We start from the raw sequence: 144,179 nt of genomic DNA, 5'->3' as shown, positions 1-144,179 counted from the left end.
TTTGCACCCACCCACCCACACACACACACAATGTATATAGTACTGTTTCAGAACAAGTTTTACAGTTAATTCTCATAGTACAACTCATTAAGGACAGAGGTCCTACAATGGGAGTAAGTGCAGTGACTTCTGTTGTTAATTTAACAATCAACCCTCTTATTTATGATGTTAGTGATCACCTGAGGGGCTTATTTATTTATTTATTTATTTTTTGACAGGCAGAGTGGACAGTGAGAGAGAGAGACAGAGAGAAAGGTCTTCCTTTGCCGTTGGTTCACCCTCCAATGGCCGCCGCGGCCAGCGTGCTGCAGCCGGCGCACCACGTTGATCCGATGGCAGGAGCCAGGTGCTTCTCCTAGTCTCCCATGGGGTGCAGGGCCCAAGTACTCGGGCCATCCTCCACTGCACTCCCTGGCCACAGCAGAGAGCTGGCCTGGAAGAGGGGCAACTGGGACAGAATCTGGCGCCCCAACCGGGACTAGAACCCGGTGTGCCAGCGCCGCAAGCCTAGTGAGCCAAAGCGCCGGCCCACCTGAGGCTTTTGTGATGAGCTACAAAGGCTATGGAAGGCTTTTGTGACCACAAACTCCGTCAGTATTTAGACAAGGCCATGAGCAAGGTGGAGTTCTCTCCTCCCTTCAGAGAAAAGTATATCCTTTGTTGGTGGTCCTTTCTTTCCAATGGGATCTAACTCACAGAAATCCTTCATGTAGGATATTTTTTTGCCACAGTATCTTGGCTTTCCATGCCTGAAATACTCTCATAGGCTTTTCAGCCACACTGGAATGCCTTAAGGGCTAATTCTGAGGTAAGAGTGTTACTTAAAGTGATTGTCATTCTATGAGTCTGCTGTGTGGACTGCTTCCCATATTGGATATTCCCTTCTTTTTGATTCTGTCTATTATTATTACCAGACACTTGATGTTATTTTTATAATCTCTTTAACACTTAATACTATTTATATGTTCACTTTAACACTTAATATGATCACTTTAACAAGATGGCATTTTTACCACCGATTTTAATGGGATTTGGAGTCCCAAGGCAAGTTTTCAAACTGTACCTTTAGCAGTAAGTCCATAGGAATATATGCAGAATTATACAGTTTTACAGTTTCAGATCTCCTCCCCTCTCTCTTATTCCCCCTCTTATTTTTTACTGAAATCTATTTTCAACTGACTTTATATACATATGATTAACTTGATGTTAAGTAAAGAGTTCAACATATAGTATGAAGAAGAGAGAAAAAAATAAAAAAAATAAAAACAACAAAAAAACTGTTCCTCAACAGTGAAGATGAGAGCTGTTCAAGTCATTGCTTCTCAAAGGGTCAATTTCACTGCTATGGCTTTCATTTCAGGTGTGCTGTTAGCTTTCACAGATCAGGGAGAACATATAGTATTTGTCCCTTTGGGACTGGCTTATTTCACTACGTATGAAATTTTCCAGAATGATCCATTTTGTTTCAAATGACTGGATTTCATTTTTTTTACTGCCATGTAGTATTCTGTAGTGTACATATCCCATAATTTCTTTATCTAGTTCTGAAGTTCTCTTAAAGTGAACCTGCTTGAGTGACTGTGAGCCTCATGTCTCTAGATGCTCATATCTCTCTCATGATTTGAGAAAATTTCCACCAGTATTTCTTTAAATAAACATTCTACCCCTTTCTCTCACTATACTCCTAAGAATTCCACTATGTGCTGTTTTTTGGTGATGATAATGTTCTATATATCCTGTAAACTTTTTTCTCTGGATAATTTCAAAAAACCTGTATTTAAGATTTTTCTGCTTGATTAAATGTTCTGTTGAAGCTCTGTATTGTACTCCCATTTCATTGGTTTCATTCTTCAGCTCCAATATCTTGATTATTTCCATTATTTTGTTTAACTTCTAGTTGTGTTCATGGGCTGTTTTCCATATTTCATTGAATTGTGAATTGTGTATCTATGTTTTTTTGGTTTTTTTTTTTTTGGTTTTTTTTTTTTTACAGGCAGAGTGGACAGTGAGAGAGAGAGAGACAGAGAGAAAGGTCTTCCTTTTGCCATTGGTTCACCCTCCAATGGCTGCAATGGCCGGCGCGCTACGGCTGGTGCACCGCGCTGATCCGATGGCAGGAGCCAGGTACTTATCCTAGTCTCCCATGGGGTGCAGGGCTCAAGTACTTGGGCCATCCTCCACTGCACTCCTGGGCCACAGCAGAGAGCTGGCCTGGAAGAGGGGCAACTGGGACAGAATCCGGCGCCCTGACCAGGACTAGAACCCAGTGTGCCGGTGCCGCAAGGCAGAGGATTAGCCTAGTGAGCTGCGGCGCCAGCCTCTATGTTCTCTTATAGGTCACTGAACTTCCTTAAAACAATTACATTTAATTATTTTCAGGTAGTTGGTGTACCTTATTTATTCGGTTTGCTTGGAATATTATTGTGTTTGTTGTTGTTGTATTTTTTGGCTTTTCTTATTATTATGGTCTCACACTTGCATATAGCACTTGAAGAAGCAGTCATATCATCCAGTCTTTATTGAGTCTTTTGGGGAGAGAACTACCTTCACCATTCAATGTGGTTATAGATTTTAAATCTCTGCTCCTTTTGTTCCATCCTGTACAGGGGAATTCTTAACATTATATGCCTTCCCTTGATTCTTAAAGGCCAGACTGAGTGAAATGAGTCTCCATTTGTTTTTCTTAGGACAGGGACCTGAAGTCATCCATGGCTGAGCCAACTGACTACAGGTGCTCACAAGCCACTTCAAAATGCTTGCAGACACTGTTTAAAGGGGACATATAGAGAGTAGAGGGGGGAGAGGGGAATAGTTCAGACATGCAGGACGTTGTCAGTGTGGACCATTTGTGGTAGCCCTGATGGCATCCAAGAGTTGGTTAACAGGACACAAAACCTTTCTTGATTTTTCAAGCATTAATAGTTATTTGTCTTTCTTTGTGACACTATCACTTTCCCTTGTAGAATGAATCATCTTGGAAAAGGGATAGCACAGATAGAGTGATACTGTCCTTACAATCTTTTATACATCTATTCTGATATTTTGCTGCAGTGTTGGGCTGGGACTTCTCTGCTGGATACCAGTACTTCCAGAAAGGTACAACTACCTGTAGGTAGTGGTCAAAATTAGTACACTTTGGAGAAATGGTGGTAAAAATCACTTATTCAGTCAGCTTGTTAATGTCATTCCTCTTGATTTGTTTTTCCTATATATTCCCAAATTAAATAACATGTCCAATCCATAGTTATTTGAACTGAGAAGATTTTTGTGAACAGAATAAATTCTGCTCAGACTAGAAATGACATCCCCTTCAGGAAGCTTGCCTTAACTTACTCTAGATTTGCCAGACCACACATAGAGTTTTTTTTATTAAAAGAAAGAATTAAAAACTTGTGATAAACTTTATGATACTAAGTTGAGATTTTATAATAATTCTTAAAACAATTGCATATTTTTACAGAATTTCTTCATATAAAATCTAAAATTTCACAAAACTAAATTTCTATAACACTAATTTAACTTCACTAAATTTTACAATTTTTTTGCCTATAGAATAACAGAGGTATGAAAGAAAACCTGGAAAGTTTAAATGTCAAAGATATTACTAAGGCAACAGAAAAGGATAAAAGTGAAAACAAATAATAAGACATGTATACAATTCTTTAACATTATTGTTGGAAACCACATGGCATACTCCAAGGATAAAGCTTTTTGAGTTTATATATTGAGGTACACAATTTTATTCCAAAGAAATTTCTATTTTCTTAGGTTAAAGTATATGCTTTTTGGTGGTTATATTAGTTCTTTATGGATTGGTAGCATGACTGCTTATGCAATGTCTGATCATTTATCATGCTTTCAGATTAATGTGAAGAGTTTGGGAGCAACAGACTTAGAGTTATTGACTAGAAAGCAGTGGAAAGGAGCAGAGAAAGCTCATGGAGGGTTAGAAATTTTTGTAGAGAATGTAGGTGTCTTTGTGAAACACACTGACTTCTATGGAGATCATTAAGTGCTGAGATTCACAAGTACCATAACCAATAAGATCTTTTTATACAGTACATCTGGCTTGCATTTGAAAAACACAATGGCAAAATATATATTAAGAGTATAAAACAGAGGGTCTACGCGACAGTGCTCCAAGGGGAGTGCATGCCACACAGACAACAGCGGGGAGACTTGGGACGCTCAGGGCTCCGAGTCCACACATCGGCGCTGGAAGGGGAGGTGAGCTCAATAACCCGAGACATTGGTGGGGAAACGGGGGTCAGAATCTAGAGGGGGGCCAGAAAGTGCAGCAAACTCACTACCGGAAAAAAGGAAAAAAAAAAAGCTTCGGGGTTTCTCTTCCCCCTAACCTTGCAAAGGTTACAAGGCTGCTTGAAGAATCCCCAAGAGACAAAGAGCAAGCCTCCTCTTTGGATTTACATATCAATGGGGGAGAGTTAAGGAACTGAGTCACTACAATTCAGTAGCCTAGGCAACCCAGTGGGAGTCCAGAGGAGCCAATGACTGGAAGCTAAATACCATCAATGCTGCACAGCCCTGCCCTGCGGTGTTACTTACCCCCTGAATAAATAAAATAAATAAATAAATAAAAAGAAAGAGATTTACCACGCATAACCTGAGGGTGTCACCTTTGCACACCCTTAACCAGGAAGAACCAGGCAGAGCTCTCAGGCCGCACCCATCTCAAGCCTCCAAGGCTCCTCCAACAGCAGGCAGTCCACTTAACACGGACACAGTATAAAAAAAAAAAAAAAAGCACAGTGACGCAAGAAGAATTAACTATGCCGAGTAACAAACACAGAAATAGAGGGAGCAAGATCAACGATGACACTATGATGCCTCCAAATAAGCAAAACACCCCAAGCCAAGAGTATGAAGATGATGAGATAGAAGAAATGCAAGATACGGATTTCAAAAAATTTATGATAAGAACATTTAGAAGTTTTCAAAAGCAAATCCTTGAACTACAGAAATCCTTAATGGACAAGATTGAAAATCTCTCTCGTGAAAATGAAATTTTAAGGAAGAGTCAAAATGAAACTCAGAAACTAGTAGAACAGGAAAGTGTAATAGTCAAGAGAAATCAAAATGAAATGAAGAGCTCAATAGATCAAATGACAAACACATTAGAAAGCCTTAAAAACAGAATGGGTGAAGCAGAAGAGAGAATATCGGACTTAGAAGATAGAGCACAGGAAAACATACAGTCAAACCAAAGAAAAGAAGAGGAAATTAGAAACCTAAAAAATATTGTTGGGAATCTACAGGATACTATTAAAAAAACCAACATTCGAGTTCTAGGAGTTCCTGAAGGCATGGAGAGAGAGAAAGGATTGGAAGGCCTTTTTAGTGAGATACTAGCAGAGAACTTTCCAGGTTTGGAGAAGGACAGAGATATCCTAGTACAGGAAGCTCATAGAACCCCCAATAAACATGACCAAAAGAGATCCTCACCACGACACATGGTAATTAAACTTACCACAGTGAAACATAAAGAAAAGATCCTAAAATGTGCAAGAGAGAAACGTCAGATTACTCTCAGAGGATCTCCAATCAGACTCACAGCTGACTTCTCATCAGAAACCCTACAAGCCAGGAGGGAATGGTGAGACATAGCACAGGTGCTAAGAGAGAAAAATTGCCAGCCCAGAATATTATATCCTGCCAAGCTCTCATTTGTGAATGAAGGTGAAATAAAGACCTTTCATAGCAAACAGAAATTGAAGGACTTTGTGGCCACTCGTCCGGCCCTGCAAAAGATACTTAAAGATGTGCTACACTCAGAAACACAGAAACACGGCCATCAATATGAAAGAAGGGAAAGGAAGAACACCTACCAGTAAAAGAGCATGGGAAGCTCAAAGCATATACTAGAAAATATTTCCGGGAAAATGGCAGGGCAAAGTCACTACGTATCAATTGTCACATTGAACATTAATGGTCTGAATTCTTCAGTTAAAAGACACCGTTTGGCTGACTGGCTCACAGAACACAACCCAACTATTTGTTGCCTACAAGAAACACATCTCTCTAACAAAGAGGCATGCAGACTGAAAGTGAAAGGTTGGAAAAAGATATTCCATGCCAACAGAAACCAAAAAAAAGCAGGTGTAGCCATATTAATATCAGACAAAATAAACTTTAATACAAAAACTGTTAAGAGAGACAAAGAGGGACACTATATAATGATTAAGGGTTCAATTCAACAGGAAGATGTAACTATTATAAATGTATATGCACCTAATTACAGGGCACCGGTCTATTTAAAAGATATGTTAAGGGACTTAAAGGGAGATTTAGATTCCAATACAATAGTACTGGGGGACTTCAATACTCCACTCTCAGAAAGAGACAGATCATCCGGACAGAAGATCAACAAGGAAACAGCAGATTTAATTGACACTATTGCCCAAATGGATCTAACAGATATCTACAGAACTTTCAACCCTACATCTACAGACTTCACATTCTTCTCAGCAGCGCATGGAACCTTCTCTAGGATTGATCACATACTAGGCCATAAAGCAAGTCTCAGCAAATTTAAAAGAATTAGAATCATACCATGCAGCTTCTCAGACCACAGCGGGATGAAGCTGGAAATTAGCAACTCAGGAAACCCCAGAAAGTATGCAAACACATGGAGACTGAACAACATGCTCCTGAATGAACACTGGGTCATTCAAGAAATCAAAAGAGAAATCAAAAACTTTCTGGAAGTAAATGAAGACAACAACACAACATATCAAAACTTATGGGATACAGCAAAAGCAGTATTGAGAGGCAAATTTATAGCAATAGGTGCCTATATCAAGAAATTGGAAAGGTACCAAATAAATGAGCTTTCAGCGCACCTCAAGGACCTAGAAAAACTGCAGCAAACCAAACCCAAATCTAGTAGGAGAAGAGAAATAATTAAAACCAGAGAAGAAATTAACAGGATTGAATCCAAAAAAACATTACAAAAAATCAACCAAGCGAGAAGCTGGTTTTTTGAAAAAATAAACAAAATTGACACCCCATTGGCCCAACTAACTAAAAAAAGAAGAGAAAAGACCCAAATCAATAAAATCAGAGATGAAAAAGGAAACGTAACAACAGACACCACAGAAATAAAAAGAATCATCAGAAATTACTACAAGGACCTGTATGCCAGCAAACAGGAAAACCTATCAGAAATGGATAGATTCCTGGACACATGCAACCTACCTAAATTGAACCAGGAAGACATCGAAAACCTAAATAGACCCATAACTGAAACAGAAATTGAAACAGTAATAAAGGCCCTCCCAACAAAGAAAAGCCCAGGACCAGATGGATTCACTGCTGAATTCTACCAGACATTTAAAGAAGAACTAATCCCATTTCTTCTCAAACTATTCAGAACAATCGAAGAAGAGGGAATCCTCCCAAATTCTTTCTATGAAGCCAGCATCACCTTAATCCCTAAGCCAGAGAAAGATGCAGCACTGAAAGAAAATTACAGACCAATATCCCTGATGAACATAGATGCAAAAATCCTCAATAAAATTCTGGCCAATAGAATACAACAACACATCAGGAAAATCATCCACCCAGACCAAGTGGGATTCATCCCTGGTATGCAGGGATGGTTCAACATTCACAAATCAATCAATGTGATTCACCACATTAACAGACTGCAGAAGAAAAACCATATAGTTATCTCAATTGATGCAGAGAAAGCATTTGATAAAATTCAACACCCTTTCATGATGAAAACTCTAAGCAAATTGGGTATAGAAGGAACATTCCTCAATATAATCAAAGCAATTTATAAAAAACCCACAGCCAGCATCCTATTGAATGGGGAGAAGTTGGAATCATTTCCACTGAAATCTGGCACCAGGCAGGGATGCCCACTCTCACCACTGCTATTTAACATAGTTCTGGAAGTTTTAGCCAGAGCCATCAGACAAGAAAAAGAAATCAAAGGAATACAAATCAAGAAGGAAGAAGTCAAACTATCCCTCTTTGCAGACGATATGATTCTGTACTTAGAGGATCCAAAGAACTCTACTAAGAGACTATTGGAACTCATAGAGGAGTTTGGCAAAGTGGCAGGATATAAAATCAATGCACAAAAATCAACAGCCTTTGTATACACAAGCAATGCCATGACTGAGAAAGAACTGCTAAGATCAATCCCATTCACAATAGCTACAAAAACAATCAAATACCTTGGAATAAACTTAACCAAGGACGTTCAAGATCTCTACGATGAAAATTACAAAACCTTAAAGAAAGAAATAGAAGAGGATACCAAAAAATGGAAAAATCTTCCATGCTCATGGATTGGAAGAATCAACATCATCAAAATGTCCATTATCCCAAAAGCAATTTATAGATTCAATGCAATCCCAATCAAGATACCAAAGACATTCTTCGCAGATCTAGAAAAAATGATGCTGAAATTCATATGGAGCCACAAGAGACCTCGAATAGCTAAAGCAATCTTGTACAACAAAAACAAAGCCGGAGGCATCACAATACCAGACTTCAGGACATACTACAGGGCAGTTGTAATCAAAACAGCATGGTACTGGTACAGAAACAGATGGATAGACCAATGGAACAGAATTGAAACACCAGAAATCAATCCAAACATCTACAGCCAACTTATATTTGATCAAGGATCTAAAACTAATTCCTGGAGCAAGGACAGTCTATTCAATAAATGGTGCTGGGAAAATTGGATTTCCACGTGCAGAAGCATGAAGCAAGACCCCTACCTTACACCTTACACAAAAATCCACTCAACGTGGATTAAAGACCTAAATCTACGTCCTGACACCATTAAGTTATTAGAGAACATTGGAGAAACCCTTCAAGATATTGGCACAGGCAAAGAATTTCTGGAAAAGACCCGGGAGGCACAGACAGTCAAAGCCAAAATCAACTATTGGGATTGCATCAAATTGAGAAGTTTCTGTACTGCAAAAGAAACAGTCAGGAGAGTGAAGAGACAACCAACAGAATGGGAAAAAATATTTGCAAACTATGCAACAGATAAAGGGTTAATAACCAGAATCTACAAAGAGATCAAGAAACTCCACAAAAACAAAACCAACAACCCACTTAAGAGATGGGCCAAGAACTTCAATAGACATTTTTCAAAAGAGGAAATCCAAATGGCCAACAGGCACATGAAAAAATGTTCAAGGTCACTAGCAATCAGGGAAATGCAAATCAAAAGCACAATGAGGTTTCACCTCACCCCGGTTAGAATGGCTCACATTCAGAAATCTACCAACAACAGATGCTGGCGAGGATGTGGGGAAAAAGGGACACTAACCCACTGTTGGTGGGAATGCAAACTGGTCAAGCCACTATGGAAATCAGTCTGGAGATTCCTCAGAAACCTGAATATAACCCTACCGTTCGACCCAGCCATCCCACTCCTTGGAATTTACCCAAAGGAGTTTAAATTGATAAAGAAAAAAGCGGTCTGCACCCTAATGTTTATTGCAGCACAATTCACAATAGCCAAGACCTGGAACCAACCTAAATGCCCATCAATGGTAGACTGGATAAAGAAATTATGGGATATGTATTCTTTAGAATACTATACCGCAGTAAGAAACAACGAAATCCAGTCATTTGCAACAAAATGGAGGAATCTGGAACACATCATGCTGAGTGAAGTAAGCCAGTCCCAAAGGGACAAATACCATATGTTCTCCCTGATCGGTGACAACTGACTGAACACCAAAAAGGAAACCTCCTGAAGTGAAATGGACACTATGGGAAATGGTGACTTGATCAGCATAGCCCTGACTGCTAATGGACAACTTAATATATTATCCCTCATAGTATTTTTTTTTGTCTGTTCTACTTAATATGACTGGTTTAATTCTGTAATTATCACACAGTTATTCTTAAGTGTTGAAAATTAACTGAAATGTGATCCCTGTTAAACATAAAAGTGGGAATAAGAGAGGGAAGAGATGTATAATTTGGGGCATGCTCGGGCTGACTTGCCCCAATTGGTAGAGTTGGAAACATACCAGGGGATTCCAATTCAATCCCATCAAGGTGGCATGTGCCAATGCCATCTCACTATTCCAAGTGATCAATTTCAGTTCACAATTGATCATAATGAAAGGACTAAGAGTCAAAGGGAGCACATAAACAAGTCTAGTATCTGCTAACACTAACCGATAGAATAAATAAAGGGGAGAGTGATCCAACATGGGAAGTGAGATACTCAGCAGACTCATAGAATGGCGGATGTCCTAAATAGCACTCTGGCCTCAGAATCAGTCCTAAAGGCACTCGGATCTGGCTGAAAAGCCCATGAGAGTATTTCAGGCATGGAAAGCCAAGGCACTCTGGCAAAAAGATCTCTGTGAGTGAGATCCCAGTGGAAAGAACAGGTCTTCAAAGAGGGAGGTGCCTTTCTCTGAAGGGAGGAGAGAACCTCCACTTTGACTATGACCTTGTCTAAACAAGATAAGAGTCGGAGAACTCAGAGGGCTTCCATAGCCTTGGAAACTCATGACTGGTGCATAGGGAGATTATTGATGCCATAAACAGGAGTGTCAGTTTGTAAAGTCAACAACAGGAGTCACTGTGCACTTACTCCTCATGTAGGATCTCTGTCCTTAGTGTGCTGTGCACTGGGGCTTAATGCTATAACGAGTACTCAAACAGTTTATTTCACTTTGTGTTTCTATGGGGGTGCAAACGATTGAAATCTTTACTTAATGTACACTAAACTGATCTTCTGTAAAAAAAAAAAAAAAAAAAAAAGAAATTATCAATTCCCAACTTCACTCTCACTGGGATTAAACATGACAATAAGTCTGATCTGATTTCATCATGATTTAAAAAAAAATCATCTATTATTTTTCACTTTATGTTTCTGTGTGGGAACAAACTGTTGAAATCCTTACTTAAGGTATACTAAGCTGATCTTCTGTATATTAAGATAATCGAAAATGAATCTTGATGTGAATGGAAGGGGAGAGGGAGTGGGAAAGGGGAGGGTTGTGGGTGGGAGGGACGGTATGGGGGGGAAAGCCATTGTAACCCATGAGTCGTACTTTGGAAATTTATATTCATTAAATAAAAGATAAAAAAAAAAAAAAAAAAAAAAAAAACAAAAAACAAAACAAAACAAAAAAAAGAGTATAAAACAAGTAAAATATTGTCATACGAGGTGATTTTTCATAGCAGATTAGACTTTCATGATATCTTTGTTCAGCCTGAATAAATTCTTCTACCACTTTTTGTATCGTAGTTCCACTGAAAATGCATTATCTTAATTTTTGTTTCCTTGAAAAATTCTTCATTTTGCCTTATATTAAAAAGGTATTTTTGCCACTGCTGAATTATATATGGCCAGTTTTTTTTTTCCCCTTTCTACTATTTGAAGTGTATTTTTGTTTTCTGTCTTTGATTGCTTTGGATTAGAAGTTAACTGTCATTTCTGTTGTTGCCATCATGTGCATAGTATATTTTTATTGCTCTAACATTAGGCTTTTATATTTGATTTTTGACATGTTGTCTAAGATGTGCCCAGGTATGATTTTATTTCTAACCTTTTTAATCTTAGTTGTAGTTCATGACATTTTTGATCTGCAGTTTAGTTTTTTTAAAATTTTGTATAATTCTCAACCATTTCCAAATATTTCATTTGTTTCATTATCATTCTCCTCTTCAGGTACTACAGCTACATGTATGCCTATGCCATTAGATATTGTCTTCTTGTTAGATGTGGTGGAGTTTTTTTTTCCTACTTGTTATCACTTTCTTTTTCGATTTGCACAACTTTTGTTGAAATGACCTCAAATTCATTGACTCTTTCTTATAAAATTTCCAGTTTTCTCTGAAGCCTACTCAGTGAATATTTCCTTGTTTCAAATTTTTCATTTCTAACATTTCTGCTTAATTTGGACCTTGGTGTTTCTGTTTTCCAACTTGTGAAATGAGGTTGAACTGGATTATTGCTTTTTTTTTTTTTTTTTTTTAATTTTTGACAGGCAGAGTGGACAGTGAGAGAGAGAGACAGAGAGAGAAAGGTCTTCCTTTGCCGTTGGTTCACCCTCCAATGGCCGCCGCTGCAGCCGGCGCACCGCGCTGATCCGATGGCAGGAGCCAGGATCCAGGTGCTTTTCCTGGTCTCCCATGGGGTGCAGGGCCCAAGCACCTGGGCCATCCTCCACTGCAATCCCTGGCCATAGCAGAGAGCTGGCCTGGAAGAGGGGCAACCGGGACAGAATCCGGCGCCCTGACCGGGACTAGAACCCGGTGTGCCGGCGCCGCAAGGTGGAGGATTAGCCTATTGAGCCACGGCGCCGGCTTAGGATTATTGCTTTTTAACTTTCACAACTTTAAGCATAATATCATTTAAACTCAACTTTTATTATAGGCATTTTGTGTGGGAGCACATTGGAAACAGTTTAGCTGACTAGTTTCATTTTTGAAAGGATGCATGTAGTTTTCCTGGCTGTGACTCAAAGGTTGGATAAATAAAGAGAGCTTCTCTCAGTAATTTGTCAAAAGGGAGAGGCTCAGAATTTAAACCATTTGCCTTTACATTTTATAAATGCAAATTGCAGGTAGAATTAGATAAGGAAAGGAGAAAGTGAAGAAAAATTTAACGCATAGTATCAGGCTGGTGAGCTTTCTTGTGGATATTCTGTGAAATGGATAATTATACCATAGACTTAGTTTTTAAATAGAAATCTGTCTGAATTCCAATACCTAAAAAAAGAAAACCATGCGAATTTTCAGACATTTAGTTGTTTAATGTACAGTGCATCAGCAAAGACATAACAGCTGAATGAATTATGTATTCTAAACCCAGTAAAAATTATGGAAAGAATCTGAATGGCCAAATTTTTTTTTGCTTTTATCTACTCCTTGGCTGAATTAAATGATAAACTCTGTCAAATATCCTCAATGGCTAGATAATTTCTCTGATAAGCAAACTCTAAGATAGACCCCAATGAGACCTTCCTCCTGATAGTCCCACCCTTGTATAGTCTACTACTTTGGAATATGGGCTAACTTCATAATGTACTTCTAAGAATGAGAATACATGAGATGTTATTTCTGTCTTTAGGTTATGAAAGTATTTTGGGTTTCTCTTGAATGTTCCTTCTTGCTCTCTCTTGGCTTGAAAGAAGCTAATCACCATGTACCGAGAAGCCCTGTATGAAGGCTCATGTGAGTGAACTCAGAGAACAATCATCAAGGGCTTCCTATAGCTGAATGAGTGAACTCGTAAATGGATCTTCTGTAGCTCACACAAGTGAGTTTAAAAGCAGATCTCCTAGTTGAGCCTTGAAATAACTGTAACCTCAGTTAACACCTTGACTACAACCTCTGTGTAAAACTTTTATACAGGGGCATTAAGCTACTCTCAAAATCCTGACCTCTAGAAAGCATGATAATAAAAGCTTGTTGTTTCTGGTGCTTAATTTTAGATTAAGTTATTGTATAGCAATAGATAATTTATTAGTTTTTAATAATATTGATTCTCTGTCTTGCATTTATGTAGTTTACATACTCTTGACATCAGGTAATTTGTACAGTGACTTTATATTACTGTCACATTTATTGTAAAAGAACTTAGGTTTGAAGTCTTGTTTAAGATTTCAAAGCTAGAATAAATTGAAGATACAAATTTATACCTTTGACTTTGAAAATAATGCTCTTTTAACTATGGCCCTGTTTCCTTTCTTTCTTCACTAAATTCTGGCAAAAAATAACAGTAATGAGATTACTTATTTTTGCTGAAAATATTAAGGTACTGAGATTTTTCTGTCCTTAGTATTTCATGGTTCTTATAAGATCAGAAACAAAAAATAGGTTCTGAGTAAACAGGTTATTGCCATATATGATAGTGAAATCTCTAAATAGTCAAGCCCTTTGTTTTATTAAATAAGCTCTTTACTCTCCATTTTAAGAAATTGTGTGGCTCCATTTTAAGGGACTTCAGTTTGCTTTATCAGTAATAAAATAGCCATCTGCAGGAAGGTGATATTTTGGGCTGTCTTTTTGGGTTCCCTTGGCCACTGACATTCGTTTTAATGCCTCCAGTGCTTTTCATCTCCTCATTCTAATTGCTATACTTTTGGATGCTGGCCCTGATTGGGACAGGCAGTTGATATGGCCTGTACTGGGTGAGTGACACTGCCTTTATAAATACCTGTTCTCTTAAGCCCACACCATGTCACAGGCTGTCAAAGCTTGTCTACAGCCAGGGTCTTTTCATAATCATAATTAAAGCATGATGCTCACTAGTCAATTTTAAGTTCATAAATTAGCCTTTATGAAAAAAAGATACTCTTGGGATTCTATATGTAAGAGTTGAGTTCTGTTTTCTTCTCTTTTTGAATGGAATTGGTATTTGAATTCATGGTGTCTAGATAAGTTAGTATTTGAATTCATCATTTTTGAGTAACTGTAAACCCTGATAGAATTCCAAATATTCTGCTATGCCCTCAATGAAGATTTTGGAAGGATGGATGGCTGGCTGTTTGATAGGACTTATGTGCCTTGTAAGGGAATTTTACTGCATGTGGGGGATGAGCAGGAATCAGGTATGGCAGATAAATTTGTGAAGAATTCTGAAATAATTCTCAGGATGTTTCATAACTATAGGGTTCCAGTAAGTCAGTAGTGAAAAGGAAAGGCCTGCCGGCGCCGCAGCTCACTAGGCTAATCCTCCGCCTAGCGGCGCCGGCACACCGGGTTCTAGTCCCGGTCGGGGCGCCGGATTCTGTCCCGGTTGCCCCTCTTCCAGGCCAGCCCTCTGCTGTGGCCCGGGAGTGCAGTGGAGGATGGCCCAGGTGCTTGGGCCCTGCACCCCATGGGAGACCAGGAAAAGCACCTGGATCCTGGCTCCTGCCATCGGATCAGCGCGGTGCGCCGGCCGCGGCGCGCCGACCGCGGCGGCCATTGGAGGGTGAACCAACGGCAAAGGAAGACCTTTCTCTCTGTCTCTCTCTCTCACTGTCCACTCTGCCTGTCAAAAAATAAAAAAAAAAAAAAAAAGAAAAGGAAAGGCCTATTTTAATGTGAACTAATCATACACAAGTTAAATTGATTGCGAGGTGGTTTAATTTTTTTTCTTTATTTTTTATTTTTTTTTATTTTTTTTGACAGGCAGAGTGGACAGTGAGAGAGAGAGACAGAGAGAAAGGTCTTCCTTTGCCGTTGGTTCACCCTCCAATGGCCCCCGCGGCCGGCGCGCTGCGGCCGGCGCACCGCGCTGATCCGGTGGCAGGAGCCAGGAGCCAGGTGCTTTTCCTGGTCTCCCAGAGAGCAGGGCCCAAGCACCTGGGCCATCCTCCACTGCACTCCCGGGCCACAGCAGAGGGCTGGCCTGGAAGAGGGGCAACCGGGACAGAATCCGGCGCCCCGACCGGGACTAGAACCCGGTGTGCCGGCGCCGCTAGGCGGAGGATTAGCCTAGTGAGCCGCGGCGCCGGCCACGAGGTGGTTTAATTTTAATGATCTCTAGTTAAAGAGAAACTTCTAGAAAATTCTGGGGTTGCATTTTAGTTTTCCTCTGCCCTGTTATTTCTTCTATGCATTTCTCCTTAATGGCTTTAATTATATTTAGTATCAATTTTCTTCTTGGAAACATTGACACTCTCATTGCTCTATGCTTGTGAGACTCAAAAGGGTTATGTATGTAATATACGCATGACAGAACAAAGAAAGGGCTCAATAGGTAAAATTTATTATTGATTGCTTTCTGAGAATACCAATTCTTATCTTACAATCTCAATTCCAGCTGTGGGTCTTGGCTTCAAAGAGTGGTCTTCAAAAATTTCATGGAACATGTGTACTATAAACACTTGGGCTTCAGTCATGAGAGGGAGCATAGGAAACACCGAGCATTCCTGTTGCTGGAAACTAAGATTTTTCTCTGTTGCAGAGCTTTTATTCCTAAAAGTGGGATTGTACCATGCAAACCAAGATGGTTGTCACTACACATAGTGGTCCTCTTAGTGCCAGAGAATACTCCAGAGATGAGGCGAGCTGTGTGTCATTAACGCTCAACACTCATAGCACTTGGGGGATAAATCAGTGGCCTGGTAAAGGGGTTCTCTCGGGTGCCCCTAACACATAAGTTCTTAATTCAATATGATAGAGACATCAACTGGGCAAAGAGGCTGCCAAAAGCTTTATTACAGAAGTATAAACACTTAAAATTAATGAATGAATTTTGAGGAAGCAGACCCTTTAAGGTAAGAGACTATTAATTGATTTAGACAGATTTCAGACTTGAAGCATCCACCAATTAACAATTTTGTTATGGAATGTATTATGTCACAGAGAATCATTTTCCTTGAACAGAGTCAAGGTGCTGTGGTGTGAAATGTCCATAATTGCACCAACTATGTCCTTTCTGCCTTTTCTTTTAGCAACTTACCCACTCATTCCTTGAGGTATTTCATAAAATTTTGAGAAAGATGATGACTGGGAACTGGAAGATGAAATCAGGAATAGTAACTCTGTGGCAAATAATATATTTATTTATTTGAAAGGCAGGAGAGAGGAGAGAGAGAGAGAGAGAAGGGGAGAGGGAGGGAGAGAGGGAGGAAGAAAGAGAGAGACAGAGACTGACTCCATTTCAAATGCCCACAATAGCTAGGCTGGGACAGTTTGAAGTCAGAAGCTGGGAACAAAATTCAGGTCCCCCGTGAGGGTGGCATCTCAACCCCTTGAGGTATCACCTGCTGCTTTCTAGGGTGTGCAGTAGCAGAAAGAGGAAATCAAGGATGGAGTAGGTCCTGAACCTAGGCACTCCCATGTGGGCTGTGGGCATTGTAAGTGCCATGTTAACCACTGCACCAAATGTCTGCCCCCCAATTTTCATGTAAATAAAAACACTAGCTGTTTTCTTTGATAAGAGTTGCTAGCACTCCTGATTATGCTTTTCATTTGATGTTGTATTTACAAAATAATCTTGCTGATCAGAGATAATCTGTTGTAGGACTAGATGCAGTAAACATTAAACAACATTCATTATCATCATAGTGAAATTGCACTTATTAGGGAGTTTGAACTCTAAAACACTATATATTGAAAAGATGTAGGTAATGACTTCTAATTGTTTCATATTAGAATATACTAAGTTTCATGAATCACAGCCCAAAAGGTATTAGTATCAGCCTCAATAATGAAGTAATTTTTTTCTTTAAAATTTCAAGGCAAATTATATTTGATTGAAAATTATTCTCTAGGCTCCTATTACTGTAGTTACTGTGCTAGACAGTAAAAGACTTAAATTACAGTTTGAAGTATGAGTGGGGAAAACAGCAGGGAAGGAGTCCTTCCAATTTCCCTATATTATGAGGAATTTTCAAAAACTTCATGAAAGATATGTATTATGAAAAAAACTACCTAGATTTTTAAAAGACACCAAACATAAGCTTATATTTTAATTTCATTTTTTCCATGAACTTCCTGAAGCTCGCTCATATACATGTGTCCATAGAACCACTGTCGGTGCAGAATTTCAGAGTAAGCTCTGACACATGTCTCCTGTTGTTCCCAGTTCATTCTTGGGGGCCCTTTGCACTTTCTGCCATCAGTTTCCAGAGGGTGTACATCGGAGGGTCTGTAATTTCCCTCACATGAGCTCTGATCTTTTTTTGAGAGAACTCTCTCTTCACGTGTATTGAGAAGGCAAAATGTGATTTCAGTGTCACTTTGCTGACCCATTCAGGAATTGTTTTCTAGTCCTGTTCTCATCTGAAACAGTAGAAGTGGATAGAAGATGTTAGAAAGCAGGGGTTTCCCAAATGTGCCCTGTAGGTGATCCACCCCTAAGGTTATATAGTTCAAAATCTTTGTGGAATAATTTTGGATCCTCAAAGACATTACAATGTGAAGAGACATGTTAAATCCCTTTTCTACCCAGATGTCATCCTAACACACATAACGACCGAGTTCTTTTTACCTTGAAGCTCTAACTCGCCCTTGATGGGACACATGTATTCCTTAGAAAAAACGTTGTCAGAAATGCTGAGTAGGAGTAAGGGTATTTGTAAAAAGGACAAGTAAGAGTACCCTTTTTATATCCTGTGCTTTTCTCACATCACTCATTGATCCTGTCTGATCCCCATTTCCTCTTGCCTTCATAACATTTCCATCCTTTTGGATACAGAAAATGTGGGAAAAACTGTGGCTTTTTAAGAAATGTATTGTAGTACTGTTCTGAGATACAAGTAAGAGGACATCTATTTCCCCTGTATCTGAGACTGTTCATGTATATCTTCCTTTGCTTTTCATAGGTCAAAAAATTTCTGTATCAACAGGGTGGATGAAAAGAAAAAAAATCATATTTACCAATTTTCTTTGCTATAAGTACCTAAACATTTAAACAATATATGTATATTTAAATGCTATCAGAGATGTAGTAATATATTTAGACATTCAAACATCAAAATCTATAAAATGTAGGCTATGATGGAGAAATACCCAAAACATTCAATAAAGCTCTTCAACCTGAATATAAGGTTGCCATGACAACAAAACTCTAAAATCCCTCTTCTTCATACAAAGTTGCTGAAAAATGCCCATGGTGGAAGCAGCATGGAGTACTCAAATTTATAACTAGTCAATGGAGGTACAAAGACTATCCAAAACATTTGATAAAGCTTCAGGGTGAATATTTTAATATCCTCCTTTAAAAATAATAATAACAAAAATATGCAAGCCATTTCCACACTCCTTGATATTTTTCTTTCATCTGAACCATTTTGAAGATTTCATGCTATTTTAAAAATGATTTTCCATGAATGAAAACAGTGTCAATTGCAATGGCCTAATGAGGAATACTAACAACCTTGATCTTAAAATACATTTGTATAACACTAAGTGCAATGTGGAAAGGATTTTTTGCCCAAATAAAAGCAGCAATTGGCAGATTGATGCTGACTCAGCACTGCCGGGTGTGACTTATAATCCCTCTACATTCCTGGGGAAAACTTGAAATATGCAAAGACACACTCTGCCAGAGAAAACAGAAGTAAGACACTTGGTTATTATCAGCCTTTAAGGAGTTCCTGCTATGGACAATATATGCATGGCCATGCGTGTGTATGTGTGTCTTCAACTCATGCACATATCTACATGGGTCTGTGTACAGATTATTTATGTGTATGCGTATGCTTGTGAGTGCTTTCTGTTATACAGGCCTACACAAAGGAATGATTTCACACAGGGGTGGTGGATTTATTGGTACTTAAAATTTCCTATCAATGATATGTGCTGTGAACAAATTAGGATAATATACTTGCCAAAACCTAATTATCTATTCTTCTTATTTTCTTCATTGATATATAAAGGTTAAATTTAGAAAGGAAAATTTCATTTCAGTGTTCTTACTAGGAAAACTAAGAGTCAAGTAAATTGTGTCTAAATGGTCTGAATAACACACATCAAAAAAGAATGTGTCAAATCTTGGATATCATCCTGAATTTTCTGGAGGTAATTTATGACTCGGTAGTGTGAGCAGGTGTTTTTATGGTTAACACAGAGTGCTGTTGGATTCATTTTGTGCGTCCATTAGTTTTTTTGCTTACTTTTGCTTTCCTGAGCTCAAGCTTATTTTGCAGTGAGTAGTTCATCAAATTGAGGGAAATGATGCTTCCTTTCAGCTTGTTCTTATTTGAAGAGGGTAGCCATGCTACAATGTCTTTTTGTGATCAGGACCAAATTACATGCATGTAACAACAAGCAAGGATACTTTTCTCCAAATAGATTGATCTGTAAAAAAGGTCAGGCAGAATTTTCTAAAAACATGTATAAAAACTCTGTAACAGTCTTTGAGCAATGTGCTTTCTGGGCAAATGACTATTACCCTTTTTTAAAAAAATTATTTACTTATTTATTATATGAAAGGCAGAGTACAGAGAGAGGCAGAGGCAGAAAAAGAGAGAGAGAAAGAGAGAGAGAGAGAGAGAGAGAGAGAGAGAGAGAGAGAGAGAAAGTCTTCCATCCACTGGTTCACTCCCCAAATGGCAGCAATGGCCAGAGCTGAATTAATCTCAAGCTAGGAGCTAGGAGCTTCTTCCGGGTCTCCCACGTGGGTGCAGGGGCCCAAGGACTTGGGCAATCTTCCACTGTTTTCCCAGGGGCATTAGCAGAGAGCTGGATCAGAAGTGGAGCAGCTGGGATTCGAACTGGTGCCCATATGGGATGCTGCACTGCAGGCAGCGGCCTTACCCACTATGCCACAGTGCTGGCCCGACTATTTTCATCACCATCACCTGAGAATTTGTTGGAAATGTAAATTCTCAGGTTCTACACAGGACCTGCTGCGCTAGAAACACTGGAGATGGAGCTCAAACTGATGTTTCAGTAATTCTTACTAATTATTTTGACATGCACTACAGGATTATGTTGGTATTGATGTGACAATGAAGAGTAGGAATGAGTAGGAGGAAGGGTGGTTGGAAAAGAAGGATCTACACTTAGAAATTTAGAATTGGAAGGGACTGTGGGATCTCCTGATGGTATCACTTCACTGCATACATGGGCTCCAGACAGGTTAAGTGGTTTGCTGAAGATTAGAAGCACTAAAAACAGAAAAAAAATTTTCTAGGTTGAATAGAAGATGAATATCAAATGAGGAATATAGAAAGAATTCTGCATATTTGTGGTATAAAACATGTCTTCTTTGGCATGCACTTTGTTCACGTATAGTGTGTTTGGCTTTTGTTGAACACTCTGTTGATCATTGAGATTTTACTCCAAAGAAGTTATTTTGTAAATGGATCTATGAGTGGTTTCTTTCCTATTTTGAAAGAACTCAAGGGCAATTACTGTTAAAAAAAAAGTGTGTCTTAGTTTCCAGACTACAAAGGCTAGTACGTTACCTTTTACAGAGCACAAAAATCATGTAAGAATGACCTACAATAAAACAGTAGACAAATAGCATCAGGCCTTTTGAAATATAACTTCTGTAGCAGTGATTCTCAAAATTAAGGGCACAGTATTATCGCATAAGAAGTTTAAAAATTTCTGATATTCAGGCTTGGTCAAGTAAACTGGTTATCTAGTAGTTGAACCCACAAATCAGTGTTCTAAAAACCTCCCCATTGGATGAAAGGTGCAGCCACATTGGAAAGCTAAAGCTTACCACCCACATCATAGCATTTGGATTTGCAGCATTAATTTCATGTGGAGCTTTTTGGAAATGCAGAATCTCAGGTCCTGCTCCAGACTAGTAAATCAGATTCTGCACTTTAACAAGATTCCAAGTTGGGATTACAAGTTAGGGTACACATTAAACTTTGAGAAGTACCAGCTTCCTTTTGTAAAACTTAAAAGCAAGGAACTCTTTGCTGATACAGATAATTTTGGGAAGTATTAAAATGAAGGTAGAAAATCAAAATTAACCAGAATCTTCATTGTTAAATTTTACATATCTATATAAATATACTATTTATGTTACATATGTACTTTGTGTTTTATTCAGATCATACGCACTTTCATGTCTTACCTTCCCTGTTGCATCACTCAACATTATGTTTAGATGGTTTTTTTTATGATTGAGGAACTACTAGTAAAAAGATATATAGTGTTATTATTCATATGCAATGAAAATAAATTATTTTAATTATTAATTAATTAATCATTTTAATTATTTATTTGAAATTGCCAATATTAAACAATAATTAAGACCTTACTTTTGTTTGTTTCTGGTGGGACTAGTATAACCTCTTGCTTAAGTAGACCAAAGATAAACAAGAAAAGTCTTTTAGGATGAACCAAGACAAAATAACATCAATCTACAAATAACAAACATGGATAAATAATTTCTGTTTGTTATGCCTTGCTATTTCATGGCATTTTAATGTTGCCAAAAATTCTTAGAAAAAAATTTACACATTCACTTGAAAAATAACTCATACTTTTTTAAAAAAATAAATATTTTTATTTGTATGCATCTCATAACTACAGCATTAGGAACATAGTAGTTCTTCCCACCATACCTGCCCCCCAACTCCTTCCCTTTCCCTTCCACCTGCCTCTCTTCTTCAGTTGGAGAAAAAAAGAAATAATAAAAAAAGAATGAAATACAAAAACTGAGAGAACTGTTCCTCAACAATGACTCATACTTTCATGGGAAGAGGGTGAAGGGGGTTAATATTGAGGAGTTGTATTAAAAAGAGCATTTTATAAAAAAAATCAAGCTATTTGTTTTTATGAGCTATTGAATTTTATGGGCTCATAATATGCATCTAAGGAATTATGAAATGAAAGAAAAATTGTTTGAGTAACACATTAAACTGTATCTCATTGCTTCATTGTGTTGAGTTGAATGCAGTCTCTTGGGCAATATATATTGTCAGTGCTGGTCAATAGAAAAGGAGACAGAGAGTCATAGGATTTGGATATTTGTAAAGACAATTAAATATTGGTTAGATAAGGATGGTCCAGGTTTGTTGCCTTTTGCTATGGAAAAGTTGTAATAATTTTCATTCCTCAAAATGTCCACATTTGGAGATATATTGTTCTACACCCATAACAAAAATACCACTCTGTCATTACAGAGGAGGAAATTCTGAAGTTATTGACTGTTATATTGCATGCACCCACAGCAATAGCAAACAGACTTTTTACTCCATTGCCTTCTGGATCAAATCTAACGTGTCTTTAGCATGATATAGTTTCCTGCAAGGGGCCTGCTTACCTCCTCAGCTCCTTAGTATATCTTTTTCCCTCCCCTCCCCTCCCTTCTCTTTTCTCCCCCTCTCCTCCCCTCCCCTCCCCTCCCCTCTCTTTCCTCCTCTCCCCTCCCCTCTCTTTTCTCCCCTCTCCTTCCCTTCCCTCCCTTCCCCTCCTCTCCCCTCCTCTCCCCTTCCTTCCCTTCCCCTTCCCTTCCCTACTTTATCTCTCTCTCCCTCCCCCACTCCTGCTCTCTCTTTTCCTTCTCTCTCTTGTATTTCTCTTTTACTTGTGTCTACTTCTTGACCTTACCCACTATTAGTCCTATTTTGTGTCATATGTCCCCACATAAAAACAGAAGTCAGTGTTAGTATAGTTTTCTCAATATTTCAGCCATTCTCTTTTTTAGCTACATGGGAAGGTTGTACCTACAACCCTTCCAGGTGATGCTGGTTCAAGGAGTAGCAAGGGTGTACATGGCTGTGTTTCCTTTGGATCCAAGTTCCAAGAGTTCAAGATAATTCTATTTTGTAAGTCATATTTTGTACGCTAATATTTTCTGTAGGTTGGACTAATTACATATTTTCTTTTTTCGTTACTTTGAGTTATTTTTTCAAATCTTAATGTCACTTTATATCGGTGTAAAGGTGAAGCATAAATAGATATACAAAGTCAAGCATGGTGCTGAGCACTGAAGATCCAAGATCAACCAGACAAGGATCATGCCCATAGAAACCAGGTGGCCAGGTGAGTCATATCAGTAACTAACAGTTTCCCCATTCTGCTAAGTGCTAGTAGACCTTTGCGTCTCACATTTCTCTAGTTTTTCATAAAAATGGAATTTCCCTAAACAGGTGCTACCCTCTGTTCCCCTTTACCAACTTGCCTTGGAAATACAGAATAACTTACATGATGGGCATATCTGTTTAAAACATGGTCATGTCAAGAAGTAGAGGAAACCAGCACTGCTGTGTCTGAATGGATGAGCTTCTTTAATTTCAGGATTCAGTCATAGGAAATCTATTAGGCACTTTTGTTAAGCTACATTCTCCAACTTGACTTTTATCAATAATAAAAGCATAACTATTTGGGCCTCCTAGTTGTCATTCCTTAGTTTTACTTCTCGTTTCTGAACAAATGTGCAGTAAGGAAGTAATCTGAGTAAGGAAGAGGGTGCCATGTGTTGGAGGTTTCTTGGTGACCACAGCATTTGGTGCACTGACTAGAACAATGGACGCTCAAAACAAAAGACTTGAAATTAGGGAGCAAAGTGTACTTCGGAATGGCTTCTTGAAGAGGTAGGCCATTGTGACCTTGGCAGTTTGCAGAAGCTTTTATTAGGTCAACGTAGTTTTATAGTTGTGCCATTTGCTTTTAACTGCTATGGCTTAAGCACGAAGTTTTAAGCCAGTTACGTGGTTGTCTGACCTTGATGACTGACTTTAAGTAACAGGCTATTATAAAAGTACTTAACTGTGGCCAACGTCTGCAGGAGGCCCACATGAGTGCTATATGAATAGCCTGGGCCGCATGCAAGCAGAAAGACCATGGCTGGGGGATGATGGGCCACAGAGCCCTTAGTGGATAGGCATAGTACAGGCAGGGACTCCATTTCTAAGCAGGCACACAAGCAAAGAAATGGGCCATGGGGCTTCAGTAAGAGAGGGTCTCAGAGTAGAGCTACAGCTAAGGCTGTGGCAAAAAATGTTATTTTAGGAAAAGAGGACCTGCAAGCCTGTTAGCTATGGGTGGGCTGAACAATACTTGCTGTTTTGAAATTGTAAGGCATCCAACTGGCTTCTGTAGAGACCTGAGTACTAAGAAGTTTCAAGATTTTGGTTGTTAGTACAAGTGTGACCCTGATCCCCTTTTTTATTCATGGACAACGAGAAAAATGGAAGGACTATGCTGCTATGTAGGTGTCTTTCGTATCTCAAGAGGTGCTTCCCGTGTGTAGCCTCAGGTTGGATCTGGAATTGGTTAACTTCTCAGAACACAGGAATCTTGCTCAGGAGGCCCATTTTTGAGGCCAAGAAAACCACAATGGAAACAAGCACTGAAAATGCTTGCTCATGTGGGTTTCCAGTACTATGTCACTAGAAAGAACCCACATTCTATTTAGAATAATGGAGGATTGGGGCTGGCACTGTGGTGCAGTGGGTTGATGCCCTGGCCTGAAGCGCCGGCATCCCATATGGGCGCCAGTTCTAGTCTCTGCTGCTCCACTTCCGATCCAGCTCTCTGCTATGGCCTGGGAAAGCAGTAGAAGATGGCCCAAGGTCTCCCTGCACACGTGTGGGAGACCTGGAAGAAGCTTCTGGGCCCTGGCTTCGGATCGGTGCAGTTCTGGCCATTGCAGCCAATTGGGGAGTGAACCAATGGATGGAAGACATCTCTCTCTCTCTCTCTCTCTGCCTCTCCTCTCTGTGTAACTCTGACTCTCAAGTACAAAATAAATAAATCTTTAAAAAAGAGAAAAGAATAATAGAGGATTAAAAGTATGAAGTTTTAATAAATTCCATGGGCTGCATAAACAGCTACGACCTGGTGAGTAAGGCTGGTACCATTGTAGATTTCTAAATTATGTAAAATTGAGCCTCCCTCATAGAAGTGAAGGGGTACAGAGAGTGACTCCTTTCCCCAGTGTTATAAATGGGAGTATGCCAAATTCAGTCTGTCAGGGAGCAATTTCTGGAGTTAAGTTCATTGGCTAAGGACTGAAAAATTGGCATTGATTGACTGACAGCCAGGTGAAGCTGGGATTTTTCTTCATGTGTCTTCTTTCCTTCTGATATAATTTAATTTTCTCTGTTGTCTTTGGTAATAGCAGTGAATTTTTGAGACAAACTTCTGAGATTGTTTTGAGGAATGGGGGTAACTGTGATTTCTTAATGCAGCAGGTTTAGATACAGTGCTACAATAAATTTTGCATTCTCTTAAACTTTTAGAAGAGATTCTAGGCCAGCGCCGTGGCTCAATAGGCTAATCCTCCACCTGCGGCACTGGCACACCGGGTTCTAGTCCCAGTCAGGGCACCGGAGTCTGTCCCGGTTGCCCCTCTTCCAGGCCAGCTCTCTGCTGTGGCCCGGGAGTGCAGTGGAGGATGGCCCAAGTGCTTGGGCCCTGCACCCCATGGGAGACCAGGAGAAGCACCTGGCTCCTGCCATCGGATCAGCGCGGTGTGCCGGCCGCAGCGCGCCGGCCATGGCGGCCATTGGAGGGTGAACCAATGGCAAAAGGAAGACCTTTCTCTCTGTCTCTCTCTCTCACTGTCCACTCTGCCTGTCAAAAAAAAAAAAAAAAAAAGAGAGAGAGAGAGAGAGTCTGAGAATTACTTCAATATCTCTAGAAACCCATAGCCATTTCTATGTTTCTATGAGGTACAGTCCAAACTAAAGCAGCTGTAAGAATCTCTCTCAATCCAGACATGGTTCAGGTGTGCAGAATAAGAGATTGGAACATGCCATTTGAAGATGCTAATTTAACTCAGAAAGTTTGTATCTTAAACTTAAACTCACAATAGCAAGATAATTTAATTTAGGATTTTAATTTCCTTGGACTTCAGCATCTTTAGAATTTAACTTGGGGCAAGGCTTACTTTTTGTAATTTTGATTTCTCCCTGGGAGACTGACAGTGGAGTGGGGTTTTAAATCAAATGTGAGAATCTATAAGTTTGCATCTTGCTATGTGCATTTTGTACTAATATTGTCAAATTGCTGATTTTCTGATATAAATGGAAATAATAGCTGGACAAAATTAGATATGGATAATCCAATATGTACTAAATTTTCAATGATATATAGAATAGAGTTTTGGAATTAATTTAATTAAAAATACAATACAGAGCCGGAACTGAAAAAAATCTGAGCTGTTCACTAGAGAGTGTTGGAGAATACCCCAAAAGTGTTGGGGCTAGTGCTGGGAGAACAGCTTCAGCAAGATGATAGAAGCATGATCACCTCTGCTTTGGAAATAAACATACCCTTGGTTTTCTAAAGGCTTAGCAGTTCCATCCATATACGATCAGGGGACAGAAATAAAGAGTTTTTAGAGCAAAACATTTCCTATTTATCTGGTTCCATGTGAAGCAATTTTATTTGTAAACATTTCTATGTATTTTTTTTCACTTTTATTTGAAAGGCAAGGGAGGAGAGGGAGGGAGGGAGAGGAAGAAGGGAAAGGGAGAGAGAAAGAGAAAGAAAAAGAGAGAAAGAGGAGGGAGAGAGAGAGATCTTCAATATACTGGTTCACTCTCCAAATGCCTATAACTCTCCAAATGCCGGCCAAACTGAAGCCAGAAGCCTGGAATTCAATCTGGGCCCCCCAGGGGGCAGCTGGGGAGCTAAGTGCTTGAGCCACCACTTGCTGCCTCCCAGGATGTGCCTTAGGAAGAAGCTGGAATCAGAAGTAGAGGCTGGGTGTGAACCCAGGCTCTCTATATAGATCTGACATAACATCTTACCTGCTGAGCCAAATTCCTGTCCCTTTTTGAAGCCCTCTTTGGCCTCGAGGTGCACTTTACACCTGTCTTTCTACCTGAGGAGGTTCTCTTCCTTGTTTGGATAGTCAATTTGGAAGGAAGCTCTGAACATGTTCGATTGGGTTCAGCTCTTCTTTCTCCTGAGAATAAGCTGTCCACCGACAGGCTTGCCTCTCTTCCTGTAGTAGCTTTCCAGGGGCAGGGTTTGACTTACTGTTGTGTTCAGAATCCTTTCTGGGAACAGGGATGTTATTTATTAGAATACCCTTGGTTATTTGTAGAGCAGGTGGTGCTATTATAGATCTGTTTATAAGATGAATTATCAGATTATATTCTTTTTATGTAAATAGATTCTCAATTGTAGTTGTTAGTTAAGACTTTCCAGTGGATTTATTTTGTTTGGAATTACTAAAAGGTACTATAACTCAGTGGCTACAAATGCATCTCAGTCTTGAGGGCTGTTTGCTAATTTGGAAGCCTGGCCTGCTCTTCCTGCATTCAAAGCAATTGAACAAACTGAGGAGCCATCCACATTGCCATTATATAAACAGTATAATAAAAAAAAGTGCTGTGAGTTTATTTTAAAATAGAGTCTATGGCTACAGTCGGGGGTTGCTCACCAAGGATTTTAACACAGCTGAAAATCTTTTCTCTAGAGAGACTGTTTTGTATTTCCCTTGAAGATTCCATATCAGCTCCTTTGAGTTTCTGAATATTTGTAAGCATTCTATTTCTACTTCATTTTTATCTTGTCTTCAGTTACCAGATGTCATTACTGTTTAACTTGTCTGTTAACATTGTGCCCTTCTGATTTGCTTAATATTTTTTCTCTGTTTCTTTGTATATGAAAAATATGCACTTCTAGAGCATCTTGGAATTGTTGGGAGGGACTGAGATTGGAACTGAATACCTGGGTCTATTTTGTTTGGCTGAGTAGTGCTATAGGGAATCAAAGTACTCACTCAGATTTGCATTTGTAATAGTTAAGAGTGGCAACATTATGGTAAATATTAAGCTCATTGTTTCTGTCTTTACATTCCAATCAGAAGTATGTCCGTTCTCAAAAGCCAAAAGCTGAGCCAGATACTTCTAGCTCCTTTCCAAATAGGAAATTATTCCTTGTTGTCTTACAAGAAGTGTAATCAGGGAATTACCTCCACTACTTTTGACAGTTACAGTGAGGGTTAAAGCTACAAACAAGAAAGTTCTAAAACTCAACTTGTGTTTAAGAAACCGCATATTTTAGCTGTTTCCTTTAAAAAAAATCTTCCCAAATGATTTTATCTGGGCTAGGCTTTGCAGCATTAGGTTTAGAGTAGGTATCTTTTTATTCATTTCTTTTCTTTTGTTCTGACCAGGAGGGAATGGGCCCTTGAAAGGTTTAGAGAGGGAATTTACCATTTTCCCCGCAAGTTTACTGTAGTGCTGCAGCTAAGCCTTAGGTAGGTGCGCTGCAGCAGAATGGAAGTTTGCCACGATTCCAACAGAGGGCGGTGTGTATTCGCCAAACAGTAAGGACTCTCACCAAGTCCCAGGGTTTGAAAACTGTCCTCTAAAGAGTAGAAAGGACACTAGGAAACAATTTCATTCTTTCAGTTCTGATTTCTGTAGCTTTGGCTACGGATGTCATGTTTTTTGATGAAGTTATTAAAAAAAAAATCTTTCCCCCAAGTGTACGTTACCCTGAAGGAAGAGATACGGAAAATAAAGGAAAAAAATGCATACTGACCACGGTATTATAAGATTTTGTCCAGTGCTACATGAACTACACCTTATCTTTTTTGTCTTTGGGATAAGGCAAGACCCTATGATTACACAGGTTGTATCAATAAAGGGACACATTTTTGTATACTTACTTAAAATGTTTTTAAACACTAAAAATATATATATTTGATTACAGAGAGAGAGAAATAAAGAGAGACAGACCTCTCATCTTCTGGTTCATGCTCCAAATGCCTCTAAGCTGATCTGAGATCAGGAGCCTGGAATTCAATACGGGTCACCAATGTAGCTGATAGGGACCCAAGTACTTGAGCCATCACCTGCTGCCTCCCTGGGTGTGTATTATCAGGAAGCTGGAACAGGGAGTGGAGAGGCAGGCCTTGAACCTAGGCATTCTGAAATTGGATGTAGGTGTCCGAAGTGGTATCTTACTGGCTAGGCCACATGCTCACCCCCTTTTTTTGTTTGTTTATTGTGTGTGTGTGTGTGTCTATGTGTATGTTTTGAGTGCTTCTGGTTCTGACACAAAAGCAGCATGGGTGTGGTTTGTAAATCATGATATAAAATGTGATACACTTTAAATATTCGTGACTTCAAAGTTGCTCAATTTACTCACCTAAGATGGGTCCTAAGACTACATTTTTGGCCAGGAAACCTTCTAAAATTATATTGGTTGATGTAAGGAAACCAATATTTATTGAATGCTTATTTTGTGTCTCGAATTAAAACGATATAATTTGTTCCATTTCGTAGCATCTTTAAGAGGTGGGAATTATGCATATTGTTTTATCAAGGAAGAAATAGAATAAGAGAAATCAAGTATCCTCCTGAATCACCAAGCTAGAAATAGCAGAGCTAAGAATTGAACCCAAGTCTTTCTAATACTAAAGATGGTATTCATTCTGAAATGCTCAGGTTCTCACAACTTTACTGACCCTCTGCTAAGAGATCTGCCCCTGAAATTCTTGAATATTCAAGCCATTGTTGCAAAAGTAGAAAACAGAGACAGCCTACTGAACATAAAAACATGTATATGTAGGGTGTTCAGTAATTTTCTTCTTGTCTAATATAATATTTTTCTTTAAGAAATGCACTTTTTGTAAATTCTATTCTGTGTCTAGATGAAAAGGCCAGGTGAGAAAATAAAACAAAAATAAAAATGATTATGACATGAAGAAACTGAGGTTCTGTAAATGGAAGTACAGGTCCTCTTTAATACTGGTCCCCTGTTCAGCTGGTTGAGTGGACAGATTTATAATTTGAACCCATGTATAGCTGGATTGAATTTAAAAGACTTTTTAAATTCATTTTAAATTACTCTATGGGGAGAGTTTGTCTGAACTTCTAAAGGAATAGTATCCCGATCACCTGGCAGAAGTTACCAAGCACAGAGGAGGCCAGCAGGTGTAATCACGGAACGCTCTTGAGAAGCAAAGCTGGTGAGTGAAGCACAGATTAGGGGGCTCAAGCTTCAGAAAGAACTCAGTGGGGTCTCCCTCGGACATCCTCATCCCATACCAGACCACCAGAGAGAGTGGGTGCTGATTGAATTAGCCTCTCCATTATCTTAATTTCTTTTCCCAACCATGGTAGCCTGCGTTTTAAAGAGAATTCTTATTATCACAGAGAGCCTCTTGTCTTTTTCTTTCCATTTTTCCCCCATAATGAGTAAACACAGAGGTCTAGGCAGTCAGAAGTGGAAGCCAAACACAAGTGTTTTCAGAAAGATCTCTGAAATAAACACTGAAGTGCTGTATTTCATAACCCTACACAAAACTGACAGTAGCCAGCTGTTGTCTGAACTAAACAGTATCCTAAAGAGCCAAGAGCCATGAGGCAAAAAGGGAGAAAGTGAAAATAACTCCTCTCCTACTGAACCATAGATGACAGATCAGCCAGAAAAGGACCCTGGAGGAAGCAGAAGTCAACGAGGCAAAAGTCCTTGCAAATGACCCCTTCCTGCTCCCCTTACTGCTCCAGAAATTGTCCACTCAAATGGCTTTTTATTGGTACAACATCTAAATGCATGCTGTTCCACTACAATTCAGTGTATTTGCTCTGAATTTTGAAATATTCATTTTTGTAAGATGAAGTTTCTGAGATTTGGGGCCTTTTCTTAGAACTTTTATCCTTCTCTGTTTTCTGTCTACTCCTCTTGCTCCCTTAAAATATGGAAAGTAAGAAAAACCAGTCTTTTGTTTTCACTTTCATTTACTCTATTGTCAGAAAGAATTTTCTCAAGCACTTTAAGATTTTCTAACCTAACTCTTTTCAGAACTAGAAATGTACTATTGTCTAAAATATGTCTTGGTTGGTAGGTGAGGAAACTGAATAAGAATTTAATTTGTCATAAAGTTCATTTCAAGGTTGTTCAATCTTACTTGTAGTAAGAGTAGAGAGATATGTTGTAGGCAAACAACATAAGGCTTACTCTGAAGGAAATATATGTAAGGGTGTATCTGTAGACTAATGGAGAGGAGAAGTTTTAAACTGTCATGTGTAATAAAGTAAGATCCATTGAATTATCCCTGTGAAGAGGATATATGGGATTATCAGGCCTTGCAATGTGCAGAAGAGGGAATATGTCTTCAATGAACAGGTCTACAGCATGATAAAGACTGGGGCTTAGTGAAAAGTATGACTCTTAAGCTATAATTCTGGCTAAAGAATTATCCTTGTTACCTGATATTGCCCCTTTATGTTTGTACCTGTTTTCTGTTCTCTTCCAGTCACGCTATGATGTCTTTAAATCTTCAAACAAGTTCACTGAATGCAGTGCCGTGTAGTAGTAGTAGTGCTTTGATGGATGAAGAGGAGGGGAATAACCAAGTTTTACTACCAATGGATCCAAAAGGGAAAACAGGCACAGGATCAGGAATAATGGGAAAGCACCAAGAAATCAGTAAGTCCAACAATTTAGAAAGCAGATGAGAAGCAAGGAAGTTACCAGTCCCTCCTTACAGCCCCACCTGCACCAGCCAAATCCCTCCCCCTGCCAACACACACACACACACACACACACACACAATTTTCTGTGAAGGAGAAAACTTGCAGCTTTTGCAAAACCTCAGATCACAATTGGTGCCAGCCAAAAATAATCAACATGGCTTCTGGCTATATCTCTGCAATGACCTTTAGCTAATTATAATGTTATTAAAACAAACTTCAAGTTGCTGACACTCCTATTCCATCATGTACCTGACAGCATGAGCCTGCTGAGACTTCCCAAAAAAAGGGCAAGGAAACTGGAGGTGCTCAAACAAACTGCACCAGGCACGATCCCCCATGCGTCCAGATCATATAAAGAGATGTGCAGCTGGCGCTTGAGCATGCCCACGTTCCCTCTTGAGTGTGTGCTTCCATTTTGCATCAAAGAAATCTTGTTTCTCTGCTGACCTTTACCTATGTCTCATTCTTGAATTCTTTTTTTCATACTGGACACAAGAATTTGGACCCCGTTACAACACAATGAGCTCCAATCTCATCACAAATCCATAGATTTCTCCAAGAGAGTGGGGACCTTACACTGAAGAGGGAGGCAATTTAATTTATTTAGTTACTAAGGATAAAAAAGACATCTTAGGGATGTGGATATCTAATTATATTTGTTAGTCCTTTACTGTTCAATTTAATCAGAATTTGTATAATGATTTCTTTTTACCACAATATGGAGTTGTTTCTAAGTTCTGAGTTTTTATGAAGGTTAATCGAAATAAAGTTGGGTATTAAACTTAAGGTGAGGGGCCGGCACTTTGGTGTACAAAGTTAAGCATCTGCCTACGGTGCTTGCATCTCATATAGGCATGGGTTCGAGTCCCAGCTGCTCCACTTCCAATCCGGCTTGCTGCTTTGGCCTGGGAAAGCAGCTGAAGATGGCCCAAGTCTTTGGGCCCCTGCACCTCCATGGGATACCTGGAAGAAGCTCCTGGCTCCTGGCTTCAGATTTGTACAGCTCTGGCCATTGTGGCTAGTTGGGGAGTGAACCAGTGGATGGAAAACCTCTCTCTTTCTCTCTCTCTCTCTGCCTCTCCTTCTCTCTCTGTGTAAATCTTTCAAATAAATAAATAAATAAGTAAATAAATCTTTAACAAAAATAAACTATAGGTGATTTTTTCAGTTTGACTGTCATTCAATAATCAGACTGATATGTTAGTCTTCATTTTGAGGTTTTACTCAGAAGTATTGAAATTTTGGTCAGGAATCTATGTTTAGATTTATTTTTACATGCTTTCTTATTAAAAATATAAATTAGCAATAGTCACATAGTGATGGTTTCTCAAATTCCATCCTTTCCCTCTCACCCATTTATTTTCTAGGATGTGCATTATTCTCATAATATCAAGTATACCAAGTCATTTACTGTTATTGTGAAAAACGATACTAAGAAGAGCTTACCAATTCTCAATATCAGTTAGTGTGAAAACACAAATGATACAAACATAGAAAAGATAAAGTGTTTTGTGTGTTCCCCAGGTGGTGCTGCTATGGTGCGCCACAGAATTTTTTTATATAAAAACAATTTTGATGTGCTAATTATCCCATTTAGTTTATTTCATAGGTGCGAAGTCTTTCCTCACCTCTAAAAAACTACTTTTCCTTTTGCCGTTATGACCACAGAATCAGTCACAGACCAGTCCTGCGATTTTTCCCTTCTGAGCATGGAGAACAAACTAGCAAAGGAGGTTGTTTTGATTTCCGAATAGTTGTTAGATTTGTTTGTTTTGCTTGAAAGTTTTGTATTAGAATTGTTTCACTTTCATTTGTTTTGGTCTTTAGAGATTTCTTTTGTGAGTTAGAATCTACTGGATGTTGCCTTTTAGCCATTTGTCTGACTCTGATTTTTCTGATTCCAATTTTGCTTTGTGTTGGCAGAGCTATCAGACAGTGGATCCTGCTTTCTCTACTTTGTATAGCTATCTGGGTGTCCTATTTCTGGCATGTCCACTTGAACAGCTTTAATATTTTCTTCCATGTGTTCTTTTTTGGGCAAACACTCCAGGGTGAAGATGCCTGTTTAGTTAACAGAGATCTGTCTCTTTGTTTTCTGCCCACTGGCATTCCTTGCTGGTCCATCACTCATCTCATCAGCTATGGAAAGCCCTGCCTATCTGGCACTCAGCTGGGTAGATACTGGGCAATTCTGACTCCTGCACCTGCCACTGCTCTCTTGTCCAAAACAGGGAGGTTGCCTGTGCATTTCTGGCAATGGTCTCTCATCTTACTGTGGCCAGAGTTATCTACTGTGGAAGAGTCAAGACTGGCTCCTAATTCTTTCTTTGCAATGTTCTTGTGGTTCAAGCACAGAGGTAGTCATTCTTTGGAATAACTCACTAGCATGAGTGGATATATATCTGGTTGGGTAGTACTAGGATTACCTATTGCAAGTAGAGATAATTTAAACCTGTTCAAAGATGAAACTTTTTAACTCTGCACACTCTTTGCAGGGACAGTTTGACCAATAGGTAGAGTAATTTGAGGCTATCCTTAGCTTTCATACATTTTTAATTAGGGCAAACATTTGTTGGGGACTACTCTAATCGTCTTGCTCCATGAGAATGTATATGATTTGAATTGTGGATTCCTATTTTAAAAAACAGTCCAGTCTTTCTTTTTTTTTTTTTTAAATTTTTTTTTATTTTATTTTATTTTTTTTTAATTTTTTTTTTAATTTATTTAATGAGCATAAATTTCCAAAGTACAGCTTATGGACCACAATAGCCTCCCCCCCCCCCCCGTGTCTTCCCTCCCATCCACAATGCTCCCCTCTCCCACTCCCTCTTCCCTTCCCTTTCACATCACAATTAATTTTCAATTATCTTTATATACAGAAGATCAATTTAGCGTATGTTAAGTAAAGATTACCACATTTTGCTCCCACACAGAAACATAAAGTGTAAAATACTATTTGAGTACTAGTTATAGCATTAATTAAACACCTAAGAGTAATTGTGTATTAATTACATAGCTCAAACAATAGTTTTAAGTAGAATATAAAATGCATCTTTTGCATTGTTGTGGCTTCCCCCCGACCTCCCTCCCTCCCATGGCCCTCCCCTCACCCACTTCCTCTCCCCTCTCCCCCCTTCATCACGTTTCATTTTCGGTTACCTTCATATACCGAAGATCAATTTAGTCTATACTAAGCAGGGATTTCAACAGGTTGCACTCACACAACCGAACCAGGTATAGGGTATTGTTCGACTAGTAGTGTTGTTTTTGAGTTTCATAGATAAACATATTAAGGACAGAGATCCTGCGAGGGGAGCATGAACCCAGTGACTCCGTTGTTGATTTAACAATTGGCACTCTTATTTATGACGCCAGCAATCACCCGAGACTCTTGCTATGAGCTGTCTAGGCTATGGAGGCCCCTTGAGTTCACCAACTCTGTATTAAAAACAGTCCAGTCTTTCTTAAATGAAATCATGAAGACTTCTGAAAAAACACATTGTCTAGTTCTACTGGAGGCTAGCAGGGCAGACCATGATTCTATCCTTGTTTAACCGAGACAAATGCTATCCAATTCAAAGTACATATTTGAACTCTGGAAGTAGGAGCTGGGTAAGTTCTTTTTGTTGGATTGTGGGTATATGAGAATTAAAATTCACTGATTAGATTTGAAGTTCATGGGGTTATATCTTACCCTTCTCCTTTCCTTCGAGTCCCAAGACTTCTTTAAAACTCAACTACATCATTCGATAAATTTGAGCATAGAGGAGGCACACAGAATCAGGAATAATCCTCCCACAAGATGGTATTTTCAGTTACGAAGAGAATCTCATCTTCACAATTAAAAGTATATCTTTTTCAGTAAAAATATTCTAAAAAGAGTTGACTCAGGTAGATTATCATCCAAAGTACTACACTTACAGTAAAACAAGTCCTGAAACACTTGGATAATATAAAGGTTGGTGGTAGACTTATAAAATAGCAGCATTCAAAATTACCTTAAAAATAAAATTCATCTGAAAACTGGCATATTCACATCAAGTAGCATTTCTAGTCCATTCTTCAACAACTATGTTTTTAAGACTGTTACTCCCTCTGCCTGGAATTTTATCCCTCACTAACTCCATTACTATGGCTGTCTCTATCAAGCTATCTTAAATGTCATTTTGAAGGTTGATCCAACAAATCTTATTCATTTTAGTACCCCTGTGGCATAACATGGAACTTAGCACATAGGTCAACACTAAAAAATACTGAATAAATGAATCTTATAAGCCACAAGTCAGGTGACTAATGTCAGTATATTTTAAAAGATTTGTGCTGTGCTTCCTAGAGCCTCAACCTGTAAGAATCCTGCACTTGCTTTGTAGTTAGGCTGATCCCATTTTCCAGTTTGCCCAGGCTTTCCCCACTTCTCCTGACATTTTGGATTTTTTATATCACATTTTATACTGTGTTAAAAAAACATTGTATAATCAAAAAATCACTAAATATATAAAGAACCAGAAAAATATGACCCAAATTAGAAAGATCTATTATAAAATTAGCAGCATGGTTCTCGAAAGAAGAGAGATTAAGCTATGCAGCATTGAGCACACATTAACTGCATATTTGTGGCCATAATATGAAAGTGAAAATGAGAGGCTGGGGCTGGCCTCAGTTACAGTGGTTAAGATGCCACATCCCATATAGGAGTGTCTAGGTTCAATTCCCGGTTCTGCTCCTAACTCTAACTTTCTGTTAATGCAGACCCTGGGAGGGAGCAGTGATGGTTCAAATGGTTGGGTTCCTGCTGCACATGTGGGAGATCTGAATTAAGATCCCAGATCTAGCTTGAGTTTTGGCCCAGCCCTAACTGTCATGAATATTTGGGAAGTAAGGCAGAGAAAGGCAGTTCTCACTCTCTCTCTCTCTGCTTCTTAATTAAATAAATAAGTAAATAAAGTGAGGTTTTTGCAAATTAAGTTTTATATTATTTATAATTTATAAAATCAATTACTTACATAAGGCACATTAGAAAACTCAGAAGTTCCCTGAGATACCTTTCCCATACCCATGTCCTTTCCCAAGGTACTATTAATTTATTCCTTACTCATATAAAAGTTTTACCTGATATTTGCCTTCTGTTTTTCCATATTGATATTTTCTACTCCTTCTCGAATTTTAAAATGTAGACATTATCCTCAGTGAAGTCATTGTAAGTCACTCATTAAAGAGCATAGTTAATACATATCTTGGGTCTCTCGTTGCTTAGTATCATATATACCTATCACTATTTCTTCCTCCAGATGTTTTGTAGGGATGTAATATGCCATTCAGTATGATTATTGACATCAAGGAATATGTCAGCTCAGTTTTTGTCCTGTGAAACTATTTCTCTTGTTTCCTAAGAAAGTTGCTAATCCCTATGCCTGACTACTGGTTTTCATCCTGGGGCCTCCCATGGTCACCATCCTAGAAACTTTTTTTCTCTCTCGTGTTTGTTTCTTTCTCTTCTGAGTCGCACGTATTCATTCCTAGGGTACTCTTTCCTCCCTAATTAAATTTCTGAGATGTCATTTTAAAACATGATATATCTGAAAATGTCTTCAGTAAATCATCATGCTTGATTGGTGATTGGAAATCTAGCTTGGATACAATTTGTTAAATTTTGAAGGCATCGATAACTTTGAGCTTTAAGAATTACTGTCTAGAAATTTTATGTCATTATTATTGTTTATCGCATATAAAAAACCTGTTTTGCTGTTTTAGAAAAAGCTTGGACAGTTAGCTTCTCAGTATACTGAGATTTCAGGTGATGAGCTTGTGTGTGTCAGGCATGCCCATCACTTGGTTGAAATCCTTTGTATTATTCTTTGAAAATATTTTCCAGTTCTCTCTTTTTGGAAAGTTTAGTGTTAATCTTGTTATATTTATCCTTTAATTTTCTTAATCTCTACTTCCCCTTTCATTCAAGTCTAAGCATTGTTTTCTGGGAGATTCCTCAGTTTTATATTCTTATGTCTCCTTTAGATTTTATTTATATTTTTCTTTCTGAAAATTCTTTTGTGTATTATGAGTTTTTTTAAAAAAAGTAAAATTATATTCCTATTGAATAAATGCAGATAATCTTCCATCTCTCTGCATATATGCATAACTATAGTTTTCTCAACCTGCTGTCTGTGTTGTAATTGCTTCCTCTAAATTCTTTTCCTTAATGGCTATATACAGACTTTGTTTTCACTAAGAGGTTTGATTCGAATATCTGGTACTCTTTGGCTATTCATTCATATTTAAAAGTGAACTATTTGTAGTTGATAGAACATGTATGTGCACAGGAAAAGCTAGTTGAGGTGTGGGATTCACTGTAGGCTAATGGGCAGGGATCAGACATTTTATTATTGCAACCCTCGATGTCAGTACTTATAGGTATTTTCTCTAAACTCTTTAATTCCCCCAGGGGAGAGCATGCAACCTCTTTCATTGAGGATTATGGGGGCTGAACAAGTCAGTTACAGAACTTAATGTTTATATGCTCCTTAAATATATATCATTACATATTATACATTATTTGAGGGGCCGGCGCTGTGGCATAGTGGGTAAAGCTGCTGCCTGCAGTGCTGGCATCCCATATGGTCACCTGTTTGAGACCCAGCTGCTCCACTTCCCATCCAGCTCTCTGCTATGGCCTGGGAAAGCAGTAGAAGATGGCCCAAGTGCTTGGCCCCTGCACCCCCATGGGAGACCTGGAAGAATCTCCTGGCTCCTGGCTTCAGATCGGCACAGCTCCAGATGTTGCGGCCAACTGGAGAGTGAACCAGCGGTTGGAGGACCTCTCTCTCTGTCTCTCTCTCTCTCTGCCTCTCCTTCTCTCTATGTAACTCTGACTTTCAAATAAATAAATAAATCTTAAAAAAACATTATTTGAGAGGCAGAAAGAGAGAGAGAGAGAGAGAGAGAGAGAATCTTCTGTCTTGTCTTCTGGTTCACTCCCCAAATGCCTGCAACAGCTAGGATTAGATGCCCTTCCCCCATCAGAAAAAGCATTGTATTCCCTGGGTATGGCTTCTGGGATAATCTCCCCCCCATAAACATCCTAAGTAGAATCTGGTGGGGTGAGCAAAGGTAAACCCAGTAATACAGCTGCATCTTGTATAGCCTTTTGTAGAACACCAGAGAACATGGCCATATACAAATTGTGCTCTGGCTAAGCAGTGCAATTTACAGACCCACGGGACCAGCATTTGTACTTTTGTAAGTAAGCTCATGTCTTTCATCCTAACTGAACTTTTGTGTGATTTCTTTGTAATTAATAAATGTTAAGTGTGAGTATGTAGCGTGACAGTAGGTCAAGGAGAAGTCAGGAGCCAGGTCTCTCAGGTGAGTGGCAGGGATTCAACTACTTGAGCTGCTTTCCAGTGTTCACATTAGCAGAAAGCTGGAATGGAGGTGGGGAGATAAGTGAGGCCTTGAACTCAGGCACTCTGATGTGAGCACAAGTAGTGTCTTAACTGCTAGGCCTATTACCAGGCTACAAATCCCAAGGATTTCCTAGTGTCACAAACGTGTGTGCTGATCTTTACATTTTTAACATTTTCAGCTTTTCTATGCTTGCCATCATCTCCTCAATCTTGAATATCATCTTCTAAAATAACTTCTCTTTCTCTATCCTAAGTTTGTTTATATTTTCTGTATTCCTTTTAGTGGGTTTTGGATGGAAACAGCTATCAACACATGTGTTCTTCCCACCTTGTTCAACTGGAACTCAGAGAAGCCTTCAGTAAGTTACAGATGTGGCTTTGAGAAAATGTGTTCCCTGTTATATTTGTATGGTTTCCAGAAATGAGTCTTTAATCCTTTAGTACCGCTTTTAGTGATTACTTTGCTTACCTCCGGAAAGTAACATAAGTGTGATTTTAAGAACTGGCCTCAGATAAAGGAGTTGCAAGTATTTCTCACTTGGCTCACTCCAGGTGGGAGGTTTTTACTGCCTTAATAGGAATAAGAACACAACTTCACTTCCCTTGCTAAACTAAAAAATCCAAATGGAATAGGCATGTTAAGGACTAAGAGCAGGAAGTCTCCTATTCCTGCTCTGTTGCCAACCTCTGCCCATGGATTTTAGGGTTTATTAATTCAAATTATACTGTGGCTTGGAAAAACATCAAAATCATTTGCCTAGATCTCAGCTGTTAGGGAGCTGGGGCTGGGGGTTGGGGATCAAAGGGCAGCGTTACAAAGCCTGACTGAGGAAGGGGCTCAGAAAATGAACCACATGAAAAAAAAATGAACCACATATATAAAGTAAAACCTGCCTGGTACCACAATCTACCTGGGAAACACTGCCCTACACAGTCTCTTATTTCTTCTTTGATCTCCTATGGCACACACCTTTTTCAGCACATTTGATACATTCTCAAATGCTTAGATTCCTACTGTGAGTAGCTACTGGTTGGTTGACAATTAAACTGTGTCAGCCTTCTTCACTAGACTGTGAGCTCTTTCAGGTCATGGGCTATGCCATTTTTTTGTATCCCTAATGTATAAGGAGGAGTTGAATTATGTAGCACATGTGCTAAACGTTTGTGGGAAAAATGAAAAAAAAATACAGTTTAATGCTGTGTCTACTTCTAAGTGCTATAATTAGACAAGAAAGTGAGACATTGAAAATAATTATCAGGCATCATTATGATATTTATGGAGTTGAGTTTCTTGCTAGGAGATAGTATAAACAGAGGTGCAGGGTCCTCTCCCAGGTTTTCATTACTATTTCTGGGTAGGACAATTAAGGCAATCACAGCCTGATTGTTACATTGTTTTCATCAGGTCAGCTTCTTGATAATATAAATTATCAGTGCACAAAGATTTAACCTCAGGGGGCTAGGAGAACAGAATAGTCCTCATCCCTACTCCTCCATCTGAAATCACTTTAGCTTATTATTGGGTCTTACAAAGGTATTTCAAGAAGTTTGTTGAAAATGAACTTATAACATAAATTTATTCTGGTGCCCACATATTTGAAGTTGATTCATACTTGTACAGTTTGAAATTCTCAGCACAAGGAGCTAGATGCAAGATTCAGTTCTGTGATTTACAGATTCATTGCTTTTGTGCAATATAGTTAATTGCACCAAATGGTAACTTCTTCAGTGGCTAAAAAATACAAGGCTATTGTAAAGATTAGGTGGGAAAATTTCATGCTTCTGAACAAATTTTGATTAATATGACATCCACATAGCATATATGTACTAGGAATTGCCAATATTGCAACAAGAAATAATCTTGTCTTCCTTTTTAAAAACTATACTGCTTCAGTTTTGAGAAGTTTTGCATTTTTGTGTTTCCCTTTGAGGAAATGGTATTTCAGCAGGTAACTGTGGCAGAGAGCAGCTGCGTGAATAGAAATGTCATTTCATACATTTCATACATGTGTAGATGTGGTCAAATACATATAAAATACCTCATACTTCCCAAGAGAAGTAGGTTGAGCAAGGGAAGGAGCAGAGGCTTAGATGCTCAATATTTGTGAATGAAAATAGTATATTACATCCATCCATAATCCTCATTCACTGTTAACACTTTAGGGCAGGATTTAGCTAAGCAGATTAATATAATAAAGTTGAATGCCAAAATGGGAGGCTTATAACTCAACTATTTGACAATTGTTAGCCAGATTGATGAAGATATGAGTTCTTATAAACAGAAAATTATATTTTCTCTTTATTTCTTAATTTATGAGTATCATTTTAATACATTTTGAAACAAAATATTCAAATAACATACAAGCATTTGTAATAAAGTGTGAAGATCCTTCTTAGCTTCCTTTCCCAATTCCCTTTACAGAAATAACCATTGTGAATATTTTTCACATCTCAATTATTTTTCTATGGGTTTACATACACACGTGAGTTTTTATGTCTTGTCTTTTTTAAAAAGATTTATTTTATTTATTTGAGAGGTAGAGTTACAGAGAGAGAGAAGGAGAGACAGAGAAAAAATTCCATCCACTGCTTCACTCCCCAAGTGGCTGTAATAGCTGGGGCTGGACCAGGCTGAAGCCAGGAGCTAGGAGCTTCATCTGGGTCACTCGTATGGGTCCAGGGGCCCAAGTACTTGGGCCATCCTCTGCTACTTTCCCAGGCACATTAGCAGGGAACTGCATTATGAATGGAGTAGCTAGGGCTCAAACTGGTGACCATGAGGATTGCTGAGATTGACTTAACCCCTAATGCCACAGTGCTGACCCCTTCCTCCAAGAAATGAGTTGTTTAAATGAGATGTACCTGGATCTACTGGTAGACTGTATGCTAAACTGTAACATGACTAATCTTGTCCATATCCTCTCATTTGCCAGAAGAAGAACATGTTTTGGAGTGTTCATTTCAGAGTCAGAGGGTCATCAAAACGTAGGGCATTCATTCAGGTTGGAAATGAACACCTTTTGACTTTCAACTTGCTTATATACCACCTTGAATAGTGCTTCAGTAAGTGCTTGATTTGGTAGATGTCTGTGGTCTCGGAGTAACTGTCCAGATTCTCAGAGAACAGAGGGTAACCCAAAACCTCTCCAGTGGTTTCTCAAAGAGGCCTCAATTTTATTTTGGCATTTTATTTGCCACAAAAGCCATTCATAACTTGATCTTCCTGAGTAATATGGACACTGTCAGTTAATTAACTCACGATTTGCATATTTAAAACTGTCAGGTGGGAAGTAAATTTAGTGCTGTTTTATGATTAATAAAATGTTAAAGTCTTGTTTTGTGAGAGCTGTGAGCTGGCATCGGAACAAAAGCTACCAGGTTTGTTGACTATTGTTTGACTTACAGTTACTTGGATGCCAGGGAAATGCTACATTTGTGTGTTCTTTTTATATATTTATTTTAAAAGCATGTCAATATATGTGTGTTGGGGGTTGGTGTAGTTGGTTAAACTCACAAAAATAGTTCATATTTTAACAGATTAGTTGAATTATCAAGTTCTTTGTAAATATATTCTATTTATTGAATAGAAATGTTTGAGGACTCAACATTATTATAATTAATAATGCCATATTTTTATTATGCTAGGAACTAACAGGGTCATTTACATATATCAATTCAATTAAACATCACAATAATTCCCAGAAGTAGACATTGTTCTTCCCATATTATAGATAAAGGGTCAAAATCCTGAATTGTCTTGTTAATTGTGCAAGGTCACTTACCTTAATGTTGTCAGAGATGAACTTTAAATACAGGTGTTTTATTTCTAAATTCACTACTTTTTGTTTATTCCAGTGGGAGAATTGCTTTGATTAAACCAATAAAATTGTTATGCTTTTGAAGCATATTATGCTTTGAGATTGGGTCATTGTTTATGTTTTCTTCTATTCTTGCCGGCCCTGCCAAAGGGATTTGTATTGGGGATCACAAGATTATTTCCATGTTTGCTAATTTACTAAAAAGATTCATAGGACTCTGCATATACTTGTACTCGTGGCTAAGAATTATTATAATAAAAAGATGCAAACCAAGATTATTGAAGAGTAATGGCCCATGGGAAAATTCTGAAGGAAATCAAGGGTGAGCTTTCAAGAGTCTTCTCCTCATGGCTTCACAACAGCTGCATTTAATCCCTCTAGGAATGTTTTGTGACAATGTGTGAAGTGCTTGTCTACCATGGAAGCTCTGGAAAGACTCAACACCCATGTCTATATTGGGCTGCTTGCAAAGGCACTCTCTAACTTACACATAACCAAAATTTCACACTCTCAGAAGGAAAGCAGGCATTTAACATAAGCCACTTTTTTTTTTGCACAAACAACTCAGACATCATGAGATGCCTTTTATCATTTAAAAAAAAAACTTTGCAGCAATGTAGGAAACTGTTTACCATTCAAGTTCTTAGATGCCAGTCAAAGGCCAAGTTTGCATTCAGGACTTTAAGTCAACATTCTCAAGGCTACCATGCTAACTCCTTTTTGTACAAGATTACAATGACTTTATTGAAAGATGCCAAGCCAAAATATTTTTTGAAATTGAACTAGAAAAGTTTTAAGATCAATGTTTGGAGTGTTAAGCAGGACACGATGCATGTTAAAATATGCAAAACATCATTCATTTAGGGATTTCCTCCCTCCTTCCTTTCCTTGTTCCCTACCTTTCTCTTTAATTTCTAAACATCTGTTGTGCTAGAAAATGGAAGAGCAGAATTGTTAAAATCATAGGTTCTGAATCAGGTGTATGTCTGGCTTTAAATCCTAATTCTGCTCCTCACAAGTTATGTGACAGTGGACAAGTCTTAAAGTTTTTGTGGTCAAATTTTCACATCTGTGAAACGGAGTAGCAGTAGCCAACTTTATGGAATTAAGGAACGTAAGTTAATACCCTGTCTGGCACTTATTGGGTGAATAATAAGTTTAGCTCCTATTATGACCCATACATTTTCCTGACTCTGGTTATACAATGACAGATAAACAGATACAATTCCTCCCACAATAGAAATTCTAAGAAGTTTAGAAGAGGCAAGGGAACAAACATGTTATTTTGCAGAGTAGTAATTGTTCAAGTAGGCAGGCAGACACTCAAACACAGTGAGACCACATAGGCACATAGAAGAAAACTTAATCCAGTCTGGAGGAATATAAGTAGAGGTCAGAGAGGAGGGAGAAGGAAGTTGGAACTGGAGGGAGATTATGTCAGGACAAATGAACATCATGGCAGAAGGCATTGAAATGAGAGTGGGATGTGGGGAAAGAGAATTGTATGAAATAAAAAATGGTATGGTTGGTTAAAGATAATAAGTAGAAATAAGCAGGGAACACATGATGAAAAGCCTTGCAAGTCCCATTGGGGGTTATCACTTGGTCTGAGAGAAAATGAGGAGTTCTACAGGGATTGAACTTGGGGGTAGCCCTCTTTGGGAACACAAGTTAACATGGTCCTGATGGGCTTTCCTCCAGAGTGGTTCCTAATTGGAAGATTGCTTTGCCAGCTTCCTTTATCAAAAGATAGTGATAACTATTCTGTTTTACTACTTCTTTTATGGGTTTAAATTAGGCATATATTGGGTCAAGGCAGAGGCAACTGAGGGGCTGCCAACATCAGACCCGTTTTATCTTGCTTTACAATATATGGACTCTGAACCTGGTAACAATAAAGGGACAGAATGGGGACATGTGGTTTTATTCAAGTCCAACAAAACTACCAGGAAACAGCAGTCAAGCACTCATATGTCAGTGCTCACCTCTCTGCTATACAATCTAGACCCCTAGACTGGACCCTATGAACCATCAACTCCAGAGTTTGGAGGGATGTTTTTGATGCTATGATTTTTACCTCTGAAATTTTGGATTGATAGTTTATTCCATTTGCTTTCAATGTACTTTTCTCTTTATTGAGATTTTTTACACTTTGTTATTTACTTTTCAAATCATGCTCAAAGAACAACACAAGCAAGAAATGATTGATATTGAGTGCAGCAGCCATAATAATGGATGTGTCATTATTTGTGGAGTGGTAAGGAGTGAAAACTAATATGTATTTACCTTCTGTCTTTTACTCTGGTTATAGTGCCACTTTTCTGTAAGACTTTTTTTCCATTTTGTTCCAAGTAAAAATGTCTTTTAATCTAATTTATAAAACATGTAATGATTAAATCACAATTTCCAATCTGCTTCCCCAGGGCCGTTGTAGCACCACACAGACAAAAGAGTCCCTACCCAGCCTAAGATCCCATGCTTTAGAAGGGCTTGTTCTCTCTCTCTTCTCTTCTCTTTCTCTCTCTTCCACACGCGTGCGCGCACACACACACACACACACATTTTTTGTAAGTACAGAGACACTTGTGTCATTTTGGAACCAGCATTAACCACAAGCATACAATCTCATCTTTGAATTCAAACTCAAGGATGATAGGCATTCTTCACCCATTTTGCTCTATCTCCTTCAAATGAAAGATGAGATTCTAAATGCAGTGAATTTTGGGGGTTTGAACTACTGCTGATGGTGTAGCTGCTTTGAAGAGTGAGAAGAGTTTGAGCAATAGAAGCACTTTCGTAGATAAAAGACAAATCAATTGATGTGTCAAGTCTTCTATCATAAAGTAACTTTCCCAGAAATGATAAATGACCATTTTCTTATCTTCTTGTTCCAATGTATATTACCAGAAATGCTCATGAATTACCGTAACACTGACAGCACTTTATTTTGCTTGCTTTAAATGGAGCTATATGATTTTTATCCTAAAAGAACTGCTCAGCATAGGAACTTTGTGGAAGTAATTGGTTAGAGATTGTTAAAATCATCAAATCTGGGGCTGCCATTGTGGCACAGTTGGTTAAGCTGCCCTGCAACACCTATATCCCATATGGGCACCAGTGTGTGTCCTGACTGCTCCATTTCCGATATAGCTCCCTGCTAATGCACCTGGGAAAGCAACATCAGAAAATGGCCCAAGTTCTTGGATCCCTGCACTCATGTGGGAGAGCCAGATGGATTTCCAGGCTCTTAGCTTTGGCCTGGCCTAACCCTGGCCATTTTAGCCATTTGGGGAGTGAACCAGCAGTTGGAAGATCCTCTCTCTCTCTCTCTCTGACTCTGCTTTTCAAATAAAATGAATAAATCTTTTAAAAAATTAAAAAATAAAAGCAGCAGGATTTATGTCACGTAATAAAATCCCAACAGGGTCTTTATATCAAGTAATAACCCATTAAGATCATGATGGCGGGCCGCGCTGTGGCTCAACAGGCTAATCCTCCGCCTTGCGGCACCGGCACACTGGGTTCTAGTCCCGGTTGGGGCGCCAGATTCTGTCCTGGTTGCCCCTCTTCCAGGCCAGCTCTCTGCTGTGGCCAGGTAGTGCAGTGGAGGATGGCCCAAGTACTTGGGCCCTGCACCCCATGGGAGACCAGGATAAGTACCTGGCTCCTGCCATCAGATCAGCGCAGTGCGCCGGCAGCAGTGCGCCAGCCATTGCAGCCATTGGAGGGTGAACCAACGGCAAAGGAAGACCTTTCTCTCTGTCTCTCTCTCTCACTGTCCACTCTGTCTGTCAAAAAAAAAAAAAAAAAAAAAGATCATGGTGGCTTTGGTGGCTTATGGAATAGGAAAACTTTCTCTTGCTGCTAGTGCCCCATATACCCTTTGCATAATTACAGAAATAGCTAGCATACAATTGCTTTTAACATTTTTTCCTTGCAACTTTGTGTTTAAAGAAGAAATAAAAGTATTTTCTGTTTAGGCAAAAAGCTGTCCAGTTAAGTGACCACAGTTCCTTGAAGTGAACTGCAGAAGAAACTGGAAACTGGCAGAGAGGGTAAATATTTTAGGAAGATTGCATTATACTGTTTGCGTTTATGTCAGACTTTGGTCTTGTTTATGAGACACTTCCATACAAGGCTCATTGAGTCTCAGATTGCTGAATAACAAAGCAGCTGGTTCTATTAGAAGCATCATTTTTTAACATACTATCGATTCCCTCATAAGCACATAATTTCACAGTCATAGTCTCTAGCTCTTAAACTTTTCTTAAACAGGAAGAAAACGTCTTTCCATGACTTTCTCATTCACGTGGCAATAAATTGTAAGTTTCTGCCTATGTCAGATCGTCTGGCACTGTACTCATTTGCCTAAACTGAAATATACCCACAAAAGGTTTGCTTGCATTTTCTCTAACGTGGCATAAAGGTCATTCAGTATCAGTATGGAATGGGAAAAATCTAGATAGCACTGTATTGGCAACCCTGAAGTCTTTGAGACACTATCTGGAGAGGCTGGAAGATTCCTGTGAAGGCACAGGCCCTGAATGGTAATGAGTTTGAGATGTCCAAACTGATCTCAGTGTTACAAGAAATGTCGGCCGTGAAATAAGGGAAATCTAGGTTTCAATCTCAACATGGAACCAAAGTCTGTGGATTTGCAGAGTGTGTAGCATATATTAGACATCAATTGATTATTGTAGCAGTTGTGTTTATTGTTCATCTTACTATTGGCGTTTAAATTCTGTACCATCTCCTTTTCAGTAACATGCTATATGACCTTGTGACTTAATCTGTTTAACCTTTTAGTTTGCATAAATTGGAAGATAATCATACCTAACCAACTGGGTCAAATTAATTGGGAGTTCACATTTGGAACCTAGTAAGTGGTGAGTGATTAGATGATGTGTACTAGATCTGTGTGGGTCTGTTCGCTATTGATTCTCTAGCTTGTGAGTTTTCTATTTGAAGTCGTAATATATACATATAAATACAATATGTTGTTAAGCCACCACCTTTGGAAATACCATGATAAGGATATTCTAGATGACATAGTATTAAAACAATCCTTTGAATAATTCTGGAAATGTCTTTTTGTTTTTTAGCTTTTGTTTTGCATTGGTAAATATAAGCTAGAATGAGAAATATGAGAGGAGAAGAGCTAAACATGGTAACCCCTTAAACTCCATTTATGAAAAATAACACACAAAGGCAAAGTGTTTCATTGTTATCAATTATTCATTGAGTCTTAAAAGAAATAATAATAAACATCCTGAGGCTGCTGTGCAATGTTAGCTCAGGGCTGGGGTAATAGCAAAATAAAGATGTAATAAATATAACTGAGATTCATCAATTCCATGTTACTAACAAAACAACCTGCATAGCTGAGCATAAAAATACCTTTTAAAAGGGACTAAAATTATCTATTTGATTCTAGGAAGTACATTTCTCCCCATGGAAATTTGCTGTGAACCAAAATAGCACATACTAATAGTTATCATTTACAGAGGGCCCACTATGCAGTGATGCTTTTTATTTCTAATCCCTATGGCAACCTTGCAAAGCAGATTTCATTATCCTTGTGTTCCTGATGAGGAAATTGAGCTTGAGGAGGGTCAAAATTGTCCAAGGAAAATTTCACACATGACTAGGAATGATTGTTGTATTTGCAATTCCTTAGGTGCACTTTGCCCACAAAGCACATCAATATCTCCTCTTGAAAACCAGTTCCTCTAAGTTATAGTTGAGTACTGTGTATTTATCCTCAAAGGACCAGAGAAGTATGGATTCCTGCACGAAGAGTTACCAGTTATGATGAGGAGTTCTTGAGGTTGCTGCATTCAGTAAAGTTCTACATCAAGCACTGTGTCAGGCAATGAGAATGAACAGAACAATTCCTTCCCCTCAAAAACTGATAGTCTAGTGCAAGGGTGATAGATCGCTGGTTCAAATACTGTTCTTCTCCCTCCTGGTCATGGTAGTGATATAGCTTGAATTCAGCTCGCTAAGTTTCTTGACAATTCTTTCTCAATATTTCCATGCACTTTCTAAACATTTTTTAAACTGAGCACACAATAAAAATAAGATTTGCATGAACTTTTATTTGTTTTTAAGGATTATTTATTTGAAAGGCACAGCAAGCAAGAGAGAGGGATGTCTTCAAAGGACTGCTGTTTCATTTCCCCAGATGGCTGCAGTGGCCAGGTTTGGGACAGGATGAAGCCAGGAGCCAGCAACTACAGCAGAATCTCTCATGTAAGTGGTAAGGGCACACATATTTTGGCCAATTTCTGCTGCCTTCCCAGGAACATTAACAGGGAGCTGGATAGGAAGTGGAGCAATTCAAATGGACTTGAACCTGTACTGTGATATGAAGATACCATCATTGCAAACAGTGGCTTAACCTGCCATTCCACAATGCCTGCCCACCACTTCTGTTTTAGAGGACACATGTTATTAGTCATTTGAAATATACTGTGACAGTTTTAAAGAGTTGTGAGTAGTTCTTTCTATGGTATCATGAATTTCCATGGATCATTAAAGGGTGGTTGCATCCAGTTCTAGAAGAATGGGAAAGAGCAGACAGAAAGCTTCACACAGAAAATCTTAGTATTAAGAAATGGATGGGGCCAGCGCTATGTGTAGCAGGTAAAGCCCTGGCCTGCAGTGCCAGCATCCCATATGGGTACTGGTTCGAGTCCTGGCTGCTCCACTTCCCATCCAGCTCTCTGCTATGGCCTGGGAAAGCAGTAGAAGATGGCCCAAGTCCTTGGGCCCTGCATCCGCTCATGGGAGACCCTGAGGAAGGTCCTGGCTCCTGGCTTCAGATTGGCACAGCTCCAGCCATTCCAGTCATCTGTGAAGTGAACCAGCAAATGGAAGACCTCTCCCTCTCTCTCTCTCTCTCTCTTTCTCCCTCTCTCCAACTCTGCCTTTCAAATAGATAATAAATAAATCTTAAAAAAAGAAAAAAAAAGAAATGGGTAAGAGGATGATAAGGAATGATACTGGTGATATGGATAGGGATCCATAATGGAAAAATTTAGATGTCATCCTAAGGAATTTAATATTTACCACGTAAGTAAAGGACCTTAAGGTTTTGAATTTAAAAAAAAGAAGTTAGTCAAGGAGGAAAGTATTTTGGTAGAGGGGAAGTCCATGGATGATATCATTGCAAAGACATTTGGGATATTATAATCATCTTGGAAAGAGAAACTAAGGACCAGGAGTAGAGAAACTGTGGCAGTATTATATAATCAGAGATCTGATTATGAAACAGTTTATAGAAGTAATAAAAATCAGTGATTAGACATAATAAAGGATGGTGTGAAAGAGAATGTAATGTCTAGGATGACTTCCAGATTTTTGGCTAGGTTGACTGGGTTGATGACAGAAAGAAAGGTGAGGTTTGGAAGTGAGATACGAAGATTTCACTGAGGACAAATTTCAAAAACAATGAAATGTTTTTACACAGTAGTATTTAGAAAACATTTTTTGAGGCCAAGTACTTGTTTCTAAAGCAGATTTTAAAATATTCTCATGTGATATTGAGAAATTAATTTTAATGGTAATCATAAGTATACTACTCATCTTCTTTCTATTGGGAAAAATTAAAATCAATAGGGGCTTGAAATTTATTGATCAAATACTGAGTATGGAATCCCTTAGGGGGAAATAATTACTACAGAATGAGTTATATTCCTCCACTTGAATACCAATGGATATTTTTAAAAGTATTAATAATTGCATAGATTTATGAGTTAATGTGACATTTCAATACATGTATACAATGTGTACTGACCAAAACAGGGTAATCAGCATTTCCCCTTCTTTATGTTAGTTTATCGTTGGAGCCTTAGAGTTCTTTGTATTTGTTTATACAATATCTACTAGGTTATTATGAACTATAGTTTTCCACTATGCTGTATAACATTAGGAACTTACTCCTTTGATCAAATTCTGATTTGCTATGAGTTATCCAAACTTCTTGATCTCTCCCACCCCTTCCAACCTCTGGTAATCACCTTTCTGTGGTCACATTGAGTTTTTTTAAGCTTCTACATATGAGGGAGAATGTGCAATATTTTTCCTACAGTTTTATCCATTTTGCTGCAAATGACAGGATTTCATTCTTATTTGTGGCTGAATAGGATTTTATTTTATATAAATACACACATGTTTTACCCGCTAATCTGATGATGGATACCTTAGTTGATTCCTTATCTTTACTGTTACTGCAATAAATGTAGTAGAGAAGGTATCTCTTTGATACCATGATTTCATATGTTTTGGATATATATCTAGCAGTGAAGTTGATAGATCTTATGGTAGGTCTATTTCTAGTTTTTAAGGAAATCTCCATACTATTCCAAAGTAGCTGCTTTGGAATACTATTTTGTAATCCAAACAATAGTCTATAAGCATTCCCCCTCCTTTATACCATTTACAGAATTTGTTACTTTCAGCCTTTTTGATAATCATTCTAACAGATGTGTGGTGATCTATCATTATGGTTTTGATTGTATTGAGCATTTTTCAATATATTTGTTGGTTACTGGTATTTCTTCTTTTGGGAACTGTCTATTCTGGTCCATTGGCCATTCCTCAGTTGGGTTAGTTGTTTATTTGTTGAGGTGTTTGAGCTCTTGATATATCTGGATATTGGAAGGGGCTGGCTTTATGATGCAATGAATTGAGCTGCTATATGCAATTACAGCATTCTATATTGGAGTGCCAGTTTTAGTCTCAACTACACTATTTCCAACCCATTTTATTTTTTTAAATATTTACTTATTTATTTTAAAGGCAGAGTTACAGAGAGGAAGAGGCAGAAAGAGAGAGAGAGAGAGAGAGAGAGAGAGAATCTTCCATCTTCTGGTTCAATCCCCCAGTGGCCATAATGGCTGGAGCTGCGCTGATCTGAAGCCAGGAACCAGGAGCTTCTTACAGGTCTCCCATGTAGGTGCAGCCATGGACATGGGCCATCTTTTACTGCTTTTCTAGGCCATTGCAGAGAGCTGGATTGGAAGTGGAGTAGCCAGAACTCGAACCGGCGTCCATATGGTATGCTGGTGCTGCAGACCAGGGCTTTAACACACTATGCCACAGCACCAGCCCTCCAACCCATCTTCTTGCTAATGCACCTGGAAAGCAGAAAATTACGGCCCAGGTACTTGGGCCCCTGACACCCATGTTGGAGACCAGGAGGGAGTTACTGGCTCCTGGCTTCAGCTTGTTCCAGACTTGGCTGTTGCAGCCATTTGGGGAGTGAACAGGCAGATGGAAGATATTTCACTCACTCACTCACTCACTCACTCAGCCTTTCAAATGAAAGAATGAATGAATAAATGCGTCTTTTAAAATTCCCTGAGGAAATAAATGGAATTGCTATAACTATAAGCCCATGAATATATCATTCTATTCTCTTCTGACCTGTAGGGTTTGTGATGAGAAGTTTGTTGTTAGTCTAATGGGTTTTTCTTTATATGCAACTCTTTCTGTGTGTTTAGGATTCTCTCCTCATCCTTAACATTTGAAAATTTGACTATAATATTCTGGTAGGTCTTTTTTGGTTGAGTCTGTTTGGGATCCTTTGAGCTTCCTGTATCTGGGTATCTATCTTTCTTTTAAGACTTGGGAAGTTTTCAATTATTATTTCATTAAATGGATTCTCCATGTCCTTCTCTTTCTCTTCTCCTTGAGGTATCCTTACAATACAAATATTTGCACGCTTAATGGTATCCCATATGTCTGTTGTTGATACTCTCAATTGTAATTTTTTTATGTCATCGATTGTAGTTTTTGGCTCCAAAATTCCTTCTTGTTTTAATGATTTCTATCTTTGGTTGAAATTCCCATTCATGTTATTCATTGTTTTCCTCATTTCTTTTAAGTTTCTGTTTTTTTTTTTTTCTAATTTTCTCTTGCACCTCACTGACTTTCCTTGACGTCATTATTTTGAATTCTTTTCCAGATATTTAATAGATTTCCTTCAAATCAGATCCACCTGTGGGAAACTATTATTCTTTTGGAGATGTCATGCTTCCTTTCTTCTTGTTTCATGTGTTTTTTTTTAAATATTTATTTTTATTTATTTGAAAGGCAGAGAGAGAGAGAGAGAGAGAGTGCGCGAGCGAGCGAGCTTCTATCTACTGGTTTACTCCCCAGATGGCTGCAATGCCTAGAGCTGGGCCAGGCCAAACCCAGGAGACAGGATGTTCATCTGGGTATCACATGTGGGTGCAAGGGCCCAAGCACTTGGACCATCATCTGTTACTCTTCTAGGCACATTAGCATAGAACTGGATAGGAAATGGAGCAGCCAGGACTCGAACCAGTGCCCATATGTGATCCTGGCATTGCAGGTGGCAGCTAAACCCGCTGTCCACAATGCTGGCCCACATTTCCTGTGTCCTTATGTGCTGTCTGTATATCTGAGTAATAGTACCTCAGGTAAAGTTACTTTTCCTTTATAGAGTAATTTTCATTGGAATAGGCTTTTTTTGTTCAGTTGCCATGTGAGTTATCAGTTGGATAGTTGATTTAGTGTTAAGCCTTGAGTGATTTCTAGAGTTGCAATCAATGTCCGTGTCTGTGAGTGCCACAGTTGTCTATTCAGCCGCAGTTCATTGAGGCAATAATATAACTTTAAGTGGATATAGGAGTCCAAATATGTGTATCTTCAGCCCCCAGAGAGCTGATTATCAGTCACACAGGGTTCAGGGATGGCAGTAGTCACATTCCTGGTGATGTGGAATGAAGATAGTGCTTGCCCCTTGGCCTACTAGGTAAGGCTGAATGATGCCGAGGCTTGTGTCCTGGCCACATAGCACTGTATGTCCCACAGGGCAGGGCTGTATATTCCTGGGACTTAAAGTCATAGTCCCAGAATTACACTCTTCTGACCTCACCCAGAGCTTATATTTCACATGTGGGTAGTGCTGGGGCTTATGCACTGGCAGGCATGAATCTGAAGCAGTCAATTGCAGATTGACTCCTCCCAGGTACCATGGGAAGAACTCAGGTGACTGTGGTGCCAGTGGTGCCAGTCCCGGAGCTGCATGACTTGGAGGGTACCTTACTTAGGTCTCACACATTGATCACAAATTATATTGGGGATTTTGTACTGGCAGGTGCAAGCCTGATTTGGTGAGATGCAAATTGGGCCTTCACTACACCCCACGGGTAAGCACATCTTCCCACTGGGACTTACAGAACAGAGACCCAGAGCTGCAGGATGCTGTGGTGTTGTTATCCAGGTCACTTTTGGTGACCTCAGGTGACTTTGTGGTATATGGTTTCAACATTACAATTCCAGATCTGCAGGACTCGGCATACTTTATTTGGGTCCCTCAGACTGATTGCATATTCTACTGGGGATTGTTCACTAGCAGGTGTGGACCTGGAGCAGAGGAATGCAGATAGGGCCTTCTCCATGTCCCATGGGGGAGTAAAGATATACCTGCTACTTATCAAGTCCCGGTCCCAATCCCAGAGCTGCAGGATGCCATGGGATCCTTACTCAGATATCATATTATTGATATAATTATGTATTATAGATTGAGTGCCTGTTGTGATGGGAATTGCCACCAGCCCGGAAGCAGAGAATTGCCAATAGGGCCCTCCAGGTCTCATTGGTGAGTGTGTTTCTCCTGGGGTTGTAGTACCAATAGCTGCAGTCCCAGAGCTGGAGGGGCTGCCCCATGTTCGTGCAGGGCATGCGAGGGCGATGTGCAGGCTTGTGCCTTGGCCACATAGCTCCCTGTGCTAGGACACAGAAGGAAGCGTCTTTAGTGCTGGTCCTCTGGCCTTGTATATTGGCTGCTGCTCTCCAACCCCTGAGAAGCAGAGAGGAGTTTCCTAGATCTCACTCAGAACATTAGTTTGGCTGCTGGGCTTCTGCCCGGCAATCCCATATTTGTGGGATACACAGGGGTCAGCTCCTTGCGTGGAAATCTCCCTGGTTCCAGCTCAGGGGGCTGCTTGCTGTCCCCTAAGACAGAATGGAATTTAGTAGTGGCTTTACTACGGCAGCTTCGGTCTGGTGTTTGAGGGCAGAAGGAAGCAATGTGGGTTCCTTTTTGGAGTGAATTGTCCAGACTGGATTTAAAGCCAGGGAGGGATGTGGAATTCTGCTGTAGTTAGGACTGCTGGTTTGCGGGAATGGTGGGGTCATGAAGCTTTCTGCTTGCCTTTTCCTAGCAAAATGGTATCTGCTGGCCTGGCCACTGGGTATATTTGGTTTCTTTCTTTATGCTGCCTTTCGGAGTCTTTGTCTTGTTTACAGTTCCCACAGTGTCTTTACTAGGTTTTCCCATGATCCCTTGGAAACAGGATGCTTCCTTTTTTCTGGTTCTTTCTGTGGAGGATCCATCTTGGATCTTTCAGTGGTGATTTTAAATTTCTGTTCTGGGTTAGATCAACTTTAGCTTTCTGGAGTGGCCATGGTTTCAACTGATCAACTCTAATTTTTCTTCCTTGTGGCACAGCAGGTTAAGCTGTAGGTGAGAAGTATCTGCGTCCCATACTGGAATACCAGTATGAATTCTGGCTATTCTAATCATTGGAGCCAGCTTCTTGCTAATGCTCCTTGGAAGCAGTGAATGATGGTCCAAGAACTTGAACTCCTGCCACCCAAAGGAAGACCCGGTTGGAGTTCCTGTCATCTGGCTTGGGCCTGGTAAAGCCCTGGATGTTGTGGGTGTTTGGAGAGTGAACTAGTAGACAGAAGGTCTCTCTGTCCCTCTCCCTCTTGCTTGCTCTGAGTTTTAAACAAAGAAACAAAGTTCAGAAAAAACAGCTCTTGTTGCATGAACATTCATCCATGCTGAATTTCCTGAGCACAGTTTGCTCTACAAAAGTCTTTTATTTTTTTGCCTTTTTAAAAAAAAACAAACAAATAATGATTAATTAATTTTTGAAAGATTTATTTATTTATTTGAAAAGCAGAGAGAGAGGCAGGAACAGAGAGATCTGCTATCTGCTGTTTCTTTTTCCAAATGCATGTGATAGCCATGGTTATGTCAGGATGAAGCCAGAGCCTGGAAATACATCCAGGTATTCCCCACAGATGGTGGGAACCCACATACTTGGGTCTTCATCTGCTGCCTTGGAAGCGCGCTAACAGGAAACTGGATCAGACTAGCCAAGACTTGAACTGACCTCTGATTTGGGATGTGTGTATCTCAAATGGTGGCTTAACCCACTGTGCCAAAATACCTGCTCCAATTTTTTGCTTTTGACAAATATGAACCATCTGAGTACAAATCTATCAATCCTAGTGAGAAGTGAAAATAGAATGGAATAGTTGGTTTCTGAGCTGTCATGTCCTGACCGCAAGTAGATATTCCAGGCTAAGCTCCATTGAGAGGAACACCCTGTTGTCTAGGAGTATCCATTAACAAGAATGCAGTCTTTGAGTCAGGTGGTGGTATGTGTGTATTGGATGGTTTTCCTCACAGGCAGGGACTACTTGGTTTCTTCACGTTGTTTCTGAACTTTTTTTTTTTCCATCTCTCACAGTGGTAAAACTTAATTTGGTGGAGGGGTAGTGGTGGTGGAGGAGATTTATTTGAGAACTTCTATATTTTCTTTTTTTTTTAAGATTTATTTATTTGAAGTCACAGTTACACAGAGAGAGGAGAGGCAGAGAAAGAGAGAGTCAGGTCAGCTGGCACTGTGGCTCACTAGGCTAATCCTCCGCCTGTGGTGCCGGCACCCTGGGTTCTAGTCCTGGTTGGGGCACTGGATTCTGTCCCTCAACTGGATTCTGTTGCTCCTCTTCCAGTCCAGCTCTCTGCTGTGGCCCAGGAATGCAGTGGAGGATGGCCCAGGTCCTTGGAATAAAAGTGTTTTTACACAATAAACTGGATCATCTGTGTAAAAATCACATATCTATATAGATTATGATTCTATTTAATACATAGGCATACTATCTTGTCTAATAACTGCAAAAAATATGATGGAATTTTCCAAGAGATCATGGGAAAACCTAGTAAAGACACTGTGGGAACTGTAAACAAGACAAAGACTCCAAAAGGCAGCATAAAGAAAGAAAGGAGGATGGCCCAGGTCCTGACCTGCATGGGAGACCAGGAGGAAGCACCTGGCTCCTGGCTTCGGATTGGCGCAGCGCGCCGGCCGTAGCAACCACTTGGTGGGTGAACCAACGGAAAAAGGAAGACCTTTCTCTTTCTCTCTCACTGTCTAACTCTGCCTGTCAAAAAAAAAAAAAAAAAAGAGAGAGAGAGAGAGAGTGAGGTCTTCCATCCAATAGTTCACTCCCCACTCCCCAATTGGCCGCAACAGCCGGAGCTGTGCTGATCTGAAGCCAGGAGCCAGGAGCTTCTTCTGGGTCTTCCATGTGGGTGCAGGGGCCCAGGGACTTGGGCCATCTTCTACTGCTTTGCCAGGCCACAGCAGAGAGCTGGACAGGAAGTGGAGCAGCCGGGTCTCGAACTGGCGCCCATATGGGATGTTGGCGCTTTAGGCCAGGGCGTTAACCCACTGCGCCACCATGCCAGCCCCGAGAACTTCTATATTTCCTAAAGAAGGGCCACTGAAAATTGCTAACATGTATGAAATGTTTCGTCTCCTATTTTCTTGGCAAAGATGAAAATGAAGTTTTCTATTTTAGTGATTCTTTTCTTCTGTGAAGGTGTGTGTTGAACTTTAGAATTCCTTGCTTTAGTTGTGTTCATTGTGGTCATTTACAATGTATTATAAAATAAAGAGACAAGGCATTACTGAGCTGTGTCAGAGAAGCTGTTCATTCTTTTATTCATCCTTTAACAGAATTACCATTGAGTGCCTAATTTTTGAAAAATACTTGCCTTGGTGGTATGAATAATTTTTTTTCCACAGCCTAACCTCAAAGAACTTTGGATTCAGTTGCTGGGAGATAAGATATAGCATTAAATATTTAAAGCAATATAAAAATCATATATTTGGGACCCATACAATTCTCTGACTCGCAAATATGGGCAAGTTAAATATCCTCTTGGTTTCATCTTCAAAATGGGGGAGTTGGGCTAAGAAACTTAGCACTACACAATGTAGAAAATTCCTCCCAACCCTAATAATCACATTCTTTGCCCCTGTTGATTATCCTATGAGAAAAAGGGACAGTTGCAATTCTGGAAGTAAAGTAGATCATTATGGCTAGACCTGCCAAACCATTGACCAGACTCAGTTCTTTTTGCCAATAAAAAAAAAGAAAAATGTTATGAATTGACAGTGTGATGGGTAGAATTCTATACCTGAGGATGTCTTCTGAGTCAAGGGCTTTGATCTCTTCCTTTACTCTATGAATTTCATGTGGGACTCATGAACATAAAACTTACTTGATGTACTACTTTTTGCTTCTGAGTATGCTTCTGGCAAATCTTCAACTTAATGTGACTCTTAGCCAACTTATTTTGTCATGGAAAGGGAAAGTGGACCACGTTACATGAAATTGTAAAAGTTCTGGAAGACATAGAGGTGTGGAATTTGCCTTTTCTTAAAGAGAACAGACCTAGGATTTTATGCAGATTCTGTTTCTATATCATCCACTACTGATACACAATGTGAAAAAAGACTAAATAGCTGGAAAAAATATAAGAATAAAAATGAAATAATATGAATTTATAACTTCACTTTTCTTGTTCCCTGTGACTTGCTGAAGTTTTCAACTTGATTTGTTTTACTTTTATTGTTATTATTGTTTTTAAAATTCATAAATAATTTATTTAAAAGAATTGCATAATAAATGATAGAGAGCAACCAATTCATGATCTATAATTTGGAGCCATTGTGAAAATGTTTCCCAAATTAGTTATTTCCATATTTTTCTATGACCCATTTCCCTAGAGGATTGGTTCAGTTATTATTTTCTTCTTGTCTTACCATGACAGTGAGTGAGATGAATTCAGAATCTGATGTATGACTGTTTATGGCACAAGATTGTAAGGACCTGTTCTGAATAGAATATGCCTCATTTCCATTAAGTGCATATACTCTTTGTTTGCACAGTTCTACATTTGTGTTTAAATTACACTTATAAATCTAGTGTGCATTTTCCACAGGTGAAAAATAAGCTGCTACATGTAGTGATTTTGGCAGAGATTTCAAGATGAGTTTCCTTTATTTTTGCAATTGTTCTCTCTCAAACTCTGAAACAGCAAAAATATACTGCTGTAAAATTCCATCATATTTTTTGCAGTTATTAGACAAGATAGTATGCCTATGTCTTAAATAGAATTATAATCTATATAGATATGTGATTTTTACACAGATGATCCAGTTTATTGTGTAAAAACACTTTTATTCCTGCCTTGGAAGTTTTCTACCTGATTTCATTAATGTTGCACCTGTTTCCTTAACTGTAGAATCACTACTAGGTACCAAATAGAATTTAGAGATTCTTCACAAATATAATGAATTTAGTGATGCACTAACTAAAAATTCTTAATTATCTTAAAGATTGAATGGAAGGTAACTTTTATATTTTCTGTAAAAATGATCTCTGGAGAAAGTAAAAAGCAATCACAAGACTGTAGACAGGAATTTTTTTTGTTTCCTTCATTCTATAAGTATAAACTTTCTTATATAAGTAAATCATATTTCTTCTTAAATTTTGAATTACTGTAAAAGCAAGAATAAATAATTTCACCAATGACAAATAACTACTATTTATTTTTTCTTAAAAAAGGGGAGATTTGTTTTTCTTTTTTTTTTAACTTTTATTTAATGAATATAAATTTCCAAAGTACAGCTTATGGATTACAATGGCTTCCCCCCCATAACGTCCCTCCCACCCGCAACCCTCCCCTTTCCCTCTCCCTCCCCCCTTCCATTCACATCAAGATTCATTTTCAATTCTCTTTATATACAGAAGATCAGTTTAGCATATATTAAGTAAAGATTTCAATAGTTTGCACCCACATAGAAACACAAAGTGAAAAATACTGTTTGAGTACTAGTTATAGCATTAAATCACAATGTACAGCACATTAAGGACAGAGATCCTACATGAGGAGTAAGTGCACAGTGACTCCTGTTGTAGCATTCAGTTCACAAAACAAAATGAAATTACTTTTAATAGTAATGATAATAACACTTGACATTTCTGAAATGTGTATAGTATGCTGGGCACAGGTTTGAATACTTATTTTTTGTGATATTGACAACTTATCCATGAAGTTCATACTACCATTACTCCCATTTTACAGTGGAGGCAAGTTTCCTGAGCTACTTCGAGTCATATTCCTCACTGTCTGTGTGGGGTTGGGAGTGGTGGTGAAGGCAGTCCCATGGCCAGTTGCTTTAATACTAAGCTTGATCATCTCTGGCTTTGATAGTTGCAAGGTCCTTCACAGTCTTGTGGGTGTGCACCAGGCTTGTGCATGGCTACTAGTGGTGATGCTGGTTGAAACATCAATCTGTTCCACGGAGTGGCAGGTTTTATCGATTACTAAGGGTAGGTCTAGAGCCTCCCTATGAATTCATTGGCTTGGAGATAGAGGGCTTTGGAGTTTGCCTGATGTTGGATCCTATCATATCAGGCCCGATACTGAGCTCCAAGGGAAATTCCTACATTTATTTTTCTACTCACTTCCCAGGGGACTAGGGTCTTATTTTGCTGTCTGCATGAGGTTGGGAGAGAGGTGACAGAGGTAGTCTTTTGGCTGACTGGCTAAGGAAGGCCCACAGGCTTAGTCTGAGTACTACCCTACAAGTATAGTCAATGCAGCCCAATCAGTAGTGAGATTTACTGCAGTGAGCCTGGTACAGTTTCAAGTCTAAAATATGGAAGAATTAATTCCCTTTCACTTCCCTACATAGGATGCCTCTCTTTCCATACTATACTGCTTGAGGTTGAAGAGGTTAAAAAAGGAAACTCTTTTCTTCTGCCTTCCTCAGTGGTTCTTTTTCTTATTTTAGTAAAACCAGGGACACTAGTGTCTTATTTGGTTTCCTTGGCCTTTGTGAAGAAGGTTTGGTGCATGAATAGTCCAAATTGGTGTGTCATGGGGAGATAACTGCAATATCTTACTCAGCTGTCATCTTGCTTCATCTTAATTAATTTTATGATAGTGAAGGAAAACATTAGAGTGTAGTTGCAGGAATTCATTACTGAGTATAGTTGACAAATAAAATTACAAAGAAAACAAACCAAAGCAAGAATAATGTAAAAGTATGGTTATATATATTTCTATATATGTATGTAATAGTTCCAAAATTGGATTTCATGGAGAGCTCTAGTTTTTTAAAAATAATTTTAATCCTATTCACAAATAAGCCCAAAGAAGAAAGAAATGGTAAATCATCCAAATAAATCAAAATAGTATATTATCCTTATCAAAGTAATGCTGAGGTCAGAGTTGATAAGAATTTTATGAAGAGTTGACATATTTCTGTATAGTTCAGTAGTTAATAGGTTAACTGTTAACTAGATTCTTATAAGTTAATCTGGAAGGGTTCTGTAGAGGAGATAGGAGTTGAGATGTTAATTTTTTGAGCAAGTTTTATTCAATACTGAAAAATTGAAAACTGAAATACACCATAGAAATTAAAAATATGTGACATATATCTGCTCTGAAGGAATTTATAGGTCAACAGGAAACATATCATTTGAACACGTTATTGTATTACAGATGGAGATATCTGAAGATGAATACAAGTTTCCCTTACACATGGAACCCAAGGAATGCCTTGGGTGTTGCTTAAATGATGAAGAGTTTGTAAGAGGGCGGGATACACAGTACTTGCTCTTAGAAAGAAGGAATCTTTGGTGGAGTTTGGATGATTCAGTATGTAGTGACTACCAGAGGAACTAGGGGAGGGGTGTGAAGAGTCAAAGAAGTTTGATTAGGGACCTTGGTGAGGAGATGAAGATCTGACATGATTAATAGATCAGTACACAAGTTACATGATCAGGCATTGACACATTAAAAACTGTACTGTGCTGGGGCCGGTGTTGTGGCACAGAGGGTTAAACCACAGCCTACAATGCCGACATCCCATATCAGAGTGCAGGTTTGAGTTCCAGTTGCTCTGCCTCTATCAAGATCCCAACTACTGTGCCTGGGAAAGCCGTGGAAGATGGTGCAAGTGCCTAGGCCCCTTCTGTCTATCTGGGAGGCCTGAATGGCTTAGACGGAGTTCTGGCTGCCTGGCAATGGCCTGGACCAGCCCCAGCTATTGTGGCCATTTGGAGAGTAAACCAGTAGATGGAAGATTGTTATCTCATCTTTCCCTCTCTTATTTGGTGTTTCAAATAAATAAAATAAGTCTAAAAAAAAGAAAGAAAATACACTGTGTCCAATGGGCTGAATAGAGAAGGGCTTCTGTGTTGAGAGCCTCCTTTGCGGGAAATGTAACATAGTCCACTTAGCTGATGCTTGCTGTCCTACAAGCCTGTAAGATGGGAGGGCTAAAATTTGACCTGTATGGGTATTGACTATGTGCTAACACCATGTATGTTTTCTCATTTTTTAAACTTTTATGAAATGTATTCACTAAAATATATTCAGCCACCTTATTATCTATATTATATACTTTCTGAAGAAAGAAAATTGGATGAAATCTTATTAGAAACAGTCTTTTTTTGGGTATTTGAAGATTATTTTGTAGTGTGGCATAGAAATGGGCAATCCTCTTAAACGTTTTCAGAGCACTTACAAGAAGTTGTTATCCTCAAAATTTAACCCACGAGAAAGTGGGAAAATCATCCCTGTTCTAGAACTCAGAATGAGCTCCAGAAAGTTTGTCTTCTATTAAACTACTGGTTGACAGAGGAATAGATTCTGGGTTCATGTTCAATTTCCAAAATATGTTATATTACCTATAAAAGTTTTTATACATTTTAGACAATATATAACATGGTTTCCTGAAATGTGATAAGTTGCACTCATGATTTTCACTGTTGTATGCTACTTTGACAATGCATAAAGCTTTTAAAGATATTTGATGTATATAATGATATTTCTGTTTCTCTGATATTTTCTACTAAACCACCATTTTTAAGTTTTTGCATTTGTCAGTGAATTTGTTTTATTCTGTAGTTAAAATCAGTCATGATTTTTTCGCTTATCTTTTTGTATAAAAGGCAGGTTTGCATTAAATCCTATGGAGAGAGCTCATAAAGACATGTTTTAAAATGTTAAAACCTTTATAATACTATTGCTGTTAGCCCTATTCTCACTGAAGAAATAGAAAGCATTTAGATTCTAAAACTTTCTGTGCATTTTATGTCTGAAACTCTTCATTTCCTGATAGCCTACATTTCCAAAGTGATTCATTGCTTGAAGTTAAGTTCAGGCATAAGAGGCATTTTTAATCATTTCTAATTCTCTACTCCCAACCACCACCCAATTTCAGATCATAGTGAGTGAGTTTGCCTAGTATCTTTGAGACTTCCTCTGTTTAAACTGGAAATTCAGAGACACAGTATTCTAGAGGAGCATGAGTGTCAATGCTTCCAGCATGATTTTCTTTATTTAACAGATCATGAGTCTAGATGACAATTGTAAAATCTCTTATTTTTTCTATGGAATTTGAAATGCAGTTAAGTATCATCGCTATTTAAGAAGTTTTGGAGAAGGAAGAAGGTGTTTCAAGCTAATTAAAAAGCTACCGTGACATTCTGGGAAGTAGGATGAACGTTCACAATAGCACAGAGAAATAAACGGGCAAAGTATGATGCATAAAATTGGTAAAATGACCAGAATGTCCCTAACTGACAGTTTTTCCAGTCAGAGTTGATATCATACTTACTTTTTTGCTCCAAAATGCTTAGACAACATTTGTTACACAATAGGTGCTCAAAAATTCCATCCGACTGATAAAAGAAGAAATATTTGTGTCTACATATGAAAAGATGATAAAATGTAATTTGCATGTGGTTCTGTTTATTGGGGCTCACTGTTACTGCCACCAGAAATACGGTCTATGCAGAGGATCCACAAAGTACCTTCTTCTGTTCTAAAGGTTTTAATTAATTCAACAAATATTTATGACATATTGCTATGTTTTAGGATCTGTGATAAATATGCTACTTGTTTGAATTTCCATTTAAATGTACAGACAATAGCAAATCATCATAGTTATGAAGGAAATTAAAAGGTTTTACACAGTGAAACTTATTCCAGACGTCCTAGACTAGTGGCCTTGACATTTAAATTGAGTCTTAAAAGATGATAAGGAGCTAATTGTGTGAAGAGTTAGAAAAAAGACCATTCCAGGGAGTGTGTTGTTTGCCTAGACTTTATAATTAACAGGACATACAAAAGGACTTATTGATATTTTGTTCCTCTCTTTCCTGATTTGATTTGCAATTTCTGATATTTTAAAATTCAAAATGAAAGACTAATCCTTTAAATCCCTTAGAAAATGTTCTTTATGAGCAAACAAACAATGTACAGGTGCTCTCTAGGATTAGGGAGAATAGAGTGAATGCAAGGTTGTACTTGCAAATACAAGTCAGATTCTTACCCAGGGAACAGAAAGGCTTCAGACTAAGCTGCATTTGGTCTAAGGTAGAGGGCGGCACTTTCATTTGTGTTCTTTATGATGCAGAACAGGAATCTCTGTTTATTATATTATATATTAGATTGGCAATAGGTCCAGTTGTGCCCCCTAAACATTCAGTGTGAGAAGCTAGACCCAAACTGATTTCCCATATGATCAGAGTACGTTTACAATTCCTAATATGGTCCTTATTGAAGTTTGTCTCTTTTCTTTATGATATAGGCTCCTCCTGAGACATTTAAATATCTCTCTGTTCCTCTTTCTGTCTATACAGCTGTGCAGCCATCTTTGCCTGACTTCACTCCCTTGGTTTTTACAGTCTTTGTCACAAGAGAACCGTTCTCCTGTGGACTTTAACAGCCCAAGATGCTGTTATGGAAGGAATATGCGTCCACATCCCACAGAAACCCAGGGGAAATGTGCTCACCTCAGGCATCTGTGTGGGAGGGTAAAACTGCACTGCTGCTATATTTTGCTTTCATAATAAGGTTGCTTAAAATAATCTTGACCATATAGAACACAAGTCTCTAGAGACTCAACTTGCCTTTATCAAGGTCGAAATGCAAAAGAGAAAAATATAAAGCCAAACTCTCAGTATTGAAAATTGTAGGAAGATTACTGAGAACTTATTAAAATCATGATGTCACTATTTGCTCTGTTTTTATGAGGATTTATTTATTTATTTGAAAGTTATAGTTACAGAATGGAAGGAAGGAGGGAGAGAGAGAGAGAGAGAGAGAGCAAGAAATTTTATCCATTGGTTCACTCCCCAAATGGCCACAGTGGCCAGGGCAGCACCACGCTGAAGCCAGGAGCTTTTTCCAGGTCTCCCATGTGGGTGCATGGGCCCAAGCACTTCGGCCATCCTCTGCTGCCTTCCTAGGCACATTAGCAGGGAGCTGGATCAGAAGTGGAGTAGCCGGGACATGAACCCACATCCATTTGGGCTGCCAGCATCGCAGGCAGTGGCTTAGCCCTATGCCAAATATAGGCCCCTATTTTTTTAAGAAAAAATATTTATTTCATTTATTTTAAAGGCAGAGAGAGAGAGAGAGAGAGAAGAGAGAGAGAGAGAAGAGAGGGAGGGAGGGAGGGAGGTATCTTTTGATTACTGGTTCACTCCACAAATGGCTACAACTCTGTTTTTGGTCAGACCAAAGCCAGGAGCCTAGAACTCCAACTGGAGTCCCCACATGGGTGACAAGGGCCCGGGTATTTGGACCATCTTCTGCTGCTTTCCCAGGTGCATTATCAGGGAGCTGAATTGCAAGCAAAGCAGCCGAGGCTCGAACCATACTGTGATAAGGGATGTCAGTGTCTCGAGTGGAAGCTTAACCTCCTGCCCCACAACATCTACCACTCCTGCTGTTTTCTTATTTATTTTGTTATTTGAAAAAGATGCAACATGGCACAGTAACTTTGTTTCATTATCAGTTATAGAGGAAAAGGCACACAGACATTCAGGCTAAGATTGATGGACTTTGAGAGGTACTCAGGCATTTCCCTCCCTTCCCAAATGCTCTTCCAGAGCTTTTGCACTTAATCAGTTACAGCATTTGTAAAGGGAAAACTCTAGTGCCAGTTTACATTGGTATCCCACCATGTCCAACTTTTTTTTTTTTTTAACTTTTATTTAATGCATATAAATTTCCAAAGTACGACTTATGGATTACAATGGCTTTCCCCCCATACCGTCCCTCCCACCCACAACCCTCCCCTTTCCCACTCCCTCTCCCCTTCCATTCACATCAAGATTCATTTTCGATTATCTTAATATACAGAAGATCAGCTTAGTATACATTAAGTATGGATTTCAACAGTTTGCTCCCACACAGAAACATAAAGTGAAAAATAATAGATGATTTTTTAAAATGATGATGAAATCAGAGCAGACCTATTGTCATGTTTAATCCCAGTGAGAGTCAAGTTGGGAATTGATAATTTCTTTTTTTTTTTTTTTTTTTTTTACAGAGGATCAGTTTAGTATACATTAAGTAAGGATTTCAACAGTTTGCACCCCCATAGAAACACAAAGTGAAATATATTGTTTGAGTACTCGTTATAGCATTAAATCTCAATGTACAGCACATTAAGGATAGAGATCCTACATGAGGAGTAAGTGCACAGTGACTCCTGTTGTTGACTTTACCAATTGACACTCCTGTCTATGGCATCAGTAATCTCCCTATGCTCCAGTCATGAGTTTCCAAGGCTATGGAAGCCCTCTGAGTTCTCCGATTCTTATCTTGTTTAGACAAGCTCATAGTCAAAGTGGAGGTTCTCTCCTCCCTTCAGAGAAAGGTACCTCCTTCTTTGATGGCCTGTTCTTTCCACTGGGATCTCACTCGCAGAGATCTTTTGCCAGAGTGTCTTGGCTTTCCATGCCTGAAATACTCTCATGAGCTTTTCAGCCAGCTCCGAATGCCTTTAGGGCTGATTCTGAGGCCAGAGTGCTATTTAGGACATCTGCCATTCTATGAGTCTGCTGAGTATCTCACTTCCCATGTTGGATCACTCTCCCCTTTATTTACTCCATCAGTTAGCGTTAGCAGGTACTAGACTTGTCTATGTGCTCCCTTTGACTCCCAGTCCCTTCACCATGACCAACTGTGAACTGAAACTGATCACCTGGAACAGTGAGATGGCATTGGTACATGCCACCTCGATGGGATTGAATTGGAATCCCCTGGTATGCTTCCAACTCCACCACTTGGGGCAAGTCAGCCTGAGCATGTCCCAAATTATACATCTCTTCCCTCTCCCATTCCCACCACCATGTTCAACAGGGATCACATTTCAGTTAATTTTCAACACTTAAGAATAACTGTGCATCAATTACAGATCTAAACCAGTCATATTAAGTAGAACAGATAAAAAAAACTACTAAGAGGGATAATGTATTTAGTTGTTCATTAACAGTCAGGGCTATGCTGACTATGGGAAATGGTGGCATGTCCAACTTTTTGCCTCTTCCCTGTAGAGATGAGCTCTGCAGGGATTGCAATGGATGCAAACAGTTGCTGTTACTGGATGATTGGCATAGTAGCCAGTGGGTTTAACAAAGATGAATGTTCTTTTCTAGTATTGAAAGTGTTGCAGGCTGAAACCCGAATGTTAGGATTAGGCTACTTTAGGGTATATAGCACATGAGTCATTTTCTGAGACTCTGGCATTTTCTTTATTTATAAGAGCAACTAAGAATCTTTTGTAACATTAATACTTGAAAATTCACAATAATTCTGGAGAAGTTTCATCCTTTGCCTTGGGAAATAGCAAGAATCAGCACCACTTTCAAAACTTGATAGTATCATCCTAACATGGAGACATTTTTTCTGCTCAGGAGGCATGAATGAGAAAGTTGGTTTTGGGGGGCCGGTGTTGTGGCAGAGCCAGGTAAGCAGCTGCTTGCAATGGCAGCCCATTTGGAGTGCTGATTTGAGTCACAGCTGCTCTGCTTCTGATTCAACTCCCTGCTAATATGCCTGGAAAGACAGTGAAGGGTTGCATTAAGTGTTTGGGCCCCTGCCATCCATGTGAGACACCCAGATTGGGTTCCTGGCTCCTGGCATTAGCCTGTTCCAGCCACAGGCATTGCAGCCATTTGGTGGGTGAACCAGTGTATGGAAGATATGTGTGTGTGTGTGTGTGTGTGTGTGTGTGAGAGAGAGAGAGAGAGAGAGAGAGAGAGAGAGAGAGATTGCATGTGCGTGTTTCCTTCTCTGGTACTCTTTCAAATAAATGACTAAATAAATTTTTGAAAAAGAAAAAAAAGTGGGTTTTTGGGTCATGATTTGAAGGGTGTATTTCAAAAAAAGTTCAATTAAATGAAAAGTGTCAATTCTTCATTTGTATTTCTATAAGGTAAGAACACCTTGAAGCTAGTGTGATGTAAGAGTATTTTTGAGTAATGAAGTCAACAGAATCCTTGTACGTAAGGTATTAAGTTCCTTTCCCTATGATTTTTTTGCTTTATTTGTTAAAGTATCCTCTAAAATAGACAAACTATATTATAAAATATCATACAGATATTTTCTACTTTATGTTGTGATATCTATTGAATTACATTTATAGATTTGTCTATCATAGGTTATATAGATAATTTAACTAAATCTTTAATTCTCACCATTAAAGTTTTGTTTCAAATAATTAGCATAGAAATTACATGTTCCACCAAAACGATGATAATTGGTGGCAATGATATTTTGGTGGAGGTGAAAAAAATATTGTGGCTAAAATTTTTAAATGTTTTTTCAAGTTGAAGAAATTTCATTAAAGTATGTTACTGTTCTGTTTTCATTTTTAAATAAATGAGTCAATCATACCTTCTTTTCCATGCAGTTTCCACCTTAACTTTAAAGCTTCCATCTTAACTTTAACTTTACCTAAGAATCACACAAAGGGTGTTGGAAAAATCTACATGCCCAGGGAATTAGCTTCAGCATATGTGCCTAAATATATGTGTTTTGTTTTTTTTGCTCATCTATCATTTGTAACAAAACTCTTGTTTATGGAAGACAATGATATTTATTACAAATAAAATTAGTGGTTTTCAGCAAAACATCACCAACAAGAAGAAAATAATTTTGTAACATTTATATTAAGCACTATGAAGATTCACAGTATTTAAAGACCTTGATTTTTTTAATCTTCAATTTTTTTATTTATATAAGGTGAACAAATTGCAAATATTTTATATAGACAGATTTAGGAGCATATGATACTTCCCATCCTACTTTCCCTTCTGCCATACTCCCAGCCTCCCTCCTCCTTCCTTTCTTATTCCTTTAACTTTTACAATAACATCCTTTCAATTTCTTTTTAATCATAAGCTTAACCCTCCACTAAGTAATGAATTAAACATATGGTAAGAAGAAAAACAGTAGAAACAAGGGCTTTACAGAATCATCAGATCTCAAAATGTCAATTTTGCTCATATGTAGCACATTTTTTAACTCTATTAGGTGCCACATATCAGGGAAAACATAATAGTTGTCCTTGGGGACTGGATTATTGTCACTCCCCGTCTTCGTGGAGGAACGACACAGGACCCTGCGCTGTTCTTTCGTCTGCTCGGCCCTTCCCGGGTTTGCTGCTGGTTCTTCCCGGGTTGGCTGCTGGTCCTTCCCGGGTTGACTGCTGGTCATTCCCGGGTTGGCTACAGTCCCTTCCACCTCCGTGGAAGGGCGGTTCCCCCTGCCACATTCCCCACTTCCGCAGGGGAGCGGCACACTGCCGGCCGGCTCTCTTGGGGGCTGCACAGGTGTTCCCCTTAGATGTTCCTCCGCCAATCCTAACTCGGCTGCCCACACGCCGAGTACGCTGCTCTCCTCCAATCAGGAGCAGGTCCTGCAGCTTGTCAAGTTGGTGAGAGGCAGCTGGGTAGAAGCTGTTGCCTCCTCTCCCAGCGCCATATTGTGGGAGAGCAGATGCATAGAATAAGTCTTAATTCCAGTAACTTAGTCTAGTCCGAGTTGCTCCCCACAGATTATTTCGCTGAGTATACTGGTTTCCAGTTGCATCCAATTTGTTGTGAAAGACAGGATTTCATTCTTTATTATGGCTGAGTAACATTCCATAGTTTATATATAAAATACTTTCTATATCTGGTTGATAGATATCTGGGCTAATTGCATATCTTAGCTACTGTGAATTGAGCTGCAATTAATTGGTAGTACAGATAATGCTTTCATAAGCAGATTTCGTTTTGTTTTGGAAAATTCCTATGAGTTGGATGGCTGAGTCATATGGTACAGCTTTTTCAGATCTCTGAAGAATCTCCATACTATCTTCTACAAAGGCTGTACTAGGTTACAATATCACCAATAGTGCATTAGAGTACATTTTTCCCTATGTGCTACTCAACATTTATTTTTTTTTAAATTTCTCTATGAAAGCCATTTTAACTGGGGCGAGGTGAAACCTCATTGTGGTTTTAACTTGCAATTCCCTGATGGCTAGTGATCCTGAGCATTTTTCTGTGTCTATTGACCCTTTGAATTTCATCTTTTGAAAAATTCCTGTTCAAGTTCTTTACCCATTTCCTAACTTGATTGTTTGTTTTGTTGTTGTTGAGTTTCTTGACCTCCTTATAGATTCTGGATATTAATCCTTTATCAGTTGCATAGTTTGCAAATATTTTCTCCCATTCTGTTGGTTGCCTCTTAACTTTGTTGAATATTTCCTTTGCAGTGCAGAAGCTTCTTAACTTGATGTAGTCCCATTTGTCTAATTTGCTTTGATTGTGCTTCTGTGCTCTTTTCCAAGAAGTCTTTTTCCATGCCAATGTCTTGCAGGGTTTCCCTAATGTTCTTCTCTAGTAATTTTATGATATAAGGTCATAGATTTAGAACATTGGTCCATTTAGAGTTGGCTTTCACATAGGTGTAAGGTAAGGATCTTATTTCATACTTCATCATGCAGAGATCCAATTTTTCTAGCACCAGTTGTTGAAGAGACTGTCATTTCTCCAGGGATTGATTTTAGCTCCTTTGCCAAAGATTAGTTAGTTGTAGATATGTGGATTGATTTGTAGGGTTTTTATTTTGTTCCATTCATACTTCATGTAGAACATTTTTGCCACAGTATCTTGGCTTTCCATGCCTGAAATGCTCACATGGGCCTTTCAGCTAGACCAGGAAGACTTAAGGGGTGATTCTGAAGTCAGAGTGTTATTTAAAATGATTGTCATTCTATGGGTCTGCTGTGAGGACTTCTTCTCATGTTGGACATTCTTTCTTGTTTAATTCTATGTATTATTATTGCAAGGCACTTGATGCTATTTATATGATCTCTTTAACACTTAATCATATCTATATATCCACTTTAACACTTAATATGATCACTTTAACAATTAAGATGACATTTTTACCACCAATTTTAATGGGATTTGGAGTCACATGACAAATTTTTAAACTGGACCATTAGAAATAAGTCCTCAGGAATGTATGCAGAACTGTAAGCATATGTTCTAGAGATTCCTGAGTTTTTTTTTTTTTTATTTCCAGCTTCATTCCATTGTTGTCTGAGAAGATGCATGGTATGATTTTAATTTTTTTTGAATTTGCTGAAACTTTCTTTATGTCCTAGTATGTGATCAATCCTAGAGAAAGTTCCATGTACTACTGAGAAGAATGTGTATTCTGCAACTGTACAATGAAAACTTCTGTAGAAATCTGTTAGGTCCATTAAGTCTAAAGTCTCGATTAAATCTGCTGTTTATTGTTGATTTTCTGTCTGGTTTTCTATATGGTTGATCTGTCCATTGCTGAAAGTAGAGTATTGAAGTCCCCCATTACTATTGTATTGGAATCTAAGTCTCCCTTTAAATCCCTTAACATTTCTTTTAAATAGCCAGGTGCCCTGTAATTAGGTGCATATATGTTTATAATAGTGGCATCTTCCTGTTGAATTGATCCCTTAATCATTACATAGAGTCCTTCTTTGTCTATTTTAACAGGGTTTTTTTGTTAAAGTATATTTTGTCTGTTATTAGGATGGCTACACCAGCTCTTTTTTTGGTTTCTGTTGGCCTGGAATAGTCTTTTCCATCCTTTCACATTCAATCTGCATGCATCTTTGTTGTCAGATATGTTTCTTGTAGGCAGTAAATAGATGGGTTTTGCTTTTTAATCCATTCAATCAGTCTGTGTCTTTTAACTGGAGAGTTGAGGCCATTTACTTTCAAGGTGACTATTGGTAAGTAATGACTTTGCCCAGCCATTTTTCCAAAAATATTTCTATTTTTAACTTTGAATTCCTTTAAACTTTTATCAAGAGATCTTTTTCCTTTACATTATTTCATATTGATGACCATGTTTCTGTGTTTCTATGTGCAACACATCCTTAAGCATCTTTTGCAGGGCTGGATGGGTAGTGACAAACTCTTTCAATTTCTATTTGTTATGGAAAGTCTTTATTTCACCTTCATTCATAAATGAGAGCTTTTCAGGATATAATATTCTGGGGTGACAGTTTTTTCCTCATAAGACTTGTAATATATCTCACCATTCTCTCCTAGCCTGTAGGGTTTCTGATGAGAAATCCACTGTGAGTCTAATTGGAGATCCTCTGAAAGTAGTCTGCCATTTCTCTTGTGCACATTTTAGAATCTTTTTATGTTTTACTGTGGTCAGTTTGACTACAGTGAGTTGTAGCAAAGATGTTTTCTGGTCATGTCTGCTAGGAGTTTTATGTACTTCCTTTACTTGGATGTCCCTTTCTTTCTCCAAATTAGGGAAGTTTTCTGTCATTATTTCACTAAAAGGGCCTTCTAATCCTTTCTTTCTTTCCATGCCTCCAGGAACTCCTATAACCCATCTGTGGGGTCATTTTATAGAATCCTGTACATTCCCAACAGTGTTTTTTAGTTTTCTAATTTTCTCTTCTTATCTTTGATTTGATTGTATAATTTCCTGTGCTCCAAGTCTGATATTTTTCTTCTGCTTCACTGATTCTATTTTTTTTTTCTTCTACTTTTGTTTGTCAGGTACACTCTCCCCTATGGGGCTTCAAGTTGGATTCCCTTTAGGCTTTTCCTGAAGTTTTTATGTCAGTGGATTGGGTTGATATGGTCTGATCTCAACTCACTTTCTAACACTAGTGTGTAAGTTCTAGGCTGCTGGAGTCACAAGTTGTGTGTGTCCACGCCCTTCATGAAGGCCTACTATGTCCCTCTAATTTTGGTAAAATTATTTCTGCTATTTTTGCTGTAATTCTTTCCTGAGACCACACTCTCTCCAATTTTTTTAAACTATTATCTCCTGGACTAGAGCAGTAACTCCCTCCCTATTCTGCCATCTTGGAACCACCCCTGAGATATTTTCGAGGATTTGTCTTCTAGCTCAGATATTCTTTCTTCTGTCTCACAAAGTCTGTTCTTCAGGCTATCACTTGTATTTTCTCTTTGACATAGTGAATACTTAATTTCTAATATCTCAGTTTTATTTCTCTTTTTTATTCCTAGAAATGTTTTATCTAACATATGCAAACTTCTTGGATTTCATATATACAAATTTAGGAACATGGTGATTTTTCTTTTCTTAAAGATTTATTTATTTTTTTGAAATACAGAGTTACAGAGAGGCAGAGGCAGAAAGAGAGAGAGAGAGGTCTTCTACCTGCTGTTTCACTCCCCCACTGGCCACAATGGCCAGAACTGGGACAATCTGATGCCAGGAACCTGGAGCATCCTCCAGGCCTCCCATGCGGGTACAGGGGCTCAGAGACTTGGACCATCTTCCACTGCTTTCCCAGGCCATAGCAGAGAGCTGAATCAGAAGTGGAGCATCTGGATCTTGAATTGTCACACAGTGCTATGTCACAGTGCCGGCCCAAACACAATGATTCTTCCCACCCTGCCCTCCCACCTGCCCATACTTCCACCATTCTTCCTGCTCCCTTTCCTGTCTCATTCTTTTTTTTACAAATATCTATTTTCAGTTAACTTTGTACTCATAAGATTAATTCTACACTAAGTCAGATGTTCAAAAAATAGAATGAAGTAAAAGTAAAAAACACAAAACACTGTTCCAACATTTCAGACAAGGGTTGTTATAAATCATCACATCTCAAAGTGTCAATTTAAATTCTATAGATTACTTTTTTGGTATTCTATTAGTTACCACTTATCAGGGAGAACATATGGTAGTTTTTTGGGGGGACTGGCTTATTTCATTAAGTATAATGGTTTCCAGTTGTATCCATTTTATTGTAAAATGCAGGATTTCATTATTTTTTACAGCTGAGTAATACATTTCTTTATCCAATCATCAGCTGAACGTCTGGATTGATTTCTTAGCTGTTGTGAATTGAGCTTCAGTGAACATGGGAGTACAGATCATTCTTTCATATGCTGATTTATTTTCATTTTGGTAATTCCCAGCAGTGGGATGTCTGGATCATATGTTAGGTCCATACTGAGATTTCTAAAGTGTCTCCAAACTGTTTTCCACAATGCCTCAGTGCTTGCCTGCCTTTGCCCATTTCTTAACTGGATTGTTTGCTTTGTTGTTGAGTTTCTTGAGCTCTTTATAGATTCTAGGTATTAATCCTTTATCAGTTGTATAGTTTGAAAATATTTTCTCCTGTCTGTTGCCTCTTCAGTGTGCTGAGTGTTTCTTTTGTAGTGTGGAAGTTTCTCTGCTTGATGGAATACCATGTGTCAATTTTTATTTTTATTACCTCTACTTCTGGTGTCTTTTTCTATGCCAGTATCTTGTAGGGTTTCCTTAATGTTCTGTAGTAATTTGATTGTGTCAGGTCATAGATTTAGGTCTTTGTTCCATTTTGAGTAGATTTCTGTGTAAAGTGTAAGATAGGAGGCTTGCTTCATATTCTGCATGTGGAAATCCAGTTTTCCTAGCACCATTGGTTAAAGAGATTGTCCTGCTCCAGGGATTGATTTTAGCTCCTTTGTTAAAGATAAGTTGGTTGTAGATGCGTGGATCATTTTCTGGAGTTTCTACTTTGTTCCATTGGTCTACATGTCTGTTTTTGTGACAGTACCAGGCTGTTTGATTATAACTACCCTATAGTATGTCTTGAAGTTTGGTATTGTGATGCCTCTGGCTTTAATTTTGTTGTATCTCTTGTGTTTCCTTTGGAAGTTTAGCATTGTTTTTTCTAGATCTGAGAAGAATGTCATTGGTATTTTGATTGGGATCATATTGAATCTATAAATTGCTTTTGGTGGTAAGGACATTTTGATGATATTGATTCTTTCAATCCATGAACATGGACAATTTTTCCTTTTGTTTTTCTTTTGGTGTTGTCTTCTATTTCTTTCTTTAATGTTTTGTAATTCATATTGTAGGGATCTCTAACACCCTTGGTTAAATTTATTCCAAGGTATTGAATTTTTGTAGCTATTTAATTTTTGTAGCTATTGAGAATGTGATTGACCCTCAACATTCTTTCTCAGCCTTGGCATTGTCTGTTTATACAATGCCTATTGATTTTTGTGCATTATTTTTATATCCTGCCACTTTACCAAACTCTTTTATGAGTTCCAGTAGTCTCTCAGTGGATCTTTTGAATTCCCTATATATAGAATCATGTCATCTGCAAATAGGGATAGTTTCACTTCTTCCTGACTAATTTTTATCCCTTTGATTTGTTTTTCTTGCCTAATGGCTCTGGCTAAAAATTCCATGACTATTATATTCTTGTTTTCAAGTTCACAGATATGTACTTAGTCTCACTCAGACTTTACTAATCTTCCACGTGATGAGGAAAGCAACCTGCTTGATTCTGGCGTACTTAGGGAAAATTCTATTGCTGTGCTTCCCTTCTGGATGCACACAAGCATGCCTCCCTCTGAAGTGAATTTCCCCTATTGTTTTCTGAGGTTGATGCTCTTGGCACTCTTGTTCATGATTTGTGTTTCCTAAATGAGAAGCTAATCTTTCTGCCACTTGTGCCCATCTCTGCTATGAGAAAGAAGAGCTTTCTTGGAATTTTAATAACTTTGAACTCTCTTATATTTTTCCTGTTTTCTTTCTCTGGTTTTTGACATTGGTTTCTATCAAAAATGTTCAGACCATAGAGGCCTGGGAGCACAAAGTTATCACCCAAATTTCCTGTGGCTTTGAAGTACACTTGTGTTCTGAGTGGGTTTGAATTTCTCTTTCTTGCCTTATGGTGACTTCTCTCCAGGATATATTTTGTTGTCTCTGTCAAATAACAAAAATGAACAGCAATAAAAAAAATCCTTGTTGACAGTTTTCCTCTGGATTATCTTTTAGACATTAAATCCTAAAATGATGGAATATTGGGATATTTCCATTATGTAGGCTTTTATACTTTGAGTCAAAAACAGGTTTTCAATAATGACACATTCTAACAGTAAATTTGCAGCAACTAAAGTGTTGATCAAACTCTTTACCAAAATAAGTCATTCTCTGTTTTAGCAAACATTTTCAAATATTGGAAATGATATCCCATGTCAATTCTTATGAAACCTGAGTGAAAGAGGAAGAGGAGGATATTTCTGAAAGTGTAAAAAGTGTTAAATGAGCTGATTTACAAACACTATGGAAGAACAAGATGTTTATAAAAATTTTTGCATTTACAATCAAATGTTTAGCAAGAAGTTTAAGTTTGCATTTCCATCTGAAGAATCTAGAAAAACTGCAGCAAACCAGACCCGAATCTAGTAGGAGAAGAGAAATAATTAAAATCAGAGAAGAAATCAACAGGATTGAATTAAAAAAAAATTACAAAAAATCAGCCAAACGAAGAGCTGGGTTTTTGAAAAAATAAAAAAAAATTGACACCCCATTGGCCCAACTAACTAAAAAAAGAAAAGAAAAGACCCAAATCAATAAAATCAGAGATGAAAAAGGAAACATAACAACAGACACCACAGAAATAAAAAGAATCATCAGAAATTACTGCAAGGACTTGTATGCCAGCAAACAGGGAAACCTATCGGAAATGGATAGATTCCTGGACACATGCAACCTACCTAAACTAAACCAGGAAGACATAGAAAACCTAAACAGACCCATAACTGAGACAGGAATTGAAACAGTCATAAAGGCCCTCCCAACAAAGAAAAGCCCAGGACCAGATGGATTCACTGCTGAATTCTACCATTTAAAGAAGCACTAACTCCAATTCTTCTCAAGCTATTCAGAACAATCGAAAAAGTGGGAATCCTCCCAAATTATTTCTATGAAGTCAGCATCACCTTAATCCCTAAGCCAGAAAAAGATGCAGCATTGAAAGAGAATTATAGACAAATATCCCTGATGAACATAGACGCAAAAATCCTCAATAAAATTCTCGCCAATAGAATGCAACAACATAGTAGAAAGATCATCTACCCAGAAAAAGTGGGAATGATCCCTGGTATGCAGGGATGGTTCAATGTTTGGAAATCAATCAATGTGATACACCACATTAACAGACTGCAGAAGAAAAACCATATGATTACCTCAATAGATGCAGAGAAAGCATTTGATAAAATACAACACCCTTTCATGATGCAAACTCTAAGCAAACTGGGTATAGAAGGAACATTCCTCAATACAATCAAAGCAATTTATGAAACTGGTACCAGACAGGGATACCTACTCTCACCACTGCTATTCAATATATTTCTGAAAGTTTTATCCAGAGCCATCAGGCAAGAAAAAGAAATTAAAGAGATACAAATTGGGAAGGAAGAAGTCAAACTATCCCTCTTTGCAGATGATATGATTCTTTATTTAGGGGACCCAAAGAACTCTACTAAAAGACTACTGGAACTCATAGAAGAGTTTGGCAGAGTAGCAGGATATAAAATCAATGCACAAAAATCAGTAGCCTTTTAATACACAGGCAATGCCATGGTTGAGAAAGAACTTCTAAGATCAATCCCATTCATAATAGCCACAAAAACAACCAAATACCTTAGAATAAACTTCACCAAGGACATCAAAGATCCCTACAATGAAAATTACAAAATCTTAAAGGAAGAAATAGGATACTAAAAAATGGAAAAATCTTCCATGCTCATGGATTGGAAGAATCAATATCATCAAAGTGCCCATTCCTCAAAAGCAATTTATAGATTCAATGTGATACCAATCAAAATACCAAAGAAATTCTTCTCAGATCTGGAAAAAATGATGCTGAAAATCATATGGAGACACAGGAGACCTCGAATAGATACAACAAAAACAAAGCTGGAGGAATCACAATACCAGATTTCAGGACATACTACAGGGCAGTTGTACTCAAAACAGCATGGTACTGGTACGGAAACAGATGGATAGACCGATGGAACAGAATAGAAACACCAGAAATCAATCCAAACATCTACAGCCAATTTATATTTGATTAAGGATCCAAAACCAATCCCTGGAGTAAAGATAGTCTATTAAATAAATGGTGCTGGGAAAACTGGATTTCCACGTGCAGAAGCATGAAGCAAGACCTCTACCTTTCACCTTACAAAAATCCACTCAACATGGATTAAAGACTAAATCTATGATCTGACACCATCAAATTATTAGAGAAGATTGGAGAAACTCTGCAAGATATAGGTACAGGCAAAGACTTCCTGGAAAAAACCCCGGAAGCATAGGCAGTCAAAGCCAAAATTAACATTTGGGATTGCATCAAATTGAGAAGTTTCTGTACTGCAAAGGAAACAGTCAGGAAAGTGAAGAGGCAATCAACAGAATGGGAAAAAATATTTGCAAACTATGCAACAGATAAAGGGTTAATAACCAGAATCTACAAAGAGATCAAGAAACTCCAAAACAGCAAAACAAACAGCCCACTCAAGAGATGGGCCAAGGACCTCAATAGACATTTTTCAAAAGAGGAAATCTAAATGGCCAACAGACACAGGATAAAATGTTCAAGATCACTAGGAATCAGGGAAATGGAAATCAACACCACAATGAGGTTTCACCTCACCCTGGTTAGAATGGCTCACATACAGAAATCTACCAACAGATGCTGGTGAGGATGTGGGGAAAAAGGGACACTAACCCACTGTTGGTGGGAATGCAAACTGGTAAAACCACTATGGAAGTCAGTCTGGAGATTCCTCAGAAACCTGAATATAACCCTACCATACAACCCAGCCATCCCACTCCCTGGCATTTTTTTTTTTGACAGGAAGAGTGGACAGTGAGAGAGAGAGACAGAGAGAAAGGTCTTCCTTTGCCGTTGGTTCACCCTCCAATGGCCGCCGAGGCCGGCGCGCTGCGGCCGGCGCACCGCGCTGATCCGATGGCAGGAGCCAGGAGCCAGGTGCTTTTCCTGGTCTCCCATGGGGTGCAGGGCCCAAGCACCTGGGCCATGCTCCACTGCACTCCCTGGCCACAGCAGAGAGCTGGCCTGGAAGAGGGGTAACCGGGACAGAATCCAGCACCCCAACCGGGACTAGAACCCGGTGTGCCGGCGCCGCTAGGCGGAGGATTAGCCTAGTGAGCCGCGGCGCCGGCCCACTCCCTGGAATTTACCCAAAGGAAATTAAATTGGCAAACAAAAAAGCAGTCTGCACCTTAGTGTTTATTGCAGCTCAATTCATAATAGCTAAGACCTGGAATCAGCCCAAATGCCCATCAACAGTAGACTGGATAAAGAAATTATGGGACATGTACTCCATAAAATACTATACAGCAGTCAAAAACAATAAAATCTGGTCATTTGCAACAAAATGGAGGAATCTGGAAAACATCATGCTGAGTGAAATAAGCCAGTCCCAGAGGGACAGATATGTGTTCTCCCTGATTGGTGACATCTAACCGAGCACCAAAAAGGAAACCTGTTGAAGTGAAATGGACACTATGAGAAACAGAGACTTGATCGGCTCTTGTCCTAACTGTTGATGTACAACTTAATACTTTATCCCTTTTAGTATTTTTTGTTCTACTTCATACTATTGGTTGAACTCTGTAATTAACACACAATTATTCTAAGGTGTTTAAATTTAACTGAAAAGTGATCTCTGTTAAATATAAGAGTGAGAATAAGAGAGGGAAGAGATGTACTGTTTGGGACATGCTCAAGATGACTTGCCTCATATGGTAGAGTTAGAAATGTGCCAGGGGATTCCAATTCAGTCCCATCAAGGTGGCATGTACCAATGCCATCTCACTAGTCAAAGTGTTCCTTTTCAGTTCATAATTGATCATACTGATAGGTCTAAGAGTCAAAGGGATCACATAAACAAGACTAGTATCTGCTTATACTAACTGATAGAATTAAAAAGAGAAAGAAGAATCCAACATGGGAAGAGGGATACACAGCAGACTCATAGGATGGCAGATGTCCTATACAGCACTCTGGCCTCAGAATCAGCCCTTAAGGCATTCGGATCTGGCTGAAGAGCCCATGAGAGTATTTTAGGCATGGAAAGCCAAGACACCCTGGAAAAAAAAAAAAAAGGACCTAAATGAAAGATCTCTGCGAGTGTGATCCCAGTAGAAAGAATGGGCCATCAAAGAAGGAGGTACCTTTCTCTGAATGGAGGAGTGAACTTCCACTTTGAATTATGACCTTGTCTAAATAAGATGGATGTTGGTGAACTCAAAAGGCTTCCATAGCCTTGGCAACTCATACGAGAGCCTAGGGAGATTACTGATGCCATAAATAAGAGTGTCAATTTGTTAAGTCAGCAACAGGAGTCACTGTGCACTTACTCCAAATGTAGCATCTGTGTCCTTAATGTGTTGTTCAATGTGAATTAATGCTATAACTAATACTCAAACAGTACTTTACACTTTGTGTTTTGTGTGGGTGCAAACTGTTGAAATCTTTACTTAATATATACTAAATTGATCTTCAGTATATAAAGATGATAACTGAAAATGAATCTTGATGTGAATGGAATGGGAGAGGGAGCGGGAGTTGGGAGGGTTGCAGGTGGGTGGGAAGTTATTGGTGGGAAAAAACCATTGTAATCCATAAGCTGTACTTTGGAAATTTATATTTACTAAATAAAAGTTAAACAAAAGTTTACATTTCAATTATTTACTACCAAATAGCAATTTCTGCATTGTGTTTTGGGTAGTCTGAGTTTCTTCTAGCCACTTAATGGACAAATATAGTTTGATGTTCCCCTCAATGAAACAAAAGGCATTAGATACAAGTGGTCTGCAGTTATTTGAGAAATTACCACATGTCTCCATATCTTAATGGCAGATATACTATATGTATCTAGAATCATTATTTCCTTGTATTGTGGATGCATATTTTGGATTTACTCCAAGTTTATCAGAAATGCTACTGTTCTCCATTCAAAAATGATGAGAAAAAATGAACTTTTTATTTAGGGGAAAATTTGTCCTTTTAATTTCATGTTACTCCACATCTTTGTTGAGTAAATTTCCCATGCAGTTCTTCAATTTTTGTAAGATGATCAATGCACGGTTTACTCAGAAATTATTTAAATGGTTTTGAACCCATGAAAAACAGTAATTTTTTTTTCTCTTGTAAACACTGAACTTTCACAATAAAGCTGGGATGTTCTGGGAGCATATTTTTTCACAACTTTTTAATTTGTCTCCAAAATGGATTAGGCCAGAGAGGCCTACTTTTCTGTACTGTCTTAGTGCTTTAGAGATATGTTAGTTAGCAAAATTAATGAAATAAACATTAGGTTCTATTTGCCTTTCCTTGAGATATTTGTCTAGGATAGTGAGTGGTGATTTCTTACTCTAATTTTGCATGTTGTACACATTTAGAGCTCGAAGAAAGATCCGTTCTTTCTCTCCTCTGCCTCTCCCTTTTGTTGTCACCTATTTCTATGACCTCATTTACAAATAAAGGAGGTGAGCCTCAGGAAGATGAGGCTTCCCTTTCATCAGTGACTGAGTCATGTCAGGGCCAGGATAAGGACCAGATGTTCTGGCTCCCAATCAGGAACTATGTCATTTAGAATTATAAATTAACTGGTTTACGCTATTTCAATGATACATTCTTGAAACAATTACTTTGAAAGTGAGGTTGTGTGTGTGTGTGTGACAGATACAGATGAAGAGAGAGACAAGAGGGACAGAAAGTTCCCATTTACTTGTTCACTTCTCAAATGATGGACAGGAGCAAGCCAAGGCCAGAGCTGGGAGCCAGGAACTCAATGCAAGCCTTATTTGTAGGTGAAAGAGACCCAGTTATTTTGAGAAATTACCACAGCATCCCAGGGTCTGCATTAGCAAGAAGCTGGATTCAAGGTCTAGAAGTGGTCTCAACCCCAGGTATTATGATGTGGAAAGACATAGGACAATGTGGTATCTTAACTTGGCATGTTAACTACTAGGCTTAGCCACACCCAACAACATGATAGATTCAGCAATAACTAGCAAATGTTAAATAAAATTATGCCAGAATACTGATTTGTAATATGAACTAAAGTATACATTGTAATGGTAATGAGGAGCCCAATATTCAAATAAGCAAAGACTTGAAATAAACTAACCAATATTTCCAACTAGGGGTATTTAGACTTCTACCATATATGACAAAAGCAGCAATTCTTGAAAGTATTCATGTGTTGAAAATGTATACTTACATTGCTTCTGGACAACTGTAGCAATTGATTTTAATTCAACTCTCTCTCTCTTTCTCTCTCTCTCTCTCTCTCTCTATATATATATATATATTTAACATTTAATGGGAACTTAGAATAGCTTTGAGTTAATGCTGCCAGTGAGAGTCAGAGGCTTTACTTTTCCTGAGTTCTGTTGCCAGTGATGCATCCTAATCAGTTTTTCGCTTAATCCTAAAGCCTACTACTTGACTCAAAGATCCTTGTTTTGTTGATATTTTGTCATCTAGAGAGCTAGCATATGCTTCTTTCATCTAAAAACCTGCCAGCTCCATGAGTCATTTGGAAACTTGGTCCAAAAGAACATTAAAAAAAAAAAAAAAAAAGCATCCTCCAGAGTCCTTGGTCCATCAAGCATGTTGCAGACTTAATATAATTATTTGAGCAGCATCTTAAGTAGGGCTAATTTCTCAGTTGTACTTCACAAAATGACATAACTGTAGCATTTCTCCACCTACTCAGGCTTCATAGTCTCTTCCCCCAGGAAACAGAGAGACAATCTGAAGCCTCTGTTTTGGTTCTCATTCTGTCTAATTTAGGAAGACAGGACCGAACTAATACAGCAAGTTTTAAAAAAGGATGGTAGGAAGAGTGGGATATAGTAGTAGTCAAAACCAAGCTGTTTTCCAGGTGCTTTTTATGTTTATGTCAACTTTTTATTTTCTTTCCACTTATTGCATTTGCTGTCTATGCATATATTTTTATATGCAATATTCACACATTTTACCAGATAGGTAGTTTATTGTTTTTTTTTTTTTAAATTGAGATCAAACTACTTAATGCAGTAGTGATTATTCCAGGATATACAATTCTTTTCTAGCAAGAGACTGGGGCTACAATAATTAACTTTCTTTTGAGGTTTCAAACTTATCAAATATGCAACTGATATTATGTCTGTAAAATGAGAAAAATAATATCACCTGCATGTATATATATGAAAATAAAGTGGGATGATGGATACAAAATGCTTACTACAGTGTCTGGCATAAAGAAGGATTAAAGGAAAATTAGTCATAGGAATATTAGTAACAATAATAATTTCTTTGGCAGTGAGAATAAGATTGAGGAGATTAATTAATTTTAAATGTCACTAGGCACCTCTGAGTGACCAAGGAGAAAAATAAATTTCTAGGGAATATTTGTAATAGTAAAACCGTGTCTCTTTTGACAAAGAATTATCATAAAAAAACAAGCTAACATTTTATAAAAAATAAAAATCAGGACCAAGAAATAGAAAAAGACAATTCAGCTAGAATGAGGTATTATGCTATTGCTCTGTGGAATTTCTGAAGGGTCTCAAAAGCTCACACTACTAGAATGATAGGACCAGTTAGTTCTAGATCTGCCTTCAAGAAAGTCCTTGGATTTAGAATTTATCATCATTCACTAATAAGAACCTAAAAAGCCCCCAGAAATACCCTAACTGACTAGAATCTCTGTCCCAAAGGTTTAGTCCTGAGTCTTTGTTTTGGAACACCACTGCATTCAGTACTCTTAATTATTTAATTAATTTTGGAGAATCCTACAATTGTCTTGGAATAGTGCAATACTATTTCACAGTGTTATTTCTGCACATGGTGTGTGTCTTAAGGCAAATCATCCATTTGTGAAATATAAACATTTTAAATATATTAATATTTTTAAAACTCTGTCCTCTCTTTCTCTCTCTCTTATGTTTTTATATACAAGGAACCTCCAAAAGTGATAATGATCCAACCTCCTGTTGATCTTTGAGAAGCCTAGTAAGGAATCCAAGTGGTATCATGCTTAATAGGTAGCTCTGGAAAGCACAAGCAAAGGAGTATGAGGAATGGAAGAGAGTGACAGAACCCAGGGAAATTATGGGCAACCATGAAGGCCCATAGACAATAATTGCAGAAATAAAGGTGGTTAATTATGCTCTTGTTAAAGTTAGAGTTAGAACATTTCCTACAGAATATAGTAGTAAATATGCCATGACTAATCCAAAATTATTAAAGATCCTTTCCCTAGAGTTTAAAGTCATTAAACTAAAAATTTAACCTTCTGTCACTATGTTCCTTGTTAGAATATACTGCTAAGAGACAAATACATAAGAGAAAGGTGTAAAAACTTCAAAATGATGGATTTGCAGTTGAGATGTATGAATAACTTGAGTCATTTCCATTTGCAACATAGACAAACAGCCCATTACCTGCCTTGAGTATGACTGGATAGGATGCATAAATAGCAGCAAAATTTATGTTAATTTTAGAATATGTAAATTCTCTTTATTAATACATAGCACTGAATGTGAAATGTGTGTTCAACCTTTAATAAAACAAGATCAAGAGGAAAGCTATGTTTTATATGATGGACATAAAAATACAAATTAAAAATCAAACAGAGTAAGGGAACTAGAACATTGTTAGCTGTTGAAAATGAATACATTTATTCAAATATTTTTTGTCCTTTAACAATGATAAATTTCGTATATGCAGTAAAGATCAGAAACTAGTTCTATTATTTTGCTTCTATTTATATACAGAGCTTGAACAAATAAGTTTATCCCTAGAAATTGCATTCAACTTTGAATCCAGTATATTGATATGAGGTTACAAAGAAATGATATTCCTTAAAATTTACATTGTTATTTTAATGCTTTGTTTTCCTAATCTCTCAATTGTGCATTTTAGTAATCTAGGAGAAAAAACTAAATTATAAAGCCTACATTTTAAAAAGATTCATATAATAAAAATAATTACATATATATACACTTATGTATACATTATATATACACATGAGACATGTGTATATATATTATCTATTACCTATTTTATATATATTTATACACACATGCACACATACATGCATTCATGTTACAGAGTGATTTTCAAGCATACAATTCTTTCTTTTTTAAAAAAGATTTATTTATTTATTTGAAAAAGTTACACAGAGAGAGGAGAGGCAGAGAGAGAGAGAGAAGTCTTCCATCTGCTGGTTCACTCCCCAATTGGCCTCAATGGCCTGAGCTGCACCAATCTGAAGCCAGGTCTCCCATGTGGGTGCTGGGGCCCAAAGACTTGGGCCATCTTCTACTGCTTTCCCAGGCCATAGCAGAGAGCTAGATTGGAAGTGGAGCAGCCAGGTCTCGAACCAGGGCCCATATGGGATGCTGGTGCTTCAGGCCAAGGCATTAACCCGCTGAGCCACAGCACTGGCCCCAAAAAAACAATCATTTCTGACACTAGTCATTGTGGTGTACAAAAGATCTCTTTAACTTATTCCTCCTGTCCAACTGAAATTATGTGTGCTTTGAAACATATCACCAAACTCGACCTTATTTTCCAGCCCCTGATAGCTACCATTCCATTCTCTGCTTTTGAGAATTTAACTTCTTTAGATTCCATGTAAAAGAGTTCGTGTGGTATTTGCCTTTCTGTGTCTAGTTTATTTCATCTAGTACCCTCCACATTCATCCATTTTGTTTGAAATGATAGAATTCTTTTTTAAAGGCTGAATAGTATTCCATTGTGTATATAAAGTACAGTTTGAAGGCTAGTTTTACCATTAATTCTCAAAGTACAACACATTAAGGACAGAGGTCCTACATGGAGAGCAAGTGCACAGAGATTCCTGTTGTTGATTTAACAATTCACACTCTTATTTATGATGTCAGTGATCACCCAAGGCTCTTGTCATGAGCTGCCAAGGCTATGGAAGCCTCTTGAGTCTACAAACTCTGACATTATTTAGACAAGGCCATAATCAAAATAGAAGCTCTCTCCTCTCTTCAGAGAAAGGTACCTCCTTCTTTGATGGCCCCTTCCTTCCACCAGGATCTCACTCACAGAGATCTTTCATGTAGGTCATTTATTGCTACAGTGTCTTGGCTTTCCATGCCTGAAATATTGTCATGGGCTTTTTAGCCAGATTCAAATGCCTTAAGGGCTAATTCTGAGGCCAGAGTGCTGTTTAGGGCATTTGTCATTCTATGAGTCTGCTGTGTGGCCTGCTTCCCATGTTGGATCAGTCTCTCTTTTTAATTCTATCAATTTTTATTAGCAGACACTAGTTTTATTCATGTGATCCCATTGACACTTAATCCTATCTTTATGATCAGTTATGAACTTAAACTGATCACTTTAACTAGTAAAATGGCATTGGTATCTGCCAACTTATAATAAGCATTATTTTACAATCTGTGGGTTGGTAATTAAGGAATCCCTTTGCTAGGTGATGCTAGGTCAATGTGTCCTATAAGCTTGCAGTTCAGACATTGGTCAGTATTGCAATCATCTGAATGATAGTTTGAGGTTGGAGAATCTCTTTCCAAGACTACACACTCACACTGTGGTTCCCATACACTTTAGTTCTTCCCTAGTTTTTAGCAGAAGGCCTCAGTCCCATACCCTGTGGACCTTTCCATAGAGCTTCTTGCTTGTGTATCCCCACAGTATGGCACTTGGATTTACCTAGACTGTGTGAACTGAGAGAGAGAGAGAGAGAGAGAGAGAGAGAGAGAGAGAGGGAGAGAAAGGGAGAGAGAGAGAGAAGGAGGGGGAGAGATAGAGGAAGAAGAAAGAAGGAAAGAAGGAAGGAAAGGAGGGAGGGAGGGGAAAAAGGGTGGGAGGGAGAAAGAAAGATGCAATACCTTTGATGTATTAGTCTTGGAAGTTCAACAGTATCACATTTACCTCACTCTGTTAGAGGTGAGTCATTAGGTTCAGCCAAAGAGAAGAGAATTAAACTCTACCTATTGAAAGAAATATTACCAATATGTTCTGCATATATTTTAATAGTTTGTCTTCATGATTGATTTTTTAGAAATGTATTAAAAAGACAGAGTGACAGACATAGCAAATGAAAATAATCTTCCATTTGCTGGTACACTTCCTAAGTAGTTGACTCTTCAAATGTATGCAGCAGCTAGGGCTAGGCCAGGTCAAAACCATCCAGGTCTTCTACCTGGCAGGAACCCAAGTACTAGGTCCATTATCCTCTGCTTTTCCAGGTACATGATCAGGAAATAGGATTACAAGCAACACAGATGGGACTTGAACCAGCACTGATTGATAAGGGATGCCAGTGTCACAAGTGGGGACTTAACCTGCTGTGCCACACTGCCAGCCCCTTCAAGGTTGATTTGATTTAGTATATCCATGATGTCATCTTGCACTGATTTCAACTTTTGTGCTCTGACTTTTGCAAAGTGAGAGTCATCCTAAGTAGTGGTTTGCTATATGATACCACAATTGTAATCTTCCAGAAAGAGAGGAAGTTTTGATAGTTTTCTGAAAAGAACAAAATCCTTTTTTTGGCAAAGTTGTGTAGCATACTACCCTTCATTTCTTATCTGCTTCAACTTGTTCACAGACTATTTGATAAATTGACTGTGTATTTTGATCTTTGCCATTGGGCTGGGTTATCTGCACAAATCAATATAACAGAGGAGATAGAATTATCCTGATTGAATTAAGTATTAGCCTGAACCTGGAGAAGACTAATTTCTGGATCCTTCCCGTATCTCCACCCAAACTATATGACTGCCACATTATGGTGAAATAATTTAATAAATATTAGTGAGGCATAACATTGATGACATCTATCTATTCCATAGAAACATAAGATCTGGATTGGCAAGAATAGACTGAATTCTTTCAAAATGTATAACTAAATAAAATAGATAACTATAAATCCCAATTAAATAGAAAACTTAGGTAAACAGCATATAAATTAAAAGAAATTTAGCAATGGCTGTTACAGTATTATCAAAGCTATATTAACAGAACCATACATTCCTGGGAAGATGGATACAGAGAGCCCCAATCAAAAGAATTTAAATATTCCAGTGGGAGAAATTTTTCCTTTATAAGAGAGAAGCTTGAGGTAAATACAGTTAGAGTCACAAAACTTCTGTTCTGAGGTCTTAGCAAGTACACGCTAGATGATTATTTGCATTGGATAAGGTGACTTAGAATTTACTAGTCTCTTTGGTGTTTGTATTTTTAATCATACATTAACAAATTGAAATTCTGGTTTATACATTAGGTTTAGGAACTGGACCATTTAACATGATTCTATGATTTTGTATTCTTGTGGTAAACTGCCAAAACCCTAAAAGGCAAACTATGGCCTGAGATAAATTTAACTACAGAATATTATGCATCTTAACAGTATTTTTGTCATGCTTAAATATTAACCTAATTTTTTAAAATTTCTGTCTATACTATAAAATTTAACTCATTCTAATAAATATTTAGAACTTTTAGCTAATATTTACGACCCAAACACATCTAAGTAACCATAAATAAAAATAAATCAAAGCCTTGTCTATGTTTTTATTGCTAATTAACATTTCTTAAAGAAAATTATCTTTGCTGTATGTTAAGAAGCCTGTTTATTTTCTGCCTATTTTTCAAAATAACTTTAGTCCATGTTCCTCATGACAATAGGGACTATAGTTTTACGTTACTTTTTTCATGGATACCTTGAAATATGATACCAGAAGTAAGTATTTTGATAGTATAGAAAAATTGGGAAATAATATTAAAAATTTTCTACTTTCCAAAGAAAGATGCATGGTCAAGCATACTCAACAGTGTTGGATCTAGAATTATCTCCTGTGTAAATTAATGATTAATACAAGGGGATAAATTTATAGATTGATAAAATAAATAATATGTACTTTTGGATGTTTAACAAATACCTTATGATTTTGAGAGAAAAAGAGTTATGAATTTTGCTGTATAAATGGCCTATTTGTACTAGTGAAAATCACTATTCTTGATTATTAAATCTAAGAGAATGCTATTTATGTAATTAAAGAAATAATGAATTAATTACTGTTATTACTCCATTATCCTTATAAACTTAGTATCTAATATTTTGCCTGAAGGAAGTCCAAATATATCTTAATATATTTACTCCAGATGAACAATGAGGAAGATTATATTATCACTAACCCTATCATATCTATACATGGTACCACAAAAAGCAAATGTAAATTTGCATGTTTATGTTTGTGTGAATGTATGTTTTTCTTATACTTATTTATAGATAGCATTCTATGGCTAAATACTTCTAAATCCTAGATTACTTCAAACAGTAAATAAATATTTGAACATACCAAGTTTAATAAACTTGCATTTTAATTTCAGGAACTATTATTTTTAAGCCCATGCTTCCAGAAGTGACAGAGTTGTAGATAACATTTATTGAATTAGGCCGGCACCGCAACTCAATAGGCTAATCCTCAGCATTGCGGTGCTGGCACACCGGGTTCTAGTGCCGGTCGGGGCGCCGGATGCTGTCCCGGTTGCCCCTCTTCCAGGCCAGCTCTCTGCTGTGACCAGGTAGTGCAGTGGAGGATGGCCCAAGAGCTTGGGCCTTGCACCCCATGGGAGACCAGGAGAAGCACCTGGCTCCTGCCTTTGGATCAGCGTGGTGCGCCGGCCGCAGCGCACTGGCCGCGGCAGCCACTGGAGGGTGAACCAATGGCAAAAGGAAGACCTTTCTCTCTGTCTCTCTCTCTCACTGTCCACTCTGCCTGTCAAAAAACAAAAACAAAAAACAAAAAACAAAAACCATTTATTTGATTAAAATAAAAATCATTTCTACTTTATTATTCTTAGCTACATGTTACTCTGTCTAAAGTCATGTATTACCTACTTCATCTTTGATTCATGTTGACATAGCATAAAGTTTGCATAAATATTATGCATACAAAAAAGTAGGTTAATCCTCTTCCCTTTATACAATACTGTTAAATATGTCAGATGGAAGACTGAACTCTGAAATCAACAGTAAAGGAGGAAATTAATTGGAAAGAATTAGAAAAGATCAATGAAAATTAATCAAATCATCTAAAGTGTTTTCTTATAAAGCAGGTACTAAGAAATTGAACATAAAAATTCTACATATAAATGGAAAATAGTAGACTTAAAGAGAGCATTCAGTGTTCCAAATGTATCTGTCCGTGAATATACATAAGGGAATTTTATCTTTTGTGCTTTCCTTATCACCATCAACACACAAATAGTATTGGAAAGAAAGAACCAAATTTGAATTGAATGGCTCCTCTTTAGTATGCATTAACTCTGTGCCAGGCACCAGGCTAAGTACTCCTTATACCTAATTTATTAAATTTTCTTGACTTAAAAGAATATATACTATTTTGACCCTCCATTCCTAAAATAATAAATTCAAGATTATAGAGAGTAGTGAGTTTGCCTAAGGTTAAAAGCTAGTAGATATTAGATCTGGGGTCTGGGCTCAGGTTGATATGATTTTAATGCCAGAGCTCTTAACTCTGACACCATATCCATTTGGGCTGACTTCCCTTTAAAAAGCATTAGACTTTGATCTTGAGTTCAAAGGCCCTAAAGAAGACTGGTTATAGTTGCTTGGATTCCTCTGGCAAATTCATTGAGCATGGGCTGCAAGCAATGAAGTAACTGGACAAAAACAAGATAGGTGTGTTTCCTCTCTGATTTCTATTTCATCAGACAATTAAAAATCTGATACAGTGATGGCTTGTATTAGAAATGCCTTGACTAGAAAGCCCAGGGGGAGCATAACAGGAATGGAAAGCCAAGACACTCTGGCAAAAGATGTCCTACATAAAGGACCTCTGTGGGTGACACCCCAGTGAAAAGAAGGGGCCACCAAAGAAGGATGTACTTTTCTCTGAAGGGAGTAGAGAACTTCCACTCTGCCTATGGCCTTGTTGAGCTTGTGGATCCAAAAGGCTTCCACACCCAAGGCAGATCATGTCAGGAGCCTTGGGCAATTGCTGATGTCATACATAAGAATGCTATTTGTTTTATAAACAACAAGAGGGGCTGGCGCTGTGGCACAAAGGATTAAAGCCCTGGTCTGAAGAGCTGGCATCCCATATGGGTGCTGGTTCTAATCCCGGCTGCTCCACTTCTGATCAGCTCTCTGTTATGGTCTGGGAAAGCAGTGGAAGATGGCCCAAATTCTTGGGCCCCTGCACCCATGTGGGAGACCTGAAAGAAGATTCTGGCTCCTGGCTTCGGATTGGCTCAGCTCCGGCTATTGCAGCCATCTGGGGAGTAAACCAGCAGATGGAAGACCTCTCTCTCTGCCTCTCTCTGTAACTCTGTCTTTCAAATAAATAAAATAAATCTTAAAAAAATAAATAAAAAACAAGAGCCGCTGTGCACTAACTTCCCACGCAGGACCTCCGTCTCCAAAGGGTGGTACCATGAAACTTAATAGTAAAACTTGTTCTCAATAATCACTTCCTTTTAGTATGTTGAAAAGAGAATATTGGGGCCAGCCCTGTGGCACAGCGAGTTAAAGCCCTGACCTGCAGCACCGGCATCCTATATGGGTGCCAGTTCTAGTCCTGCCTGCTCCTCTTTCAATCCAGCTCTTAGCTATGGCCTGGGATGGCAGTGGAGGATGGCCCAGGTCCTTGGGCCCATGCACTCTTGTGGGAGACCCAGAGGAAGCTCCTGGTTCCTGGATTTGGGTCAGCGCATCTCCGGTCATTGCGGCCATCTGGAGAGTGAACCAGCAGATGGAAGACCTTTTTCTGTGTCTCTACCTCTCTCTGTAACTGTTTCAAATAAATAAAATAAATCTTTATAAACAAATAAATAAGAGAATATTATGTCTCATAAGTAATAATTATGTCTAAGAGCTCACAAAAGATGTATCATCCTTGGGTTCTTCTTTAAAGACAATTAAGTTTCTAAAAGGCAAGAAAAGGGAGTTAGGAAGGGAAGAGAGGAAGTGAAAAAAAGGCAAAGTTACCTTTGAGAAGCAACAACATAGATCAGCCCTTGTATAGACTGTTGAAGAATACTTCTCTTAGTTTTTTTTACTCCATGTTTTCTTTTTCTTTCTTTTTTTTTATTTTTCTTTCTCGTATAAAACAGAAGGAGCAGGAAGCGGGGGTGGGGGGAGAATGGGTGGGAGGGCAGGTACAGTGAGAAGAATTACTATGTACATAATGTTGTATTTAAGAGATACATGCAAATTAAAAATAAATAAATAAATAAATGCCCTGAAACCTGTATGTTTGGCTGCAGCAGAAAAAAAAAACAATTACTTGGTGCTGAATATTGTCACTGAATTGGAATTTTGATGTTTAGATGTCTTTCTTCTGTGAGCTTTCTGTTTTAAATGCAGCGTGGTTTGGATTCTACATTATTTTGTAACCTAATTAAATCACATGGAAATGAATGATCTTGGAAAATCTTTTCAAAAATAAGAACTTTTTTATGAGTTACCATATCAGTATTTCTTTTTTTTCAACTTTTAGTTAATGAATATAAATTTCCAAATTACAACTTTTGGATTATAATGGCTCTTCCCCCCATACTCTCGCACCCACCTGCAACCATCCCATTTCCCACTCCCTCTCCCATCCCATTCATATCAAGATTCATTTTCAATTATCTTTATATACAGAAGATCAATTAAGTATATACTAAGTAAAGATTTCAACAGACTGCACCCACACAGACACACAAAGTATAGAGTACTGTTTGAGTAGTAGCTTTACTGTTAATTCACATAGTACAACACATTAAGGACAGAGATCCTACACGGGGAGCAGGTGCACAGTGACTCCTGTTGTTGATTTAACAATTGACACTCTTATATATGATGTCAGTAATCACCCTAGGCTCTATGGAAGCCTCTTGAGTTTGCCAACTCTGATCTTATTTAGACAAGGCCATATTCAAAGTGGAAGCTCTCCCCTCCCATCAGAGAAAGGTACCTCCTTCTTTGATGGCCCGTTCTTTTAAAAATGTGAAAGCATACATTTTGAGCAACTAAATAAAGTAGCATATTATCTGAAAGGTCATTGTTATTGCTGGTTTTGTTATTTATCCCATAGAACAATTGTAGAATACCTAGGAATTAATGTTTCTTACCAGAGCTTAGATTGATGCTCCCAGATAGTACTAAAGAATTTTTTTTTACTTTTATTTAATGAATATAAATTTCCAAAGTACAGTTTATGGATTATAATGGCTTCCCCCCATAACTTCCCTCCCACCCGCAACCCTCCCATTTCCTGCTCCCTCTCCGCTTCCATTCACATCAAGATTCATTTTCAATTCTCTTTATATACAGAAGATCAGTTTAGCATATATTTGCGCTGCAGCTTACTAGGATAATCCTCTGCCTGTGGCGCCGGCACCCCGGGTTCTAGTCCCAGTCGGGGCGCCGGATTTGGTTCTGGTTGCTCCTCTTCCAGTCCAGCTCTCTGCTGTGGCCCAGGAGTGCAGTGGAGGATGGCCCAAGTCCTTGGGCCCTGCACCCGCAAGGGAGACCAAGAGAAGCACCTGGCCCCATCCCATTTACATCAAGATTCATTTTCAATTATCTTTATATACAGAAGATAAATTTAGTATATACTAAGTAAAGATTTCAACAGTTTGCACCCACCCAGAAACACAAAGTGTAAAGTACTGTTTGAGTACTAGTTATACCGTTAATTCACATAGTACAACACATTAAGGACAGAGATCCTACATGGGGAGTAAGTGCTCAATGACTCCTGTTGTTGACTTAACAATTGACACTCTTGTTTATGGGTGCGATCTCTTTTTAATTTTAATTTTAATTTTAATTTTAATTTTAATTAGTTTTTCACAAGTTCAGTGTGCTTTATAGATACAATTCTAAGAACATGCTATTCTCTTCCTCTCTCCTTCCCCATTTCCTTCCTACATTCCTTCTGTCTCCCTTTATGATACTACAGAAGAAAATGTTTTCTTTATGTATCTTTCCTTCGCTTAGATTGGTTTATAAGAATCTAGAACACCTTGTAAAATAGTATAAATTATCAATAGAATATTAAGATCCCTTTGTTTTTTCTTCTGAGTTTAGGAATTGGTCATATACAGTTAAGTGAAGAAATGCCACAAACTGTATATACATTCTAATATTTGTTTTTGAGAGATAGAGCAAGAGACAGCCAGAGATATCTTCCATCTGCTGGGTCACCCCCAAAGTGGCTGCAATGGCTGGAGATGGACCAATCTGAAACCAGGAGACAAAAGCTTCTTTTGGATCTCCCCCATGGGTGCAGTGGCCCAAAGACTAGGGCCATCTTCCAGTGCTTCCCCAAAATTGAAAGCTGGATCAGAAGTGCCACAGCTGGGACTTGAACCAGTGTGCATATGAGATGCTGGCGCCATGATGGCTTTACCCACTATGCCACAGCACCAGCCCCTATTTACATGTTTTTAATGGAAGCATTTTTACATAGATTCTATTGTAACAAATTATTTGAGATATCTTGAGTGTGGGAATGGCAAATACCTTTTCTCTAAATGGCTTTTCTAGTACCATAGGATAAGCCTGAGATTTTTAAAATAATCTCCCAAGCCTCTGTCAGATAAGTTTTATTCCTTGTCATTTTGGAAAATGCTGAAGGGCTACAACTTGTTCATAAATATGTTCCAGGAAAGTATTCTTTGTTGCTTTTTGAAACCTCTACATTTTTTTCCTCAGATGTATCTCATAGATATTTCATTTCTAACATTTATTTCCTGCTCTCCTGACTTAGTTTCTGCTTAGCAAAAGTCTAGTTTCTATTATTTTTTTGGTAATTTTCTATTCAACTAAACTAGTGTCAGCTCATTAGAACCATCATCAATATTTTTCTGAGCCAGAATAACTTTTTATACTCACCTATGGGCTTAGGAATATATTTGAAAAAACTTGCTTTGAAAAGCACAATGAACAGGACCTCAGTGAATTGTGCTGGAATGAGTTGACATTGGTTCAAAAACGGAGAGATAAGGAAAAAATTCTGTCACTCTACAGTTGGTAATACTTTTAGAGCTTACACTACTATTTTTCTCAATAAATATGAATAATTTCTCAATAATTAAAATAATTCTGAGAACAAGTTTCAACTCAGAGCATATTTTAAGGATTCACCCTACACTGGGTTTATTTTCTTTCATATAAGAAGAGCTTAAATAGCATTGAAACCTCAGTCCTCATGTTGGTTAGAATTCTGACATCATTTGCAAGGCATACTGACATTTATTAAATACTGCACTGGTGTGGGAGACCAGGAATAAGCTCCTGGATCCTGACTTTAGATTGACCCAGGTCCAGAATTGTGGCTATTTGGGGAGAGAACCACTGGATGTAAGACCTTTCTCTCTGCATTTCCCTGTCTCTGTCTATAACTATACCTGTCAAATAAATAGATTAAATATTTTTTTAAAAAAAGAGGGCAAGGCAGGCGCTGTGGCTTAGTGGGCTAACCCTCTGCCTGTGATGCCAGCAGCCCACATGGGCACCAGTTCTATTCCCGGCTGCTTCTCCTTTGATCCAGCCCCTGCTCTGGTCTGGGAAAGCAGTGGAAGATGGCCCAAGTGCTTGGGCCCATGTACCCATGTGGGAGATCCAGAAGAAGCTCCTGGTTCCAGCAGATGGAAGACCTCTCTCTCTGCCTCTCCTCTCTGTGTAACTCTGCCTCTCAAGTAAATAAATAAATCTTTATAAAAAAAAAAAAAAAGAGAGAGAGAGAAGATTTGATTCTTGTTTTTATGGCTAAGTAGTATTCCATAGTGTATATACACTACATTTTATATATCCAGTCATGAGTTGATGGACATCTGGGTTGGTTCCATATCTTAGCAACTGTGAAATAAGCCACAATAAGCATGGGGACACAGATAACTCTTTGATATACCAATTGCATTTCCTTTGGATAAACTCTTAGGAGTGAGATGAATGGGTCATAGGACAGAGGCATTTTTGGATTTATGAGGAATCTCCATACTGTCTTCCATAATAGCTGTATTTGTAGTTTAAATTCCTACCAATAGTGTATTAGGTTACCATTTCCCCCTCATCATTACCAGCATTTTTTATATTTCTTTCTTTCTTTCTTTTTATTTATTCGAAAGGCAGAGCTATAATGGAGGAGGAGGATAAGGAAGAGAGATAGAGATCTTCCATCTGCTGGATCACTCCTCAAATGGCCAGAATTGAGCCAGACTGAAGCCATGAGGCATGAGCATTTTCTGGGTCTTCCATATTGGTGGTAGGGGCTCAAGTACTTCAGCCATCTTCCATTGCTATCCTAGGTGCATTAGCATGGAGCTGGTTAAGAAGTGGAGTGGCAGGGTCTCGAACCAGTGCCCATGTGGGATGCCAACGTTTCTGGCAGAGGCTTAACCTCCTATGCCACAATGTCAGCCCTATTTATTATTTTTTGATTTCTGTATGAGAGCCATTCTAACTGAAGTGAGGTGAAACCTCATTGTGGTTTTTATTTATATTTCCCTGATATCTAATGATCCTGAGCTTTTTTTCATATGTCTTGTGGCCATTTGAATTTCATCCTTTGAAAAGTACCTTTTCAAGTCCTTTGCCCATTTCTTAAGTGGATTATTTGCTTTTTCATTGTTGAGTTTCTTGAGCTCTTTATATATTCTGGAGGTTAGTCCTTTATCAATTGCATAGTTTGGAAATATTCTCCCATTCTGTCTATTGCTTCTTCACTTTGTTGAGTGTTTCCTTTGCAATAAAGAAGTTTCTTAGCTTGTTGTAAGCCTGTTTGTGTATTTTTGCTTTGATGGCCTGTGGTTCTGGGGTCTTTTCCAAAAAATCGTTGCCTATGCCAATATCTTGAAGAAGTCTGCCGATATTTTTCTCTAGTAAGTTGATATAATAGGTCATAGGTTTAGATCCTTGATTCATTTTGAGTTGATTTTTGTATAAGGTGTAAGTTAAAGGCTTTGTTTCATATGTCTGCATGTAGAGATCCAATTTTCCCAGCACAATTTTTTGAAGAGACTGTCCTTTCTCCAGGAATTGATTTTGGCTCTTTTATCAAAGATTAGTTTGTTGTAGATCCATGGATTAATTTCTCAGGTTTCTACTCTTTTCCATTGGTCTATACAGCAAGGGATGTGCTGTCTTGTTTAGAAAACTGTGGGCATTAATTTGAGAGGCTGTGTCTTGCCCATTCTATTATTTAAACCATGGTACTTGGCACAGAGTAGGTGTGTTCAGTAAATTTTTGTTGAATAAATGAATGAATATAAGCAAAAACAAGCACCTCTTAAACTATATATAATAAAACTCCACAGCTTCTTAAACCATGAAAGTAAAAATATTTTGCTGCTAGAATATCTTTGTAAGTTAAATTTTGTAGGGGCAATTATTCTTACTGAGCTTTTATTCTTATTGACTTCATGTAAATTATACACATGGATATGATTATTTGCCAGAAGATCAGTGCATTGAATGGCTCAGCTAGCTCCATTTGATGTGCTCTACTTGTAAGTTAGGAAAGTAGAAAATAAGAATTTGAGGAACTTAATATCAAGTTTAGCACAAAAAACTGATAATAAATTTAGTCACACGTTATTTTAATGTTCTACGACCATATGTGCGTTAAGAGAATCATACATCCTTGTAGTAAGCTGCCCCAAAGCCTTTCTAGAAAGAAGGATATAAATAAATTCAATACAAGTACAACATTAAAGTTATTCTCTAAAGATAGTTTGGGAAATTGTGTTGCAGCATAACTATCCGAGTAATACAATCTTGCCTTAGGAGACTTCTGCAGGAAAAATAGAAAAGAAACCTGATGGATCCATGTATTATCTGAGTTTCACTGGAGAATATATCCCCCTGTAGGGAAGAACCCATTTTAGTTGTATCTCTAGCTCTTAATGATTTTCTCTTTTTTTTTTTTTTTTTTTGACAGGCAGAGTGGACAGTGAGAGAGACAGAGAGAAAGGTCTTCCTTTTTGCTGTTGGTTCACCCTCCAATGGCCACCACAGCTGGCGCGCTGTGGCTGGCGCACCGTGCTAATCCGAAGGCAGGAGCCAGGTACTTATCCTGGTCTCCCATGTGGGTGCAGGGCCCAAGGACTTGGGCCATCCTCCACTGCACTCCCTGGCCACAGCAGAGAGCTGGCCTGGAAGAGGGGCAACCGAGACAGAATCTGGTGCCCCGACCGGGAATAGAACCCAGTGTGCTGGTGCAGCAAAGCGGAGGATTAGCCTATTGAGCTGCGGCACTGGCCGATTTTCTCTTCTTTCTAATAACTCCTTCTTGTACTCTACCTTTCACATGGTTATAAGTGAGAGCAGCTTGATTCCCTGGTATGATCTTGCCCCTGAAGAGGTAATGATTTGGAATCGAATTTAAGTGATTCCAGTGTCCAAATTGCTCTAGTATGTGCCAGCTTTGGAATAGAGATGTATGCTTGGGAATTGTTGATAGTAGTAGTCTCCTGTATGCAATCAAGGAAATGTAGAAAGCCACTTTCTAATGAAGAAGACAAATGAAATTTAAGAAATGAACAGAGAGAGGTTCCAAGATCACAGAATAGTGACAGGGTAGTCTGATTTAGGCTACATGAAATTAATATAAAAATAGTGGAGAGAGGCAAGCACTGTGGCATAGCAGGTAAAGTTGTTGCCTTTGATACTGGCATCCCATATGGTCATCAGTCTGAGTCCTGGTTGCTCCACTTCGAATCCAGCTATTTACTATGGCCTGGGAAGGCAGTAGAAGATGGCCCCTGCACCCACATTAGAGATCTGGAAGAAGCTCCTGGCTCCTGGCTTCAGATCACCTCAGCTCTGGCCATTGCGACCATCAGGGGAGTGAACCAGTGGATTGAAGTCTTTTTTCTCTCTCTGCCTCTGCCTTTCAAATAAATAAATAAATCTTCTTTAAAAAATGGAGAAAGTTTTTTTTTGTGTGTGTGTGTGTGTTCAGGTGTGCACTTTTATTGAACTGGTCTCGTCAGTGTACAGGGAAGCCCTGGCTGCCTCCACACCTCAACCCACTCCCAGGGAGACCAAAAGCCTTCATATATCTCAAGTTGGGGGACAAAAAAGGGGGGCCACAATGGCTGACCATTCAAAATAAAAAGAAAATTAAAAAAAGTATTAAGGCGAAGATTTAAAAATTTGCATTACATAATTTACACAAAAGCGATGCTGCCTCCTCCCCTGGGTGGCCCCGGGTGAGGACTGTGCCATTTCTCCTTGGCAGGAGTGGGGCGGGGGCTTCCTGTTACATGGCATCTCATGATATTTGGAATGACTATCAAAAGAAAAAAAAAAGAAAAAACAATGTACAATCAAAGTCCTTGGCCACATTGCAGAACTTTGGGGATGCTTGCTCCAACGACTGCTGTCGCCTTCACTGTTCCAGTTTTTAAATCCTGAGTCAAAAGCGCCAAAACAAAAACAAAACAAACAAACAAATAAAGCCATGCCAATCTCGTCTCGTTTTCTGCGTGTTAGGTTTTGTCGAGAGAGGGTGTCCTGCCACTGTGGCTAACAGTCCGCCTAGAAACACTTGCGGTGCACAATGGAGGGACCTGACTCATCATACTCCTACTTGCTGATCCACATCTGCTGGAACGTGGACAGCGAGGCCAGGATGGAGCCGCCGATCCACACTGAGTACTTGCGCTCAGGGGGAGCGATGATCTTGATCTTCATGGTCTTCACTGATAGGTCTAAGAGTCAAAGGGATCACACAAACAATTCTAGTGTCTGCTAATACTAGCTGATAGAATCAAAAAGTGAGAGAATGATCCATCATGGGAAGCGGGATACACAGCAGACTCATAGAATGGCAGATGTCCTAAACAGCACTCTGGCCTCAGAATCAGCCCTTAAGGCATTCAGATATGGCTGAAGAGCCCATGAGAGTATTTTAGGCATGGAAAGCCAAGACACCCTGGAAAAAAAAAAAAGACCTAAATGAAAGACCTCTGCGAGTGAGATCCCAGTGGAAAGAATGGGGCCATCAAAGAAGGAGGTACCTTTCTCTGAAGGGAGGAGAGAATTTCCACTTTGACTATGACCCTGGTGGAATAAGATTGAAGTTGGTGAACTCAAAAGGCTTCCATTGCCTTGGCAAATCATGACTAGAGCCTAGGGAGATTCCTGATGCCATAAACAAGAGTGTCAAATTGTTAAGCCAACAACAGGAGTCACTGTGTACTTAATTCTCATGTGGGATCTGTCCTTAGTATGTTGTCCAATGTGAAGTAATGCTATAACTAGTACTGAAACAGTATTTTACACTTTGTGTTTCTGTGTAGGTGCAAACTGATGAAATCTTTACTTAATATATACTGAATTGATCTTCTGTATATAAAGATAATTGAAAATGAATCTTGATGTGAGTGGAATGGGAAGGGAGCGGGAGATGGGAAGGGTGTGAGTGGGAGGGAATTATGGGGGGGGGAAGCCATTGTAATCCATTAACTGTACTTTGAAAATTTATATTTACTAAATAAAAAAATGTAGAAAGTACACCCTCAGGGTAAAACTGCAAGGGAAACTGTAGTGGGAGGTCCTGCGAAAGCAGTAGAAATGGCCCAGACCTGTGTGGAAGTTGCAAACACCGGGCAAAAAACAACAAAACAACAAAGAATCTATCAGCTTGGATCTGGGGAAAAAAGGGTCCACCCTAGTAAACCAGTGAGATCAGACTTCATGGCCCACATCGCTGTTGATACAACTGGAGGGAGAGCTCAGTGAACTGCACCATTTTTTTAGTTTGGCCTGGATCCCTCAGGACAGTGGGGTGACTGTTCACCCACACAGGTGGGAAAAAAAGCAGCACATCTCTCCCTCCCTTCCTCCCTCCCTCCTCTTTTCCCCACCACAACAGAGACCTTTAGACAGCAATGGATGTACTGGCTCATTTATGGACATAAACAAGTAGCAGCTACTCCAGCTTTTGTGCATGTACCCAGCAACTGTTGGGGTCAGCCTCCATCCATTCAGCAGGGGAAATCACAGCAGTTCAAAAGCAACTGACAGGGACCTTCTCCACTGCCCAGCTGCACCCACCCAACCATAGGTGGGGAGGGGGAGCCATCCCTACAAAAGGGAGATGACACCTGTGGGACTGTCCTATGTGTGCAGCATAATTGTGATGCAAGCTGAGCTGTGGCTGGCAGGTGAAGAGCACGCGTCTAATTACAAGGTGCTTGCCTATTTAAAAGAACTGTTAATGGATCTAAAGGTGTCGCTCCCCGTCTTCGTGGAGGAACGACACAGGACCCTGCGCTGTTCTTTCGTCTGCTCGGCCCTCCCCGGGTTTGCTGCTGGTTCTTCCCGGGTTGGCTGCTGGTCCTTCCCGGGTTGGCTACCGTCCCTTCCACCTCCGTGGAAGGGCGGTTCCCCCTGCCACATTCCCCACTTCCGCAGGGGAGTGGCACACCGCCGGCCGGCTCTCTGGGGGGCTGCACAGGTGTTCCCCTTAGATGTTCCCCTCAGATGTTCCTCGTGCATGTTGTCTCTCTCCTCCTTTATAGTCCTTCTCCGCCAATCCCAACTCGGCTGCCCACACGCCGAGTACGCTGCTCTCCTCCAATCAGGAGCAGGTCCTACAGTTTATTGGTTGAACTGGAGGCAGCTGTGTAGAAGCTGTTTCCCTTCTCAGCGCCATATTGTGGGAAAGCAGATGCATAGAATAAGTCTTAATTCCAGTAACTTAGTCTAGTCCGAGTTGCTCCCCACAAAAGGGAAACACAGAGTCCAATAAAATAATAACAGGGGACTTCAACACCCCACTTCCATCAATGGATAGATCAAGCGTAGAAAATAAACTAAGAAACAACAGATCTAATCAACACTGTGGACCAAATGGACCTAACATTTCACCCCAACAGAAGAATAGACATTCTTCTCAGCAGTACATGGAACCTTCTCTTGGATAGACCATGTACTAGGCTATAAAGCAAGTCTCTACAAATTAAAAAATATTGAAATCATATCATGCACCTTCTTGAACTACAATGGAATCAAGCTGGAAATCAAAAACTCAATAATCTCTAGAGCATAGGCAAACACATGAAGACTGAACAATATGCTCCTAAATGAACAGTGGGTCATAGAAGAAATCAAAAAATAAATGAAAAAAATTTCTGGAAATGAATGAAGATGACAGTATGCTATATCAAAACTTATAGGATACAGCAAAATCAGTTTTAAGAGGGAAGTTTATAGCAATTAGTGCATACATCAAGAAACTGGAAATCACCAATCAAAGAGCTGTTAATGCATCTCAAGGAGCTAGGAAAAAAAAAAAAAACAAACTCCAAATTAGTAGGAGGAAATAAATAAAAGTAAAGAAGAAATAAATAAACAAAATTGAAACCAAAAAATAATACAAAATAAAAATGAAATGAAGAGCTGTTTTTTTTTTTTGAAAAATAAACAAAATTGGCACCATTGACCCAACTAACAAAAAAAGAGGGAGAAAGATCCACATCAATAAATAAAATCAGAAATGAAAAAGGAAATGTAACAACAGATACCACAGAAATAAAAATAATTATCAGGAATTACTACAAAGAGTGATATGCCAACAAATTGGGAAACCTGAAAGTAATGGATACATTCCTGGACACATACAACCTACTTAAACTGAGTCATGAAGTCATAGAACAAGTAAACAGATCAATAATCAATACAGAGATTTAATCAGTAATAAAGACCCTTCCAACAAAGAAAAGCCCATATCCTGATATCTTCACAGCTGACTTCTACTAGACATTTAAAGAACAAATTCCAACTCTTCTCAAGCTATTCAAAACACTTGAAAGGGAGAGAACCTTCCCAAATTCCTTCTATGAAGTCTGCATCAGCTTAATTCCTAAGCCAGAGAAAGATGCAACAGAGAAAGAGAACTATAGTCCAATATCCCTGAAGAATATAAATGCAAAAATCCTCAACAAAATACTAGCCTATCAAATTCAACAACTCATCAGAAAGATGACTCAGCCAAACCAACTGGAATTTATCCCTAGTATGCAGGGATGGCTCAATATCTAAAAATCAAAATGTGATATACAACATTAAGAAACTAAAGACCAAAAATCATATGATTATCTCAATAGATACAGAGAAAGCATTTGACAAAATTCAACACCCTTCTATGATGAAAACCTTAAGTAAATTGGGTATAGAAAGAATGTTCCTCAACATAATGAAAGCAATTTAAAACAAACCCACAGCCAGCATCCTACTGAATGGAGAAAAATTAGAGGAATTCCCATTTAAATGTGGAGTCAGACAAGGATGCCCACTCTCATCACTACTATTTAATTTAGTCCTGGAAATTTTAGCCAGAGCCATCAGGCAAGAGAAAGAAGTCAAAAGGATAAAATAAGAAAGGAAGAAGTTGGAACTATCCCTATTTGCTGATGACATGATTCTGTATATAGGGAGCCTAAAAGACTCCACGAAGAGACCATTTGACCTCATAAAAGAGTTTGGTAATGTAGAAGGATATAAAATCAACACAGAAAAACCAATAGCATTTGTATAGACAGACAACGCCATAGCTGAGAAAGAACTTCTAAGATCAGTCCCATTTACAATAGCTACAAAAAATTTAAATACCTTGGAATATAACAAAGGACATCAAAGATTTCTATGATGAAAATTATAAAACATTATAAAAAGAAATAGAAGAAGACATAAAAAAGTGGAAAAATCTTCCGTGTTCACAGAGTGTAAGAATCAACATCATCAAAATGTCCATGCTACTAAAAGCAATTTATAGACTCAATGCAATCCCAATCAAAACATCAACAACATTCTTCTCAGATCTAGAAAAAATGATGCTAAAATTCATATGGAAGCACAAGAGTCCCTGAATAGCTAGAGCAATCTTAAACAATAAAAACAAAGCTGGAGGCATCAAACTACCAGACCTCAATACATAGAACTCAGCACAATGAAAATAGTTTTATTTAGGACTATTCTGAAATTAATTCATGTAAAGCCTATCTTAAAAAAAAAAGAAAAAAACATTTATTTGAAAGACAGAAAAGGAGAGCTACCATCTACTGGTTCTCCACGGATCCCTGAAGTAGCTAGGGCCAGGTAAGGCCAAAGCTGAGCACTGAGAATTTAATCTGGGTCTTCCACTGGGTGGCAGGGAGCAAAGTACTTGAGCTTTTAGGATGTGCCTTAGCAGGAGGCTGAAATTTTAAGCAGAATCTGGACTTGAACCCAGGCACTCTGATGTGGAATATGAATATCCCAAGCAGTGTCTCAGTCATTGAGCCAAATTTCAACCTGCTAGTACTTATTCTCACCAGCACTTCTCTACCCATTTTAATATTCTAGTATGGGACTGAATGTCTTCGTGTTTAAATCTCAAACAACATAGAAGAGTACTTCTTGCCTTTCTCCCAGGGACACTAAGCCATTCATTTCTGACCATGCATATCATAGAGGTGAAAGGAACTTTAGAATTCTTACCAGCTCATCTTGTTTCCAAATTGAGGAATATAGGAGTAGGTGTAAAAGTCTGGCCTCCATGCATACAATTAATAGTATAAGATCTCTTCCAATAACAGAAAGTTCCAGTAAGCTTATGCCTATCTTTTCTGAGAAGCACTCAGGCCAGGACTTCTCCAAATTTTTATTTTTTTAACTTTTTAAAAATTATTTACTTATTTATTTGAAAGCAGAGTTACAGAGATAGAGACAGAGACAGAGAGAGATCTTCCATCAACTGGTTCACTCCCCAGATGTCTGCAAGGGCTGGAGCTGAGCCTATCCAAAGCTAGCAGCCAGGAGCCAGGAGCCAAGAGAGTCTTTGGATCTCCCTTCTGCATGCAGGGGCCCAAGCACTTGGGCCATCCTCTGCTGCTTTCCTAGGTGGATTAGCAGGAAGCTGGACTGGAAATGGAAGATCTAGAACTCAAACTGTCACCCATATTGGAAACTGGCACTGCAGGCAGGAGCTTAACCCGTTGCACCATAGTGCTGGCCTGGACTGCTCCAACTTTTGTCTCAGGGAACTTCTAAAGGCAGAGGAAAGGGAAAGAATACTCCAGGAGTCTGGAGGATGAAATATTACTGCTGCTATTTTGAAGTCATGCTTTATCTTTAAAATTCATGTACATTTTGCATTTTTTTCTCCTAAATATAGTCATGTCTGTTTTAATATGAAAGAGAAATATGTTTCAAATATTGAATAAAACTGTTGTTCCATGGGGAAGTGCCAAAATTATCCTGTTTTCTATTCTTGCAGGATACCACTGTGTACTTATATTCTGCCAGATTGAAAAATAAAGAACTTGGATGTCACGTGTTAATATGATGGTGATTTCATCCACTGGCCTCCACAATATTCATAGGGAGACTAGAAAGATTGACTCTAATAGCAGCTTACTTGCAGGAGTAGCAGCACTAAAATGCCTTTAGAGTTTGCAGAATACAAATACCACATAACAGCAGCACTAGTGCTATAATCTCACATCTCTTGACTCTGGCACTTTGGAAACATTATTTGACTAAATGAGGTATTTCCTGGCCCTAATTTACCCATCTATTTTAATACTTTTGGAATTCATCTATGTTACAACATAACGCAGCAGAAGTGTAAAAGTGAAAACTAAATTTACATTATTTGAGTCATGGAGTGACTATATACGATGTTGAAAAAGAAGTAGGGTTATTGGTTCTTTACCCAGACAGAAAAGGAATAACTTTACTTACGAACTCAGTGAATTGCAGAGTATTGCCAGTTAGTTGTTATGGGATTCTGTACATGGATTCTTCATTACATAGAGAGCTAATGTACTTAGCAGAACATTTTTTTAAAGTGCACATCAACCCCAAGGATGAAATCTAGTCATGAAATAAGCTTCTAAAGTTCTGGAAACCATAAATTCCCAATGCCGTAACTTAATCTTCTGGAAATTCTCCAAATAGCAACCTTCAGTGCCCCTGAGTGAAATGCTCTTATTTTCTCCCCATGTGCACTTAACTCTATTCCTTATTGAATTAAAAAAATTTAAAAAGGACTTGGTTTATTGATTCTAATCAAAGAAATGTAATCTGAATACTCAAGGATGTAATCAGATCATAGCATTTCAATTGTATTACTAATATGGCCATAAAATAAATAAGTTGTGCACTAAAAAAGCTCACCATGCAAGTGCATCTTGTCACTGCGTCTCATCCATCTTTGCTTGCCATTTCCAGTCTGTCAGCATTTTTTTCCTCCGCTCTTTGGGTTGCACCTAGTGATTTTTCACACATCCTTCACTGCTGTCTTGTTACCTTCTAGTTTAATATATAGAGATAGGAAGAATTTGTTGTACCCCATTTATGCATCTTTAGGTTTTAGACTCTCAATTTGTCACCTGACCACTCTGCCTGCTCCTTTCTAGCCTTGCTCATTAAATCAGGTACTAATGCATAAAAGTAGGTGTTTCTCATATTGATGTTTCTGAACAATTGGTCTTTAAACTCTTTGAACCTTACAAGGTGAAGTTCAACCCTGATGACAGTCTCTAACAGAAAAATGAAGCAATAGCAATTTTTAGCTTCTTAGGTAAAGTTTGAAATCATAGAAAATAATATGGTAAAATTTTCTTACAAAGATTTTAAAATGAAAGTTAAGGACTAATTTAATTGGTACCATAATTATTTTGGATGAGCTAAGAAATCTTTCTCTTAACATTGGAAGATTTTTAGTTATCTAAAGCAGTGACATTTTTATGTGTTATAGTGTCAAGATTCCAAATAATATTAAGCCAAATACTCAGATTTACTACAGCACAATTAATTTAGATCTATAGATATTTAATTATTAAGTATGTGAACAATGTTATATAAAGTTTATTAAAGTAAAATCACATTCAAAAGTAGGTACACTGTTCACTGATGGTCATTACTATAGCCCAAGTGAGAAATCTTACTTGATAATCTAATTTTTTGTATTATTCAATAAAGAAATCAATATCTTAGAAAAATACCTATTTTATTTATTTTTATACTGAATTCTGGAATTATTTTTCTCTTCTAATTTGTCTTGCCTCATGGGCACCAGAGAGGAGTCACTGACAGCATAGCTGAGTTATAACTTCAGCTGTTGACCGCTGGTAGCAAATGAGGTGCACCCTGGAATTTACTGAATAATCATAAGTGTTTTGCTAGCCAGAAGGATTTAGGAAAAAGATCTTTGAAGTTTAAAAATCACCCAGTTACAACTATGTCTCTAATACACCATCTCATCCCAGTCTTGTTCTTTGAAGCAGTCTCTTTGTAATGTTCCTTTGTTCAAAAAGCTGTGTGTTTCTTTTGAGATTGAGTGTACCCTTTAGTAAAAACAACCCATGTCTGCTATAAGAGCTGTGAATATAAGTTTTTACCAAATTATTCAACTCAATCCAACAAACCACTGAGCTGATTCCTCCTGCCCACATTATGGTTGATTCTTAGTTTGCCTCATTTGAAAGAATAGTCGTTTTGGCTATGTATCAGTAAGGCCACAGCTAACAACAGCCTAAGTGAGTCCACTTAGGAGACAGAGCTATGTAATCAGAAAGTCAAAGAGCCACGTAAGCACAGGCCTATCTTAAAACTCATGGTGTTAATTATTAACACATCAGTCAAATGAGCATCTACTTTATCCAGGAGATAGAAAGCTAAAAATGGCTTACTAAGCTGTTTCTCCTCTTTACTAGTATTCTAAATAGCATACACCTAACAGATGTTAATTGAAAAGAGAGATACTGTCCTACAACAATTTTACTTGTAGATTTCATAAACTTTCATAGATACAAATTCTGCACCCTTTGCTCAAATGGCATAATTCTCTGTTCAGAAATATGTGATTAGTGATTATATTATTATAATTATATTATTTAGACAAGATAATTACTATAAAAGATAGATAATTGAATGGGGATACAACTGACCATCAAAAAAGCAAACAAACAAACTAAAAAGGAAGCAAAAGACTTCCTAGGTAGAAGGAAAAAAGGCAAAAAGATTATGTTGAATAACACTGAAAAGTCTTCATGAGTAAATACAGACATTACAGCATAAGTAGAGAAGACAGACGCAGAAGAGAATTATAGGGCTATTCATCTTGGTGTCTTTTTCTCTGGTACTTTGAGCTTGGTCATAAAATTGATCCAGATGACTTGGCACATCAATGGAGAGGAGAACCAATAAGAAAATACATTGAACACTAATGAGCTTAGTGCTGAATTTTGAAATCCCTTTACACGTGATTGAATGGGTAGTTCAGCTGCCATGCCTGGGAGGATAGCTGTAACAAATGCTGCCGTTTCCTAGGTCATGTTCTGCACGTGGTATATGTGTAAGTGACATAGGTATAGACACTTTTGAGTTTAATACTATGGATAACACTCATTTTTAATAAACCTGAAATACATTTTTCTTTTGACATTCATGTGGATAAAAGCATTACCGAAATTGTTTGTTATTTGGTATTTCTGAGTGTTGTACATTTTATTTGAAAAATAAATATTATTCACTTACTAACGTACACATTTTTTTCACCTTATGCAAACTTTAAAAATTATTTAAAAAATAAATGGCTTAAATGAAACAAAATTAAATGTGTACTCTAAGGTTTAACTTTTCTGAAAGATAGATAATTTTGAACTTTGAGAGAACTCATTTCATCTTCAAGTCATTTTTGTGTATTTGTCAATTACCCTGTGCCTAGTTTTCTGCTCTATGCATCAGCTTTAAGAGACTATTTTAGAAGTTAATAAGAGTGCTTGCTTATGTGGTAGTCATTATATGAACTTATTATATGTTCTATCTTAATATCAGAGTAATCCTATAAGATAATTCTTTCCCCATTTGACTAGTGATGAAATGAGCCCAAAGAGGTTAAATAGCATGCCAAATTGACACATTAAGTAAGTAGCATGGCCAGAAATTGAAAGCAAGTTTGTCAAACAAACAAACAAACAAAAAAAACCCTCAGTATTCTTAACCTCTATGATTTATAACTCAAATTATACAGAAAGCAATTCCTAATCTCAAAGCTACGCATTAACGACAGTTTAAAATTTTTTTAAAAATTTATTCATCTGAAAAGCAGAGTCACAGCGGGAGAGAGATCTTCCTCCTGCTAATTTATACTCAATATGGCCTCAATGGCCAGGGCCCGGCCAGGCCAAACCCTGGTGTTCCTTCCAGGTCTCCCCTGTGCATGGCAAGAGCCTAAACATTGGGCCATAAGCAGGGAGCTGAATGGAAGTGGAGCAGCCAGGGCAAGAACCAGCTCCATATGAGACGCTACCATCTCAGGTGGCAGCTTTACCTCTACTCCACAGCACTGCCCCCAAAGACAGTTTTGAAAATGTTTTTGTTTGCTTTATTAAAACAAAGCAAAACAAAACAAAAGCCTGTAATAATAGATACCTAAGTGAAACTACATTAGTATGCCTTCCACTATCCAGAGTCTATTAACAGGGACTTTCCATATATTTATACAAAAAAATAGCATTTATTTACTCATCCTCAATAGATTCACTCAGCATTTACTAGGTAGCCAGTTTTCATTGTGCTAATGGCATTGTCTACAACTTTTTGAATGTGCCAGTTTTGATCATTTCACTAAATTGAAGGGTCAATGTACAATAAACAAATGACTAATTTATCCAATAACACCTTAATGAGTTGTTATTGACTCAAAAATTCAGATAAAAATGTTGCATGTCTCATAAACATGAATTCAACTCAAATAAGACCACAGAAAAAGCAATTAACAAGAGTATGACTTAAGCCTGGGAAAGACTTCATATAACTTAGAGAGATGCAGTCTCTTCCCAAAAATTATTTTAGTGCTTCCTGATAAAAGTTCAAAGAAGTTTGAATTAGAAGTACCTCAAATATCAGGTGAAAAGAGTTCATGAACTAAGACAATTTATTATTTATGTTTTGAGCACCTACTATATGATAGTCTCTATAGTAATCTACTTACAATGAGGATGTGAGGACTTTAAGAGTTACATGAAATTTTAGTAATAAATATCATAAAATTCTTTAATTCAAATCCTTATCCATATTTATATTTATTGGACCATCAAAAGAAAAAAATGTATTATTGTAATACATAGTTAATACAAGTCCTTTTTGAATCAAAAAGTAAATGATAAGATTTGTTGAATGTTAATTTTCAGAAAGTGATTGATTAAATAAAGGACTTGCAGTGGGAAACCAAAAAGCACTTATTTTACTGAAATTGCATTCTTAAAAGAATTTAATGGAATGATTGAAATTTTATACCAGTTAGCCACTGGATCCATGATAGAAATGATAGAACAGATTCCTGTTACAAAAGGCAGACATATTTAGTTCTCACACTGTAGCTGGCAGATTTGAATGGAAACTCCTCAGACAAAAGAGTTCTTGTTAGATTCCCCTGGTGTTGACCCTAAATCTCAGCACTATTCTGAACAGTGTCTCTGACTTCTTTAGCACTGAATGGTTTCCATTTTGGAAACTGTGACTGAGTGTGACTAAGCCTCCTGGCCAAATTGATCTGAACTTGGAGTAACCTAATTCTTGAATATTTCTGTTGATGCAAAGAAATCTGTCTTGAGGTCAGTGAAATTACACAAAAAGTCCAAGAAGCAGAAAACAGCACACCAAGACGTCTGTTTGTGTGTCACCTCTAAGTGGGGATACGCCAGTGCTGAGGTGAAAGTAGAGAGACAGGCACTCTTAAGTATTTTGAGACAAAAAGTACTGGGACACTGGCATTCATCTCAGGTAACAGCTGTTCTCCAAAACAGGCACTGTTCCAAATCATAGGCTTCAGAAAAGAAGCAGTGCATTTATTTTTTTCTTGAGCTATAACTGTATCTTAACATTTTTCTAGAGTACATTCCACCTAAAGTGAAACTAAAATGTATTGCAAGTGTTGCAAATGAGTAATTGGAATGAATTGGTAGAGTGTTTCATACTTCTCCTGTAATGAGTAATTGTTCTAAATGTAATAACAAAATTCATGGTCCTAGTGCTTAATTTTATTGCTCATTCAAATTTTTCAGAAGTTAGAGGTGATACCTTTTGGGGTTCAATTGATCACGAGCAGTTAAGAGCATCCTGTGGATCAGAGACCACCTGGTTTCATCACAGTTCAGCGTTGGGCTTCATGCGTTTCATCTTAATGTCAGAATGTTAGCTCTGGCTAGCGGTTGAGGACTTGTCAACTTTCCTGCTCATTTTCAATCTCTATAATAGCTCTGCAATTACACAGCAGGTAGGTTAGTATTTTTCTTTCAGATGGTAGTTTCCTCCAAAGGAAAGGTGTCATTTTCAGAAGAGCTAAACACAGGAGCTTCGGGAGTAAGACCTTAAATAGACAAATGTTTTCTTCATGTGTTTTGCTTTCCTTCCGTGAAAGTACAGCCTGAAAAGAAATGGCAAGACTGGTGATTCAGGAAAATAAACAAATGTTTATTGTTAACATCGTAGTTGCTTTCAAATTAAATTCAGCTTCATAAAAGGAAAACTTTGTGTTTATAGCTCAACAGAAAATTGAGGAAGCAAATGAAAGAATAAGAAGTAAGAGAATGGAAGAACAGATTCTCATGAGAAAAGGGGAAAAAAGAAAATTAAAATGTGAAACCCATGCCTAATTTTCTAAAATACTTGTTAGTTTGTAACCTTTACAGTACATTAAGAAGTCAACGCAAATCAGAAATGTTAAAGATGGAAAGAGTTTGAAAATCATTTGGCCTAGTCACATCTTCTAGAGAGAACAGACATTAAGGAGGGAGTACAGAAAAATAGAACATTCTAAAAGCTGGTTAAAAAAATGAAAGGAGAGGAAGAGAAAAATAAAGTCTAATACAGTATCTTATAGTCAACTTTCTTGGAACTTATTTTTTTCAATTCTAATGCTCAATATATAAAATTACATGGGATGGTAGAAAAAGCAAATTTATATTCATTTTGTATAATTGTTAATCTATTTTTTCTGCCAGTACATAACATTTTGATTTCCAGCTGTTTATTATCCAAATCATTTCCTGCACTAGATAAAGTGCTACCAGCAGGACTCTAAGATGTTTTATGCTAATGAGTGGAAAAAATCTTGGACAAGTTGCAAAGCAGAGATTTTTGAGTGACACGGCAAAATAATCAGAATCTAAGTGAAAAGGAAACTTGAGAAACATTCATTATATTTAATATGCCAAAAATAATTGATTGACATTTTAATTAGATGAGAAAATATAATTATATTTTTACCTCTGAAAAAAAATCCCCTGCAAGAAAGATGGATGTTAAATTAAAAAAAAAAATCTTAACACAAAGGAGTAACAAAGAATATTAAGATGCACTCAATTTTCAGTGTTCATAACATGTTATTAATTCCATGGATCATGAAGATAAACTTTTTTTGAAACTAACTTGCATTTACCCTTTTGACAGAAGTTTGCATTTTAGTGATTGAATTTTATTAAGAGAATTGTTTGCTATAGTTATTTGTCTTTGTTTTGGCAGAGCTGGCATAAATTTAATTTGTTGCAAATTTTTAAAAAATTCTATATATAAAAACTCAGTGGCTGAGTCATACCTACTTGCCCATTATAAAAAAAAAGTTAATCTTTGTAGTGCTGCACACAGTATAAGGTACATTGACTGGAAAGGAGATTTCTGTGACTTGAAGGTGGTAATTATGTCTAAGGTCTTTGGAGAAATGGTGCTAGTAAAAACCAAATGTAATAGGAATACCATTTTAACTTAGAAGCTGTAACTTCTCCAAAGCTTTTTGCTTTTAAAATTCTCATCTGAAGTGCTTCTGATTAAATACTGAACATTAAAATATTTATGTGAATACAGAGATAGATAGACAGACAGACATTTGTATTCAGGGGACACGCATTGTGGTGCAGTAGGTTATGCTGCCGCTTGGGACACCCATCCCATACTGGAGTGCCGAGGATTGAGTCCTGCCTCTGCTTCAAATCCACTTTCTAGCTAATGCACCAGGGAAGCAGCAGGTGATAGCCCATAACCTGAGTTCCTGCCACCCACGTGAGAGACCAGGATGGAGCTCATAGCTCCTGCCTTTGGCCTGGCTCAGTCCTGGCTATTGCAGACATTTGCGAGCTGAACCAGGAAGCAGAAGATCTCTGTCTCACTCTCAGTGGCACTCTGCCTTTCAAACAAATAAATAAAACTTTAAAAATATGTAGCTGCTATCCTGAAATGAGTTAAGTTGAAAAATTTAGACCTGGGAACAGAATTGACCATGTGAGGGGATTCAAACAGTGAGTTATAGAAATACATAGTGGTCTGATATAAGATGACATAACCTTGCCTTAAGGACTGATATATGAATATCTTTATATACATGTACACATTGTAAATCATAGAAAAATTTTAGCAGATTGTGTTTTCCAGAGATGTTCTCTCCTATTCCACACACTCCTATGCTTTGATCTTGCTGTTCTTTCATAAAGACGTGGAGAAAAAATTTCCCCTCCTTTGAACTTAGGTTGGCCATTGTGATTCACTTGTTACACGTAGAATATAGTGGGAGAAATGCAGTGTGACTTTTGAAGCTAAGTGTAAATCAGGCAGTTTCCTCCTATTCCCTGGGAATACAATCTTGGGATCATCTCTCTTGGGACTTTTTTTTTTTAATGATTTTTTTATTAATGGCAGAGAGAGAGAGAGAGAGAAATATCAATCTTCCATCTGCTGGTTTACTCCCCAAATGGCTGCAATGGCCAGAGCTGGGCTGATCCAAAGCCAGGAGCCAGGAGCTTCATCCAGGTCTCTCATGTGGGTGTGGGGCCCATGGAGTTGGGCCGTCTTCTGCTACTTTTCCAAGTGTATTAGCAGGGAGCTGGATTGAAAGTGGAGCAGCTGGGACTCGAACCTGTGCCCATATGGGTTGCCAGCACTACATGTGGCCTCACCTGCTATGCCACAGCACTAGCACCAGGGCATTCATTTTAAACCCAGATCAAAAGCCTAAGTCCCAGGAAGAAGTTACATAAAGGTGCTCTGGTCAGCAGTCTCAATGAAACCTGACTATTAAGTCATCCTAGTCTTGGTACCAGACATGGCAGTGAAAAAGCCCCCAGATCAGGAGTGGCAGAGGACAGCCTACAGATCAAAGCTGGCCTGTTTCCTGTTTTAGTGACACTTGGGAGCTAAAATTAATTTTTTACATTTTAAAGAATTGTAAGAAATACAGATGTGCAACAGAGACTCCATGCAACCCACAAAGCCTAAAGTATTTTTAATCTGGCCTTTTTAGAAGATTTATTTATTTATTTGAGAGGCAGAGTTACAGACAGAAGAGAGGGAGAGATAGAGTGAGGGGTCTTCCATCCGCTGGTTCACTCCCCAAATGGCCATGACAGCTGGAGCTGGAGCCATCCCCTAGCGCTTTCTCAGGCCGAAACAGAGCTGGATCAAAAGGGAAGCAGCAGGGACAGAAACCCTCACCCGTATGGGATGTAGTGGAAGCTGAAGCTACTGTGCCACAGCTCCAGCCCCTGTCTGACCCTTTAAAGGCCAAGTTTGCTTATAATGTTCCAGATTCCAGCCCTAACCAGTACAGAACAGAGGCAAGACATCTCTGCAGTTTCTGTTCCGGATTCCTGAACCACACAATCTGTGATAATAACGAAACAGTGTTGCTTTCTTTTAGGAAGTCTGGAGTGGTTTGTTATGGATGACTTAGTAACCAGTAGAAGTGGTAAACTGCTTTCCACTATAGAGAGAACTATCAACATGGCCTGTAAGAGCAAATTGACCGTGACAGAGAATTACCGAGTAACTTGTATGAATGATCCTTCTATCATGGTTTTGGATTGTCCCTAAGTAGCTGAATTTGTACTTTCTGAAGATCTGCTGAGCATTAACTATTTAGTAAATATGAAACTTTTTTATTCTGTAGTGAGAATCTTAAATGTTTAATTGGATCATAATAAGAAAGCTCTGTCACAGATTTCTTTACTAAAGCAATTAAGAATTACATGATGCAGTAAAATTTACCTGGTTGGCTATATTAGTTGTGAAACTATCTAGTCACAGATATTGTGCATATCTATGGGGCCATTCTCGTCTTTCCCTTATGTACAATGCTATAGACCTTTGAGCTTTCCAGGCAGTATTAGAGCAGATGCAGAAGAACACACTGACCTTAATAAGAACACATTAGCGTTACCCATACGTTTCTCTATTATCATAGCCCTTCGGGAGGTTAGATGGACCTTTGTTGGAGTAAACATTCATTTTAAACTTTATGTTTTCATAAGAAATGCCATCTTTGCTACTCTGTAAATGCAGTCTAAACTACATTAATATAGCTTAAACAACGGCACTGACAGGCTCTACAACAGGCACTGGTAAGTAAGTCCTTGGCTGACAGCTGTCCACTGCCTGAGAAGGACCATTTTAACCATTTCTTTTTCATTTTTTCAGAAAATTTGGATGCATATGCAAACAACGTGCATGTTTATATATAATCTTCCTTTTATACGGTTGAGGCATACTATACAATCTGTTCCCCAATTTATTAGCTTTCTAGAATACTTTCCCACATCAACACATATAGACCTATTTCATCTTTTGATGGTTACATGATTTGCAAATGTATACTTATATTAAGTGATGTCCAAGAAAAATTATTAAGTAACCTTGACTAGACCCTGGTGTGATGTTTGATAATGTGCCAGATACTTTTGGTCTGAGATCTAATGTCATTAATCATTCACATGACTTAAACATATATGAAAAGCTCTTCATGGAGTTGATTAAGTGGAATAGTTTAAGGTATTATTTATAAAAAGAAAAATATTCAGCAGTTTGGCTATTTTAGCCATTGGTAAAGGACTCTCAGGATGGTTTGGATTAATACGAGGGAGTTTCAAAAAGTTTGTGGAAAATGGCATTAAAAATACATTTATTTTGGTGCAAATAATTTTTAAATCCATGCAAAAATTGAGATCTTGCATGAACTTTTTTGAATATTTCTCATAATAGCCCAAATAGTGCCTTGTTTGTTTTATCAAAACATAGAATCTGGGGCAATGTCTTAGCCAAGTTTAGACAAGTGCATCCGGAAGTTGCATTTTTTTTTCAGTCATGGTGAATGAGACCAGACACATGGCTCAGTGTTTCTCACACATCTGTCCACAGACTGCGCCAATCTGTTCTGAGGCCTTCCCCAGTGTGAAGCACAATGAGAAAAATGGGAACAACTTCAGTTATTTGAGTTAATTGTTCTACTTAAAGAATTGCTCTTTTTTTCTGAGATTAAGTCCTAATTTTGGTTAAAATGTCCTTTCTGGCTTGAACTGATAGGAAATAATGATTTTTTTTTTCCAAATTTGCTTTTTGAATAATTCCCTGAGCAGGCAAAAGAGGTGAAACTATATTGAAGACCAGGGTGGGTGAAACTGGCCTGGCTGATAGATAGGCCAGCTAGCCAGGTGAGAACATTTCCATGGAGAGTAGGGGAACCCTTGCTGGACATTTAGGCTCAGAGTTGTCAAGGCAGCACTTATCATTTTAGATCTTATGATGAAAAACACTGTAGTTATGATCTAATTCAATGTATGGTATTAAATTGGTGGTTAAAGAACTTGGTTTATCTAAGCAATTCACATCATTGCTTCACATGTGTTGCCTCAGGAAATTTAAAGATGGGATTTAAAAATGGCCTTGTGTAGGATCAGAACATGTCTGCAATGGGAATACTCAAGCTGAAGCGTTTTGTTGAGAATAAACTGCCAGGTGGTAATAATCAGAAAGCAGTATAAAATCTGCAGAGCTGTGGACAGTATTGGAGTTTGTTGTGAGTTAAGAACCAAAGTTCTGTAAAATGGTAAAAAGCCTCGGGTGATTACTGACGTCATAAATAAGAGTGTCAATTGTTAAATCAACAACAGGAGTCACTGTGCACTTACTCCCCATGTAGGATTTCTGTCCTTAATGTGTTGTACTATGTGAATTAATGGTATATATAAAGTATAAAGTAGTACTCAAATACTACTTAATACTTTGTGTTTTTGTGTGGGGGCAAACTGTTGAAATCTTTACTTAGTATATACTAAGTTGATCTTCTGTATATAAAGATAATTGAAAATGAATCTTGATGTGAATGGGATGGGAGAGGGAGCCGGAGATGGGAGGGTTGCAGGTGGGAGGGAGGTTATGGGGGGAGGAAGCCACTGTAATCCATAAGCTGTACTTTGGAAATTTAGATTTATTAAATAAAAGTTTAAAAAAAAAGAAAAGAAAGGTTTTTTTTTTTTGGCCTCACACACATAGTAAAAGGACATTTTAACCACCCTATGGGCTAAAGGAAATGTAGAAGAAGAGAGATCGATAGACAGGAAAACAGATATGCACACCCCATTGATGACAGAGTACATAGAAGTGACAATTTTATATTTGCAACAGAAGGGTACCATAGAAAAATCTAGAACTTATACACTCATTATTGTCAGCTCTCATTTGGACAAGAAAGATCATGAGCTTTAGAGTCAAGAGCAGTCACTGAAGCTCTTTAAATTTCCTCATGTGCAGTGTAGGATAGATGCTGCTGTCTGCTTCATAGGGTTGTCATGAAGACTGAATAAAATAGACATGCAATGCGTTCTACCAGGCTGGCTAACAGAAGGCACTCAAGAAAAAAGAGACTCAAACAATGGTGCCCCATGGCAAAATGACTCCCATACTTGGATTTTGAAGGTATAGCCAAATTTTCAGAAACTTTTCTCTCCTATGTAAATTTAAATCATGCCTTTAAAGCTTTAAGTAATCCTCTAAAATGAAGTACTGACTTAATAATAACAAGCCACAAATATATATATGTACATAAAACTCTCTATATATACATAAAACTCTTCAGAAGCTCATTTCAAAATGTGAAATGCACCAAGGATAATTCAAAATGAACTTTAGGGTGTTTCAGACCATAAATTTGCTCAGCCTAGATCCAATGGCTCCGTTGCACCATTGCTTATTTTCTGTTTAAATTGGTTTTTGTAAACAAATTTTAAAAAATAGACCAAAATATGCTATGCAAAATATCTCTGAGTCATAGATTCCCTCTAATGTACTCAGCAAAAAATTCAAGTTAAGGCTTATAGTTTTTGGCATAAATTCAAATTATGTTCTGAATCACATAAGTTATCCAAGATATATTTCAAATTATTTGAATGTGTCAAAAAAGAATTGGGTAAAAAAGGTGAAAAGAAACGATTTCTATGATAAAAATAGATATACTTTTTTATTTTTTTGAAAGCCAGGGTGGACAGTGAGTGAGAGAGAGAGATACAGGAGAGAGGTCTTCCTTTTTCCATTGGTTCACCCCCCAATGGCTGCTGCGGCCTGCACAGCACTGATCTGAAGGCAGGAGCCAGGTGCTTCCTCCTGGTCTCCCATGCAGATGCAGTGCCCAAGGACTTGGGCCATCCTCCACTGCACTCCCGGGCCACAGCAGAGAGCTGGCCTGGAAGAGGGGCAACCGGGATCCAGCACCCTGACCAGGACTAGAACCCAGGATGCCAGCGCCACAGGCAAAGGATTAGCCTATTGAGCCACGGCACTGGCCAATAGATATACTTTTGAAAACAACTGCATGTTACCATTGTAAAGTGAGTTACTCTCCTCAGAAGGTATTCATTCTTTTACATGTTTTTACAAAAGGGTCAAGAATATAAATAATGAAGAATATAAAGACTGAAATGCAAAAGCTGGGTATATTTCTATCTCCCTACAGAGCAGAGCAGAGGAACTAGCCTAATACTAAGTACCTGACACTACATTAAACTGTACTGAGATTTTCACACTTCTCATTTTCATTTTTACCCCAATAAATCTTTAAAGTAAATACTTCTGTTTATATTGGGGGGTGTAAGCTAATTGCCATAACAAATAATCTCAAAACAATAAAAAAAATCTGACTGATCTCACAGTTCAATATGGGTCAGTGGGAGTTGGATAGTGGATACCAGAACAAGCAAGTTCTATTTGAATCATTCAAAACCAAGGCTTTTTTGATCCAGTGTCTCTACCAGCCTCCAAAGATTTTGACCTCCTTTACTGGACAGTTGATTAGCAAGTTAAAATAAAATATGAATGAAAGATTATATATGGGAGGTTTCAAGGACTAAAAGCAAGCTAGTAAGGGTTCATTTCCCTTCTACCAATATCTCATTGGCCAGTTTGGTCACCACAATTCCCCAACTAACTGTAAAGAAAGCTGAAAACAGTCTGTTGGTCTTCCCAAACTAAAATGACTCTTCTTTTGGGGTACACACTGTTTTGTCCTTGTAGCAATGTAATTAACCCAGTTTTATGTACCAAGAAAACTGAATTTTGAATAAGTTAAATAGCTAGTATAAGATAGGTCTAGATTATCAATCTTGAAGGTAATGATATTTTATTACATCTGAAGATTTTTTAGAAAAATATGAAGAAGGTACATTTTGAAACTTAGTATCTTTATGAAACTGTTTAAGGATATCTTGACAGCAGCAGGAAAAAACCAGGACATTTTATCCTTTCGTGGACAATTCTAGACAAGTCTAATATATAGCTTGAGTCCAAAGACAGGAATATGTGTGATACACAGATATCTTAAATTCTATACATCTTTTATGACATTCATTTGTTCCTCTAAATCATTGTATGGCTTTTTGGAGACATTATGAATTAGGTTATCAAGGTGCTCAGCCAACTTTCTCACAGTATTTCCGTTTATGTAGCAATTGGATGGATATATTATCACCATACTTTCTTCCTAATGTCTTCTGATAACTCAGGCTAGCTCGTGGTTTTTCTGCTGGCATGAAACTCAGCTATTATAAATCTAAGCTATTCATTCAGCAACCTTAACACGTAGGCAAAGATGCTGACTGATCGCTTGTGTAATGATCTACTGCATTCATTCTCCATGATCCATTTGTTTCACTTCTAAAACCAAAATCTTAAAAAAAAAAAAAAAAAAAAACAGAATAATTTGACACTAGTCGATGCGGAATTTCAGCTATGCATTTTTCTCAACCTGAGTTTTTAGAAAATATTGAATGAGAGGTTATTAAAAATAAATCAATCATCTTAATCTAGAAAATCATTTTTCCCTTTACATTCCAGCAACAATATGAACACTTATTGAGAATTCTGCAATCTGTTTTTAATACTTATTTTGGCAGAGTGGAAAGTACAGTGCAGTTGGTTTGAGAGGTCCTGAGTTTGGGGCTTGGCTCTATAAGCATTTGCTGTGGATTTTGATTCATTCATTCATAAGCAGAACTTCAGAAATCAACTAACTCAGCACATACCTACTGAGTTCCTACCAGGTATCAGGCATTGTGACGTACAGCTGAGAGCCAAAGAATTTAGAAAGAAAAGAAATTAAGATCTTCAAATACATAAAAGATCACAGCAGAGCTATGTATAGATACTGAGAGATAAATGAGTCCCCAAACACACTCAGAATAAAGTAAATAAGGGAAAGTTGTAATGTCAGATCTTACATAATTGTGCTTTAGAAGGTTGAGTCTAGGATTAATGGAAAATGTATGGGACATCTTAAGCTGTTGTACTAGAGAGCAAGGCTATGAAAGCATATCCTTAATAAGGAGGGAAGGGCATCGTGAACGGGTCACCCATGTCCACCTCTTTTTCTTGGAATCTAAATGCTTTTAGACACTGCAGAACTATAGTGTTGGAAGGCCTGCAGGGACAGTCAAGATACACGGCAATGATGAACGCCAACCTCTAGAGCATGTCCCATGGTGACTTAGGCTAGTTTGGAAGGATAATGAATTAGACTTTAGCTGTATTCATAATCTTTTACTTATAAAACATAGCTGAATTGGGGCCTGTGATGTAGTGCATCAGGTTAAGCCTCCACTTGTCCTCAAATCTGGCTGTTATAGTGATTTGGAGAGTAGACCAGCAGATGGAAGACTCTCTCTCTCTCTCTCTCTCTCTGGAAGACTCTCTCTCTCTCTCTCTCTCTCTCTCTCATTCTTCCTATCCAATACTTGAAAAAAATCTTTGAAGAGAAGATACCTGAGTCAAATACAACACATTTTTATCATTTGTTTAATATCACTGGAGAAGACATGCATGTGGTCTATGCTTTTTGGCATTATTCTGTGTATCTGTCGTTCTTCATATACTTGAAAAAATTAAGATGAAAGGAAATAAAATTTTGGTATTTTACTGTCCCTGGTAGCTTTCATGATGCCTAAAAAGCCACTATCCAGACTATACCTCTTTTGATACTGAACCTTATTTTTTACCTAATATTCAGCAGTAATGACAAAATACAGCAGAATACACTGCAAGGGCCACAGAGATAAAGATTTCCAGTGGAACGATGATGAGATTATGATAGTTTGGTCTTTTTAATCCAGGAATATTTGGATACTTTTCTTGCCAGCCCATTTTTCTTTAACTCCATATCAGAGAGGAGCTCTGTTATTTTTTCCCCCACTCTCAACCTTCTTAGGAGAATGAAATGGGGGTGGCAGAGAAATGTGAGTAAATAACTTTGCATGTTGGATGTTTTCAGTACTAAGTTCCATTAAAACACCAGGTGGGGTGAGATTTTCTTAGGGCAACTGTGCCATAAAGACACTATCATACAGTTTGCAAAAATAGGTTGTTTGTGTAATGATTTATTTGAGGATTGAAAGATTGTGTTCACTGTGATCTTCTAAAGAAACACTGTAAATACATTCTTTAAATTTTAAGTCTCTCCTTTTTATCTACCCATAACCAAATGAGTGAAATATTCACTTGCTTAATACTAGGTCATTTGCAATGTTGTCCTCTTTCCTCATCTGGAGAAGAGGTAGGGGACAGAGAGAAGAGAATTATGCAGAAAATAAAGAACAAAAAAGAGGTGAGATGACCTTTTTTTAAACTTTTATTTAAAGAATATAAATTTCCAAAGTACAGCTTATGGATTACAATGGCTTCCCCTGCCCCCATAACTTCCCTCCCACCGGAAACCCTCCCCTTTCCTGCTCCCTCTTCCCTTCCATTAGAGAGGACCTTTTTATATGGAAATCTGTTTGATATAAGGAAAGAAAATAGAGACTGGCGTCAGAAAACTTAGGTTCAAGTTTCCTCTCTAGCTGAGTAAGCTTGTACAGGTTAATCACTTCTTATCTTAGTTTCCTTATATCATTAGAACATTTAATAATCCCTCTATGGGTGAAGTAAGAATTAAGCGAAAAATCATACAAAGCAACAGTCATATGTATTGGCTCATTGACTCACCTGTCATGGCTAATGTCTCATTGTTTAAACTTTGTAAATATTCTTCTCTTCCTTATTTTTTCAAAGTTCTTAATTTATGACACAGATTGTTGTTGCCAGTGGAGCCCTTAAAAGATCTATTTTCTGGATTTATATTCATATTGCATTGTCTTCGGGAACATTTTAAAAAATAAACCAATGATTGTTTTTGATGCTTCTCTATGATGGCATGGACCCTTGTTGTATTACTTATGCCTGACATAGCAAACAAAATATTGTAGCAATTCAATGCATTGGGACTAAGTGAACAATCTCTGATTAATAGTATATGGTGATTCTCTTATCCACCTTAATTGGAATGAGTATTCCTGGTCATGTTTACACTGCTAACTATAAATGCTACAGTCTTCCTTACCCATAGGAGATATATTTTAAGACCTGTAGTGGATGCCTGAAACATACATAATACAGAATCCTGTAACTTAATACCTTTTCCATCATAATTAAGCATTCACTAAGCAATGTGGTTGTAACTTTTGCAATTCGAAGTGTAACAACAAAAATACATGAATTTATTCTTTATTCCTCAGAATTTCTCAGATAGATTGTTTAACTGTAGATCTTAGCAATTTTAACATACTTTTTTCTTATTTAAACAAGAATATTCACATTTTCACTTGAAAGAAGCACTTCATGACTTTTCATTGGAATACCTAAAGTACTAGCATTGCTACTCATGCACTTTTAAGCTGTCATTGGAAGAAAGGCAGGTTTCTTGAACACAAGCAGTACAATACTGGGAGAGTAGATGTGATCACTAGGACAGCTACCAAATGACAGGTTGGTAATGTATATAGTGTGGGTGTACTAGACAAAGGGATGATTCATGTCACTGATATGAGGGCCCAATATTTCATCACAATATTCAGAATGGCCTCCAACTGAAAATATATGTTATTTCTTTCTCAAATAATCCATTTAATGTGTTCATACCACATTTGACCACAGGTAACTGAGACTATGGAAAGTGAAATGTGGATAAAGGGACATTGTATAGATAGAGCTTCTGCTGGTGTTCCTGTTCCATTCCCACTGTCAAGCTCATCTGTGACTCTCATTCTGATAAATGATAGAAGTTTTCACTTTTTCTCAAGATCAAGATTAAATTGGGTTAAATGTTGTCCCTTAGTTCCATAGTTTAGAAAGGTTCAGAGCCCTCTTCAATATTTATGAAAATTCAAGGGGAATTGTTCAGTTACCTTGGGTTTTTGGTTCTTGTTTCTATTCATAAAAACTTTTCTCTTCATTGTATCACTCTTGTAAAATCCCTTGTTTTTTTTTTTTTTTGATATAAATCTGAAAACGATCACAGACATACAATCTTATACAAAATCTTTATAAGTGAAGTTTATTTAGTAATTTCAAAAACTTTTGCATCACTGTGTTTTTTTTTTAAAGATTCATTTATGTATTTCAAAGGCATAGAGGCAGAGGGAGAGAGGGAGAGAGAAAGAGAAAGAGAGAGAGAATCTTCCATCTGCTGGTTCACTCCCCAAATGGCCATAGCAATGGCAGTTGGGCCAATCTGAAGCCAGGCACTTCTTCCAGGTCTCCCACATGAGTGCAAGGACCCAAGCACTTGGACCATCTTCTACTGCTTTCCCAGGCATAGCAGAGAGCTGGATCAGAAGTGGAGCGCCAGGACTCTAACAGGTGTCTGTATGGGATGCCAGCATTACAGGCATCGGTTTTACCAGCTACACCGGCCCCCATTATGTTATTCTTAAAAATGTTTTAGTCACAGGCCTTTCCGCTCAGTCTGCCACTTTCTGTTTAGATGGGCTTTCTATCACCTATAGCTTCTCTATCCTCTATTTCCACTCTGGAGTAAAAGAAAAATAAATATTCATTTTTATAATGCAAAGTAGATTTGTTCTTTTAATTGATATCTTGAGTAATCTACAATCCAAACCCTGGGAAGTTTGGAAGAACAAAAGTGGTATATCTTGTTTCCCACGTCTTGTCTATGCTTTCCCTTTCTTGTGTTTCTGTAGAGACACTTTCCTGGAGTAACATTCTTAGTCTGCTTTTCATTCCACATCTTGGGTAAGGAGTGACTTACATGACTGAAATCTGAATAAATGAATCAAATGTTATTGATTCATCATCTTTCCTCTACCTCTCTTAGGCATGACATAATTATCAGCATATCACACTCTAATATCCTATTTTTTCTTTTTAACATTTATTTTTTGTGAAAGTAATAATGAATGAATTGTGAGAAGCCGACATTGTATCAAACATAAACATAGATATAGAAGCTAACAAAAATTATCTGTTAGTGTCCCTGGAATCTAGTATGTTTTTCCTGTTTTATGCTGAGCACAAAATCATGTGTCCAAATTAATGTATACTTATTTTGTCTCCTTGAAAAAGAGCTAAAAATATTTATTGTATACCTATTTCCATTTTTTACCTTCTAAAATTTCTATTTTTATTTTTTTAAGATTTATTTATTTATTTGAAAGGCAGAGACATCTCTTCTCCTTCTCCGCCATAGTGCTGCCCCCCCATTCTTTTTATGTGCACATTCTTCCTCTAATGCAGTGTTTCCATGAAGTCAGTAGACTAAGAATAAACATTCGTACACATCAGTCTACCTTAAATTAGGGGCAAAGTTTCCAACTTCAAAATGATTGTCAGGCCAAGATTCTGACACCAAGCAACCAAGACATAGGGCATAAAATAGTGTATATCAGAAACTAGACAGTGCTCAAAGACACATCTGGGAGTCAAAGTGGAAGGCAAGCATATGTGCAAGCTAGTCTTCTTGCAGGATCAGCAGATTATAGAGCTGAGAACTTGCTTTATTGTAGAGCCATCCATGGCAGGGCTATCCAGTGGTTCAAACCATATTGCGGGAAGAAAGTGAACTCAGACTTGATTCTCATCTATCCCTCAACCAGAGGAGTCCATTAGGGCAAGTCTTAGTGAAAATAGGAGTTTCCAGATAGTGATGACAATTATAGCCTGGAAGGTATTAGCATCCATGTGTATCCAGTTTGAAACCACTTGCCGTCTGGTAATGAGGGAAAAAGATCAAGGTCTAATTTAATTTTTTTTAAGATTTGCTTATTTATTTGAAAGGCAGAGTTACAGAGAAGCGAGGCAGAGAGAGAGAAGTCTTCCATCTGCTGGTCTTCCATTCCCAGATGGACACAATGGGTGGAGCTGGGCCTATCCGAAGCCAGGAGCCAGGAGCTTCTTCTGGGTTTTCCATGCAGGTGCAGAGGCCCAAGGACTTGGGGCATCTTCTACTGCTTTCCCAGGCCATAGAAGAGAGCTGGATAGGAAGTGGAGCAGCTGAGACTTGAACTGGCACCACATGGGATGCTGGCACTGCCGGCGGCGGCCTTACCTGCTATGCCACAGTGCTGGCCACAAGGTCTTATTTCTAAGATTCTTGGACTGGGAAGGGCCAAGAAGCTTGTTGGAATCCATGTTTGGAGACTGAGCTCCATTAGAGCACAAATCAGTATCTGAGGTTGAAATCCAAGGAAACATCCTGACACCCGTCTTACCCACTGTGAAAGAGGTGAAAGGTTAAGGCCCAGTGGTCTTAACACATACACCTAGGATCCACTCAAGACACATAATATTGTGTAATTGAAGAAATATTGCACTCTGGGAATTTAATTGCCTTTGCTTAATTCGTTATAACCCCGTTATTCCTTTCTTTTCTATTCCTCTTTAATTTCTCTGTACTATACAATTGCTTTTCTTTCAGCTTAAATTTTTAAAATAAAGTTGCACATGGAGGTATAAATATGTTAACGGTAAAATTTTAAACATATTAAAACAAAAATAAACTATATTTAATGCAAACACCCAAGACTCAAATAACTAAGTTGTATAGGAATTGACTGGAACCTTGCTTTGGTCACCATTAGCAAAAAGGAGTCCCCCCAGAGAAGCAGTCTTTTGTGTGAATCTTAAGCTTAAATATCACATTCAAATAGTAATAGTTGCATATGATTTGAAAAAACATTCAATTATCTTTTAGTACTTACATTTGATGTTCATCAGATCAAGTACCCTTTAGTTTTTGTTTCCTTGCACCTTTGAGAATTATGGCATTTGACCATTCCACCCATCCATAGATTCTCTGGTCATTTTTACTCCTTTTTTGGGGATTCTTAGCAACTGACATTGTCTTACACACCAGCATCTTCCTGCCATAAATCTTGAACATTTCAACATTCACAGAGAATATATTTCTAATAAGCTGGTCTCTGAACTTTTGGAGTAACTCATTTTTGATGATTTTCCCTTGCAACTCCACCTTAGCTTTGTTTATTCCTCTAGGGTTTATAAAGTCCCATATGAGGTCACCAAGATGATAATTCTGGACTGGGAATCAGAAAACTTATTCATAGAAATGCTGCTAACTCTTTGATATAGTCTATTTGCATTAGGATTTGGATAAATGTCACTCTACCACTTTGCATCAGTTTTCCCAGCCATAGAGTGGGGCTTAAAGTAAATATCTTATTATTTACAAAGAAAATTTGCCTCCTTGTAATAACAAGAAAAAAGTTCAGAAAAACTAAATAAAGAAAAACGTTAAGGGTTAGATTAAAACATATTCACTGGGGATCTCGGAGTAAAATAACTTCATTACTGTGATTGCATTATTTAGCACCAAACATGAAGTCAAAGAAGTAAATGTGTACAGTACCTTTTATCCTACCATTCTCAAAAGCAGAGTAAAATATAAAAAACCTACCCAGTGAATGGGGTTGGGGTTTGAGGGACATATTTGGAAAAATTGGAGAAGGAAGAGAACTATTTGAAGGATATTAATATCAAAGACTTAATTTTGTCATTTTGCAGAGTTGAGCTAATGGATTAAACTTGTGGCTGTTTTATGTAGTTTTGTCAGAAAGTGATGTGTCAGAATTTTTACATCTGAGATACTTGCTCTTTTAAGGTGACTCGAAGCATCAATCATAGGTAAAATTTTCCTGCTGATAGTTCTCTTTTCTCTCGTTATCAAAAAAGAGAAATTTTTATGTGATTTTTTTCCCACGGAAATAGAGTAGAAAAAAAGCTAGTTCATTTCAAAGAGACTTTAAAGTAGCTGAATTTCTATTTAACTTTGAAAACAAACTTAAACTGATATTCTGAATTCTATTAGAAATCATGACTACACAAGCCCCCATTATCATTTCTTACACCTGACTTAGGAGATCTAATATGAAACCTTTCACCATATGATGTTATAGCTATTTGGGGGCTTAATTCTGCAGATTCTAGGAGAAGGAAAGAAGTTAACATTCTACATGCTTACTAGGTGCTCAGCACTATTCTAATTTGGTCCTTTGCATTCATAGTTTATCTCATATATAATCCTCTTGGTAACCATTTCAGATAGGTGTTACATTTCCCATTTAACAAATGAGGTTACTGAAGCTCAAAGAAATAAGTGACTTGCCCAAGGTTATTCAGCTAATAAATAGCAGACTGAGGAATCAAGCTCCATCTTTTTCTTTCAAAGTTTAATTCTTTGATATAAACTATTTGCAGTTAGGATTGCATCTCTGAAAATTATGAAGAAAATCTAGCTCAAATTTAGATATAAGTTTTAAGTTGAAACATACAAACAGAAAAAAGAAAGAAGAAAAAAGAAAGAAGAAATACTTACTTAAATGACTATGATTTAATATAAAAACCTTAAAGTGAGATTCAGAAAACATTTTTTGGTTTTCTCTGTCTCACTAACCAGCTCTGTGACCTGGGACACCACTTGGGACCTCAGATCTCTCATCTGTAAAATGAGGATGTTGAACTCAGTGATCTCTACCTTCTTTCCAGCATAAAAATATTCTACGTTTCTAAGTGGGAACTTGCTGAAGTGCACTATCAAAGACATAGTAGTAAAACAATCCAAGAAAAACAAGCCAGAAGGGGAGCAAAACCACATGCTATTCATTTATGCCACATCATATCTTCATGTCTATAATCTCTTCAAATTGACAGAAATGTGTGTGTTATTAATACTATTTTATTGAATGGAAAAAAAATCAAGTCTCACTATTGAGTTGTGGTATCTAAGTAGTGTTTGAAAGTTTAGCTGGAAGAAATAAAAAACACTTGTTCTATAACATGAATAAGGTGCTTTTAAATCCTCTGTTTTGGGGAGGTAGTGTTGTGGTGCAGCGGGTTAAGCTGCCACCTGTCACTCCAGCATCCCATATGAGCACAGTTGAAGTCCTGGTTGCACCACTTCAAATCCAGCTTCCTACTAATTCACCTAGAAAGACAGTGGAGGATGGTCCAAGTACTTTGACCAGGCTGGAGTTCCAGGCTCTTGGCTTCAGCCTGGCCCAGCCCTGGCTTTTGCAACCATTTGGAGAATGAGCCATTAGATAGAAGATTAATCTCTCTCTCTCTCTCTCTCTCTCTGTGTGTGCATGTATGTTTGTGTGTCTGTCCCTCTCTCTGTAAGTCTGCCTTTAAATAAATAAATCATAAAAAAAAGAAAACCTCTTTTTTTAATGAGCTAGATCTATTTGGTCATATAACATCCTCATTAGCACTTTTATTATATGATTTTCCCATGAATAAAGCATAGTCATGCTATAATTACGTAGCGAAGGTACAACCTCTGTATTCAGCATGTTTTCTAATGGTTACAAATGCCAAAAGTTTAGTTTTCCAGCTTGTGAAACTATTAGTTTGAATATTCATTTGAAGTGTGTAACTTAATTAGCCCACTGTAAGGTAACATGGAGGAAAGATGCTGTTGTATCATACAATGTAAGCATGCATTCTTGCTGGAATCAGTACTACCCATTAGAGGAAGATTAAGCCAGAGGTTGGTGAAGGAGGCAGATAAGGAGGGGGCAGACACTGTAGGATATTGTAGAAGCTGAAATTTTTTAACTTTTCCTTATGGAAAATAAGAACTATTTAAGGATCACATGACCTAGAATGTAATTTTAAAAGATCATTTGAGTTGTAGTATGGATTGTCACAGAACTGGAAAGGGCAGATGAACTACTTATTATGGTATTGCAGTAAAATAGGTAAGAGAAACAATGACTCATATGGGGATGGTAGATATGGAGCTGTTGTGAAATTGAATGGTTTGACAGATATATATCAGGTGAAACTGACAGGACAGGGATAGAAGTGATAAAGCAGGAAATATGTGGGGAGTAGCTCCTAGGTTTGTTTCATATACAACTGGGTAGTAAAGCTGGAAATAGTCCAGACTAGGAGTTTGACAGGAGTGGAAAATGGACATTGCAATAAGTGTACAAAGAATATGTTGCATTTACAGCTGAATTTTCCTCTAAAGATGTTCTCTGATATATTTTCTTGTTAATTCCACTATCTGCCTTAGAGAGAACACAAAATTCCCAGAAAGAGAATGAGTATAATGAATATAATGATGTATATTTGAGGAAAAAGTCTTTTGATAACTTATTATTATTCTCTATTTCAGACTAACATTTGTGCTTTTTCCCTTAATAGGCTTGTCACAAAATGTGAAATCTCATTTATTGTGGATAACTAACAGCTGGCATTTTTGAGGACTGAGATAAATACAGGTGCTTTGGCTTGATTAGAAACATTAAACATAAAAGATTATCGACTAAGTTCTTTGATCAAAGTAGTTATTCAAAGGGAAAAAGTTAGGTATTGGGGGTTATATGTATTTTAAATTGAGAGTAATTTGTTCTTTAGCTTCCAGATGGCCAACAAGATATGTTCTTCTCAACAAATCTTTCTTAACCAATAATGTCTTTTGAATGTAATAGTTATCTAATATTTTTTACAGTGGTCTTTAGATGGTAGAAACACCCTAGTGATATGCAAAATGAGAAAAATCTGGTACACTTATAATCTAATTTATTATGAGGTTATTGACTAGGGGAACAGCCATTTCTTTCTGGAACGGTCCTGCATTATCTCTTACCAATTATCTTTAAAATTGAGACTTCGGGGGATGATCTAAGCTTCTTATATGAAAAACACTTGGGCTCACTTCACATGCTATGAGAGCATCGTTAGTGCAGTGACCACGTACTGTGCTCTAATATATGCTGAGTTTTATGCTATATGTCTTTTAAACATTATCCCATCTACCCCCTGACGAGAATGCTATAATGCAGGTACTGTTGTTCTATCCATGAGACACAAGAGGAAAAATACCATTGATTATAGACAACTCTGTATTATTATTTTTATAACTTGTTATGGCCAAGAGTATAAGAGAGAAAGAAATAAAAAAAGATGGAGTAAAGGAAGACAAGAGAAAAGAAGAGAATCTCCTCAATTATTTGAAAGTCTTTTCTCTTCTAAATACCTGCCAAGAATCATAGATCTTGATATATCTTGTCATCATTTTCTTTTTGTCAAATATTTAAGATTTTAATTCTGTTATTCTGTAGCTTATGGAAAAGCATAACCCATAAATGATCAGAGACTAACAAAAACTTGGGAACATACACATCAGTGTAAGCTAAAAGATGATCCAGACAAATTGATTCACAGAGGAATCCATTTAACTGTGGAAATCTAACCCATACAATTGCTCTTCTGGAAATACAAAACATGATTAAAGGATTACCTGAATTCAGTACTTCTTCCTATTCTGAAGTTCTCCAGAATAGTCTTTTTTTTTCTTAATTCTTTTTCCCCCCAAAGATTTATTTATTTATTTGAGAGGCAGAGTACAGAAAGAAGGAGAGACAGAGAAGAGGTCTTCTATCCACTGGTTCACTCCCCAGTTGGCCACAATGGCTGGAACTGGGCCAACCCAAAGCCAGGAGGCAGGAGCTTCATCCAGGCCTCTTAAATCAGTGCAGGAGCCCAAGCACTTGGGCCATCTTCTACTGCTTTCCTAAGCCATTATCAGGGAGCTGGATCAGAAGTGAAGCAGCCAGGACTTGAACTGGCACCCATATAAGATGCCAGTGCCACAGGCAGAGGCTCAAGCTACTATGCACAGCACAGGCCCTGTCCCCAAAGTCTTTTGATCATTTCTATTTTTTTTCAATTCCTTCTCTTAATCACACTCAGGCAGCACTAGTGGGTGCCCACTCATTCTAAATGAATATGAAGGATCCCAAATGCATGGCATCTTTTTCAAACATGTATTTTATTTATTTGAAAGGCAAAATGACACAGTGAGAGGGAGAGACAGAGACTGAGATCCTCCACGTACGGATTCACTCCAAAATGCCTGAAATGGTCAGGGCTGGTCCAGACAGAAGTCAGGAGACCAGAACTCCATCAAACTCTTCCATATGGGAGGCAGGGAACCAGGCACTGGGCCATCGTCTGCTTTTCCAGGTACATTAGCAGGGAGCTGCACTGGAAGCAGAGCAGTCAGGACTTGTACTGGCTCTCCAACATGGGATGCCAGTATTCACAAATGACAGCTTAACCCACTGCTGGTGCTCGTCCCAATATTTTCAAGTGCATACTAAATACAAGCCTTGGATAGTTAGACAAATTCCTAATGAAAAGCTAGGTAAAAAGGGTAGGGGTATGGAGTAGGGTGTGTGGGGAAGACGTTATCCATGATTAAATTTCTGTAAATTTTTCTAGTCAGTGGTGTTTTGATTCACCAAACTGAAATATTTTATATTTTATGTTTATCACATTTTGCAACTTGGGGGTTAGAATTCACATATTTCTCAAAACACCATAGACATTCTAACTTGGTACATAAGAGGCAGGGTCTCAAAATCTGCATTTTAGACAAAATCTCTCTGGTAAACCCTAAAGGCTGAGAGCCAATTGTCTTAAGGAGCCACTTTGCATCTGCCATGCATTTTCCTTTCAGACCAACCATCCGCCACACCTTGAAAATACAAGGGACACACGGCCCAGTCCTTTTGCTGTTGTAGCTGTTAGCAATGTAAAGCACACCTTGCCTTCTGGAAGTTAAAATTGCAAGTAGATCAGAAAATGGGGGTGGGGAGAAGGCAGGAACTGGAAGCACTTTCATAAAGCTGCTCAGGATTTAACTGCTGGGAGGTCCTTCACTCTGGTGTAACATTTTATTTTTATCTCCTCCCTGGAATATTCAGATCTGACCGAGGGCGTGCCTGTCTGCTTGTGTCTGGGTACCTTCCTGGGCTGCCTTGAAAGGAAAATGCTTATGGAAAGAAGGCAAGTGTGGGAAGGCAGGCAGCCGCCTAGCAGACCCAGGAGCTCAGCGGTTCCACCCACCGCTTCTTTCCCAGAGCAAGCTCCCCAGAGATGCTCTTCTAGGGAGATGTCTGATGCTCTGCAATGACTCCCCAGCCCTTTCTGATGTGATGATTTCCTCCTGATAGCTTAATTCTGTTAGATCATAGGAGCACAGTCTGTTAAATGTGAAAACACTTAAAGGGAAAGAGAAACTTTCAAAGCAGCTGTTTAATGTAGGGTCTTTAAAAAAAAAGAACAAAAGAGCCCATGAGGTGGGAGGAAAGACAACTAAATCTAAAACCTTACAAAATAAAAGCTTTTTAGGCAGACTAGCTCTCCCTTTCCTTCTGTAAGTAAAATATTCATGAATTCTGCCACTATGGCACTATATGCTGGATACAATCAAAAACTCTTATGCAGAGCAGAAATCATCGAAAAGTGTACTATTACCTTACAATGTGTCACAGAAAACCCATGAAATCTGCCTTGCAAGGTACTGTCTCTTTCTGTAGCAACATTGCTTCACAAATTTCCAGGAGAAGCAGCAATGATCTTCACTTTCTGTAATGCTATTTATAACAAGATGCCTGGAGCAGGTACCTGGCTGCTGAAAAGGCTAAGAATTCCGTGAAGCTCTGACTCTAATAACAGGAGAAAGCATAGAAAAGGGGTCAACGATCACATTCAGGGTCTAGAACTATAATTCAGACCAGGGAAACATCTGGTGAATGGAAAGGGAACATGCCCCTTCATGAAGCAGAGGTGAGTCCAAAGACAGGCTACTTCTAGAAATGGCCCACCATTCCATGGACCATGAGTCATACAATTTCTTTGACACCCAAGGCGGCGTCCTCTCTCATGTCTATCCGTTTTCTCATCCACTTATCTATGCTTCCATTGTTCCATCCTTCCATTCAGGGAGCATTTTTAACTGTCTACCGTGTTCTGTGTACTATGAATCAGAAACATAGGATAGGTAAGACTTAGTCCCTAGTCCTTAATTCCACACACACACACACACACACACCAAAAAACCATCACACTGAAACAGAGATAGATCAACATATTCCTGCTTAACAATGGTGGTTTGAACACATGTTTGCTTCAGGCGGGACTCATAAAGAGATAAACAAAAAAGGAGAGGATGAGTGGTAACTGATTTAAAAGTCCTCAGAAAGCCATATCCTAAGTTGATAGTAAAGAGTTTTGAGAAACTACACATTTAATATGATGGAGCCCTTGAGGGGCTTAGGTGAAACTTAAATCATCAGTAATGGTGAACATCTGTTTAAGAAGCTGTTGCAACAACCCAATTTCCTCCTTCCCATCCCTCAGCCAGAGAATAGCTTCTCTCTGTAGGCAGAGTATACAGGATAGGTATGTCTGTGGCCAGGGGTAACAGAGTCTCTCTCTGCACTTGTGCACACAAAGACCACTGATTAGTAGGGTTCCTGTACTGAAAACATGGGAAGTCAGTACAAAATTTATCCTAAAGTTTAAAGTCTCCCATTCTTGCTATTTTCCTGGATTGGCTTTTGGGGCAGGCACCGAAAGCTAGATGTATACCTTCCAGCCACATCTTAGAATGGTTTCTACTGCATCACACAACCAAATCATGGACCCCCACCCTGCATCTAGAACATGAGGGCAGGCTTAGGGAAGGCTTGACTGAGCCCACTGGCTAATCTCAGATGCCAGAATAACTGTTGGTATATGTGAATGCTCTGTGCGGAAGTCCACTGCCCTCCCCGAGTTCTCTGTGTGTGTCCTGGATAACAGGTAGCACTGCAATGAAGACAAAACTGGGTCTCTCCCGCATGGACACTGAGACACCAAGAACTTCAACCACAACAAGAAGCTGGTCAGAAAGCTCAGAGTTTCCGATCAAGCAAGAGTCCTCTCCCAGTCAATTATCTAATTGCTAACGTGTTACAAATTTAAAAGTGGGTACCTCTTTGTTGGAAAGCAGACATATACCCAAAGTAGAGGGAGAAATTTTGTGATTGAGACACCTTTCCAATTATCTGTAGCTAGTATAAAGCATGTGCTTGACCCAGCACTATGAACTCATTTTAGATATTCAAATTGTGCCTTGGCCTAAATGAGGCTTGCAAGTTCCCTTCCCTGTGGACAAATATGAAAACATTGTGGCCAAAGCCAATGAAGTGAAGTTCAAAATTAGGTTCCAGATGAAAAAAGTGCTGCATCTAAGCGTGGAAGTTGGCCCTGTGAAGATGAGAGATGATGAGATTGTGTATGACAACCACCTGGCTGTCAACTTCCTGGTGTCATTGCTCAGGAGGAATTAGCAGAATGTCTGGGCTCTATACCACAAGAACAGCACCATCCATAAGCTCAAACGCCTGTATTAAAGCACATCCAAAAAATCATTCTACTATTAATAAAACAGAGAAATGAGAAGAGAGTTCAGCCGTGGAGTAGGGGAAAGCACAGAAGTATTATTCTCAGTGTTTGCTGTGCAATATGGCAGCTACAAGACACATTAATTTACTTAAACTATAGTTAACATTATACCAAATTAAAAATTCAGTTTTTCACTCTACTGGGCACATTTCATATGGTGATTGACACACTGGGACAGTGTTACTCTAAAGAGAAAATTCTTGAGCTGTAAACAGAAAGAGGGAAAAAATATTTCCTCTTAAATGTTTGATAATGATGATAGTGGCAGCACTAACAAAATGATGGAAAACATGCAAAAGTATATTCATAGATTTTGCTCAAGGAGTTGAAGGAGACATTTTACCTGAGCCATATTTTGACAAATTGGAAGTAGAAGATGATCCAGGTTTGAATACAGTCAGGCTTGGTGTGTTTTCAGGCTTTTATTCTACCTGTACCTGCTTCTACCTGTGATTTTAGTGTCCAAAGGGGCTGTAGAAGTAGAAATAAGTAAGGCATAAGGAATCTGAGGAGACATGGAAGTATTTAAGGTTAGAAAACATGTCTGAGCAGTTGAGTCAGTAAGAGCAGAAGTGAAACGTTATTAAATGGATATTGGGAAAGAGATAAAGACCATAGTGAATGTGGAGTGTGACCAGTTTTGCAAAGGTGGATCAAAATACCTTTGGTTTGGTTACTTTTCATACAACCATGTTCTCACTATATCCAATATATATTTAGCATTTCAATAAAGCATAAATTTCACACCTAAACACAGTTTTGAAATGCAGGGAAAAAGAAGGAAATGTTTCTATCTTAACACTCAGTATTACCAATAAAATCTTCTGTGTTTTGTTGAGCCACTGTTTTCTGGCCAATGAATCACAAACACAAAGACAAAACAAAAGACAAAACAAAACAGAAAACTATAGGAAACACAAGAAAGGTAGTTGTCACAAAAAAAAAAAAAAAAAAAAAAAAAAAAAACTGAGAAGATGAGGACTTATGAGTCAGTATCAACTTAAAAAAATTAAACAGAAGTTGAGATCTTTCTGAACTTTTGCTAATCATGATTAGGTGTCATTTCTTGTTCATTATCATTGTAGATAAGGATAAGATGGTGAAAGCACAATAGCATTCACAATCTCATTTCTAACACAGCAGATATGTTACTAATAATAGCAATGGTTTAATTTAAATACTGGTTATTTATGATATTAATAAACTTACCCTATTTGCAATTCATATTATCACCATTCAAGCTATAGGCTAACTGTAAAATGTGTCATTGGTCCATTAGAGAATAATTTTGATAGGATTCATTATTTAATTCTTTAAGAATACATATTTCAAGCACTTATCAAGAACACGTTGTAGATATAGATGCCTAAAATAAGCTATTTGTTCATTACTGAATATAGCGAAGCATTTTATCATAAAGAAAATTGTGTGTATGTGTGTGGGGGGTGCCTTGGTGTTTAGCATGCTGGTTAGGATTCCTGAGTCTCATATTGTAGTGCCTGGGTTCAAATCCCAACCCTGCTCCTGATAAATGTTCAATGCATATCCTGGGAAGCAGCAGGTTATAGATCAAGTGGTTGCATCCCTGCTACATATGTGGGAGACCTGGATTTCATTCCTAATTTCCAGGTTTGTCCTTAGCTCAGTCCCTAGCCATTGCTGATATTTGGGAAGTCAACCAATGGATGAGAGCTCTGTTTCTCTTTCTCTCTGCCTCTCAAATAAGTAATTATTTTTATATTAAAAAAAAGACTGTGTGTGTAGGGGATGAGGGGAAGAATTCAACTGTGACTGGAAGTAAAGATAAATAAAATTTAGTAAACTACTTTTCAGCTGCAAGCACTATACTATATTATTTAACCATCCTGACCACCTTGAAAAGGAACTAACATTTCTTCGAGTGCCAGTTGAAGTTGAAGCTCTATATTCAATGATAGGTATTTTATAAAGTAAAATGTAAATATCCTGGAAATATTTACAGTTCAAAAATAGTTTTGAACTATTGCTAACTTATTTAATGCAATTTCCTAAAAACAATATTTTATTCAACAAATATTCATGAGTTTTTACTAAGTACCCACCTCCCTTCTAGACACTGCAAAACAAAACATTAACTAGCTATTCTCATAGTCTAAAGAGAAAAATAAAGTAACAAGCTAATAAATGCATACTATGTCTGGTGGTGATAAGTATGCTGAGGAAAAATAAGGTAGACCAAGGGACTCTCTAAGGAACTTAGAAAAAATAGCACGTTGAGTTCACCATTTTTTGTTGTTGTTTGTTTGTTTTGCATTTCCAACATAATTTGATTATCCAGTAGGAAAGTGTTCCTGGTTTTCCTCCATTTCAGTGCTACTGCACAGCACAATTACTCTCTTCCCACCTCTAGAGTGTGGCTAACCAAGTTGTGGCAGATTTCTCTCTTACAATGATAGTAACTAGATAACAGTGGCACAATTTTGGTTGTCTCAGTTGTCTTATGCTGTACTCTGTGTAGGGGCGTTTCCTAAAGCCATGTGCCCTTGATTGATCACAGCCAAGCCTGCTGTAGGGTCCTCATCCCTCTAGGACTGCCCTAGGTTAGTTGATTCCATCAGTCTGTAGATCTTCACACAGTTATACATTTCTCATCCTGCCCCCATGGATGCAGAGGCACCTGTGCACATAGTCACAGAAATACTCGTACACCTATGTAACTTACATTTCCCCAGCGTAAAGAATGTGCATTTATGCTTTGACGCATGCTTTGCTATTTGCATGTGGGCATTAGTGTCTTCAAAATAAGTGTGAGTCCCAAAAGGCCTAGGACAGTATTTTCTACTTTTTTTTTTATTGTTGGTGTTATTACCTCCATTCCCCCTTAGATCTAGCTGGTGTTTTGAAGGTGGTAATTTCTCAAACTGCATTGCTAACCTTTTTTGCTCAAAGAATTAAACTTATCAATTCCAAAACTTCAGTGAGTCTGCACTGCAATAACCTCCATAATTCAGAGGCTTTATATTCACCAGGAAGCAGACATTTGATTGTTGCCCTTGAGGAGCTCATAATCTATCTGTGGAGATAAAGGCAATCCATGTATAGATAGCTATAGAACATCTAAGGACAGCATATGGACAGGATGATAACTGTGGAAAGAGTTGAAAAATCAATATGAGCTTAGGCTCAGGGAAATTAGGGCAGAAATTAATTTATGAATCTTGAACTAAGACTTAACAACAAAGAATTTTATTAAGGAGGTGATTCACAGTGTGGGGAAAGTTATAAGCAGAAGCATAACTTCTGGAAACAGCCTAAACGTATTTCAAACAGACTGTATGTTGGATTGGCTATGTCAGAGAGTTCTATGAATGATAAGAATCAAGGTAGCATAGACTAATTGGAGATTTACATATAGTTTTATTCTAATAAGTAATGGTCACCTAAAATGTACCTACCCATTTTTGAAGTAGAGACCCTTCTATGAAAATAAGAACATCAAATAATTTTAGACAGTATTTACAACTGGTTGGCATTTGTATTTGTTGTTTTTTAAATTTTATTTTTTTAAAGATTTATTTATTTATTAGAGAGGCAGAGTGACAGAGGGAGGAGGAGACAAAGAGTGAGGTCTTCCTTCCCCGCTTCACTCCCCAGACAGCTGCAACTTTCAGAGCTGGGCTGATCCGAAGCGAGGAGCCAGGAGTGTCTTTCAGTTCTCCCATGTGGGTGCAGGAGCCCATGCACAGGGCCATCCTCCACTGCTTTCCCAGGCTATCAGCAGGGAGCTGGATTGGAAGTGGAGCAGCCAGGATTCAAACCTGCACCCATATGGCATGTCGGTGCTGCAGGCAGGATCCTAACCTACTATGCCACAGTACTGGTCCCTGTTATGTTGTTTTAAAACAATAATAATGTGCCATTTTTGCAAATGTAACCAAGATGCCACTGTGGCCAACTTGGCAACTTAAGCCCTAAAAACGTTCACTGAACTGCCTATCCCACACCTGAAATAACTCAATCTAACCTCATCCTCACAAATAAACACACTGATTTGTGTCCAAAGAGGATCTTCTTTATGTGAAGCTGATTGTTTTCAATGGCACATGGAATCTTTTAGATCATAAGGCATATAAATCACTTTATGTTGGATGTTATCTTTATCTTAAAACTTATTGTTTAGTGATTTTTTTTCACAGATATTTTTATTTGAAAGGCAGAGAGGCACACACACACAGAGAGATCTTGCATTCACTGGTTCACCCTCCAAATATGTGCAATGGCCAGATTTGAGTCCGACAGAAGCAGGAGCCCAGATCTCAGCCCATGTCTCCCCTGTGGGCCACAGGACACAAGCCCTTGAGCCAAAATAGAAACCGGCTGCCTCCCAGGATGTACTTTAGTAGGAGGCTAGATCAGAAGCATAGGAGTTGAGTCTTGAACCAGGCACTCACATAATGGATGTGGGCATTCCAAGTTCTAGGGGGAGAGTTAACTACTGGGTTTTTTTTCCTGTCCACCCTCATGATGCTTCATTATTCTCTCCTTCCTGCTGCACTGTCTGCTCTTTCTGGAGAAACAAATATCAACCAGAAGTTAAAACGAACACTATCAAACCCCTTTCACTTTGTGAATAGAGGCAATCAACTCTTTCAAGGCCGCTCTCTGGCTTTGGGTTACCCTGTGGCAGGTGGGACCACTTTCCAGGAGTGAAGGGAAGTCACTTGGTTGGTCTGTGCATTGTTCTCTTCCTGGTCCTGCAGGCACTTCCCATTTCCCTACCAAATTTGCATTATCTGGTAAACACAATAAGGGCATGTCCATTCCACAAATTATTCCCTGGGAAGCTTTGTCTGAAGCCAGATTTATGGCAATTAAAAGCATGTCATACAGTCAGCTCCAGGAGCTCCCAGATAAAAGCAGATTCTGTGTTTCATTCCTTTGGTTAACAAAACCGTCTCTTTATTTCCCCCATACACATTTCTGTTAATTTATGAGGGAAGCACTTGTTCGTGTTTTTATTTTGAATGTCATATTAATAAATCGAAAACCCTTTGGGTATCTTAATGAAGTGGAGGATTCAAACAAATTATCTCCATTTCAGAATCACAAATTCTCCCTCATTGTTCAGTAAATTTCTGAGCTATTATCTCTGGACAGTCTACAGTGCTTAATTTCAATAACAGAGCATCTTTGTAGAAGGGCTTTTGTGTGCTTCCAGAGCGATTCTTGTTGGCTCTTCGATTTCAGTTACACAATTTGTGGGCTGATTTTCTCCTGCTCTGATTTGTAGAACTCAGCATTCTAAAAAAGACAGATGTTGGCAGAGGGTTTGAGGAGAGGCTAAAATATCTGGACTATGCTTGGGCTGACTCTCTGCACAAAGGAAAGGGGAGAGGATAGAAGTCCTTGCTCCCTCCGACTGAGGGGTGGGTCCTAATGTTCACTGCTGCTGATGCAGAACTCAGCTTAAATGATATAGGACGTGAGGGGGCGGCAGCAAGTACAAAACAGTGAAATAAATTACCATATATATCATGTTCTGGTGGGTAAGATAGAAGTGATGTGTGTAATGAATCAAAGCTGGAAGTAGTTCTGGTGTGTGGTGATAGGGAGGGAGACAGAGTTCCCCGTGGCTCAGGCTCAGCTTCAAAGGCTCTGTGTGAGGAATATGTGAGTAAGCAGGAACTACTCACTGTAATGTGACAAGGGAGGACATTTGTGAGGGCACAGGAGACCTTTCGTTATTGTAGTGGGGATCTGTTATTTCGCCAGCCCAGCACTCTGATGGTATGGGGGTGGGGTGGGGGTGTCTTTTCCTTCTGTGCTGTTGCATGCAGCTTTGCATAACCGGCCATTAGGGAGACCTCCCTCTCCTGCGGAGGTATGGACCTGTGACCCAGCCTGGACCACGATCTCCCTCTCTTCCTGAACCTGAATTTTGCAAAGAGCGACACAGCCATGGAAATAGTCTGCAGCTGATTCATCCCAACAGCTAAGCCTTGACTGCCCGCCCAGGGTAACCCCGTGGCTCTCTTTCCATGGCTCTTCCAGTTCTTACTGATTATATAAAGCTACTGTTGGTGATTGAAAGAAATGTTTTCATCCAGTTAGCCAGGGACATTTTCTTTTCCTTGCAATGAAATATTATAGTTGTTGAAAATTTCAGAATATCTGGGTGCTGAGCATCTTGGTGTCTGGTTATGCCAGCTTGTAGGCTGTTTGCTTACAGTTTGTCTACTTGAATCTCACAAAGTCAGCTTGGAAAAAAGGCAGGACAAACTAGAGAAGTCAGGATCAGGGTTAAAGTTATGGTATTGTTCCAAAGGCTTCCCTAAATAGAAGGAAGAAAACAGTCCCTTGTGGGTTATGTCACAGGGGACTTTCTGATGCTGGTTATGGAAAAAGCCTGTAAACTCATCTCAAACCCACTTTCTCACCTGTTATGGAGAAGTAATAACTTTAGTTGCAGTAGAAGTGAGGGTTAAGTCGGCAAAATTTGTAGAGATCTCACACACTACATGACACATTGAAGGTGCCTAATTACCTGTTGATTCTGTTCTTCCCTCTTTCTGAAGCCTCTCTTGGTCTCCCTTCAAAGAGGCTAATGAGGTGGCAGATGAAAGAATGCACTGGAATGAGATATTTTGTGTCAGGCCTTTTCAATAGGACTGCTTTCCACAGGGGTGAGGATGCGGAGTGTATGGATGCAGGTAGGGATGTTTTCTTTTGGTAATTTATGAGTACAAAATATTTTGCTGGGGGCAGGCACCAAAAAGTCTTAAGAAACTCAATGGCTTAAAGATGATGAAACACAACATGTTATATAATTTCACAGCCTAAGGCTGGCTGGATACTGGATACAAATTGTATCCCACAAACATTTATTTAATTCTAAAACTCTACTTGTTAATGAACAGTTAACTCCCCACTTGTGTTTTTTCTGGAACCAGAGAGGGACCTGCCTTGGGACTCTGGCATCAGGTGGGCACTGCTACAGCTGTGCTGATGATACTTTCGAGTTACAATTTGATTCTGTTGCTGCTTGGTCCAGACACAAGGGGATATCAGCCCACTGCCTCCTGCTCAATGGCCATCCCACAAGGAGTTTGTGTGTTACTTGGTCCTCATGCTCCAAAGCAATCCTAATTGTCATTGCAGTTTTTGGTCTTCATTTTTGGTCTTTCTTCCTTCTCTTTGAAGTTCAAGACTAGTCTTTGAGTCTGAACTGGGGATGAGAATATGGATGGACAAGGGGCCTTGCAATTGCTTGGATTATCCTCATCATGTCATCTTGTATCCATAGAGCCTTTGCATAACTTTTTCATGCTTTTCTTGAAGAATTCAAACCAATGTGTTCATTATCTATTACTTATATATACATCATATGTGGGGGCCAGCGCTGTGGCGTAGCCAGTAAAGCCCCTGCTGCAGTGCCAGCATCCCACGTGGACTCCAGTTCAAATCCTGGCCACTCCACTTCTGATCCAGCTCTCTGCTATGACCTGGGAAAGCAGTAGAAAATGGCCCAAGTCTTTGGGCCCCGGAACCCACATGCGAGACCCAGAAGAAGCTCCTGGCTCCTGGCTTCTAATCAGCACAGCTCCAGCTGTTGCGGCCAACTGGGTAGTGAACCAGGGGATGGAAGACCTCTCTCTCTCTGCCTCTCCTTCTCTCTCTGTGTAACTCTGACTTCCAAATAAATAAATAAATCTTAAAAAAATTATATGGAATTTTTTCATATTATATTATATACACACATAATTATAAGTTAGCAGGTACTTTAAGGATGGTATCCATCAACTGCACATGCTACCTTCCAGACATACCCAGTAATTCTCAAACTTGGACCAGCTAGAATCCCATACTACCTCTCCTAGAGATGGCTAAACATCAAGGGAAATTGTCTCAGTGACTGAACAATTTTGCTCTCAAACATGATTAGAATTCTATACTATGATCAGAACTGTTTTCACTATAATCCTTTAAAGAGTAAAATAAGTATTATTAACATCATTTTCCATCCTCTGCAGAGAGGTTGTGTTAATATTAGCATGGTAATCTTCAGATACTAAGAACTTGAAAACAAGGCTGTGATGTTCTTTACAATAGATAAAGCTAAGCAAATTATAGTTGCTCTAACTCGTGTTCAATATTCTTATAAATTGGGTACTTAGATTTAAACAATTTTTAAAAGTACAAACAAGTAGTTTTCTATTATTTTCAAATGAATTGTTCATTATAAATTTTAGCATTTTATTGCATTCATTGGTTAGTTAGAGCAAACATTGATATCAGGACAAGGAAATGAAATATTCTATGAAAATATTGTAAATTGATTAAGATTTTCTAATGGAGCAAATGATCCTGGCTGGGAAGATGTTTATTTCCTTCTGAAATTAGGAAAGGAAATTTTGGCAAGTAAAGTGGGTCATTTTGTATTCCAGTATTCTCTCTTCTTGCTTTCTGTATTCACTTAGTCAAGGTTCTGAAAATTCGCTATGAATTATTTTTAAAATCTGCTGCTATCTACTCATCCAGCTAAAAGATTTTGCTTTTCCTTCTGCACTTCCGTCATTATGGAATGTCAATTAATACGACACAGATACTTTCCAAAGTGAGGAGCAGAAGATAACCTATGATGATTATCTATCTAAGACATCCTACTATAATGAAGAGAGGAAATTTTGAATAGCTAGTGATGAGTTCAAATCCTACGTGCCATTTGTTGTAGGACCCCATACCACTTCAGTTTCTTTAGGTATAAATGGAAAAAATGTCTACTCAGCTCCAAAGCATATGGAAAAATATAAAAGAAATCTTGGCACATCCTTGCCTCTAATGTAGGGAACTAACGTAGGGAACATGCATGCTTGTGTTCTCCCAGCCACACAGCTGCCATATGAGGAATCAGTTCTTCCCATCATCCTTTGCTGGAGGAAGACATTTGGAGCACTTGATCCTTTCACAGA

The sequence above is a fragment of the Oryctolagus cuniculus genome, chromosome 1 (assembly GCF_964237555.1).
Source record: "Oryctolagus cuniculus chromosome 1, mOryCun1.1, whole genome shotgun sequence".
Taxonomy (NCBI): Eukaryota; Metazoa; Chordata; class Mammalia; order Lagomorpha; family Leporidae; genus Oryctolagus; species Oryctolagus cuniculus.
Note: the sequence above shows the minus strand (reverse complement) of the source record.